Source organism: Hyperolius riggenbachi, chromosome 5 (genome assembly GCF_040937935.1).
Source record: "Hyperolius riggenbachi isolate aHypRig1 chromosome 5, aHypRig1.pri, whole genome shotgun sequence".
Classification (NCBI taxonomy): Eukaryota; Metazoa; Chordata; class Amphibia; order Anura; family Hyperoliidae; genus Hyperolius; species Hyperolius riggenbachi.
The window spans coordinates 307,969,941-308,110,818 of NC_090650.1; the positions used below are offsets into that span (position 1 = coordinate 307,969,941).

General features: G+C 44.0%; 2 protein-coding genes across 3 annotated transcripts in view; one reads left to right on the forward strand and one right to left on the reverse strand.

Moving 5' to 3' along the window:
- PPP4R1 (protein phosphatase 4 regulatory subunit 1) overlaps positions 1 to 6,291 on the forward strand; it is a 50,737-nt gene extending 44,446 nt beyond the window's left edge. The window contains exons 12-14 of the mRNA XM_068237170.1: positions 1,443 to 1,577; positions 4,108 to 4,249; positions 5,193 to 6,291. Of these exons, the coding sequence (XP_068093271.1) occupies positions 1,443 to 1,577; positions 4,108 to 4,249; positions 5,193 to 5,356 (441 nt within the window). The 3' untranslated portion in view covers positions 5,357 to 6,291. The remainder of the gene's footprint in view (positions 1 to 1,442; positions 1,578 to 4,107; positions 4,250 to 5,192) is intronic.
- Positions 6,292 to 15,683: 9,392 nt separating this feature from the next.
- RALBP1 (ralA binding protein 1) lies at positions 15,684 to 97,409 on the reverse strand. Of its 2 annotated transcripts, none has more exons than XM_068237172.1 (10): positions 97,286 to 97,409; positions 62,096 to 62,400; positions 50,693 to 51,136; positions 46,696 to 47,045; positions 34,267 to 34,428; positions 30,798 to 30,929; positions 24,057 to 24,167; positions 20,514 to 20,635; positions 18,657 to 18,777; positions 15,684 to 16,206 (listed from the first exon to the last, which is right to left on the reverse strand). In XM_068237172.1, the coding sequence occupies exons 2-10, from the start codon at positions 62,337 to 62,339 to the stop codon at positions 15,955 to 15,957; spliced, it is 1,938 nt and encodes a 645-aa protein (XP_068093273.1). In that variant the 5' UTR covers positions 62,340 to 62,400; positions 97,286 to 97,409; the 3' UTR covers positions 15,684 to 15,954. The 2 variants fall into 2 exon arrangements, with proteins under 2 accessions (XP_068093273.1, XP_068093274.1); XM_068237173.1 differs by lacking the exon at positions 97,286 to 97,409 and adding an exon at positions 74,335 to 74,436.
- Positions 97,410 to 140,878: the final 43,469 nt, after the last annotated feature.

Genomic DNA, 140,878 nt, shown 5'->3' on the forward strand with positions numbered 1-140,878 from the left:
TCAGAACGCCAGGGTGGTTAAAGGAGAGAGGAGGTGGGTGGTGTCAGGTAATATGCTCTATGCTGAGGAAGGAACTATCACTGCTGGTAACAAGTAGCTAGACATTCAAGGTAGGGTTCAGCATTCAAGTATTTGAAATATAATTCTTATAAAGCGAACAGCGCAGTGCACCATACTTGGTGCATTACTAACTGATGCAAATTTACTGTAATCATAAAAAAGGGCAGCTCACTTTGTTTTCAGTTGTAGAATTCTGTTTTCAGCGATTGTTGAAGTATATAACATTTTAAGAGAATACCGGTATGCAGAGATTGATGGATATGACCAAGTTTCATTTAGCTTTGCTTGGAGATCTCCTGTAGTACGTGTTTAGAATGAGGTGTGTCCGGATCAGATAATAGCTCTGTGCTGACTATTCCTCCTGCTCTGTTGAAATATATGGAACAGTGTGTTCTGAGTCTGCCATTGTTGGGATGTTTACAGTGCTAATTGCAGCCAAGGCTAAAGGCAAAGATGGGTCAGTTGAGGACTGCTTCTCCTTTCTGATCCAATCAAGTTTCATCTAGTTACTCTTCTGCTTTGATGCTATTTTACTAGTGAACAAAATGGCCTGCTTTTTACAACCTGCTATACAGGACAGTTGACCTCAAACACAAAGTTTTCAGAATAACATGTTCCTATCATTGGTGATGACCGTAAGTATAGACCGTACTGCCTATTGTGGATACTTACCTCTGCAGCGAGAAGCCTCTGCCAGGCAGATTCAGCAATGAGACCTCAAAGCATGGCTGGACTGTGTCTGCCCAGTAGCATGGACCTGCTCAAGCTCTGGAAAAAGCGGAGCCTGATCAGGGTCCAAGCTACTGTGCAGGCGATAGGCAGCATGTGGACTGTGGTACAGGCCTGATCTGGTTCAGAGTCTTTTGCTGGAGCCTGAGTGGGTCCAAGCTACTGCACATGTGTAAGCTGACAAGGTGTGTACCCCGTAGGGGCACTTTTTTTTCCTACAGGTACACTGTAATGCTTGAACAGCACCAGACAGGCTGCAGGCAAGAAAATGAAACTTGGTTCATTTAAAATTGATAAAAAGCTTACAACAGTACTACTGGAGTCAATCTCCACACCCAGCTCTACTGTATGCATGCACTGGTCATCAGGGATGCCAGTATATAGAACTTCAGCCTTGTTTTACAAGTATAGCTTTAATGTCATTCTTTCCTTTTTACTCAACACAAAGCAGTTGTTTTATTTACTCCAGCCATGTGTGTGTATATAATGTTGTCATTCTTGGATAGGGTTCTTCATTTCTGACAGAGCACCTTCCAAACATCTGTGAGAAAGCATTCTGTTTCTGTGTGCTTTGTGTATTACACATCACTGTGCTGCTCTGTCTGCACTAATGAGACGGCGCCAGCTCAATCTCCCAATGTTCTGCCTTGCAGGTCAGTGAAATGGTGAAGAAGTTGTATTTGGCTCCCAACCCAGCTTTAGCCTTGGATGTTATGAATAAGCTTGTGGAGCAGTTTTGTCGAAGTTCAAAGTGGTCTGGGAGGCAGTCATTTGTCTTCATATGCCAGGTGGGTTTTCCTTTGTCTGGTCTGGTGCCCAAACCTTAAACAATATACCATACGGACTAAGTTGTAAGTAATTGCAGGGAACCTGAAGTGAGAGGGATATGGAAGCTGACATTTATTTAAAACCATACCAGTTGCCTGGCTGTCCTGCTGATTCTCTGTTCCTAATACTTTTAGCTATAGACCCGGAACAAGCATGCATATCAGATGTTTCTTACAAAAACCTGACAAGAATAATTCAGACACTACTGATGCCAGAACAATTAGCAGGACTGCCAGGCAACTGGTATTGTTTAGAAAGGAAATACTGTTAATATGCCATCCTCCATATACCACTCACTTTCGGTTCCCTTTAAGAAAAAAGGGGGTTAACTTATGAGGGTTTTTTCTTCAGTTAAAAAGGCTCAATTTTCTTGCCCCCTTGCAAGACTGCTGCATATTTGGGTGAGTTATAGTTGCCTGTTGCATCACAGGCTGCACTCTCTTCTGTCTATCTCAGCCTCTGCGTCCATCTTGCTTTGGTTCTCAGAAGACATGAGCACCAGTGAGATGTGTGTGAAGGGACATGGCTGGAGAGGGAAACAGATGGGAGAAGAGTGCAGCCTGTAATGTGACAGGTGACCATAACCAACCCTAATGTTTCCCTGCACCACTTTGCAAGAGACAATACATGTGGAGGGACATTGGCTACACTTGTTTCTTTGTGTTCTTATAACACACATTCTAAACGGTCAGATGTTAGAAGTTTGCCTTAAACTTAGAGTATCTGAAGTGATATGGTGATATTCATGTATGTGCAGACTCAACCCTTCTTATTACTTGGATGTAATTTGGGGTTCTACATTTTCAGGTCAGTAGGCTAGCCGTAAAAATTGCATGTTGGTGCGATTTGAACAGCATGCTGCCATTTACCACAGCACACGTACAAATAGCCACAGCTATGACGGGCATGGTGTTTTGGCTGTGGCTTCCAATAGCACAGGTGCCACATCTGACTCTGAAATGGACACGGCATCCCAGTGAAAATAGACCATAACTGATAACCAACTAGGGTTGTAATATTCTGTTACACTGAGGTAAAACTGAGTGCAGGGAACAAATAAGTTCAAGAATTGTCTCCATGGGAGCCAAATAACCTCAAAAAGAGATCAGGGGGCTCTGTATGGCTGATATTGTGGTGAAATCTCTCCCACAGGAAACTGAGGACCATGATCCTGGCAGTTTCCTGTCTGTGAACTGCTATCTGTCTGTGAACCTCATTGCATTGTGGGAAAGAACTGTTTACAGCTCTTTCCAACTGCCAAAAAAGCAAGCAGCAGCTGCTTCCAATGACGTCAGCAGTAAAAATGCCACCATGTGATAAATGTCAGAATGTAAATCAGGGAGAGGAAAGATTTTACAATGGGCAAACACGGACTAAATCATTTATACATAATTATAAAATTACATTATTTTCACTGGAGTTCCTCATTAAACCTTTAAATGCAAAATAAGACTTTAGATTAGGACTATATTATAATTGTTTTTCATGAGTTTATCTTCAATTTAAAACAAACCTGTAGCTTAAAAAAATAGTTTGATACTTTACTAAGCAGAGGATAGCTTGTGTATGGTCCAGAGCAGGGGTCTGCAACCTTTAAGACATAAAGAGCTACTTGGACCAGTTTCCGAAAAGCGAAAAAAACTGGGAGCCGCAAAACCATTATAAAACAAATCGTTAGCAGATATGATCCCCATATGCACAAATCGTTAGCAGATATGACCCCCATATGCACAAATCGTTAGCAGATATGACCCCCATATGCACAATTCTTCAGCAGATCTGACCCCAATATGCACAATCCTTCAGCAGATCTGAAAAGAAAAAACAATTTACTCACCTAGTCAGAATACCTCCTGTCACGATCTCCTCCTGTCCCGACCTTGTGGCGCGCAACTCCCACGATCCTCTTCCTTCCCGACGTCACATCCTGCCTGCATTACACTGCAGGGCTACGGGAAAATGGCCGCCCGAAGCCCTGCACTGCCGGAGCCGCGGCGAAGGTGAAAAAGAGCCGCGGGTTGCAGACCCCTGGTCCAGAGGCTTCTCTTGTCTTCCTCAACCCATCTACCACTGGCTGGGACCCTCTTCTGGTGTGTGGCAGTACTGCACAGAATGAGCAGCTTCTGCTTCGGCCGAGCTCGTACATGGAGGAGAGAGTGGCTACAAGAACATCTGACAAGCTCTTTCCTGATTGGTTCAGAGGGACCCTGCGTAGTGGTGGTGGGCTTGGATGGAACAGGAAGCCTCGGAACTATCTGCAGGCTTCCCTCTAATTAGGTAAATTCTCTTTATTCAAAAACCTCAGCGACTCACTATTCCATAATAGGAGGAAGAGGAGAGAATGGGCAAGAGGAGGGGGAGTCCTGTATCGGTGTCCTTGCTGTGTGACAGTATTATCAATGCCCTTCTATAAAAGAAGCTACATGATAAATGCACATTACTCCTTAATCCTGGTTCACTCATTGTGCTTCTATTTTTTTTCCTTGCTAGGCTCTCATTGAGGATGACTGTCTGCCTATGGAGCAGTTTGCGGTGAATTTAATGCCTCACCTTCTGCAGCTTGCTTCTGACAGAGTACCGAACGTCAGAGTTCTCCTGGCAAAGACCTTGAAGCAAACCTTATTAGAGAAAGGTAAGCTGTGAATTCAGTGTTAAGCAAAATCGGAAGACTACTTAAAGGGAACCTTATCTGGGGCCTCAACCAGACCCTCGCAGCTATCCTGTGCTCGTGGCGTGCAGTTCTCCCGCCATGGATTAATTTACTTTCTGCTGACCAGTTGGCGGTCCACCGTGCCTGTGTGACCCTGGCACATTGGCGAACACATTCCTGCGCAGTGAGTTTCTCTCTTACTGTGTTTGCTGACGTGAACGCGTACAAGGATGCATGGACCGAAACTAAGCCGTGGTGGGAGAACGCATAATCTGTTCGGCGCACCGCAGGCATAGGATGGCTGGTCGTACCTCCAGGTAAGTGAAACTAAGTAATTTATTTTCAGTTAAGGTTCCTCCCTATAAACTAGTATTGCTTACTTTGTGTCAACTGTGTTGTGTGTAGATATCTTGTGAGCGGTCGCAGTTCATATAAGAGATTTTGATAGAAGTTGAGACTGCCATGTTTTAAGCCTGCTTTGCATGCCAGGCCTCTGTAGTAGTGTCACTGTGGTGATATCTTACTGAGTAGCTAAGCTTAGCAGGACAAGTAGTGACAACGCACAGGATTTTAGTGTTCCACCATGGGAGAGGTGACAGGTTTATGAAACTAATATGTTTAGATATCATTACTAACATTCTGTAACCTGAAGTATTCTCAGAAGTCAGTGTGTCTGCTCTGCCACTGAAGGAAGCGATTCTGCCGTAAGCAGCAGTTCTCTGGTCAGACAGCAGTTACTATGGAGACTGTAGGCGAGTAAAATAACTTAAGTTATGATCATATCTGTAAAAATTCAACGTAAAAAAAATATGGGCAGACTGTAATGTCCTGAGTGTGGCTATCAGAGGTTTTATTTCTGTGCTCCTTTTTGTATGTACAGTATATTTTATTAAATAATTTCTTTGTTTTTGATTTATCCTTTCAGAGTACTTTTTGACATCTGCCAATTCACACCAGGAAGCTGTGGAGCAGACAATCGTAGCTTTACAGATGGATTATGATAATGACGTCAAGTACTTTGCCAGTATACACCCTGCTAACACCAAACTTGCCGATGATGCCATGAGCACTGCTTCTTCCACTTACTAACAGTTACCGCTGTCCAAGGAATGCCTCCAGGAACTCTTACCCGTCACAGTGTTGTCACTGGCCTAGGAATTCTTTCCTGTTCTTTTATTAGGAGGGAAGAACAATGAACTCTCAGAGGATTGCCGCCAAAGCCTTAAATCTTCTGTCTTCCTGAGATATCAAGAAACTTGTACTGGCTGATGAGTCATTTTTGTCCAGTAGAAGAGAAGCTTTTACTCCACATTGTCATCATGTAGCCCAAACTTCATCTTCTACTTTTGGAGCTAATTTCAAGGTGCTTGCATAAGGAGGACTGTTCACATGCTGTGCCATAATATGCCTTTTAATGCTGGAGCCCATGTTGTGAATGGGTAGCAGGATGGCTCGTCTTATGCAGTAGCACTGTTTAGTGACCATGGACCAGGCCCTGCAGTGAATTGTCCACATAAATTTGTTCTGAATCATTGTAGAGGATTTCCAGTATTAATTACAATGGGGTTTTTATTACAGATGTATTTCCCCCGTCATTTTCTTAACATATGAATAGATCCTTTTTTTGGTGGGTGTGTGTTAAATGAGGGGAAGGAGGGAATAACCCTTTTTCCCTTTCTCAAGGGCTCACTGTTAACACTACACTAGAATCTGATTTTAATCCTTAAATGCAGCATATTGCTGTACTAATAGGCATGCAACGTGGCTGTAAAGTACCTCGGTTCTAATTTGTTTTTCATGCTGCTCATGGCCTGAAGAAAAAATTAGTTGAAGTACTTCAAGTCAAGTTTCTTTTTTTTAACTTGATAAGGATCAGCTGTGAGGTGCATCACTATTGGTCTTCATATATATGTACATATCTGCCTGTGCTCCGCTTGAGTACTGCAGTCTTTAATCATGTTTAAAGCTCTGTTGTAATACAAGTTTATTTGCTTGTCTGAATAAAATTTATTAATAAGTTTCAATATGCTTCTTGCCAAGCCTCTGTCATACATCCATACCATAGCAAGGAGTAAAAGCTGGTCAATGACATTGTACTCTGAGCAGATGCAGATTTTATGTTAATTTATACAGATTGAATAAGAATCTTATGTGGGATTTGATTACTCTATTTCAAAGCTGCATAAAATCCGCATCCAGAATTTGCATCTCACTAACCACCCATAGCAAGTATATGATTTGTACTGCAGTCGCACAATTATGTCTCCTAAGCCACTCGAGTTTTACAGACACAGCTCAGTGCTGTTTAATCCTGTGCAGCAAATGGGTCAGTTATAAAACTGGTAGATTATTTGAATCACACGCCTTGAAAAAAAGTATGCAGACACTACTGATGCCAGAATGATCAGGACAGCCAGGAACTGGTATTGTTTAACTACTTAAAGACCGCCCCACGGTCAATTGGCATCAAGTCGTGGGGTTGCATTTTGCTGATTGTGCGCAGGCAGCGTGCGCATCTCCTGCTCGGGGGGGGGGGGGGGGAGAGCGGGAGAGCTCAGCCCCGCCTTTAGTCTCAGAGCAGCAATAGCTTGGAAGACGGTGAAACCGCCGTCATTTCTGTTAGTACAGTGCTGCGACTGTCCCTGTGACACGGCTGTCCCCTTGGGGGACAAGAGAGCGATCGGCTCTCATAGGCAGAAGCCTATGACAGCCGATCATTGCAGGATTGGCTGGCTGGGGGAGGGAGGGGTTTACAAAAGAGGTATAGTGAAAATATAAAAAACACACCAACATTAATATTTGTAAAAAAAAAATCTGGGGTGGGACGCGATTAGACCCCACCAACAGAGCTCTGTTGGTTGGGGGGGGGGGGAATCACTTGTGTGGTGTTGTGCAGCTTGGCCTTAAAGCTGCAGTGGCCAATTAACAATAAAAAGGCCTGGTCTTTGGGGGGGGGGGGGGGGTGTAAGTAACACTGCGGTCCTCAAGTGGTTAAAAAGAAATAAATATGGCGGCCTCCATATACTATTAGGACCATAAATATGTGGATACAGCTTTTTTTTTTTTTTTATAATACCACAATTTTAAATGAAACCACTTGGATGAAGTTGAAGTTTAGACTAGCTTTAGTTCAGTGCAATGAACAAAACAATTGCATGTGAGGCAACTAAAGCATTTAACACAAGCCCTTCATTTCAGGAGCTTAAACATAACCCGAGTTAGTAGCTTTATCCTTTTTTATAAATTTGACAGAAGACCACAGAACGGAGCAAAAAATGTGCCCTGTATGCAAATAGACCTTGAAATAGAAATGTGCAAAAGCTAAGCAGAATTCCATACTGCCAATAAGTTACCCAGCAACTGCTAAACTTACACAGCTGCCAACTGATTATCCGTTCATCTGGAATAGCCCATGTATATTTTCACTTCATGAGCAATGGGAATCTGCATATGGAACCTATTGTTGCCTCAACTTTACTTTCCAGATGTTGTTCAGCTGCTTCTCCTTAAAGGGAACCAGAGACGCCAGCAAAAAGTTATACATACCTGGGGCTTCCTCCAGCCCCATACGCACGGATTGCTCCCACGCTGCCGTCCTCCGCTTCCTGTATCATCCAGTTCTGGGTCCCGTAGTTGGCCAGTCGGCGGCAGCATGCGGCCAATTGTCCGCATTACAGAGGCTCCCGACATACCCTTACGCGTGCAGCTGCATACTGCGCAGCCGCACGCGTAAGGATATGGAGGGAACCCCTGATCATGCGGACAACTGGCCGCGTCCGCTGGAAGTGACGGGACCCGGTACCGGCCGATCCAGGAAGCAGAGGATGGTGGCGTGGGAGCGATCCAGGCTTATGGGGCTGGAAGAAGCCCCAGGTATGTATGAAATCTTTTTTTCTTTTTCTATGGCCGGCGTCTCTGGTTGCCTTTAATGTCCAGTGATGCTACTCCATTTATTTACACTATTCACACATGGAGTTTAGCCATGAGTCAAGGAGATGTCTATTCAGCTATAGGGCTGTTCCCTTTTATTTTGAGGAACAGGTATTATTTCTGCTAATGGACAGTATATTCCATTTCATTTATGGCCTTCCAGCAGCACACCTGGATATAAGACTACATGCAGAGGAAGATAATCACAAAACTATGAAAGGGCTAATTACTCATAACCATTCAGCACACTTTGTTTTTGCTGCTGTGTCTGGCTTCTCTGAGGTTCCAGCATGTGTTCCTAAGTCCTTCTTTTTTTCTAGGGACAGCTGAAGGTGGTGAATTCACTGCCAGTCAACTGCTCCTAACCACTGGCCATGTGCTTGCTAGCACTCTGTGTGGACAGGCTGCCTCCGCCTCACCCACATGGAGTTGCACGAGTACTGCATTGTCTTGTGTAGCATCTAAGCACAGCAACATTTTGGCCATCTGGTAACATGGTTGTGTTTTAAAAGTGATGTATAGTGTTACCAAACGCTTCTGTTCATCTGCATGTAATTGCAGCCAAATGGTGTTTGTGGCCAGGAGTCACTGTCTGACTTGAGCAGTTCAGCCGCCTGTGCAAAAGAGGCCTAAGAGCAGGGGATATCTTCTTTGGTTGTATTTGTGGGCAAATGGGATTCATTTTCCCTGGCACTAAGTTATCTTCTGCCCTGTCAGAAAAAGAGGAATAAACAAGCAAAAGGCACTTTTTTAGTTACAGGAATACGCATTGCACTTCTCCCAGGGCAATAATAATCTATGCAATTTTGTCTACACGCTGCAGATTTCACTCAAACATACACAATCCTTGCACATTGAGTTTTCTTATGAAAAGGACTGACCAGTGCAAAGTTTCAAAGTAAAAATAAACTGCTGTAACTGGGATGGACACTTCATCTGAGTGAAGTTATTTGAATACAAAAAATATTATTTGTTTTTTCCAGATGGGACCCCTGTCTCTTATTCCCATTTCTGTAGCACTCCACTGCTGACTACAATCTATCGGTTACATGGAAGCAGCCTTCTTACCAGGAATTGTTTAATTCTATGATGTGTGTACCATGTTTGTTTCAGCATAAATCAGCAGACATTACCGGTACTTGCTTTGTATACACAGGCCTGCAAACAGCATTATAAAAGGCATGTCATGTGCACAGTAATTACATGGCAAGACACAATGTGCAGGTTTAAGTGGATTCTTTATTTGCCCTGTTGCATGTCTGATAAGAATCATGATCTAAAAGACCTACATAGGCATTGGGAGAAAATAAAAACACTGATAAATGACATCTTTTGATAATAAATGCATTAAAATAGCCTGACTTTAGTAAATACAAAATGTTTGTAACAGGCAAAGGCAAATGTTAACACTTCATTGACTGAAACAAGGAAGAGGAAAATACAACAAAAGTCAAATTGGCAATCTACATGTGTACAGGTTGGTAGATCTATTAGTAGGGCTGATTCTCATTCCAGTTCTAAAATAAAAGGAGAATGATTTGCACCTGTAAGCTACCAGCAGCCTATGGTACAAGGCAGATGTAGGACTAGTAGTGTAGCACTGCAAGCACTTCCCTGCTTCAGACGCACACGCAGGCCACTACATGTGCTGGCACATTTCCCTCCTTCAGATTCACACACGCAGGCCACAACACATGCTGGGGCACTTCCTTCCTTTTGATGCACACGCAGGCTATTACATGCACCACCAGACTTCCTTCTGGTGCAAACACAGGACATTAAACGCGTTGCTGCATTTCCCTCCTTCAGGCACAATCACACAGGATATTACGTGCTGCAGGACATTACATACACTGCTGCTTATCTACAAAATGGGGCTGCTGCAGACCACATACAGGAGAAAACAAAGGAACTTTGTTTTATGAATAAATTAGCTGCATTGTTTCTTTCCAATTGCACTGCATAAACTCAGCAGAGTTAGAATAGAACCTATGCGCAATACCTTGGAGTGAACCTGTGTCCAACAGTACAAATGGTAAATTGTGCCCACCCTATTCTATGTATTAACCTCCCACTGACAAGCCATCACCATCTCTAGTCATGGCAGAAAGCTTTGCATTAGAGCAATTACAAAACGTTCTGCCTTGCAGGTACCGGACTTGAATAAAAAATAAAAAAAAAAAGTTGGATCTTTACTTCAGTAGTGAGTAGTCTCTGGATGTTCCTCTATATCTGTTTGACTCAGCAAGTTGAATAGGGTTCTACTGGCCATAAGCAGGCACCTATATACTAGGCATGTGAGAGTATGGTTCCACATCTTGATGCACTCATCCACAGTAATGCTCATAGACCATAGAAACCTAGTCAACTTGTTGAAGTAAACTAACAGAGGGCTCTGAGGATTGGGGAAACCTCTAGACCAGTGATGGTTAACCTTGGCACTCCAGCTGTGGTGGAACTACAAGTCCCATGAGGCATTGCAATACTCTGACAGCTCCAAGCATAACTCAAGGAGGCATGATGGGATTTGTAGTTTTGTCACAGCTGGAGTGCCAAGGTTAGCCATCACTGGACTAGAGCATCCCAAGGTTTTCAACTGCTTAAGTATTTCATTTTTTCCCCATTTTAGGTGTGCTTTAACTGATGGTTAACGCACTACAATATTCTAATCAATCTCTATTCATGTGATATTAGGAATTAGCTAGTGGGAACCGCTTATGCTGCATACACACTTAAGATAAAAGACTCTGGAAAAGGCAAGATCACAGACCAATTATACCCCATTCCATGTAGTATGAGAGCCATACCTTCACAGTCTATTCTATGGAGCTGCACTCCCCATCAGATAAAATCTTTGCAAGATGCTGCACACACAGATGCCCGTACACATTCAAAAGATCATTATCTGCAAAAGATCTCTTCCTGCAATAGATCCATTCATAGTCTATGAGATCTGCAGATCCTCATACACACCTTGTTTAACAGACTTCATCTGCATATCTGGCAATCATCTGCAGATCTGAAAATCCATCCTGGTGGATCTGATCTGCAGATGATTGCCTGCTAAACAAGGTGTGTATGATGATCTGCAGATCTCATAGACTATGAATGCATTTTGAAGGAATGGATCTATTGCAGGAAGAGATCTTTTGCAGATAATGATCTTTTGAATGTGTACGGGCATCTTTGTGTGCAGCATCTTGCAAAGATTTTATCTGATGGGGAGTGCAGCTCCATAGAATAGACTGTGAAGGTATGGCTCTCATACTACATGGAAGGGGGTATAATTGGTCTGTGATCTTGCCTTTTCTAGAGACTTTTATCTGAAGTGTGTATGCAGCATTACTGTGAGGAAAATTGCTGGGTACAATGCAGCACGGAGACCTAGGAGACTAATCTTCATAAATAGTTGACCACAGGTTCACCTTATAGAACATTAAGTGTCTTGTGCAAGGAGATACATGCTACTGGCTCGGCTACTACTGCATGACTGTTCCACAGAGCACTTAGCAGAAAAAGGACTCTGCTAACCATAGATCTATATTAAAAGCCATATGTACAGGTCCGATTCACAGTTTATGAAAATGTATCCCTTAATGCCTTGCTATATAGCATTATAGAAGTATTACATTTATAGTGAAAAATAGAATTAATTGCTATATTCAGGGTCAGGGCAGGCAGAGGCCTACACAACAGCCCATATCTTGTGCTAATCTGCTGTATCACAGCATGTCCATGAAAAGAGGTGAAGTATGAGGCTGCAGCCACAACAGTGTGGTACAGTTCAGCTTTTGTCTTGAATATTTTTGAAGCTGCGCTACACATGATTAACTCCACAGCGTGTATACTTGCATATAAGCCGAGGTACCTACTTTTTCCTAAGAAAACAGGAAGAAAAAAAAGTGATTCACTTGCATATAAGCCCCCTCCCCATAGCCAGATGTGCCACAATGGTGATACAGTTGTGTGTCAAGAAGCCACACAGGAAGAATTCCTGATCATTGCACCGCTGAAAGGTTGCTGGCATGCTCTGCTCCACATGGCGGGGGGACACAGGTAGTCTTGAGCAGGGCACTCTGCACACCATGTTGCAGGGGATGGAGGCACAGACACAGCAGCGAGCCTGATGGCAAAAGCAGTATTGCTAATACATGATCCTTACACTCCAATGCCAGTAACAAAACCTGCTCCACCATCCTGTTTACTCAACTGACTCGCATATAAGCTAAGGGGGTAACTTTTCAGCATTTTTTTGTTCTGAAAAATTAAGCTTATATGCAGGAATATACAGTTAAACGTGAAGTGCTCAGCCTCACATCCAACCTAATGTGCGCTGTGATCTTCTGGCCACTAAAGGGATCAGTTTGGTAGATGGGCACTAATTTGTATAAACTCAGAATTATAAGCATCTTAATAACCTCAGGGCACTCACTGAAAATAATGCAGAACATCTTCTGGTGGCCAAGAGTTATAATTCATAATCAGGACCACACTGGCTATAGGGCTGAGGAGACAGAATCGGGATCACTGCAGCACAGGTGAGTATTACTGCAAGAACACAAACCAATCTGAGAAGAACTGCACTATAAACATACTCTTTTTTTATAAATGACCCTTGCCATTAGAAAGATCAGTAACGTCGTGTTAAAGTAAAAGCAACACATAAGCTGCAATGTTGTTTTCTTGCAAAATATTTGATCTTTTGGTTTGAGTCAGAACATATTATCTAGACTCAGAGGCTTGTTCTGAGTCACTGACACACAAAGTATTGAAGGCAGAAGATCAGCCAAGCGACTAGCATTATTATGACATAAAACCCATCCTTTTCACCTCAGGTTTCCTTTTAGTCACTCATTTCTATCAGTGTAGAAGCTCCTTAAATAGCAAATGCAAATTAAATCACTTCTCAAATACCTGGTCAGGATCCCAGACACTGTCCACCACTAATTGTCATTGCTGCAGTCTTCTCAGAAAGATGTATTCAGTGCCTTCCCCTTGTAGTCTCAATGGTGGGATGAAGTAATTCGGGCAGGAGTAGCCCTCACCCCCAACAGAGCCTGAAATGGACTTTCTCAACACTTCTGGTCACCTGAAGAGCATTTTTAAGACAGGATTTTTAGTTGCACGTGTTTTCACACAGAAAAGGCATCCTTTAACATGCCACTCAGCTATTACTGTCGGAACTGTGGAGCGGGACTTCGAAGATCAAGTTGAGCTGTAATTTATTCAGGCTCACAGTAAGGCCCCACTGGGCTGTTCAGCTAAGTGCCTGCCCACTGCAGTACAAATCCATCTATATACCCAAGCTCTACATAACCCTGTATATCCAAGAAGGGACTGGAATGTGCTTTTGGCTCCAGCAATGCATTATCCAGCCCACATTTTATTGCTGGAATAGATAGTCATAGAAACTTTTACCTACACTGAATAGAACAATTTACAGTTTCACAGATCTTGTGCAAGCCACAAGACATGTAGAAAGATTCTGGAAAAGAAACCAGAGCACAGAAATGTGCCTAGTGATTTAGGGACAGTTTCTAATCCCTGTCCTGTAGATTTAGACAGTCATTAGAAAAATAAAAAGTCACATTTATGTGGATCAGGAGCAGCATCAGGACCATTGCCCAGACCTCTCCTATTACTCTAACCTGTATGAGTAGAATATAATCTCACACACGTTCTCTGTAGCCACAACATGATTGTGTAACATAACATGGAAGACCTATTCACAGACATAAGTAAAATGTAAGCCATGTCACAGAAGGAACCATCCCTTACATAAACCATAAACCATGACAAATATCAGCTGCCTTAATATCAAGTATCCTGACATATCAACATCACTCAGAATTAGAGGATTTCACATACACCATAGAGACAGTTATTTTAACACGGGTAAAGCTGATTATAAGAGCGCACTGTACGCAGCACAGAACAAGGAGTGTTTAGTAAAAGACACTCGGCAGCCACTAGCACCGCTGTACACTCAAGGAATTGGCTAAGGCTGGTGCTACTAATTGGGCTAAAATCAAGACATAAAAGGCACAAAAATGTTGAAGGGAGCAAATGACAAAAGCATATAATTGACACGCATGTTTGCTTGCGCTCGCTAATGATTTCCACTCAAAACCACCCCACCCTATCAGATTAAAAGATGCTAACATATTCACAGAGAAATGTCAACGCTCAAGATATCTTCCAACACACAGCTGACTTCCTGTTAAGTCATTCCATAGAATAACTGCTAACGGCCAGCCTCCTGCAGTCTAACACACACATAAAATACCCGTCTCACAAATGGATATGGGTAGCTACAGTTACCATTTCATTTAAACTATACCTGTCTTTAGACTAAAGTAATTATTAATGTGCATTCAGTGCAGGCACCAAGAGGCCCGTATGCACATGTATGTTCTGGAAGTCCTGAAGCCCAGATTCCCCATGCCAGTGTGAGGGGAATTCCAAATAACAACAAAGTGGCTCAGAAGGTTGGAGTGTCTCTTCTACAGTGCTCCAAGGGCATTATGGGAAGAATGCATCAATGTATCAATGTATGGGCATGAGCATTAGCTGCCAGCACTAACTAGATTAACTTCTTCATTCTGAAGGCAAGTGTATATTACGGCAGACCACAACCAAAAAAATACAAGTGCTTCTACTTAAATATATACCTTCCACAATGCTCGGCAATGTTAGCTGGAGACCAGAAACATTCCTCTTTCGCTGTAAAAAGATAAATTCAGCACCCATTAAGTGTCTGGCCAGCTCTGTCACCCAAGTCCCTTTGGCATTTGCTTCAGTGCTACAGGCGCGGCCCTGTCTCGGGGTTGGGAATTTAGCTTTTACGTCAACAGCTTAACTTTTTAAGCCTTCAACTAGTATTAATTAATACCAGGACAGGAAAATATTTAAATATGTTTTCAATCCAGTTAGGTCCACATCAATGCGAGTTATCCGTTTTAGGTTCGCTGGTCCGTTCTAATAAAGCCTGATAGAATGAAAATATTAATAATGCAAAGAAAGCAAGCTTCATCTGAGTTACACATTATTAAGGCTCTCTCCAGCGACGCTATAATGAGTGGCCATTGTCATCACACACAGTCAATGAGTGACATGCTGCTACAAGGCTTCCTCCATGATCTTGTACTGGACTCCTACAAGGAACAGGCCTCCCTTCCCAACATGCCATAGTAACAATACTAAACATCCACAGCAAACCTACAAACCTGTTGCCTGCACTGATTAGCATGACTACATGGCCAGCCCTACCATACATAACCCAGGTACACCAATACAATAATAGTCTTACATGTAGTAGTCTCATACTGCTGCATTCACAGCTGCAACATCCCTGGTTTGATTAAGAAAAAAAACTACATATTTAAAGCTGCTCTGATGTAAAGATATTTGTGAATAAATAATATAATTTTGGTATGTTTGGTTACATTTGGATCATAAAATTGTTAGGAAAAGAAAAAACAAACTATTTGTGTAACCACTTTTCATTACTACGTGCCGTCCTGTGATTTAGAAAATTACATTCTCTTTTTTTTCCCCCACCATTACTTTTGTGTATAAAATAATAAGTATTTCTTCTGTTACGTCAGTAGCCCGAGTCCAGGAGAGGCGGAGTCTGGAGGGCGGGCAGATTAGGAGAGGAGAACCCTTCCTCCAGGAAAGCGATGCATGTTTCACAGCACTGCCATGGCCTGATAGTGTTAATAAAGGCTATGTCTTTAGCTGGGGTCTCCTTACTCTCAGATCAGGGTTTCTTTCCAGTCTTTAATTGGCGATGGTCTTACTTGCTCTTTAGTCTTGTCTTTAGGTGCTTTTGTGTCAGAAGCTGTGTCTCTCTGCAGCTGGGCTCTGCTGCCCGCCTTCCCAGACTCTTCTTCCTGCAGCTGCTCAGACATCATGCGCTGCATCTGTAACAGCCTGAGCTGAACTCGCAGCTCTATAATGGCCTCTCTCTCTTCGTGAATTGCCTGGTTCAGATGGTTGTTCTTGACCTGCACAAAACAGTAACATTCAGTATAAATATCAAACAATCCAGAGAATGAGGTGCTCTAATAGAAGAGATTCTAAACACTTCTGACAGCAGACAAGTGCACAAAATCTACTGAGGAGCTGGTAAAGTATAGGAGAAAGGGAAGGAAACTGAGTGAATTCTGTGTACAACAAATCATTAAAGAGCAGATCTATAAAGGAGAATTTATGACCAGCACTTTCCCTGTCTGACAACACATACAACTGAGCAGTGATAACATTAACCACTTGAGGACCCACCCTTTACCCCCCCTTAAGGACCAGCGCTGGTTTGATTGATCTGTGCTGGGTGGGCTCTGCAGCCCCCAGCACAGATCAGGGTGCAGGCAGGGAGATCAGATTGCCCCCCTTTTTTCCCCCCTATGGGGATGATGTGCTGGGGGGGTCTGATCTCTCCTGCCTGCTGTGGGTGGCGGGGGGGGGCACCTCAAAGCCCCCCTCCGCGGCGAAATCCTCCCCCTCCCTCTCCTACCTGGCCCCCTCCTGGAGATCCGGCTGCACAGGACGCTATCCGTCCTGTGCAGCCAGTGACAGGCTGTCTCCTGTCACATGGCGGCGATCCCCGGCCGCTGATTGGCCGGGGATCGCCGATCTGCCTTACGGCGCTGCTGCGCAGCAGCGCCGTACAAATGTAAACAAAGCGGATTATTTCCGCTTGTGTTTACATCTAGCCTGCGAGCCGCCATCGGCGGCCCGCAGGCTATTCACGGAGCCCCCCGCCGTGATTTGACAGGAAGCAGCCGCTCGTACGAGCGGCTGCTTCCTGATTAATTAGGCTGCAGCTGGCGACGCAGTACTGCGTCGCTGGTCCTGCAGCTGCCACTTTGCCGACGCACGTTATGAGTGTGCGGTCGGCAAGTGGTTAAAATCACTGACATGGTAATTAACCCTTTCCACATCCAGTCAGAGACCAGAGACTTTTTTTCACAGAATCTGATTTGATCACTGCTTTGATCACTGTGGTTGGCTCACAGTGATCACTGTGTCACTAGGACAGCCAAGTGAGTGGTCTGCAGCGGCTCCAGAATGACGAGGATGCCCCTCCGGCAAGTGATTGAAATCTACACTCTGGCAGGGATAATCAGGGCATAGATTCCAACCAGTTAGGTCTGGAGGATATTAACATCCCGCTATAATGGCATCTCTCAAGAGTAGGAATATATTAGGCAGCAAATGAACAGCCAGTTTTTGAAGGTGAGGTTTTAGGAGCAGGAAAAATGTTCAAACATAAGAAGCATCTGAGTGACTCTTCCAAGGGCCAAATTGTGACACTTGGACAACTGGGTCATGACGCCCCCAAAACAGCAGGTTTGTGTGTTGTAAGCACTAACGGCATGCAGCGGTTAGTACTTACCAAAAGGTGCCCAAGGAAGGACAATTGGTGAACTAGCAACATGGTCTTATGAGGCTGTGTTGTTCCAGACAAGTCAGAGTGCCCATGCTGAGCCCTGTCCACTGCTGAATGCAACTACATTGGGCATGGGAATAGCATAACTGGACCATGCAGCAAGTAAAAGGGGAAGCCCTAGCCTGGCAATCCATTTTCTTTGTCCTCTAATTTCCCCAGATGTCAATCTGACTGAGGATCTCTGACAAATCATGTGAGACCTACACAATATTCAGCTGATCAATGTGTATATTAAGACACTTGCATTGCTTAACAAGTAACCAAAGACAGAGCAGTATGGTTGGAGACTGGGGTCTCGTGATACAGGGTACTGGGGATGGAAGCCCTTCTTTTAGCTCTACTTTACTACTTCCCCTTTCAAATGCAACCCCCTGAGCCATCGGATGAGATACTAAACAGAAGATTCTGCCTCAAACTGAGAAGGTCCTATATTTACATTTATACATCAAGAATTATAATGCTTTCAATCTGGAATGCATCTGGTTATTACGAACAATGTAATCCTCCAACATCTTCCGTTTCCTAAGGTCTTTATTTGTATTTATGTAGCCATCAATAAAACTTGTTCTGAATCTTGTATATTGGTACCCAAGTTTACAGATAGCAGCATGTGCTGCACTTTGATTGTACTTGAATTTGTTTCCAATAAAAGATTTACGTTGCTGTAAACAAATACAAATAATTTGTGTATTTATTGTGATGCACAGGGAGTATTTGATTCTGATGACTGACAGATGCTGGCCCATCCCTGCAATCTACAGCACTGACGTGAACGGGACTGAAATCTCAGCAATAGTGGCGTTTCACTTTAAGCAAACAAAACATGTTAACTACGACTGTTTAGCAGGTTAAATCCCAAAAGACCTTTGTGGACAATAAACACTCTCTGGATTCCCTGTAAACAATGTTATAACAGCTCACAAAAGCCATGGCTTTCACTTGGCTGGCACAAGACTTGATCACTAGGTGGCAGTGGTGGTCTCTCTGCGTTATACAAAGACTTACTTCCAGCTCTTCATTCTGTCTCTGAAGATCCTCCAGGATGATCTGCAGCTCTTCCTCATCCTCGCTTTCACTCTCACTCTCCGAGGAATACTCTTCTGTCTCACTGCGGCCGTGCTGGCGGCTGCAAAACAGTCACCAAACATTAAACTGATAGCAGACAATTGCATTTATGTATCACATCTACAAGACTGGCAACTGATCCTCCCAGTAGATGAGTGTCACAAAGAAATGCTATGTCCAGTATTTCATACAGTTTCTTATGCTTAAAGAGAAACTCCAACCTAGAATTGAACTTTATACCAATCAGTAGCTGATACCCCCTTTTACATGAGAAATATAATGCTTTTCACAAACAGATCAGGGGGCGCTGTATGACTGATTTTGTGCTGAAACCCCTCCCACAAGAAGCTCTGAGTACCGCGGTACTTTTGGCAGTTTGTTACAATGTAACAAGGCTCACAGACAGGAATTAGCTGGTTACAGCTGTCTCTAACAGCCAAAACAGCTAGGAGCAGCTACATAACCTGCCCACAGTAAAAATGTCACCATGTAAATCGGGGAGAGGAAAGATTTTACAATGAGCAAACACTGACTAAATCATTTATACATAATAATGGTAAAAAATGAAGCACTTTTTTTACTACATTATTTTCACTGGAGTTCCTCTTTAACATCCAACAGCAGAATTTGTTTTTCTTTTTCTAGTTTTGGAAATCTTTAGAAGCACTGTTTGTTATTGCTGTTTGCATCCCCATTGTGCAGTTTTCAGTTACTTCTTATTTAACTTGTGGGTGAAGACGTGAGAAGATCTCCTCCTCCTCCTCCTCACCCACAAGAGAAACAAAAGTTTGCTTTCCTAAAACAGAAAGAATTTGCGATAATTCAGGTTGGAGTGAGCTTGAGATGCCTCCCAGAGCAACACTGCTGAATATATGCAAATTAACCATTGTACCCTTAGAAGCTAAACATACCTCCAGAACCGCTGGAATGCAATGATGTGTCAGCTTGTTAACTTGTTCAGAGCCATAATAATCCAACATGTGATGACGCAACTACACACTGAAAGTACGGAAGCCTCTGAGGACTGCCACTATAGCGGCTGAAGTGTATCGGTATTTGTCAGCTGGGATCGGGCTGCGGGGCTAACGCTGGGCAAGTTAAAAGTGTAACATTGTGAATGATGACAGACACATTGTGGATCGCGTGCTGCTGCGAGACACGCTGGGGGGGGATTACAGATAAAAGAACGAGCACTGTGAATAATTACAATGCCATGTGGATTGCGCTGCTGCAGGGCACGCTGGGGGGAGTAAAGATCAAAGGAGCACAGTGGATAATTACAATGTAATGTGTATCACTCTGCTGGGGGGCAGGCTGGGGAGGATTAACCATCAAAGAACCAGCATTGTGAATAATTACAGTGGCTGCTCCTATGCCGCTTAGAAACAATGTGGTTTACCACCTAAGGTAGGGAGTTGTTACATTCGGACTATAAGACGCAGTAACTTTTTCTCCCCACTTTTGGGGGAGAAAAAGTGCGTCTTATAGTCCGAAAAATACGGTAACTGAAATTCCTCCAACAGAGACACAGACAACAAGAAAAACGTGACAAGTTCTGGGGCTTTTTAATTTAATTTAATTTTTTTTTTGCGGTCTGTAATCTTGTCCTTTCTAAGGAGATTTTCCTCACTTTCTCTATTTTATGATGCCTAAAAAATAAAACTTCTCCTAAAAAGGACTCAGACTGCAATAACAATCTTACATAGTTAATGACCTTTCCTGATTGTTTAAAAAAAAAAAAAAAGTTATGGGTAAAACTTACATCAGAATTCTGGAAAAATATTACGCTAGTATTACCTTTGAATTTCAGAAATTTCTGCTCGAAGACGATCAATCTCTTCCTTTTCTGTTGCAATTTGTCTTCGCAGGAATTGCTCCATTGAAACCAGCTCTTCTTGTTCTGTTAATATCTCGTTCTCCTGATCAGACAAGAGCAGAAGATATCAGTGCAAAGACCTAGAAGGGACATTCCCACCATTCTCATCAGGCATAATACTCTAATATGTTGGGAACTAAAGCAAATTAATAAACTCTGGCATGAGGATGGTCTCAGCTTGTAGAAAGAATAAAAAAAATAGAAAAGCAAGGAACCAAAACATCCAACAATTTTAAAAGTCGCTGTGTCATGTATAACTTGCACATTTCTGTGAAACAGAGTTCCTCAACGCCAAATAACTACTCAGCCCTCTTTATCTGGCTTTCACACTGAACTGAAAAGGCTCTTACAAAACATGGCCAATGACTTCCTCAAGCTGTCATCTGCTTCTGACAATGGTGGTTTTACACTCCAGACCTTGTAGTCAATCATTTATGGCTCTGCCCTCTCTTGGCTCTTTTCTTAATTCTTGATCTTTCATCTGCTTTTGGCATTGTTGAACAAAAGCTGCTCCTCCAGAAACTCAGATCCTCAAGTCCCTTGGACGACATTGCCGGGGCAAGGCTGACAGATGCGTCACTAGGCTGCAGGCTAGCAAGGTGTTCTGATGCTATGCTGGGAAGGGGGGGGTGCAGCACAGGAGTCACAGGTAAGTGGGTAGAACAAGTTTGTGTTTGTATATTGAGGTATAGTACAGAATTAGTTGGGACTATTTGCAATGGTATCTCCCGAGCAGCCAGAAACTAAATGTATTTGGTCATTAATCCAGCATTTACTAATCCCCGTAGCGGATAAATGAGATTTTTCCGTGTGTTAAAAAAAAAAACACAACAACAAAACAACAAACACTTCAATTGTACTTTAAAACACACTACTTCAAACACACCTTCCTATCTGCCCTCATGTCCCAAATGTTCATTACTAAGCAACTTGAGTCCCATTGTAACAATATTTATTACCTTTAGGCTAATTTCACACCAGGACGTTGCGTTAGAGGGGGCGTTAAGGTCGCATAACGGCCCCCTAACGGAACGCCTGGTGCTCTCTGCTTTGGACGTCAGAGTGAGCCGCGTTGTGCAGCTCACTCTGGCGTCAGTGATGCCGTGATGCGCACTCTTGTGCGCATGCGGCATCACGTGGTCCCGCCGGCCAATCGCCGCACAGAGCGGCCGCTCCAGGAAGTAAACACTGCACGTCACAACGTGCAGTGCATATTAATTAGCCATGTGCCTGGCCGCTCTCCGCTCCTCCACAAGATTACTGAGCATGTGCAAGCAGTCTAACGCGGCTCAGCCGCGTCTAAAGTACTGCATGCAGTACGTTGTCTTGTGACGCAGCGTTACAATGTAACGCAACGTGGGCACTGTGAACAGCCCCATTGATTTTTCATTGCTGTTCTGTGGGCTGCGTTACAGGCTGCTCTAACGTGCGCCTGTAACGTCCCACTGTGAAACCAGCCTTACATATACTTGTTATATACACACACACAAGCTTGTCATTCCATCCTTATTTATTATACAGCACTTTACACATTCTAGATTAGAGGTGAGCACACTTTTTGACTTGTGAGCTACTTTTAAAAATTATCAAGTCAAAATGATCTACCTACATACAATTTTAGGAGCACACTTGTATATACAGAATGGAAAATGTAGTGTGGTCGGGATCTACCATGAAGTCCTTTGCGATCTACCGGTAGATTGTGATCTACTCAATGGGCATCCCTGTTCTAGATGATAATGTCTAAAGAGCAGATAATGATATTTTATAAAGCTAATGCATTAGGGCCAGGGGAAAACAAAATCAATTGCATTTCCTTACATGCAGAGACATGTTTTTATAATGTGCTGAGGGGGTGTCTTAACAGTAAAATATACATTCTTAATTCTGGCCAAGGCCAAGGTTCTGATGCAGTGTTAAAAAAAGGAAATCCAGATAATTAATGTTATTAGATTGCATATTCTGAATTCACAACAGCCCACCATTAATATTTTTTTCTTATGGTTTCCGTGTGTAGCACTGTCAACTAAATAATGCTTTTCACTCAGACCACAATTCAATCTGCTGGAGGCTCACAAATAAATGGTCAGCGACATCCCTTACTGACTTGTTCTGGTGGGTGAGTGTATATTGTCATCATCATTTTCTGCTGCCTATGTGTGTATGGTTTACGAGTCTGAAAAGCAGCTAGCTTTACTGAAATAAAGCACCTTTACACAGCCTAGGATCAAGGGAGCAGATGGACAGAGTAGATCTCGCTGCTTTGTAGTGAGGTTTAGGGTCACCAAAGGCAAGGAAAAAAAAAACAGTGAAAATTAGTCACTACAGCTAGGCCTGGACAACAAGTGGCAGTCTCCCACAAAGCTAGAATTCTATAGGCTAAAGGCTCATACACACATCAGACTATAGTCTTTGGAAAATGAAAGATCACAGACCAATCTTACCACCCTTCATGTAGTATGAGAGCCATACCTACACAGTCTTTTCTATGGAGCTGAACTCCACATCAGAAAAAAATCTTTGCAAGATGCTGCACACACAGATGCTGTACAGACACAAAAGATCTGTAGCTGCAAAAGATCTGTTCCTGCCAAAAATCCAGTCCTGCAAATTGCAATGATAGTCTATGAGATCTGCAGATCATCATACACACATGATTTAACTGACATTCATCTGCAGATCAAGCAATCATCCGCAGATCTGAAAATCCATCCTGGTGGATCTGATCTGCAGATGAATGTCAGTTAAATCATGTGTGTATGATGATCTGCAGATCTCATAGATTATCATTGCAATTTGCAGGAATGGATTTGTGGCAGGAACAGATCTTTTGCAGATACTGATCTTTTGTGTCTGTAAAGCATCTGTGTGTGCAGCATCTTGTGCAGCATCTTGCAAAGATTTCTGTCTGACGGGGAATTCAGCTCCATAGAATAGACTGTGTAGAGTATGGCTCTCATACTACATGAAGGGTGGTAAGATTGGTCTGTGATCTTACATTTTCCAAAGACTATAGTATGATGTGTGTATGAGCCTTTAGTCCCAAGTCTGAATACAGAAACCAGACAGGAACTTCCTCATGCAGAGGCAGAAAAGGAAAACAAATAGATCTTCAGAATGATCATCCTAATGGTGGCCATACATGGTACAATTTTTCATTTTTTTTCCCGATTAGATAATTTAGTTCGATTATTCCGTTAGATCGAATATAAAGATTTTTCCAGCATGTCCGATCAGATTTTTCTCAAAAAAACGGGATAATCGTTTGAAAATATTTTTTTTTTTTCGATCAAGAAATTCAACTTTCATTCAATTCGATCATTTAGATCGAATAAACGGGAAAATCGAACGTTATTGTATCGTGTATGGGCACCATTATGAAGAACCTGAGATTAAACTGTAATAGGATATGAATGGTCGTGATGACAGTCCCTGTAAAGATCATGAACCAAGGCAAATCGCACCTGTGCAAGCAATATGTTAAGGACTTCCTCTTCATTTTCAGTCATTTCTTCTTTGGACACATCTTCCTTCGACAGGCTGGCAATTTCCTGGGCAATTTTTGTTTCACAGTCCTACAAAAAAAATAAAGAGAGCATTGCGCCGCATCCTCTAACACTTCTTAAGAAAGGTCCGGCCAAGCACCTTATTGGTGATCTATATAAGGAGATGGTGTTGTACAATGCACTCGACCGCATGGAGCCAGTAAAAGAAAAATGGTTGAAAGACGGGTTGACACTACAAAACGATGATTGGGAAGATGCGTTGGAAGCCCCCCAAAAAGTATCAGTATGCATTAAAGATAGAGCCACCCAGGTATATATTCTGCACCAAGCATACCTCACCCCCAGCAGACTAATTAAATATAAACGTGATACCTCAGATACGTGTCCTAAGTGTGGAGCTCAATCACCTTCATTCTTTCTTTTAATATGGCAGTGCCCCCCAATTAAATCCTTCTGGCTACAAGTTGTAAACTTTATACATGACAAAATGGGCTGCCCAGTAACCCTTGACCCTCACCTATGCGTACTGAGTATTATCTCAGATGAAGGTCTACAACCAAACATTAAAACATTTATGCATGAAGCTCTGTTTGCAGCCAGGCAGGAGATTGCACTTGACTGGCTAGCAACCACATCCCCCACTTTTGCACGGTGGCAGAAGAGGCTAAACAGGGGACTGCCTTACAAAAAACTGGTATACCAGCACAGAGACCGCCTGAAACAGTCTCATTTAATCTGGGACAGATGGGAAGATCGATAATTTTGATATCCAAACAACATCATCATTAGATGTGACACTCCAACAATGCCTTACTGTTAATATAAGTTACACCCACGTACCTCCCAGCTCTCCATCCCCGAAGCATGTACCAGCTAGCATGCCCTTAATTGTAAAATGTATCGTATTCGTACACTCAAGTGTACATGCTAGGGCACACTTTTTTTTTATTAATAATGCATCTTTGTAACTCGTTTACATAAGCTTCTGGACATCCATGTAATACTCGCTTGTGTTTGTTTTGCTATGTATCTGTAATGTGAATACATCCATTGCATTGTATACTGTATACCATGTTATACCTGTTTTGACCAATAAAACCTTTCTTTGTTTAAAAAAAATAATAATAATAAAGAGAACAGAACTGCCAATCAAGTGTGATTAACTGGACTTAAAATGGACCCAAATTAAAAATACAAGATTTCAGAAATAAAATCTATTTTCTAAATTATAATAATAATAATAATAATAATAATAAATAGCAGCCTTTTTTCAGCTGCATGATGACAAATATAACATATTCTACATTAATTGGTGGAACTCCTCTCTTCCTTTCATATTGCCGGGACAGAATCCAGCAAACTGGTGGAGTAGGTGGTGTCCGGCAAAGGAGGAATTGCTAATGGCTGCCACCTGTATAACCCTAGTTATGGAAAGAGAAGGGTGAAAAGCATGCACTGAAATGCTCATAGGCTTAAAGAGAATCTGTACTCTAATATTCTTACAATAAAAAGCATACCATTCTATTCATTATTTTCTCCTGTGCCCCTCTGTGCTGTTTCTGCCACTCTCTGCTGCAATCCTGGCTTGTAATTAACAGTTTTAGGCAGTGTTTACAAATAAACTAACCAGCTTCTAATAGGCTCAGCTAAGCATAGAGTGTGAGTCATTCAGAGTATGCAGGGGGCCTGCAGAGGGTGTGTATCGCTTCTACCAATCACAAGCAGCCCTGCACATTCCACACAATCAAGCTTTAGCCCGACAAACAGGACAGAGGAAAGATACATTGATTTATTACAGAGACAGTGCAGTTAGGATAGACTGCAGTAAGCCAGAGCAGATTAGAACAGGCATAGGAACTTATAGGATAGAAGAACTAAGGCTGAAAAATTTGTTACAGAGTCTCTTTAAAGAGTGTTCATCTTTGTATGTGTCAGAGTGGTGCAACTAAATATTTTGAATTAAAAAAATGTTTAGTTTGGGTCCGCTTTAAGCCGCATCTACACAATACAATGTTTTGCCCGATTTAATTCATTAATTTGATTCAATCCAACATGTCCAATCGGGATTCGATTCAATTTGCCATTGCAAAACAATGGCAAATTGAATCGAATATAATCCCGATCGGACATATCGGATTGAATCGAAACGGACAAAAAAAATTGTATGGTGTAGATGGGGCTTTATGGATATACTGTGTTTGTATAGTCTTAATGCAATCTTTTAATAGACTTAACATTGATCAGGAAAGACAGTCATCGATCTCTCTGCTAAGATCTCATACAATATCAAGTGGCAAGCAGGTAAACCATTGATATCTGGTAGATATTTATAGTTGATCAAGTAAAAATCTAATGACATTATGTGTTTTGTTTCTCCTCTGGCAGGAATGTTTTAGGAGATTCTTGTATGCCAAGGTGGCCCACAAAATGCACAAAGGAAATTGTAGCTGTTGGAATATTAGATTATACACATGAGAAGTATCAGCTAAAATTATCCTGCCAGTTTTAATGAATACAGTATTAAAAAAAGTTTATATTATTCCATATTCACGAGTAAAACTAACATTTTGGGAAACTGTTACCGGTACATTTCCTGGTTACAAATGCAGCACAGTGGTGGAGTCCGTCCATACTGCAGCAAAAAACGCAGCATTTCCAGGAACGGAATTAACCACAAAGACTGACGGTAAATGCAGTCTATGTTATTAATAGGATGCATTTACACTACCAAACGGAAAGCAGGACAAATTAAACGGACTGCAAATGCAAAGTTCTGTCTGCATTTTTCCACATCCTTATTGCAAACGTTCCACAAACGCAGGAAATCAGACGCAATGAACAGGTGGTGGGAACAGGTGGTGTCCATTAGGGTCCTCGCTACAATAAAACTGATCACCTGTCCGATAAATTTTCAGTTCCACAGCTGCCGTTCGGTCCACTGCAGGGCATCCAAGCACAACAGAAGCATAAGGCACCCAACTGGTTTGCAAAAGGACCAATGGGAATCATGCTGCACCAGGGAAATTCGAATTGGTTTATGGTGGACCATTGAGAATGCTCCCTGTTGCGAAGTAGGATCCACATTAGGGGTTCTTTTACAAACCAACAGAATTGCTTCCTGATCTCCTGGATTGAACAGGGATGGCACAGCCGACGGGAAAAGCTGCAGAAGTTACTGGTGAATGAGCGGATGGATGGCCCCGGACATACGCAGTGGATGGAAACAGCAGGTAATGAGAGTGACGCAGTGTGGACGCAAGCGCATCCTGAGCAGATGCACTTAACGTGCAGTTTCCACATCTGCAGCATTTGCATCACAGTGTGAATGGGCCAGTTTCTCTCATTATTAGGCTGATTTCAGAAAAGACCAGCTGAAGGAAAAAATAAAAAAAACGTAACCAACGAGATCTTCCAGGGCTATCTAAAAATATACAAAGTCAGCTATTACCCTGCTGCTAAGGTTTCCATCATGAGTTATTTGCAGTAATTAATAGATTTTGGTGCTGAGGAGCCCCTTCCGTTCTGCATCTCTGCCATTTTCATCAGCATTAGGCTGCATACACACCACTCATGATACAAGTGTAGACCAATGATAGGAAATGGAAGCTTGGGACCGCCAGAATAAGCCAAGGGGCGGGAGGACCCAATCTCCACAGGAACAGCTGCTACAGTGGAGAACATAATTCATTACCATAGATAATTCATAATGGAAGTTTAGCAAAGACTTGTTTGTTGTTAGGAAGCTCTGGGAGACCTAATAGCTGGGTTTTAATGCATAATTTCAAGAAAACACTTGTACTAAGTCCTTGTTGGATAAGGGTACACCCAGCATTACTACACACATGGACGACATATGACGGAATGATTGTCATAGTACACTCGCTGTTTTGCGATGTGTTAAAGGAGAACTCCACAAATTTTTACAGGATTGGTCATTGTATTGTGCAACATTCTTAAAAAGTGTGCCCAAGACAAGACCAAACATAAAAAAAAAAAAAGTATACATACCTGGGGCTTCCTCCAGCCCCCTTCATATCGTTGGCTCCCTCTCCGTCCTCCCTAATTCTCCGCTAGCTGGTTAAGTAAATTCTTCAGTAGGCTTCAGTCGACACATGCGCAGTCCGGCTACACGCACACCCGTCACACTTCTGTTGACAGGAGCACGGCTGGGCCATACATGCACTGTACGTGGCGACTACAGGAATTACCGGGCCAGCTAGCGGAGGATTGAGGTGGTGCGGGAGGACAGCGAGGGAGTCATCGGACTGAAGGAAGCCCCAGGTATGTATAAATTATTTTTTTGTTCTTGTCTTCGGTTTCCTTTAATTTACATCTTTAAAAATATTCTATTTCAAAAGTTATAAGTTGCAAACTTTTTTTTATTTGCCTCAAACCCTTTCTAGTGACTTATCTGACTCATGTCGCTCCTCTTGTGTCACCATTCGCACTTGTTATGTATGCAAGTTTGTACCAGCATCTTATTTATTGTACAGAACTGTGTCATATGTTGGGGTTTTTAAAATATAAAGGAAGGAGATTAGCAATAGAATAGACTGCTTAACTGTGACTGAACCAGAGGGAAGTCATCCTAAAGTGGAATTGCAGTCTGCCATAACAGTTACCCTACTTGCTTTTGTTCCAAAGTAAGGTCATCGGTGTAAAAATCACAAGTCCCCCCAAGCACAGAATATAGCGGGGCTGGGAACTACCATTGTAATGGATGCGTTATCTCAAACTCATTCAGAAAAAAACCTTACAGTGAGGAAAACTTTTTTGCTTACAGCCAAGTCTGTTTGCCATGCTGTGCATCAGGGAGTTATCTAATGGATAATCTTATGAGCAAAGTGAAACACAGCAAGTGCAAAACTATTTAAAGGACAGCTGAAGAGAGAGGTATATGGAGGCTGCCATGTTTATTTCCTTTTAAGCAATACCAGTTGCCTTGCTGTCCTGTTGATCCTCTGCCTCTAATACTATTAGCCATAGCCCCTGAACAAGCATGCAGCAGATCAGGTGTTTCAGACTTTAAAGTCAGATCTGACAAGACTAGCTGCACGCTTGTTTCTGGTTATTCAGATACTACTGCAGAGAAATAGACCAGCAGGGCTGCCAGGCAACTGGTATTGATTAAAAGGAAATAAATATGGCAGCCTCTGTATAGCTTACTTCAGTTCCCCTTTAAGATCAGAGCATTCAGATGTAAAAGCGCATGTTCTCTAGCATTTGAGGAAGCGGGTCTCTGCCAAATGTTTGTACCCAGTTGTGCTGAAAGGTGCGTACACACGCACTACTTCCGTTGGCGGAAGTAGTGTGTGTGTACGCACCTTTAAAAAGTACAGTTTTATAAGGTACAGTGTACCTTGCTCATTTATGAAAAGCTTTATGGAGATGAAGATTTCATTTTTCAGCACGACCTGGCACCTGCTCACAGTGCCAAAACCACTGGTAAATGGTTTACTGACCATGGTATTACTGTGCTCAATTGGCCTGCCAACTCTTCTGACCGAAACCCCATAGAGAATCTGTGGGATATTGTGAAGAGAAAGTTGAGAGACGCAAGACCCAACACTCTGGATGAGCTTAAGGCCGTTATCGAAGCATCCTGGGCCTCCATAACACCTGAGCAGTGCCAGTGCCACAGGCTGATTGCCTCCATGCCACCCCGCATTGAAGCAGTCATTTCTGCAAAAGGATTCCTGACCAAGTATTGAGTGCATAACTGAACATGATTATTTGAAGGTTGACTTTTTTTGTTTTAAAAACACTTTTCTTTTATTGGTCGGATGAAATATGCTAATTTTTTGAGATAGGAAATTTGCGTTTTCATGAGCTGTATGCCAAAATCATCAATATTAAAACAATAAAAGGCTTGAACTACTTCAGTTGTGTGTATTTGAATCTAAAATATATGAAAGTCTAATGTTTATCAGTACATTACAGAAAATAATGAACTTTATCACAATATGCTAATTTTTTGAGAAGATCCTGTAGTTCCATTTCAAGGTACTACAGAACACAAAGGCTTAGCCAAGTCATTGGTGCAGAGGTCTACAAACATCTTCTAAACGTCCACTTAAAACCCCACCCATAACACACAATGGAAAAGATTGCTTTTATCAATATTTTGAAGAAATGTGTATAAGTAATATAAGTCATGTGAAATGAATTGCAACAATATGCTGCAGCTTTTATCTAGCCCACAGTGTACTTTGCAGTGCTTTCAGTGGTGAGCGCTTGGTCGCTGTTGAACCAAAAACCTTAGTGCTTCTCCATATTCTAAATGGGTAGCCTGTGGATATAGATTAGGAAGTGAATGTGTAAACTGGTTCAAGTAAACTGACAGCATTTTACAACAGCCTACTAGCAGAGAAAAATACAAGCGGGTCCATTATAGATCATTACCTCTGCCAGTAAAAGTTCAAGCATGCGTTTTTAAATAATGGTGCCATAAATCCATCGGGTGGAGTTCAAAGAGATGGGTTATGCAGGGAGGAAGCCAGGCAATGGATAGCATGTGAAATAGGTGCAGCTGTGCCGGGAAAGTGGAGCCCAACACATCACATGGCACACTATTCAGCATGCTGGGCCTTTAGCCAAGAACCATACAAGGGTGAGCCTTGTCCATTCTCTGTCATTATGCATGTTTGCTGTTAAGACATTTAATGAAGTAGACAAGCTGAGCCTATGAGCATTACACACCTGCCTTTTAGCTTCTCGCAACTTCCTTTTTAGAGCTGTCAGGATCCTCTGAACCTCCCAGAGCCGTTCTTCTTTAGACAGATCTTTGATGCCAGCCTGAAGATCTCGGTGCAAACAGTTCAAGAGAAATTCCTGTGCAAAGCCAAGCACAATACTATTAGTCATATGGTTGAGTTTAATAGATATTCTGCACTAGAATTTTACTTGCTGATTTACCTGACTTTTAAGTACGTTTACTCTAGTTTCTGATTAGACGCCAAAACAGTTTTCAAAACTTCTTTCGGATGCCACAGACAACACAAAGCCAAATGTTGTCACACATTCCCAAAGGTATTTTCATTAAATAGGGGATCCAGATGCCCTCTGACCTCCTGTTTTAATGATTGCCCTTGCCTTGTGTGGTTAATGGAACTTGAAAAGAAGTTCCTGCAACTTGGGGCTGCTCACATATACTCTAATGCTGGACATACACGGCACTTTCTTTCCTTATCAATCAAGCCGCTGATGGGCTCGATTGATAATATCAGACAGGTCCGATGACCTGCCGGATAGATGCGGACAATAGCGGGGAATCGAGCGGCTGATAAGGAGCGCTGGCGAGTACAAGCGGGAATCGATCCGCGCGCACCAGGGCTGTGGAGTCGGAGTCGGAGTCGTGGAGTCGGGCAATTTTGGGTGCCTGGAGTCGGAGTCGGGAAAAAATGCACCGACTCCGACTCCTAATGAATTTGTAACTGTAATTAAAATAGAAAATATGATAAAATGTTCTATTTCTCAGATAATAGTCATTAAAAATAATGTATATATACAGTAATAGCTGTGCTTAGTCCACAAAAATGAAATAAACCAATCAAAATTAGTTACTTGTGCTGCTGCAATAAAGCAGTCCCCGTATTTTTAAGGTCAGATATACATATCTGATTGTGACTGTATATATGATGTGTACACAGGAATCTCTTATATATACTAAATAACATCTATGCTGTAAGAATAAAGCCGGATGTGTAGCTGTGTCACTAATAGAGATGGTCAACGAGATGGAAATAATTCTGCATTGATTCTGATTTATGCAAATGTATGCACTCCCTTTGCTGATGAAATCAAATAATTTGATATGTTGTTAAAATTTGGTTTGGTGACTACAAATTAAAGGGTAACTGAGACGGATGAAAAGTAAAGTTTTATACATACCTGGGGCTTCCTCCAGCCCCCTTCAGGCTAATCAGTCCCTCGCTGTCCTCCACCACCCGGATCTTCTGCTATGAGTCCTGGTAATTCAGCCAGTCAGCGCTGTCCGTCCGCATGCCGCTCCCACAGCCAGGAACATTCTGCACCTGCGCAATAGTGCTGCACAGGTGTAGTATGCTCCTGGCGGCGGAGTGTGTGCATGCGCACTACGCCCGACTGGCTCAAGTACCTGGACTCATAGCAGAAGATCCAGGTGGTGGAGGAGGACAACGAGGGACTGATTATCCTGAAGGCGGCTGGAGGAAGCCCCAGGTATGTATAAAACTTTAATTTCATCTGTCTCAGGTTTACTTTGTTACACAGTAGTACTATACTCTACATATGCACTCCCCACAGAGCTGCAGGGAATCCACTGAGAATGCTGTGCACATTGAACACAGAGGTGTTGTCTGTTTACAATCTCCTCATTCCCCTGCAGAGTACCTGCACATCATTCTTACATGTACCCACACTTACATTGCCTAGGGCCTGATAGATGTTCTTTGTTCCGGTTTGTACCTTTTACAAGTACTCTTACCAAGGACTAGTTTTAGTCTAAAGGGAATAAATATAGTAGTCTACATATCCTTCTCACTTCAGTCGTCTTGTAAAATTCCTAAGCGTTGGCAGTTAAGAGACGAATTTCATGTTACATACTTTTAATCAACAAAATTGTAATATGCAAATTAGAGGAGTCGGAGTCGAGGAGTCGGAGTCGGTGGAATCCTAAACTGAGGAGTCGGAGTCGGTGGATTTTTGGACCGACTCCACAGCCCTGGCGCGCACGTGCGGACGAGCAGGGATGCACCGGCCTTGAGCCAGCGGCTCGATCCGGCGCATGATTGCATCCAGAAACGTGCAGTGTATGCCCAGCATAAGGCTAAGGGTTAAATACAAGGGTAATTCAGAAAGTAACAACGGTTTGCTTTTATCTGCTACACAAGCAATTCTTTCTATGTAGTTTAACTTGCCTCTATCAGGTTAAACCCTTCTTTCCCTGCACTGCTAGTCACGTCACTGCAGAATGCCGATAACGGTTTGTTCAGCAGCATTAACATGAAGATAACCCTTCCCCCCATCCCTTACATTAAGAGTGTTACTGCTACAAAAAAGGAATTGAAAAATATATGCTTAACCACCTCACCCCAAAGCGTTTAACCTAACGGACAAGAGCGATTTTCACCTTTCAGTGCTCATCCCTTTCATTTGCCAATAGCTTAATCAGTACTAATCACAATGAAATGATCTACCAGATATCTTGTTTTTTTCACCACCAATTGGGCTTTTTGTGGTTGATATTTGTTTTCAGTAATTAATTTATTTTCTATGCATTTTAAAGGGAAAACAAGGGAAAAATGAAAAAAAGACACTATTTCTCCAATGTCATCCCCTATAGTTTTAATATAAACACTGCTACTGTACATAAATCCCACACATTTTATCTGCCTATTTGTTATGGTTATCACAAGATTTTAATTATGTCCCTAGTACAAAGTATGGTGACAATATATTATTTGGAAATAAAGGTGTATTTTTTCTATTTTTTTTCTCACTAATCTCACGTGCACAGCGGCAGCAGCACTGTCTGACTTATTAAAACGTCCTGGAGCCGTTAAGAGGCTCTAGCAGGACGTTTTTATAAGTCAGCTTGTCATTAAGTGTTAAAGGGAACCCAAGATGGGGTATTAGCAAGAAAACATACATACCTGGGGCATCTTCCAGCCCCCTCCGGCCCGATTACCCCCACGCCATCCTCTTCCGCCTCTTTGTTCGCCTGTATATGGCCCCGGAAAGTCCTCCGGCCCAGGGCCAACTGCACATGCGGGGCCGTGCGCATGCTCCCACCACGTTTATGTTGCAGGGAGCGTTCTGCGCCTGCACAGTACTACTGCAAAGGTACAAAATGCTCCCAGCAATGGGAGCAAGACGGGGAAGCACACCTGGCCGGACTGCGCATGCCCCGACTGAATGATTTTGCGGGCGCACGTTGCCGGGCAGCACCTGCGCACTAACTTGGCCAACCCAGAAGTAGCTTTGGGGGGCCTTTAGAAGGTAACAGTGGGGGACAGAGAAGAATGGGGGAGCAGTGGGCATGAGGACTGCTTGCTACACATGCCTGCTCTCCCAGTTTTTAAAATTTAGGAGCGCTAAGGTATCCTTTAAAGTCTAAAACAATGGTGACTGAACTACCCATATGAACTTAAATTGATATTATATTATTGCAAAAAGAAGTGAACACAACCTGCCGTCTGATTTCCTCTTTAATCGTCTCTAGTGTTTCCGGCAGTGCAGGCATAGTGGCCATATTAGACCAGCGAAGAGGTTTTGTCACTTTCTTAATTACTATTCCTCCAAACAGTTCTTGGACGTGGGTAAAAAACACATACAGGACGCGGTTACTGATCTGAAAGGAAAAAAATGAGACAAGTTATTCATGGTTTTCCCTTGAGCAGGATGGCTCCATGCTACAACCATCAATTTCTCATCTAAAGGGGGCGAATTACAAAAAGGAAAGGTGCTGCGCAAATCAATAAGGTTACTCTACGTTCACTTTAAACAACCTATCATGCGCAGGGAAGTCAAACAGGAACTGGATGAAGTGAACGTTTGCATAGACATGAGTAAAGTACAATAGCTGCTTGGGGCCATCCTTGGTATTACAGACTATCCTAAACAGTCTATCCTAAACAGCGAGTTCATACAATCATGAATTCTTCATCAGAAACTTTGTTTACAATGCACATAGAAATAATATCACTCCTTTAAAATGTTCACAATTTGTTGCTTTGCAGATGCAAAAGGAGGTTTACCTCAAAACATTTTTAAAGCTGTGATTATACAACAATGCACCGTATTTTTCTGCAAATAAGATGCACAAAGGATCACCCTTCTGTGTCAGTACTCTGTGGAACCCCCTTATGCTTTAACTACCTAAAGACCCCAGGGCCGCCTAATGCCTATTGGCATCAAGTCCTGGGGCCGGCTATTGCAGGAGATCGCGCGTGCATCTCCGCTTGGAAGGTGGAGCTCCGTCCTGCCTTCAGTCTCCCAGCTGCTCGGAGACTGTTAGACGGTGAAACCGCCGTCTAGTAACTGTGTACAGTGCTGTGATCTGCAGCAGCGCTGTACACAGCGACCCCAACAACAGGAAGCTCTGTTGGTGGGAAGAAAGGGGAGAGGGGGGGGGGGGGGGAATTCACTTGTGTGCCTTAAAGCTGCAGTGGTCAATTAAGTAAAAAATGGCCTGGTCTGTAGCGGGGTTTAACACTGTGGTCCTCAAGTGGTTCATTATAGCCTTTTGCACATCAGGGGCCTTATTCAATTAACCATTTCTCCTAGGAGATAATTTGTAATCCTCTCTTTTTTTGTAGGTCTGTTTTTATCATCATTTAAAGAAAAAAAAACTAGTACATACAGTTTCGATATCACAATCATAATATTCAATATATCTTGCACTGAGAAATCATGAGATCAAACATACTGTAATAATAACAAGAACAACAATCATTGTCAATCCTTCTCATAGGCTTAGCTATAGCTAAGGGGAAGAATAGGAAAACAAGGATTTATCCTTATATGATAGTGTTGAATAAAGAGCAATATCAAATTCTGTAAGCCCTAAAACATAACTAAATAAAACAAAAATACTGTAACACAACTCGATAAACAAGTGAAAGTGCCTTCCTACTAGCATTTTTGCCATATAATCATATTATTGTTATTATTGATTTATAAAGCGCCAACATATTCCGTGGTGTTGTACAAAGTAAGAAACACATGGGGTTCATAATAATACAGACAATGGTGTACACTAATATACAAGATACATAATTAGTGACAAAATACAAAAAAAATGATACAAAACAGAGAATACAAAATATCGAATTGGTAATCACAGTGATAAAAGTAACAAGATGAATAAAATGTATAATGATTTCCAAGACACAAAAGGGGGAGAGAGCCCTGCCCTTGCGAGCTTAAAATGTAAAGGGAATGGGGGAAACAAGAGGGGTAGTATACGATAAAATATATAGAGGCAGTGTGTTTTAGGATACGTAGTAGGAGTGCTATTTGGTCTTAGGACAAAGTGGAGTGGCCTAAGGTTGCGCATATGCTTGTCGGAACAAATGAGTTTTTAGAGAGCGTTTAAAGGTAACAAAGGTTGGCGAGTGAAGATGTATTGTGGGAGGGCATTACAGAGGAGGGGTGAAGCGCGTGCAAAATCTTGTAAACGAGAATGTGAGGAGGTGATTCTAGAGGAGGACAACAGAAGATCATGTCCAGATCTGAGATTGTGACTGGGTTTGTATCTGGAAATTAGTGAGGATATGTATCGGGGAGAGAGATTGTGGAGAGCTTTGTAGGTTAGGGTTAGGAGTTTGAACTGGATCCTCTGGTTAATTGGCAGCCAGTGAAGAGCTTGACAGAGAGGGTCAGTAAAGGAAGATCGAAAAGAAAGATGAATGAGACGAGCAGTTGAGTTCAGTACCGGCTGGAGCGGTGCCAGTCTGTTAGAAGGTAGTCCACAAAGTAGTATGTTGCAGTAGTCCAGACAATTATAAGAGCATGTATTAACAGTTTTGTTGCGTCTTGAGTGAGAAAAGGACAGATGCGAGATATGTTTTTGAGTTGGAGATGGCAGGAGCTGGTTATGGAGTTAACATGAGAAATAAAAGAGAGATGAGTCGAATATTATCCCCAAGCACCGTGCTTTGGGAACTAAAGTTATGGGAGTGTTATTAACATTTATTGTTACTTCAGGCAGAGAGGTGGACAGAGACAGTGGAAAAATTATTAGTTCTGTTTTACTCATATTAAGTTTTAGGAAGCGAGAGGACATGAAGGAGGATATAGCAGACAAGCAGTCAGGAACAAATTTGAGGAGGGAGTTAAGGTCTGGGGTCGAGAGGTACAGTTGTGCATCGTCTGGATACAGGTGGTATTGAAACCCGAATGAGTTGATCAAGTCACCAAGTCCATTCATGTAGATGGAAAAGAGGAGGGGACCAAGGACAGAGCCTTATGAAACCCCAACAGACAAAGCATGAGGAGAAGACATCTGATCTGAGTAGGAAACTGAAGGACCTTCCAGAGAAGTAGGAAGATAACCATGTGAGAGCGAGGCCCTTTATTCCTACATTTGAAAGTATTTGTAAGAGTAAGGTGTCATCGACCGTATCAAATGCTGATGACAGGTCAAGGAGGATGAGTATGGAAAATTGACCTTTGGATTTAGCTGTAAGAAGGTCATTGGCCACTTTGGTAAGGGCCGTTTTCGTGTAGTGGTTAGAGCGAAAGCCAGACTGGAACTGATCAAGTAGGGAGTTAGCAAATAAATAATGGCTTAATTCTGCATGTATATGGCGTTCAAGTAGTTTGAATGCAAATGGGAGAAATGGCACTGGGCGGTACTTGGCGAGTGTGGTAGGAGCTAGAGATGGTTTTTTAAGTAGTGGTGTCACAACAGCCTTTTTGAGTGGGGACGGAAAGATGCCAGTGGAGAGGGACAGGTTAAATAGCGATGTTAGTGCAGGCATGAGAGATGAGGATAGCTGTGGAATGAAATGGGAGGGAATAGGATCCAAAGAACAGGTGGTTAGATGAGATTTGGATATTATAAAGGAGAGAGAGAATGTTCAGAGAGTGGAGAGAAGGCAGTTAGAGAGCAGTCAATGAGAGGTGTGGAGGTGGGCTTTGAGGGCTCCGTGGAGAATTCACTTCTGATTTTGTCAATTTTATCAGTGAAGTATGTTGAAAATTCTTCGGCTGATAAAGGAAGATGAAGGGGGAGGAGGAGGGGGATGGAGAACGGAGTTGTAGGTGCTGAACAAGCAGTTTGGATTGTGTACACAATCTAAACTGCAGATATTAGGGAAGAAAAATAGGACTGTTTTGCCACAGAGAGTGCGTTTCTGAAGTTGTTCAAGGCTATTTTATGAGATGAAGTCCTCACTTGTGTTACTTTTCCTCCAAGGCCGTTCAGCTGCTCTAGTGCATCTTTTTAACTGTTTAGTGGCTTTGGTCATCCAGGGTTGGCGACTGACACGGTGAGGGCGGACATTGACGAGGGGGGTGAAGTCATCCATGACTTTTGTAATGGCGCTGTTGTAGTGTATAGCAGCTGAGTCTGGGTCAGTGAAGGATTGTGTGAGGAGAGGTGCCAGGGCATCAGACACAGATTGCATGTCTAGATTGCGATAGTTTCTGCGAGTATGTGAGTGTGCTTGTGTCAGGGTGGTAGGAAAAGAGGAAAAGAGAGAGAAGTTAAGTAAGTTATGGTCAGAAAGTGGTAGTGGATCATTAGTAAAGTCAGTGACAGAGCAGAGACAAGTGAATATGAGGTCAAGCGTATGGCCATCAGTGTGGGTTGAGGTAGAGGACCACTGAGACAAGCCATATGAGGAAGTGAGTGATAGAAGTTTGTTGGAGACAGCGTTATTGGCATCAATAAGAATGTTCAAATCACCCATAACGATGGTAGGGATGTCAGAGGACAGGAACTGGAGAAACCAGGCAGAGAAATTATCTAAGAAAATAGAAGTAGGGCCTGGGTGGTGAATAACTGCAATTTGGAGGTTCGAGGGAGAGTATAGTCGGACTGCATAGACTTCAAAGGATGGCAGGAAGAAAGAAGGAATAGGAGTGAGAGGCTTGAAGGAGCATTTGGCTGAGAGGAGAATGCCCATACCACCACCATATTTATTCCCACTTCTAGCAGTGTGGCTAAAGTGGAAACCTCCATAGGAGAGGGCGGCAGGTGAGACTGTGTCAGAAGGGGTCAGCCAGGTTTCAGTGATCCCAAAGAATGTGAAAGCCTTGGAAATGAAAAGATCGTGGATGAAAGGTAGTTTGTTGCAGACTGAGCGGGCATTCCAGAGGGCAGCCAAGATAGGACGGGGTGTAGGGGGAAGGAGTGGAATATTAATAAGGTTACAGTAAGAAGGAGGGGGATTTGATTTGTTGCAAACAGTGTGATTAGCAGGGGGGAGTGGGGGTCCAGGGTTAGGTGAAATGTCCCCAGCAGCAAGGAGGAGTAGGCAGATAGAGCGGAGCAGAGGTTGCGGTGTAGAATTATATTTAGACGTAGTGTGACAAGGAAGGTGAGGCTATAAGTATAAGAACATCTCATGAGAGGCGAGGTGTGGAGTGGATAGAAGGGATGGTGAAATGTACAGCATATTGCTGACAGCAGAAGGATGTAGTGTGTGAAGAGATTTGAGGATGATTTTGATGCACAATATTTCAGAATTCAAAAGACCTGCAGTTGTGTTTGATTTTTATATAATACAGCCCGCTCCTAGGATAACGCATGGTATAATAGTTGGAAGGTACTCATATCTGGTCATTCAAAGACAGTTCATGATTAAAATCCCAGTAGTCCCAAATCTTTCGAAACTGCATGTCTCGTTCTTGTACCAAGGATGTTAAATGCTCTAACATATCTAGTTTTATTGATAACATCTACTATTAATGGCGGGGTCAAGCTTTTCTATTTAGTTGCAATAGCAAGTCTAGCTGTGGTTAATATGCGATTCAACATTTCTGGGGAGTGCTTTTTACAATAAGAGCAAGGTTTAGCCAGAATGTATACCCAAGGATCTTGTGGGATATCTTTATGAATAACCTGAAAGATGAATATTGATACTTCAGACTAAAAGGGTCGAATTTTAGAACAGAATCAGAATGTGTTCCAGAGAACCCTTCTCCCCACAGTTCCTCTAACACCTGTGTGAAACCCGGGGGTAATAGATATTCAGACAAGGGTGTTGCACCATTGAAACATTATCTTATAGATGTTTTGCTTGACCTTCAAGCATGTAGATGTCCACCTGGCATTTTGCCATAGGTCTTCCCATTCCAAAAGAAATCAGCTCCTAGAACCAGCTCCAAGTTCCTTATATATCTATGTTTCATGAAGCAATTGTAGGATGGAATACAAAGTATTGCTAAAACTCCATAAGGGAGGAGAATGGAGAATCACCTGTTATTTTCCTAGCTGTTGACCTGAGCTGTAAATGTAATAAAAAAAAAAAAAAAAAAAAAGTACCCTCATAGGTTACATAATTGGATTTAAACTGCGCATATGAGAGTAGCTTTCTTTAATTTTGTTCACAAATATTCCTGATCAAAGCAAAGGCTGATTGGATACCAACCATATTACTCCCTCTCTTATATAACAGGGACAGGATTAGAGGATTACCATGCAATCTTAGCAATTGTGAGAAAGTGGCCTGTAGTCCCCATTTAAACCTTATTGCTTTTCCTAGGTTCCAGTTAACTAAACTGAACTTAAATACAACTTTTGTAATGATCAGAGGATCTGGGTTGAGCGGCCAATATTAACGCTCCCAGAATGTAAGGTTGTTCCTTAGCTGCTTCTAAAGCAACCCACCTCACCGGTGGCTGGAAGGATGTCCACCCAAAAATCTGCATGAGATGTCCAGCATAATAATAAAGTTGGAACTAAGAGACCCCTCTTGACCTTTCCACCACCACGGTATGTGGAACCCGAAGTCTCTTCCTAGCCCATATAAAATGAAGTAGGTTCTTCTGAAAATTACGTATACTTGGATACTTGGGATATGCACAGGTAGAGTTTCACATAAATATAGAAGCCTAGAAATAGCGTTCATCTAAACAGAATGTATCATGGTAAAGTAGGATATATTCTAAGTCAGCCTTTCTCAACCTTTTTAACCTGGAGGAACCCTGCAAATAACATCTGGATCTCAAGGAACCCCTGCAAACAAATGTTTAATCTCGAGGAACCCCTGCATTTATTTTGCAGGAGGCATGGTCTTTAAAAGTATGTGTGGCTGATCATTTCACTAACGCCTATTACACTGATACTCATTATACTGTGCTCATATTATTCTGACCCCCAATTTAAGGCTTTTTTTACAGTACGCCCTATTATATATAATGTTCAGATTATACTTCCTCCACGATGGGGGAAAATGCCAAGGAACCCTTGCAGAGTCCTCAAGGAACCCTGGTTGAGAAAGACTGTTCTATTAGTGTTCAAGCTATCAAGGTCCTGACCTATCTGTTTAAATAAAGGGAAAAAATTATGTTCATAGTTTTTCGTATTGGCCACTCAAATTTACACCCAGGTATCATATGTAAATATGTTTCATTTAAACATATAAACATATTTCAAACTGGTCAGGGTTTTTTGGTATATGCAGTGAAAAAGCCTCAATTTGGTCTAGGTTAACCTGAAAGCCTGCGCAGCTCTCAAAATTTGCCATCTCTTCAAGATTAGTGAGGGAGATTAATGATTGGGACACCACGTCATCTGCGAACAGGGAAGTTTTATATTGCGTAAAAAAAGTGGGATCAGCGCATCACCAGGCCGCCACCGATTGGCCTCAACTCAGAGATGCGCTGAGCCCCCCCAGAGACTGCAAACGCACCTTGAACCAAACAGAAGCTCTGCATAAACACCAAAAGCAAAACTGTTAAGTGGGAGCAGCTGGCCGGAAATAAATTAAAACATAGTAAAGAGCTGAGCAGCGCTACTTAAAAACAGATGAATGCTTACCTGCAAAAGTGTGCAAGCCCCACTAATGGGATAAAGTACACACTGAGCACACACATGACCTGTCTACCGCTTGGAGGATGTTGGTTTCCTCTAACAGCTTGCATGCAACTTGTTAGGTACTCGTCCCTCCCACTGTCGTAGAAGTCTTTCCTCCATGGGAGGGGACCTAACACTAACTAAATTATACCTATGCATATGCATAGCCTGGGCGCGCTACCAAGTAAAATTGAAAATTGCGTAAAAAAGGGAGGGACGAGTACCTAACAAGTTGCATGCAAGCTGTTAGAGGAAACCAACATCCTCCAAGCACACTTTTGCAGGTAAGCATTCATCTGTTTTTAAGTAGCGCTGCTCAGCTCTTTACTATGTTTTAATTTATTTCCGGCCAGCTGCTCCCACTTAACAGTTTTGCTTTTGGTGTATATGCAGAGCTTCTGTTTGGTTCAAGGTGCGTTTGCAGTCTCTGGGGGGGCTCAGCGCATCTCTGAGTTGAGGCCAATCGGTGGCGGCCTGGTGATGCGCTGATCCCACTTTTTTTACGCAATTTTCAATTTTACTTGGTAGCGCGCCCAGGCTATGCATATGCATAGGTATAATTTAGTTAGTGTTAGGTCCCCTCCCATGGAGGAAAGACTTCTACGACAGTGGGAGGGACGAGTACCTAACAAGTTGCATGCAAGCTGTTAGAGGAAACCAACATCCTCCAAGCGGTAGACAGGTCATGTGTGTGCTCAGTGTGTACTTTATCCCATTAGTGGGGCTTGCACACTTTTGCAGGTAAGCATTCATCTGTTTTTAAGTAGCGCTGCTCAGCTCTTTACTATGTTTTAATTTATTTCCGGCCAGCTGCTCCCACTTAACAGTTTTGCTTTTGGTGTATATGCAGAGCTTCTGTTTGGTTCAAGGTGCGTTTGCAGTCTCGGGGGGGGGGGGCTCAGCGCATCTCTGAGTTGAGGCCAATCGGTGGCGGCCTGGTGATGCGCTGATCCCACTTTTTTTACGCAATTTTCAATTTTACTTGGTAGCGCGCCCAGGCTATGCATATGCATAGGTATAATTTAGTTAGTGTTAGGTCCCCTCCCATGGAGGAAAGACTTCTACGACAGTGGGAGGGACGAGTACCTAACAAGTTGCATGCAAGCTGTTAGAGGAAACCAACATCCTCCAAGCGGTAGACAGGTCATGTGTGTGCTCAGTGTGTACTTTATCCCATTAGTGGGGCTTGCACACTTTTGCAGGTAAGCATTCATCTGTTTTTAAGTAGCGCTGCTCAGCTCTTTACTATGTTTTAATTTATTTCCGGCCAGCTGCTCCCACTTAACAGTTTTGCTTTTGGTGTATATGCAGAGCTTCTGTTTGGTTCAAGGTGCATTTGCAGTCTCTGGGGGGGCTCAGCGCATCTCTGAGTTGAGGCCAATCGGTGCGCTGATCCCACTTTTTTTACGCAATTTTCAATTTTACTTGGTAGCGCGCCCAGGCTATGCATATGCATAGGTATAATTTAGTTAGTGTTATGTCCCCTCCCATGGAGGAAAGACTTCTACGACAGTGGGAGGGACGAGTACCTAACAAGTTGCATGCAAGCTGTTAGAGGAAACCAACATCCTCCAAGCGGTAGACAGGTCATGTGTGTGCTCAGTGTGTACTTTATCCCATTAGTGGGGCTTGCACACTTTTGCAGGTAAGCATTCATCTGTTTTTAAGTAGCGCTGCTCAGCTCTTTACTAGGGAAGTTTTATATGACTCTCCCCATCTATCGCCGCTATACTCGGATTATCTCTAAATTGCCATAGCTAGTAGCTCTATGCATAGAGCAATAAGAGGAGGGGGGGACAATGTGCAACTGTGACATTGCTCAAGAAGGACTAATTAGGTTTAGCTAAGGGCCTTTTTCCACTAGCCTGCGATTTGCTGCTGATCGCAAATCGCAAGGTACATTAAATTAATGGAAACTACAGCAGCAATTTCCATTAGTGTGATCCGATTGCCATGCGATTTTGGTCAAAGCGCAATCGTCGTCCTGCCGCGTTTTGTATGCGATTGAGCTGGACTATAATGAGTATAGTAGCTCAATCGCAATCGCATGGTGGAAATTGAAACGCGATTGCGATTGCGATCGGAATCGCGATCGCAATCGCATTCCATAGTGGAAAAGAGCCCTTAGGGGATATTCATAGATACCTCTGTATGACAAGAAAGCCCTTTCATCATGGTGATAAAGGAATTCTAAAGTCCAAACCTCACCAGAGCCTCGAACAGGTAAAGCCATTGGACCCTGCGAAGGGCCTTCTCAGTGTTCAAACTTAGGATCAGAGAAGGCCTCCAACATTTGTTAAGCCAATCAATGCGATCAATTGCCAGTCTTGTGTTGTTTCCCACCTGTCTTTGGAAGAAAAATCCTACCTGGTCCTCAGATTATAGATGGTACTAAAGAGTTTAGTCTATTAGCTATTATTTTAGTTTATATCTTAACATCTGAATTGAGATGTGCTTTTAAATAACTTTTCAGCATTTTAAAACTGAACGTGTACTAAAAACTAGATGAAAAAGTACTATGAAAATTATTGAGTATTTTCTTGCTTGCTGGTGGTTTAACTGGCATTTTATTTACAAGGTATGAAAATGCCTTGAAAATGTTAATATAGAGCGTGCAAGATTTGATCATTCTTCACAGAACTGTTCAAGTTTGAAAGTTTAAATGTAACTCCATGCTCTGCTTTTTGGTTGGCAGGCTGTATTGGCTTTCTGACAAATATATCATTTGGTGTTGAGGACAACTAGTTCAATTCCGGACTCAAGACCAGAACACCTTTTTCCATTTGGCCTCAGAATCTACAAGGTGTATTTTGGCAAAGCTCAATAAAGACATAATGGCTCATATCCTATTAAAGTTTATTCTGAGTTTCCTCCAAGGAGATATTTTCAAACCTTACCACTAAAAATAAGTTGTGATACTACTTTGTTTGCCTAATTTTTAGTACTTTTTCAAATGCTGAGCACTGACAAGTTATTTTTAGATAAGATTATAAATCATCTCCAAGGAGAAAACGCAGGAGAAAAAGGGAAAAAATGAAGGGACAATGTGGCTTTCTTCAGAGATAGCTTTCTTCCTGCACCATTCCTATACAAGCTACATTTGTAGAACACTTGATACTGTTATGAGTACAATGAATTAATACAATGCTGAGCACTGAGAAATTATTTTTAGATAAGATTATAAATCATCTCCAAGGAGAAAACGCAGGAGAAAAAGGGAAAAAATGAAGGGACAATGTGGATTTCTTCAGAGATAGCTTTCTTCCTGCACCATTCCTATACAAGCTACATTTGTAGAACACTTGATACTGTTATGAGTACAATGAATTAATACAATGCTGAGCACTGAGAAATTATTTTTAGATAAGATTATAAATCAATGACCACTATGACAGAAATTTCCCCAACTGCTTTAAACTCCCGCACACACGGGCTGACTGATGTCGGCCGTCAGGGATCGGCACCCGATCCCTCAGTCGACATCGCTGGGCCGTTCTATACAGACGCGGCTGTACAGCTGACGATGCATTTTGTTGCTATGTGGGGAGGCAGAGGGCCGACGGAGGGGAGCAGAAGTAATGTCACGCAGCGGACAGGGCGAGTGGAGCACACAAAGAAATCTTCCGTTGCTCTGCTGAGTTGATCTGCTGTACACATGCGGGATTATCGGCTTAGGCCGACTTTAATCATGCGTGTGTACGTAACTTAAAATTGCCATGGGCCTCAGTGTAGCCAGTTTCATCCGCATTCTTCCATCCTGTTTGGAATGATGGCCTTATTCAAAAAGCGTCCTGGTAGTACAAAGCACTTTCTACTTTTTAGTTGTAGACTTTAGCGTGCAACTAGGGCCTTTTTTACCCATCTCTTGATTTGTGTCTCTCCAAAAGTTTATCTTTGAAATCTTTTGATCGTGCCTTGCAATCTACATTTGCTTGTCTGTTTTTAGTTGCACTGCCAAGCACTTAAATGTTCCAGGAATATTGTTTTTTTGCTGAACCAACCAAATGATTACAGTTGATCACATGTGTAAGCCACTCCATTTGCAATGGAGAAGTTGGTTATATTATTTTATCAATCTAAGTAAAACTGTTTTTTTTATTTTGTATTTTTACTGAATTGATTACTATTGAACTTTTTTGTCTGTTCCAAGTTGCATTATATAAATACAGCTAGAACATTTTTAGAGTGTCATCATTTCAGACTTCAAAGCAATAAAATGTTAGATTCTCTAAGGAGGTAATTTCTTCTATGCAAAAAAACTTCATTAAAAACATATAGAAAATCAATGCAGTAAAAACAAAGTCTACCTCACCATAGACATCTTAATATGATCAGACATGTAGGCAAAATGTTTGTGCTCTCCAGTCACAGTGGACAGAAGCTCTCTGCTTGGCCATGTATGGAGAGAGGGGAATTTACCAATGCTGTTCATCAGCAGAAAACAAACGATGACTGGCTAAAGTTTTCTAGCCTGCCAGATGGTCTTTGTTCCAGATAGAATACAGCCAGGAAGAAGAGTTCAACCCTGCAGGTGTGCAATTGTCACCTGATCGACTGGAAAATTGCTAGATCAGGTGACAAGCTGTACAAAGCGCTCGACTACCCATGGATGCAGAAAGTGCTTATCTCACTCTCACCAATATTGGAAATAAATGATTTTTCCTACCAGCGGACTTTTCTTTACATGGATCTGTTGAGAACATATGCTTCTGATAATGCCAAAAGACATCAAGACAATGCATGCAGGTATAGGACAGACTCGTGTATATAGCATACAAATGTTCAGTTACTAGTGTCTTTAAAGCAGACATGAAATGATTGCAGAGCTGATAAAAATAGAAAAAAATCCAGCTCTGCAGGCTGATTTTCCAGTATGGCTGCTTTTTATAAGCTACTTAAGCCTGCACATGTACTTTTAGCAATGCCTCCTAATGTGCCTGGCATTTTCCAGACCAAACTTACTGATCAATTCGTCCACACTTCTGTACAGTAATAACATATAAAACGAAAGGAGTGGAAACACTGGACAGACTTGATAGGATAAAGACAGTTTATGCAATAAGAGAGAGAAAAAAATAAGTAATGCTATACCTGAACAGTTGGGCTGAGCACAATGGAAATATTCTGTATGTTCATCTTAGTCTCAAGTTCTTTCTCTATGACATGGTCCATGTGAATGATCAGCCAAGATATCAAGTAAAAGTTGCACTCTGGCAACTCTTTTAAGAGTCGCTGACACTCCTGCAGCCTCTCTGCCTCAGAGCTCTTGCCACAAGCCTCTTCAAATCGAGGCAACAGGTCTTTGGTGAGCACATTCTCAGGGAGCTCCCGTAGGTATTGCTTCAGTAGGCTGGCAACTGTATAAGGCTCATAGTCATCAAGATTTGGAGATTCCTCACGGTCATAAGCTGCCTTCAATTCATCAACCTTTGATTTTATACCTGAGAACAGAGTAACAAGTTACTATAGGCTTGGTTAATATAGAAATAGAAAGTGTAACAGAGTAAAATGCAGTGTCCATAGGTTTTCTGTGGTCAAATCACTATGGAATAAAATCTGTCTGGATTAGGGAATATTTCCACTAAACATGACTTTGTATCATGAATCTCCACAATTGATCTGCAACCAATGCATGTCATTGGAGTCATTTCCATTGAATGCGGTTGTGCTATTGGGGAGCTATACGGTGCGCTGCGGGGAAAAATTTAGATTTCTGCAGCACGCATCCGATTCCCCAGCAGTGTAGTGACAGCTGCATCCAGACTTTCGCGTTGTCCTGGAAGAAAACTGCAGAGAGGCGCAATGTGGAAACCCGGATCCAGAGATTCACCCGGCTAGTGGAAATGTGCTCTTAGGGTCCTTTTCCACTGCAAAACGTCTTTTACCTATTTTGATGTGCGTTTATGCGTTTGAGTTTTTCTGATTGGCAAGTGTTGTCTTGATTTTTGAAAATAGATACTAGTGGTTAAATACAAAACGCAAAACGCATTTCTATGCGTTTTTCATGAGTTCCTATTCTTTGCATTGAAACGCAAAACACATCATAATCGCATAGACATGCGTTTGCGGTTTTTTTTTTTTTATCGGAAAGCAGCAGTGGAAAAGGCCACCCAAGATTCTTATTTTAAACAGGCTGTACTTAAGAATCAGCAAAAGCATGTGTTTTGCGTTTTTTTGGCAAAACCGCAGCCAGTGGAAAAGGGCCATTAGTGTAGGTCATTGCAGTCTGCCAAACATTGTTCTGAGCAGCTAGTTACTGAAAGCTAACTAGACACTGAAAGCAACAATACTGCAAGGATTTTGCCCTAAGAAAATGGAAAAGGTAAAGAAGCTCCTTTGTGCTAATAATTGGTAATTATTCTACAAAATGTGTGCCTGCATAACTAAATGCAAGTGAATGAGAGTCAGGCAGAGATGGCTCTCTGGACAGACTTCAGCTATGCCCCCCAGGAGATGCTCTGCTGCTGCCAGCTCTGTATGAACACATTTTATAAAGTAATTTCTAATATTTGGCAGAGAACACATAAAGGTGGTCCCTAACTTACAAACAGGTTCCAGGAGATTGAATTAAGTTGAATTTAGTTGAAGTTGCATTGTGCAGCACTGTTGTAACACTTCCTGGGTTGAAGTTTACTGTTGTGAGGCATGCAACAGTGAATGGGTCAAGGTTTGAGATAAGGTGGTGACCAGCTAGAAGACGTCCTTCCATCTTACCAACTTGTCTGCTTTCATAGCTAAAAGTGCGACCGTGGAGGCGGGAGTGTCGCCAAGATGAAGAATAGCGAGCAGCACAGTGGAGAACTGTGGCAATATAGGCATGTTAACCCTTTCTGCCATGGCCTGGCCCCACTATCATGCTGGTTCATTGAATCTTGCTCTCACCTGCTCATAGTATAGATAAATAATTTCTGGTCTCTCATAGGTATAGAAAATTACAAATTTTGCTTTATTTGGAATTCACATGTCAACTGCAGACCAACCAATTAAAATCATTTAAAACACGGCCATGATAGAGCGCTCACTCAAAATTCACACCATAAACACTCATACAATCATACCCCCTTCTGGTACCGGTACCAACTGTCCTTATCTTCAGAGAGGGGGAGACAGGTTGAGTGTAGGTATAAATAGTTGAACAACTTCAGCTTGGAATGCTGCAGTGACGTGCTAGGTCGTTTGTATGGAATGATCTCACCATAAGCTTTAAGTCCTATCGATTTCCGTCTCAACTCCGGATTTCGCCATCAATAGGGCTGCTATGAGGTGCTAGGGCATCACCATGCCAATAGGGCATCTCACCTGCTCATCCCTGAACTACATTATCATCTTCACATCAGTTGCCTGGCTTCTGCTAATCACCAGTTGTCTGCTCCATAATTTAAAAAGACTAATCAGGCTATTAGAAATGGACTGTTAGTTTTTATGGTGCACGGTAAAGGAAATTTATATTAGCACTTAATAAATAGGCCCCTTCCGGCACATCCATACTATAAATGAAAAATGCACATGAAAAGGCAAAGCATTTTAGTTTGGGTGTTCTATGTGCATTTTGGTATGAGTTTCTGATCTCGTACAATGTGTTCAGCGCACAGCAGACAAATATGCACCAAGCAGTGGGTTTTAAAAATGCACCGCATCACAACATATTAGCGGGAACTGTAACATGGGCTTTCCATAAGAACGAACATGTGACTGCCCACTGAAAAAAAGCACACATTCAGGAAAACAATCCGAGTAGAGTGAACAGGCAGATATTGGCATTAGGCAGATTAGGCAGATATTGGCACAAACTTTATAATATGGGGATAATTAAACAGACACACCCACTTAGACAAAAACAGACACGCACAGTCAGGGAAGTGTTAAAACAGACATAGACTCAGTCAAGTGAGGGAGGATTACCCACACACCCAGAGACTCCCTTCTCTGCTTCTCCCCAAATGCAATTTTCAGCTAAAGTTGGCTGCTGGACCCGTTCTGACTGGATGTGTTGGTGACTGCCTGGCCAGAACCCAGTAAAGTCAATAATGTGGGGAACTCAACCCCAACCTGGAAAAATTTTGAGAAGCGGCTTCTGCTATTCTGATAGGTTGGCGTCACTGCCTTCAGATGTTTCTTCCTCCCACCTGCTTCTTTCTTTAGCTGGTTCGGCATTCCATGAGCCATAACCTGCAGCGGAGAGCCTTAATCCTGCTGGATCAGTGGGGGGGAAGCAGTGGTAAGAGTAGAGGCCTGCAAATTAACCCGATGATGGTCATATTGACAACTAGAGCTATACAGCTTTGCCACTTCAGCAGCGCAGGATTCAAGGAACTTGGCAAGAACGCTAAGGTGACCAAGACCTTAAAGTGAACCTCCGGACTAAAAATCTACTCAGCAGAACTGAAAAGGCCTGGTGTTTCTTTAACAGATTCACAGCATCAGAACTTTGTTTTTCTTACCAAAGCATCATCTTTAGCTTGATTTTTAACTAAGCTCCACCCATCAAAGAAAAAAGCCCGGGCTTTTTTTCCCTGATGCTGTGCAGAGCATGATGGGATTTCCTATGTTGTTGTTCACGTTGCCTAGCAACTGGGAGGGGTGATCAGCACACAGGACAGTTAGAACTGTGTCTCATGCTCCCTGTCACCTCCTTTCAACCAAAAAGATGGCTGCCATCATGAAATCAAACATGGGCCTGTTCTTTTAAAACAGGGTGGGTAAGAGATTATATTACCTATCTATTTTAATTAACATAACTAATATAACTTAATGGCAGTATGTTTGTTTAGGCTGAAGTTCCTCTTTAATGTTTGCTTTGGAGTCTGATGGGCTGAGTTACAATGGCTCCACATATCTCTAGAGGACTTCAGACCTACCCAACACAGCTTTTTGCCTTGGTTCAACCTCGAAATCTCACTTTTGCTGCTTTTCCCCCCTCCATAACCGTTCACAAACACAAATGAAAGCAAACCTACAGCTCCTATATCATAATCATTTTTGCATATCAAATCAGCCAATACATGTGTCAATCACATCATGGAATAAGGTGACTAGGCAGCTGAAAACATACACCCCATTAGAAATAAAATAAAATGCTGAACTGTACCTGACACTCTGTAGATGCCTTCACATTTCATACCATGTTTTTCAATGAAATCAATGCACTCCCGAAACACTGCCGGTAGCCGAATCCCATCACACATCATGGTCCTTTCTGCAGCTGCAACCAGTGGTATTCCAAACACTGGCCTCAGCCTGGGTACATCTACAGGGGGCAGTTCTGGCTCTGCCGTGGGCTTCTTTTTTTTCTTCTTCTCCTTCCACTGCTTGACTACATCTGCTGCAGTCAGGTCCTTGGACTTCTTCTCTTTGTGCTTGTCTTCCTTGTGCTTCTCTTCTTTAGGCTTTTCCTTTATTTTAAAGTCTTTCTCCTTCTTCTTGGAGAAACTGGGTTTCTTGAACACATGGATCCCCTTGGACCTCTTCATCTTGGACGGGCTTTCTGCTTCATCACCGGAGCTGTCCTCCTGGAAGGCAGCATATCCTTCCGCTAGAACACAAAGTATTGCAACGTTATAATCAACAACATTTATTATTGATTATTAAGAAATGTGCAAGCTAAAGACTACCTGCTTATTGTACAATTCAAGACAGAGACAAATAAAATGATGTCTGACACCGGGTGCTGCAATTAACTGTGCTGTTTATGGAAGCGCTCAAATTAGCTGCTTTGGCCCCTCCTTTCCCAGGAATGGAAGGATAATGGTTACAGCAAAATAGACTTTTAGGTAATATTTTTCCACCCAAAATGTATTTTCTGTTTTTTAAAGAGGGGAAACAATTACACATTTTCTCAGTGTTCAATATAGTTTCAAAATAAACAGTGCTACTGTAGATAAAATAGCATTTTGCAATGTATTCTATTTATAACACTTTATGTTGCTGGTAAAAATGTACAGTGCCGATATCTGATTTTTTTAGGTACCGCACTACTCCTCTCGTACTGTATCAATAACACAATACTGGTAGAAATTAGGGGTAGTTGTTAATAAAACAATTAAATAATAATAGTAGTAGTAGTAAAATAATAAAAGTTGATAAAGGAATTAATTGCCGATTTTATCTCCTAGGAGGCATAGTCTTAAAAGGAGGTGTGGTTATAAGTCCTGGCTTAACATTATTTTACTGCAATAGCACCCATATTTAGTTTGTATTCTATTCCTTCTAAGATGGTGTGTCACTAATGAATACCCCATTACATTTGTCTCTTTTAGTTATGCTGCCCACTATAGTTAATATATAGTGAAACTTTACCACCCGTCCCAAACATAGTGCCTCCATATCTAGTGCAATCAGGGCTCTGGTGTGGGGAACAAAAAAAAAAAAATATCATCCTCAGTTTATGAAACCACTGACTCCAGGTACCCAAAATTGCTCCAACTCCTCAACTCAGATCCCACAGCCCTTGCAGGGCTATGGAGTGGGTACAAAAAACATCCAACTCAGTTTATGAAACCACAGACTGCTCTGATTCCTCAGCCCTGCTCTATATTCGCCCCCCCCCCCCTTCCCCCTTTATATTGCCTCCATATATTGTGCCATCCCAACAACCATTGTAAAGTTACCAATTTATAATGCCCACAAATGGCTACCTGCCTCCCATTATCATGCCTCAAATTTAAAGCACCCACTATTTAGTTAACCCCAGCACAAGTCTTTCATGCCAACTTCCTCTGGTCTGTCATCAGGCGGGGACTCTGTGTACATGGTAGAGGAGTTATCTTGGAGGACTAGGAACCGGAGCACCACAAGCAACACTGCAGGATGTAGGAGAGGTGAGTACTAAAGCAGTGTGTACCCAGGTCCTTAAATTCAGGTGTGTCTGAAAGGATGCAGATATACTGGTTAACAACTGCTTAAAAAGTATGACTAGTAAGAAAGACATCCCAAAGTAGAGTTAAGCAAGTTAAACTAATAATGTAATAATACATGACATAGAAGCTACTATCAGTGAAAATAACATGTACAAGTCAATCAGCAGTACCATAGGGGAAATAAGGGTAAAGTTAGTTGAACTCCTGAATATCTCTGCTCGTCAATGAAGCCACTCATCACTTTAGAATAACCAATAGGGGTGCCCGATAGACCAAAGGGAAAGGTAGTTTTTGATATCAGGGGTACTTCTTACTGATTCTATTAGCAATATGTTAGTACTTCTGGGAGGAGCTCTGCAACAAAATCTGATTTTATTATGCCATTTTCCCAGTAGGTAACCTCTGATTATGTTTTTTTATCATCCTATTTACTTTAGTGTCTCTAAATGTTGTTACTAGATGCAGGACTGGTTTCATTACTTGACTTCGGTTTGGATTTAAACCTCTATGAGGGTCTTGCCCGATGAGCGCTGGCTAGAGTATAGGTATGTGGATGGCATTAATCTTGTGTAAGAAGTGTTTATCAATAATCAACATGGGATCAGAAGACAATCTGTAGGTTCGCCTACACAACTTGTTAGATGCTGATCTCCAAGCATGAGACACAGCAGGACACCAGCTCTGCACACATATACACAATGGGGAAGCATTACCGCATCTTACTGAAAGTCTTTGTTCTGAAGATTACAAATAAATTTCCTCCTGGAGATAATCTTCAGGGATTTATGGTTTAAATATTCAAAGTGTTGCTATGCAAGTCTAATTGGGGGAAAACCGTGAACGTATACTTGATATGAATTCACCCAGGAAAGCTGGAGAAAAGAGCTGTAATCATGCTTCAAATGAACTCAGAGATGTCAGTTAGTCTCTCGGACTGAACACTTCAGCACTATCGCTGACACATAACAAGCCTAGGAAAATCACAAATATAAAATGGCCAGATGCCTCAATAGGTGAAGCACAGGAAAATCAAAAAATAACTTAATATTCCTGATAAAATTCTGCTAAAGAGGATATGGCTCAAAAAATGAAATGTAGTTGTGGGCTATGGAGAGAGAGAAGGAGAGAGAGGGAGAGAGAGAGGGAAGGGGAGAGAGAGAGAGAGAGAGAGAGAGGGGGGGGGGGGAGAGAGAGAGAGAGGGAGGGAGAGAGAGGGGGAGAGAGAGAGAGAGAGTGAGAGTGAGAGTGAGAGTGAGAGTGAGAGGGAGAGGGAGAGTGAGAGTGAGAGTGAGAGTGAGAGTGAGAGGGAGAGGGAGAGGGAGAGGGAGAGTGAGAGTGAGAGAGAGAGAGAGAGAGAGGGAGAGAGAGAGAGAGGGAGGTAGGGGGGGGGGGGGAGAGAGAGAGAGAGACAGAGAGGGAGACAGAGGGAGACAGAGAGGGAGACAGAGAGGGAGACAGAGAGGGAGACAGAGAGGGAGACAGAGAGAGAGAGAGACAGAGAGAGAGACGGAGACAGAGAGAGACAGAGAGGGAGACAGAGAGAGAGAGGGAGACAGAGAGAGAGAGAGAGAGACAGACAGACAGACAGACAGACAGACAGACAGACAGACAGAGAGAGAGAGAGAGAGAGAGAGAGAGAGAGAACGAACACCACACACAAAAAGTCCTTCTGTATTTTTCCCCCAACATGTGGCTTCATCAAAGGAAACCTAGCAAAAGTGCTGAGTTTAATCTGCAATATTTCTACATTATGTAACTTTAAAGAGAACCTGAACTGAAAATAAAAAGTCAAATTAACCATACCCAGGTCATACTTACCTCCTGTGTAGTCTACTACTCAATTGCTTTTTCCTCTCCTGCGTCCTGTTTGTCCACTGTGATCAATGAATTTCTCTGTCCTCCATTTTGAAAATGGCCGATACTCCATAACAGCTTCCTGGTCAGCACACTGTTAAACTGTAATATCACCCACTTGAGCCATAGGGAAGCATGGACATTACCTTGCACATTCAGTTGTAACTGACAGCTGCTGATATACAGTGGAGGAAATAACTATTTGACCCCTCACTGATTTTGTAAGTTTGTCCAATGACAAAGAAATGAAAAGTCTCAGAACAGTATCATTTCAATGGTAGGTTTATTTTAACAGTGGCAGATAGCACATCAAAAGGAAAATCGAAAAAAATAACCTTAAATAAAGGATAGCAACTGATTTGCATTTCATTGAGTGAAATAAGTTTTTGAACCCCTACCAACCATTAAGAGTTCTGGCTCCCACAGAGTGGTTAGACACTTCTACTCAATTAGTCACCCTCATTAAGGACACCTGTCTTAACTGGTCACCTGTATAAAAGACACCTGTCCACAGAATCAATCAATCAAGCAGACTCCAAACTCTCCAACATGGGAAAGACCAAAGAGCTGTCCAAGGATGTCAGAGACAAAATTGGAGACCTGCACAAGGCTGGAATGGGCTACAAAACCATTAGCAAGAAGCTGGGAGAGAAGGTGACAACTGTTGGTGCGATTGTTCGAAAATGGAAGGAGCACAAAATGACCATCAATCGACCTTGCTCTGGGGCTCCACGCAAGATCTCACCTGGTGGGGTGTCAATGGTTCTGAGAAAGGTGAAAAAGCATCCTAGAACTACATGGGAGGAGTTAGTGAATGACCTCAAATTAGCAGGGACCACAGTCACCAAGAAAACCATTGGAAACATATTACACTGCAATGGATTAAAATCCTGCAGGGCTCGCAAGGTCCCCCTGCTCAAGAAGGCACATGTGCAGGCCCGTCTGAAGTTTGCCAATGAACACCTGAATGATTCTGTGAGTGACTGGGAGAAGATGCTGTGGTCTGATGAGACCAAAATAGAGCTCTTTGGCATTAACTCAACTCGCTGTGTTTGGAGGAAGAAAAATGCTGCCTATGACCCCCAAAACACCGTCCCCACCGTCAAGCATGGGGGTGGAAACATTTTGCTTTGGGGGTGTTTTTCTGCTAAGGGCACAGGACAACTTAATCGCATTAACGGGAAAATGGACGGAGCCATGTGTCGTGAAATCCTGAACGACAACCTCCTTCCCTCTGCCAGGAAACTGAAAATGGGTAGTGGATGGGTGTTCCAGCACGACAATGACCCAAAACATACAGCAAAGGCAACAAAGGAGTGGCTCAAGAAGAAGCACATTAAGGTCATGGAGTGGCCTAGTCAGTCTCCAGACCTTAATCCAATAGAAAACCTATGGAGGGAGCTGAAGCTCAGAGTTGCACAGAGACAGCCTTGAAACCTTAGGGATTTAGAGATGAACAGCAAAGAGGAGTGGACCAACATTCCTCCTAAAATGTGTGCAAACTTGGTCATCAATTACAAGAAACGTTTGACCTCTGTGCTTGCAAACAAGGGTTTTTCCACTAAGTATTAAGTCTTTTATTGTTAGAGGGTTCAAAAACTTATTTCACTCAATGAAATGCAAATAAGTTGCTATCTTTTATTTAAGGTTATTTTTTCGATTTTCCTTTTGATGTGCTATCTGCCACTGTTACAATAAAACTACCATTGAAATGATACTGTTCTGAGACTTCATTTCTTTGTCATTGGACAAACTTACAAAATCAGTGAGGGGTCAAATAATGATTTCCTCCACTGTATAACTGACAGCAACTGGTATACAGTATTTCAGTTCTGACAAAATATTGTCAGAACTGGAAGAGATCACTGTAAGAAGAAAATGGTGAGCTTCTGAGAGGAACTGGCGGTGAGGTTAGTATGTAATATTCATTTGTAGCTACGTCATGTGTGTATTTTAAATAAATAATTTTCCTCGCTTCAGGTTCCCTTTAAGCAATTTATGTGACTTGCACCTTAGCACTCAGCACTTTTTCTGGGTATTCCCTGATGATGCCCCATGTTAGGATTTTTGTGTGGGGTGTTTGTAGTTCACCATATTACTGCAGATATAGGCATGTCCATAAGGGATTTTTTGCTATACTCCTGTACGCACTTAGCCATAACCCACAACTTCATATAATTTTCAGTGACCACCTTACTGTGTGTATTTTTTGAGCTATGGCCTCTTTTGCAGACTATTACCATAATTATTAAAAGTTACGTGTTAATTTCCCTGTGCTTTAAACATAAGTCCTAGCTGTATGCGTGCTTATGAACAAGCCTGACGCATCTACAAACAGTACATGACAGACTTGTGACCTGCAACAAGCCAGAAATCAACCAGCAGGCACAATTTAGAAAGACGTAAAACAAGAAAGTGAGTACAGATGTAGAGAAGTTTTCTATTAGCATTCTTGTTTGATTTCCCAATACGAGGAAGGACACATCCTGACTGTTGCTATGGCAAGTTCTCTACTTTTCTCATCATTTTCCATTGCATTTTAAATTTAGCACATGCATTCTGAGGCTAAAGTTACCACTGTTTTGTATGCAATACTTTGCTGCTCACATTTCTATGGAATTCTATAAGATTTATCCCTACAGTCTTATTTCTATATTTTATTTATTTGTACATTTTAAAAACTGAGAGGCTGTATACAGTATTCTTTTCACATTATTCTTTTCACATTAATCTTAATAGCTTTGAGGAAGTGGTGACTTCCTAGCAAACCAATATCATACCTAAAGTAGTGATGCGCAAACATTTCTCTTCACATAAACCTAGGTACATGTAGCACCAACCCCCCTGAGAATGTCTGAAGTGCCTTTCTGTTTTCCAGTGCATTAAAGGAAGCATCAGGCAAAAAAGCCAAAATGAGATCTACTTACCTGGAGCTTCCTCCAGCCCCTGGCAGCAGTTATGTCCCTCGCGCATCTACTGCACCTGTGTAAGAGCCGCTCGTGGTCGCGATGACGTGGTTTGAAAAACCTATTGAAATCAGATCGGACCCTTTGGAAATTATCTATCGAGCCATCTATCTGCCAAAAAACAACTCATGGGGTATTCCCAGCATTACCTTCTGCTAACCGTGCAAGCTGAAGCCATGCCAGGAATGTTCGCCAAATGTGGCTGATAAGAAAACAAACAAGATATTTGAATCACTTCCTAAGCTTCCCACTAAAGAAGAAAGTGCTGTTTAACTGTTCAAATACTATCCTGCTATCATTTTTTTCTGTTTTATGCTATAAATATTTTTTGTAGAACAAAGAAGAAATGCTGAATGTCACTTTTAAGTGTACCCAAGTTGGATGTTATATTACAAATGGACAAAGAGGCATGCTCCTTTCTCAGTGACATGCTTATGTCCTCTCTGCGCTGCTCTCAATTACCCCTTCCCTCTGCTGTGCCCCCCCGCCCCCCTTGAAATTGCAGACAAGCAGCTTGTTAACAAGCTAATAGGGGAGGGGATCTTTGCAGGAAAGGCACTCCTGAAGAACGCTCACTGCAGCATTAGCAACACCCCTCCCCACCTCCCTCTGCTCCTTCCCAAAGCCCTGCCCCGCCTGTCACCGTCCCTTCCCCACCTCTCTGTGTCACAGCACAGCTCTCAGTGATAGCTCCGTGAGAAGGTAGATTCTGCAGCATTGTACCCTCCGGGGTTGCGGCCACCTTAAAAAGAAGAAAATGTACCTGCGACCCAGAGGATGAACGAGCGACTTGGGATGGCGAGGAGCGGATCACTGGACTCAAGCAAAAGACCTGGTTCAGGTTTTTTTTTTTCACCTCGGGTTCTCTGTAAACGGAATCTTAACTGAGAGGGATATGGAGGTTTCCTTTTAAACAATACCAGTTGCCTGGCAGTGTGGCTGATGTCTTTGGCTGCAGTAGTGGCTGAATCCCACACCTGAAATAAGAATGTAGCTAATCCAGTCGGACTTCAGTCAGAGCACCTGATCTGTATGCTTGTTGAGGGGCTGTGGCTAGAAGTATTAGAGACACAGGATCAGCAGGAGAGTCAGGCAACTGGTATTATTTTAAAAGGAAAAATACATATCCTTCTCAGTTTAGGTTCCCTTTAAGATGTATAGCTACAGAAAGGGCTATAGCTTGTTCTTGGTATATGCTTCAATTGCATAGCAGCGTTTGTTTTTTTCAAGTAAGGCACAATTTATATACATCTCCCAAAGTGACGCTACATAAGAACAATGGCACCCTTGACACTGACTAAATAAAACAACGGAATCCGCATAGTCTAAATACTGTTTATAAATCAAGTTAATCAAAAAAAAAAAAAAAAAAAAAAAAAAAGGAAGAATGACATTATGCCTGAACTATACAGTACTGAACTCTACACTGACAATTGGGGTGGGAGGCACTGAGGTGGTGGAGACGCTTGTACAGGGAGTTAATTCTATACAGGTTTACGTTATTGCACACAAATCTGAAACAGGATCTGCCAGATCAGCAATTTTGTTTACACTACTATAGAAGTTTCCATTCACACAAGTCAGGCAATGGGTACAATGGATGCCTAGAAAACCGATAAAGCAACGATCGGTGCCCTCGAAGCTCCGGTCCGATGCTTCGGGACCCGCCGGCGACGACTTCCGGTTTCGCCGTCACCGGCCGACAGGCATGGGAACGCGAGTGATTGTTCGCGTTCCCAGCCTGTATATCGCCCCCTATGCTGCTATCGCTATTGCGATGTACAGGCCGGGAACGCGAACAATCACTCGCGTTCCCATGCCTGTCGGCCGGTGACGGCCAAACCGGAAGTGCTCGCCGGCGGGTCCTGGGCCATCGTAGCGAAGCTGCGAGGGCACCGATCGTCTGCAGGGGGCTGAGGGAAGCCCCAGGTGAGTTAATCTCTTTTTTTTTTTTTTACTTTGGGTTATCTTTAAAGCATTAGCACAATACTAACTTAATGGTTGTGATCTCACTGCCGCGATTGCCACCAATTATGGGTGATTAGCGGCAATCGCAAAACGCATGCAGCATTTTACCGCGATTCTAGAGCAATCGCGACAGTGCTTAAAGAGAGTCTGAAGCCATTATAAAATCTTCTATTTATCTTAAGCAGTATAGGTAGTGTTGAAACGTGGCATTCCCGCGGCAGAACGAGGGCTTTATACCCACCAAATCCCGGGGCAAACATCCACGACTTTCGAAGTCGTGAATTTTGCTGCCTGGGGAGGCAGAGCTTAGCTGCCTTTACTGAAGTCAATCTGTGCGTGGATCTTCGCCTCTCCCCGCCAGTCTCTGTGAAGGAAGACTGAGAGGGGCGGGGAGAGGCGGCAATCAGCGGCTATTGACAACAGTAGAGGCAGAGCTACAGCGCAAAGCTCTGCCTCTTTCAGGAAGCGCTGCCTGCATTTTTCCCCGGGGATTTGGGGGGTAATAAAACCTTGTTCTGCCATGGGAATGCAGCGTTTCAGCTCTACCTATACTGCTTAAGATAAATAGTAGGTAAAAAGAAGATTTTATTTTGGCTCCAGACTCTCTTTAAAAAGGGCTAATCGCATTCGCTCAAAAATCATGAGAGTGTACAGAGATTTTACTACGTTAATTGCAACAAAATCACGGACACAAAACATTTCTAGTGCGAATGGGCCCTAGCCTCTTCCTAAAGCTGTCCAGAGATGGAGCTTCTCGCACTGATTGTGGAAACGTGTTCCATAGAGTAGGATCTGCATGAGGAAAGGCCCGAGCACCAACTGTTTTTCAGTGGATCCTGGTGAAATCAAGAGTTAAACAGCTTGTTGGTTTATTCCTTCATATATATGACTTCTACTATAGGTATGCACATTACAATTTATAATACCAATTAATGAATCAGTCAGTAAAAATAAGGCCAAGCAGCATCAAGTACAGACTACACCCTAGATGCATCTGTGTTATTATGGCATCAACCATAATTCCTATTTACAGCATGCAGTTCTACATGTCTTTATGTCACAAGACCAGAAGCAGCACTTCCCATGACTGGGGTGAAGAAAGATTAGCATTAAGTATAGTTATGAAATGTACAGCAGGCTTGGATGAGAGCACACAATCTGCAAGCCTGTGTACAGCAGGCTTGGGTGAGAAGAGAACACACAATCTGGAAGCTGTGTACAGCAGACTTTGGTGAGAATGCACTATCTGGAAGCCTGTGAATAGCAGGCTTGGGTGAGAGCACACAATCTGGAAGCCTGTGTAAAGAAGCTTGGGTGAGAAGAGAACACACAATGTGGAAGCTGTGTACAAAGGCTTTGGTGAGACCACACAATATGAAAGAAAGCCTTTGTATTGAGGCTTGGGTGAGAATACACTATCTGCAAGCCTGTGTATAGCAGGCTTGGATGAGAGCACACCATATGGAAAGCCTGTGTACTAAGGCTTGGATGAGAACACACCATCTGGAAGCCAGTGTACAGGAGGCTTGGGTGAGAACACACTATCTGCAAGCCTGTATACAGCAGGCTTGGGTGAGAACACACCATCTGGAAGCCTGTGTACAGCAGGCTTGGGTGAGAACACACTATCTGGAAGCCTATGTTTACATCAGGACAGCTAGGGCAGACCTGAAAGTCACTAATAAGCCTTGTACAGAGATGGAGATAAAGTGATATGTGGCTTTATGTTGGTGGATATGGCCACATAATTTAGTAGAGGTCAGTCTGAAATGTAATCCACCCTTCTGCGCGAGGTTTACCTCAGGCAACCCACTTACTTTAGTTCTATCTAAACAGTATTGCACATATACTAGTCCAACATGCTTTAAGCCCAATCTAGACTATGGGACATTGTAGCGATCCGCCGGATCGCCTCTTCCGCGTGCCCGCCGCGTCCCCGCTCGCCGCGCGTGCGTCGCATTCGATTCCCCGCTCGTGCCTGCTCGTCCCCGCCGGCGCCGCTTATCTTCCGCTCGATTTCCTGCCATTGTCCCCTCGCAGGGAAGCGAGCAGGGAATCAGCGGTGCGGAGATCCGTCCTGTCGGATCTTATCAATCGAGCCGCACCAGCGGCTCGATTGATAAGGAGCATCGCGGCCGCATCTACTCGTGTAGATGCGGCTTTAGACATCTGTTATATAGTCCCGGGAGATCAAACCACTTTACCCAACTTGGGCAGTAGGGCTGGTGGTTCAGTAAGCCAGGCTCTCGTTACACTTTGGTGAACATGTAGTACTGACCAGCTCCAATAAAACAGAATACCCAAATAGTACATGGTGACCCAGAACCAGTAAGAAAATATAAGGGGCTGAAAGAGACCAAAAAGCCCTCGTTTCCACCAAAGTGATTCTATATCACTGTGCCTAGATGCATGTGACAGGCAGCTCCCTCCCCCCCCCCCCCCCTCCTCAGCCTCATGAATAAACAAAGCACACAGAGCCTACAGGGGGCATGCATAACTTGTATTCATTACAACAGAGGCAGCCCATTCCTCCCTGCATTGAAAAAGCTTGACAAAGAAAATAAGATTAGATATATTACAGAGAGAGTGCAACTAGAAAAGGCTGCAGTAATCCAGACCACATTAGAACTTATAAGATAGAAGAAATAAGACTGAAAATGTTGTCTCTTTAAGAAGCAATTAGTCCTTAGAAGTAGCCACAAGATATTGTAAAGAAACAAAATACTGCAGGAGGCATTATTTTAGACTGGAACAGAAATTAAAAGCAGAAACATACAGGCTCTGCCTTCTAGATCTCGACGTGCTATGAAGTCAGGAGCAGAAGACAAACACACAGACAACACTCACTTCGCTTCTCCTTCTTCTTGAACTTTCCTTTCTTCTTGCCATGGTCCTTCTCGTCATCAGACACGACGTCGGGAGGCTCGTGGAGGCTGTCATGGGGTGGCGAGGGCTCACCGGTGCGGTAAAGACCTGGGAATTTAGTTGGGCTGATTTCTTCTGAGCTGGGTGTGCGAGCCAATCCCCCACCATGCTCAGCCCTGCGATGTTCGCTGGGGCTGCTGGTGGGGGGCAGAAAGCACTCAGTCATTCTGCTGATGACAGCCTATTGCAGGAACTGAGCCCAGGTCTCTGTTACCTGTCCATGGTACCTAGAGAGGGGGGAAAAAAAAAATCAGCACTCATACCAAGAAAATCACATTAAACAGAAGACATTAGTCAAGCATCATGGTCACTGGGAATTACCTCATCTATAAAACGGACTGATTTTTAGGTCATTAAATCCTCGGACACAGTGGTAAATATTGATCGTTCCTGCACATAATTCTGTATACCGTCTGTGTAAATGACCAATTGAAATGAGTGAAAACAGAACTTGCTTTGCACTAAGGGCTGGTTCAGACTGACAAGTGCCGGTGTCCATCCACATTGTTTACCGTGTCCCACTTTGAGATGAATGGCATTGTTCATCTCAATGCATTTACAGTTGATTGCCAGCAATTGCATTTGTGCTGTAGTTGATAGTTTTCTGAGATGCTGGGTGCAGCGTCTAGCAATGGTTACAAGTATCCAAAAAGTGCAAGTTTTACTGCTCCATTACACACATGCAATGTTCATCTGACCAATTGGTCGACAATCTTTTCGGGGCCTTTAGGGGGTCCCTTTTATCACAGCACAGGCAGAAAAAAAACATGTTTTTTTCTAAAAGCCCTGAAACGATCGTCGGCAAATCGGTCACATGAACTTTGCATATGTGTAATGGAGCAATAAAACTTGCACTTTTTGCTTCACTAAGATTGTGTACGGACCCCTCCTTTGGATACTTGTTGCTGCTTAGGTGTCCTGCACCAGCATTCACACAACAAGGTGTGTGGTTCTTACTCTACATAGCAGCAGTTACATTCACAGTTCGGCGTCCCCCTGGGGGCTCTAAATGTGATGAATAAACACCAGGAACCAACACCAAACTCTTTCCTACTCGGTAGCTGAAACATTTTTGAGCCCTCCCAAAGGACATGCCGGTAGAGGACGTGTGAACCGGCCGATTAAATCAGATGGGAGAGTCACCTCTACATGTGTGCAAATTATTTTGACATTCCCGACTAATCAACCACCAACTGGGAATTCAGTCAAAGATCAAATGCCCAAAAGGTTGGTCGCAGTTATAATATTCACTCAATTGTTTCATCCAGTCTTACTTGGAGGGGAAGTAATGTCAATTACCATTCCCGTGCAAGAACCAGAAAATTATACAAATGACTTCATCGTGAATATAGTTATATTAGCAGCACCTGATTACAGTACATACAGTATCTTAGAAAAGGGAGTACATTTTTATAAATGTTTTATTATATATTTTCATGGGATAACACTGAAGATGTGACATGTTGATACAATGTAAATTATTCAGAGCCCAGCTTGTACAACAGTGTAAATTTGCTAACCCCATCAAATTAACTCAACAAGCAGCTGTTAATGTCAAAACTGCTGGCAACAAAATTGAGTACACCCCTAAGTGAAGAATGTCAAAATTCTGCCCTATTAAACATTTTCGCTCCAGGGGTCATGGTACTCAGTATTACAAGGTCTAGAGTGTGAATGGGGAGCAGGTGTGTTAAGTTTCATGTTCTTGCTCTCATACTCTCTTATATTGGTCACTGGAAGTTCAGCACAGCACCTTATCACAGAGAACTGAGATCTGAGGATCATAAAAAAAAAAAATAAAAAAAAAATAAAAAAAAATTGTTGCTCTACATAAAAATAGCCTACGCTATAAGAAGACTGCCAACACCCTGAAATTGAGCTGCAGCATGGTGGTCAAGACCAAACATCAGACAGGACAGGTTTCACTCAGAACAGGCCTCGCCATGCTCAAAGTTGACTGCACATACTCCGCATCATATAAAGAGGTTGTCTTTTGAAAATAGACGTATAGGGCAGTGGGTAGCATTGCTGCAGATGTTGAAGGGGTGGGGGTCAGTTTGTCAGTGCTCAGACCATATGCCGCACACTGCATCAAACGGGTCAGAATGAAACCTCTTCTAAAGATGATGAACAAGAAAGTCTGCAAACAGTTTGAAAAAGACAAGCTGTCTGAGGACTAGGGTTGCAACGGTATGAAATTTCACGGTATGAAAACTGTCAAAAAAAAAAAAAAATACCACGGTACTACGGTATAGTACGATTATTTGGACCCGGGCCCCCCCCTGTAGCCAGTAGTAGGTGGCCGCAGCATAGGTAGCCAGGGATAGGTGTAGCCAGTAGTAGGTGGCCACAGCATAGGTAGCCAGGGATAGGTGTAGCCAGTAGTAGGTGGCCGCAGCATAGGTAGCCAGGGATAGGTGTAGCCAGTAATAGGTGACCGCAGTATAGGTAGCCGCAGTATAGGTAGTCAGTGATAGGTGTAGTCAGTAGTAGGTGCTCACAGCATAGGTAGCCTGGGACAGGTGTAGCCAGTAGTAGGTGCTCGCAGCATAGGTAGCTAGTGATGGGTGTAGCCAGTAGGTGCTCGCAGCATAGGTAGCTAGTGATGGGTGTAGCCAGTAGTAGGCGCTCGCAGCATAGGTAGCCAGTGATGGGTGTATCCAGTAGTAGGTGCTCGCAGCATAGGTAGCCAGTGACAAGTGTAGCCAGTAGTAGATGCTTGCAGCATAGGTAGCCAGAGATAGGTGTAGTCAGTAGTAGGTGCTTGCAGCATAGGTAACCAGGGACAGGGTGTAGTCAGTAGTAGGTGCTTGCAGGATAGGTAGCCAGGGTTAGGTGTAGCCAGTAGTAGGTGCTTGCAGCATAGGTAGCCAGGGATAGGTGTAGTCAGTAGTAGGTGCTCGCAGCATAGGTAGCCAGAGATAGGTGTAGTCAGTAGAAGGTGCTCGCAGCATAGGTAGCCAGAGATAGGCGTAGCCAGAAACAGGTGGCTGCAGCACAGAGAGCCGGGGGGAGGGAGAGGGGACGGAGCAGCAGGGATAAATACTCACATCCTGGCAGCCAGGTCCTTCACCGATGTACGGGCTTTCATTGTACTTCATGTTCTTGCATCATCTTGTAATAGCACCCAGGGGGCGCTGTTTCAAGGAAATGTGATGCAAGAACAGGAAGTACAATGAAGCCCGGGTACATCGTGCAGGACGGAGCTGGCTTCTTGCAGTGAGTATTTGTATCCCCGCCGCTGTTCGTGCGCTCGTCGCTGTGTCACAACCCCGTCGCGACGTCGCCCCGCCCCCCTGTTCACCCCGCCCCCTAAAACGAGATTGTGCACGGTAACCATACCGTGCACAATCAAACCACGATATATCGTAATACCGGTATATCGCGGCAACCCTACTGAGGACATGGCTTACTGGAACCATGTCCTGTGGTCTGATGAGACCAAGATAAAATGTATTTGATTCAGATGGTGTCAAGCGTGTGCGACAGCAACCAGATGAAGCATACAAAGACAAATGTGTCTTGCCTAAAGTCAGGCATGGTGGTAGAAGCATCATGGTTTGGGGCTGCATGAGTGCTGCCAGCACTGGGGAACTACAGTTCATTGAGAGAACCATGTACTGTGACACACTGAAGCAGAGCCAGATCCCTACCTTTGGAAACTGGGCCACAGGGAAGTTAACCAACATGATAACGACCCCAAATACAACTCCAACAAAACCACTGTCTTGCTAAAGAAAACAAAAAGGCACTGGACAAATGTGGAAATAATTAACATGGCCTTTATAATTGAATTGTGTTTATATCCTTTATACTTTGTATTCCTATATACTAAGAGCTTTTCAGTATTCTATGAAAATGAGAGAAAATCATTGTGGCGAGAGTTTTTTGTTATTGCAGGGTCTTCTGAAGGAGACACAGAAGCGGTCTATTCCAGTATTTCCTGTGACTATTCCGAAACCCAGAAGAATTGATTTCTTGAAAACTGGGACTCAGATAATAATTTGGCTGGGAAGTAGAAACTCATACAGCAGGCCCGCCCAGACAAAGTGAAAGTAGCAGGATAAGGAAACACTGCAATGCGGCAAAGACTATGATTGGGAGACAGCTACATGTGATGTACTGATGACAACGCCTATGACGCAAGTAAAAGAAGATATTACAAGGGATGGGAGTGGGAGGAGACTTTCTTTTTTCTTTGTGCTAGCAACAAGTTAACACTTGTCTGCATGTAAAGCCTTGGAGAAATGCCACGCGTGTAAAATAAAAACGCCTTGATCCTGAACTTAAAAAAAAAAATCTCTCTTGGTGCTTCTATGGTGATGAAGTGAATGTTTTTGACACTGACCAAGCAAGTCTTCAAACCTAAACCCTATTGAGCATCTATAGGTCATCCTCAAACGGAAGGTAGAAGAGAGCAAGGTCTCCAACATCCACCAGCTTTGTCATAGAGGAGTGGAGGAGGATTCCAGTGCCAACCTGTGAAGTTCTAGTGAACTCCATGCCCAACAGAATTAAGGCAGTGCTGGAACTGAATGGTGGGCACACAAAATATTGACACTTTGGGCATAATTTTGACATTTTACACTTTAAGTATTTATGGCTGTGTGTTAGGTTATTTTGACGGGACAGCAAATTTACACTACTGTATTATACAAGTTTTACACAAACTGCTTTACACTGTATCAAAGGGGTGTATTCTCTAAACTGTGGTAAGCAGAACAACATGAGTAAAGTCTTACGCACAAAGTACAGCGTAATGTATTGCTTTCTGCTATACTCATGGTGTGGTAATACTTTATGCACTTTTTTTTTTACATTTTTTATGTATAGAACATTTTATGTCGATATACATACAAAGAAAGATGTCTTATATTTTGATATAACACATATCCACACATTAGTTTATCACCCTCAATCTCCTTACGATATAATAACTTATTTAAATTTAAATGTAACAAATACACATTTTCAGAGAATAAGACAAAAGTACATATATTATGTGTTATTTACTAAACACTCAAAGATCAGCTCATTATTTTATTAATCAATATTGGTATGCATTATTTCTCACAAGATCTTTATTTCAGACCCCTCAGTTAGCCTATTCAAATTGCCTTATGCCATCCAGGCCATTTGATATTTATTCTTGTGTGGTTTAATTAGCTTCGAGGAAGAAAGAAAAAAGAAAAGAAAAAGGCTAGAATAAATGCTTTATACAAAATTCTAAAAAAATGTGGACATTGGGACGGTTTGGTTCGGCCCAGTGTAAGAATTGGACTGTTTGAAAATCCATTCTTAGAGCACGTTTCAGACAAAAGAATTCACTTCCTGCTTAACTGACCTTAGGCGGAGATAAAGTTCAAATCTGCTGAAAAGCATCCTTTCAGCCAATGACACTGAGCCGGAAGTGATGTGTGGTGAAGGGGTGGAGTCAAGAAGTATAGAGAGTCTTTGACCATGTGGTTGTGGGGGGGCTTTTGCTGGAGTGGACTGGTGAGGCTGTTAGCGGGAAACCATGGCTAGGTAAGCTGTATCTGCGCATTGTGGGCTGTGTTTTAGGATATATTGGGAAGCTGCACTAATGTTATGTATTAAAGGGATACTGTAGGGGGGGGTCGGGGAAAAATGAGCTGAACTTACCCGGGGCTTCTAATGGTCCCCCGCAGACATCCTGTGTTGGCGCAGCCACTCCCCAATGCTCCGGCCCCGCCTCCGGTTCACTTCTGGAATTTCTGACTTTAAAGTCAGAAAACCACTGCGCCTGCGTTGCCGTGTCCTCGCTCCCGCTGATGTCACCAGGAGTGTGCTGCGCAGACACAGACCATACTGGGCCTGCGCTGTGCGTTCTTGATGACATCAGCGGGATCGAGGACACGGCAACGCAGGCTCAGTGGTTTTCTGACTTTAAAGTCAGAAATTCCAGAAGTGAACCGGGGGCGGGGCCGGAGCATCGGTGAGCGGCTGCGCGGGCACAGGATGTCTGCGGGGGACCATTAGAAGCCCCGGGTAAGTTCAGCTCATTTTCCCCCGACCCCCCTACAGTATCCCTTTAATGTATACATTGTGGGTATTGGTTTCTATGTTGGTTATGTTTTTATATGGTCCGATTTCTCTGTACTTGTCGCTTACTGTAATACATCAATATCTGTACCTTTATCGCAAATACCACTTGCAATATAAACTTTATTTATGCTACTGTTGATGTGTATTTCTTTGCCAAACGACCACCTAGAACTTACGAGAAATCGGTATTGTTGTCTTTATTAATATCCCATTGTTGATGCAATATTTTCAGCAATATCGTATTTCTTACATAAATGGTGAGCGGCAGGTAGGAGGTGTGTTATGATTTGGCGGGAAGGCATATTAACCCATTCAGGTTCCGTAGTTTTCACGTGAGAAATGTTCACCTCCCATTCATTAGCCTATAACTTTATCACTACTTATCACAATGCACTGATCTATATCTTGTTTTTTCCGGCACCAATTAGGCTTTCTTTGGGGTGTACATTTTGCTAAGAGCCACTTTACTGTAAATGCATTTTAACAGGAAGAATAAGAAAAAACGGAAAAAATTCATCATTTCTCAGTTTTCAGCCATTATAGTTTTAAAATAATACATGCCTCCATAATTAAAACTCACGTATTGTATTTGCCCATATGTCCCGGTTATAACACTGTTAAAATTATGTCCCTATCACAATGTATGGCGACAATATTTTATTTGGAAATAAAGGTGCATTTTTTCCGTTTTGCATCTATCACTATTTACAAGTTTAAAATAAAAAAAATATAGAAATATTTCATCTTTACATTGATATTTAAAAAGTTTAGACCCTTAGGTAAATATTTACATGTTTTGTTTTTTTTATTGTAATGTTTTTTTTTTTTATTGTAAACATTTTATTTGGGTAGTTTTGGGAGGGTGGGAGGTAAATAATAGATTTATAATGTAAATGTGTGTTAATTTTAAATTATTTTTTTTTTTTACAGGTGTAGTATTACTTTTTGGCCACAAGATGGCGGCCATAAGTTTGTTTACATGACGTCACTCTAAGCGTAACACACGCTTAGAGTGGCGCATTGGACAGGGAACGGCCAGAAAAGGCGCAGCTTCTGAGAGAAGCTGTCGCTTTTTCCGCTTTTTCAGCGGGGGAGAGGAATTAATGATCGGGCACCGTAGCCCGATACATTGATTCCCTGGCTACCGAATCCGCGTCCGGGAGTGCGCGTGCACGCGCGCGATCGGCCGCGGGAGCGCGCATGGTTCCTGGACGTAGAAACTACGTCCAGGAACCAAAATAGGTTAATAACTGTATAATGTTGCATGTTGGATTTGTGATTTAGGTTTGATGTTGAGGTTATACTGCAGACAGATTTTGGGAGAAACTGTGTAAGCAGCCATGTTGTGACTTGTGAGGTAGCCAAGTGAGTTTCAGTGTAAACTCTGCCTATTGTTGTGTGCAGAGATCAAAGTGTTTGCATTGAATACACTGTCCATTTTGTTGTTTAGGGGTAAACAAAATGGAGACCTCTGTCCAATTGTTGATTTTAAAACAGACTAAAGTAAAGAACCAGGAAGGTATTGTGAATATATTGCAAAGCTCTGTAAATCCATGGAAGCATGCCCAGATGTATGTGCATGATCTGATAAATAATAAGAAGTTCAAGAAAAATGAGGGCAAAGCTATGCTTATTTTTGCAGCGCAATGGATAGCAGAGAAATACAGGGGTGTTGTTAAACAAAAATCAAACCTAGAACATGAGGTTCAGAGGCTGAAGGACAATGTAAAAGACTTACAAAGTGCAGTCTCCATTTTAACAATTGCTGCTGAAGAGGCCAATGTGGTTGCCATTACCCAGCAACAAATTGTTGAGGAAAATAAACTATTGCTTCGTCAGAATGCAGGTCTGACTGAGCAGTTGAAGGATGCACAATGCAAGTTGGAAACATTGTCTGTGTCCTCCAGTAGTGAAGCAGTTAATCAGTGTCCAGGTGAAAGTGATGCTGGTGATAGTAGATCTTCTGAATGCAGTGGTTGTTCAGTTATTGAATTGCCAGAGAGCAAGCAGGAAGCGCATTCTCTGGAAAGGCCCATTCAGGGGAACAGGACTTTAGAGAGTCCAAGAGATGATTTGAAAAGGAACCCTTTCAAATCGTCAGTGCAGCACAAGAGAAATTTCAATAAGGTGTTTGCTGTGCAGCCTGTAAGGGACAGCGCTGTACATATAGTGAATAAGCCCCAGAGAAGGCATGAGACCCGGCGGTGCTTTCAATGTGGGGAGCAGGGCCACATAAAACAGTTTTGCCCATCACTTGGGAGAGACAGACAGAATTATTTCAGAGGTAACAAATTCCTTACCAGGAGGAGAGAAACTGAGGTGTACTCTCCTAGGTGGGAGAGCAGGCAGAGGAGCCAGGACAGGGCCTGGGTTCCTTACAAAGTTCTCAGATCACATACTGAGCAATTACAAGCTGAGGTAAGTTGGCTTCGAGGGAAATTTGCTCAGGAGGTTAGTGAAATAAAGCAGGAGATACTGGAATGTAGAACAATGAGGAACATTCCAGAACACAGTCTTCCTAGGAGGAACTTTGTCAAATGTTAATAATGGTTTTTCAGTTTCTATTTCGTAGGAAACAGAGGAACAAAAGAAGATCCTGGCTGTGTTTTGTTGTCTGTCTGTCTGTCTGTCTATGTATGCAGTTATGTATAAAGAGGATCCTAACATTTTTTTAGAGTTAGGAATAAGCCTCTTTATTTAATTGATCATTTTATCTACAGTCAGAAAAGTTAAATTCTAAATTACTGTTGTAGTTTCAGGTGCTGACTGTAGCTATGTAAATCTGAATGGGTTGCCTTTGTTACTTTACTATAGTAGAGGGTTTTGTGAATGGCCTGAAGGCATGGCAGGTGAGATTGCATTTTTGTTTTCTCACCTCTTGTAAGGATCCATGCACAAAGTTGTGGGCCATTGAAATGTTTTTGAATATAGCGTTTTACAAAGGCAACAATTTATTTCGGGAAAACCAGATTTAAAATGCCTTAAAATTTGTAATGTAAGGTCAATTATGTTACTGAACAAATGGTAAGGCCTTGTTCAATCTGGAGTTTTTGTTTCTGGTTATGAGCTTTGTTTCAGGTACTTTGCATATATTTGAGAATTGCAAAGCACACAACAACAGTTTTTGCTTTCAATCATTTTACTGGGTTGGGGGTTTTATAGATAGTCAAGTGGGGGATGTTTGCTCTAGTACAGATGGGTTGTTACAGAAAGCACAATTTAAACTGTTCCTATTGTTATTGTAGATGCCCAAATAATTGTACAGTTTCCATTTGCAGATCATATCTTAGCTATCTTAGCCAAGATTTAGCCAGAATTATTAATCAGATTCAGCAAATGTTGAAAGCCCCATGTGCACTCATGAGTATCTTCACCCTGGAGATGTTTTTTTGTAAATCCAGTCTGCAGTTAGAGGTCCACAAGATTGTAAAACTGTGTAATGGGATTGAACTGTGTATGTCTACATCTAACAGAGATCCTTTTGCAGAGAGTTGTAATGGCATTGCATTTAGAGTGTTACAGTCCAGATATCAAAGTTGGTTATGTTTTTATAATGTTTCTATGTGTTGCAAGTTTACAGAGTCACAATTGGATTTAATGCTGATGTACAAGAACATGGGTGACCCTAGTGATTGAAATCATTTTGCAGTACTATTGTACTTTTTGGGTAATATAGTTCACGCATATGCTTTTGAAGCTATGAAATCATAATGAGATTCCATTGCCTGGCTTTGTCTGCTAACCTGTCTGTTTCAGAATCACGGAGTGGAGAGCCCTTTGGCTAATTTTCCAGTGCATGTGGCATATAAGGTGCTGTGTGCCTCACAAACTGAGTGTGGGAGCATCAGGAGTCCATCCTGGCTTGGTAAGTGGCATGCTTGAGTGCTGCCAGAATGTGACGTGGTACTGCCAATGCGGGCTGAGTAAGTGGAGAGGCAGGTGTAACTTGCCATGGAGGTTCAAAGCTCAGCAACTGCGTAAAACCACTGTGAACCAGTGTGAGCTGGGAGAGGGACTTGGCAGCGGAAGCCACACAGAGCTGGTGTGTGACCACCCAGAGTGGTGAGTGATCAGAGAGCTGAGACTGTGAGCTGGGCAGATAATTGCAGATGTGTGCATTCTAGGCGTGGCCTGATATTGGAGAGGTAGTGGATAGAGCATGTGCTAGTCTCTAAATTGATAATCTTGGAAAATTGTATGGGTCCCATGCAGTGTCTTGATATATCATTGTCATTTTCAATCAGAAGTCCTATCAAAGCTGCTTAAAGTAAATAATGGGGTAGGACCTGTGATTCTGTGAACTGTGTTGTTTTGTGTTCTGTTATTTTGCGCAAATGTAGGTTAACCAAGAATCCAGTGTGCTGGAACCCTGAGCCGGATGTGCTATCTGCAGACGTCTTGATAACTTCTGGGACTGTGCAAGAGACTGAATGCATCCACACTGGAGTCGTTATGAACTTTTACATCTGCAATTTGGAAAATATTTGCATAAAAGGAGAACTTTATGGACCGTTTTTTGTGGGAAATTTACATTGATGGATTCTTTATATGGACATTGGAATCCAATTTAATCCCATTCATGGATCTATGGACTGTTACATTTTGGTGAAGGTTCTCTCATAAATTTCGATCACCTTCAAGTGGGGGATTGTAAGAATTGGACTGTTTGAAAATCCATTCTTAGAGCACATGTTTCAGACAAAAGAATTCACTTCCTGCTTAACTGACCTTAGGCGGAGATAAAGTTCAAATCTGCTGAAAAGCATCCTTTCAGCCAATGACACTGAGCCGGGAGTGATGTGTGGTGAAGGGGTGGAGTCAAGAAGTATATAGAGTCTTTGACCATGTGGTTGTGGGGGGGGCTTTTGCTGGAATGGACTGGTGAGGCTGTTAGCGGGAAACCATGGCTAGGTAAGCTGTATCTGCGCATTGTGGGCTGTGTTTTAGGATATATTGGGAAGCTGCACTAATGTTATGTATTAATGTATACATTGTGGGTATTGGTTTCTAAGTTGGTTATGTTTTTATATGGTCCGATTTCTCTGTACTTGTCGCTTACTGTAATACATCAATATCTGTACCTTTATCGCAAATACCACTTGCAATATAAACTTTATTTATGCTGTTGTTGATGTGTATTTCTTTGCCAAACGACCACCTAGAACTTACGAGAAATCGGTATTGTTGTCTTTATTAATATCCCATTGTTGATGCAATATTTTCAGCAATATCGTATTTCTTACACCAGTACAGTTAGACACTCATCTTACGTCTCGGGGGGAGATTTAATCTTCCTCCGTCTGTTCTCCTATATCTTTAAGTTGTCTATAGGTGTCAGTCTTAACAAAACCGTGCCACGGTCTCCAGACCCTATCAAACTGGTCATCTCTCTCATACCTATGCTGAGTAAGATCCTCTAGCTTTTCAATCACATTCATTTCCTTTATCCATTCTGATATTGTCAGTATTTGGGGCGATTTACAATGGTGGGCGATCACGATCCTGTCGGCATTTATTAAATGTCGTGACAATGACTTTTTGTATTTACTGATATTTCTAGGAGTATTATGTAACAAGTAATATGATGGGTCTGAGGAAGGCTCTTCATCTGTAAGTAGGGCAATTTTAGACTTTACAGAATTCCAGAAAGGAATTATATCTATAATTCCAAAATATATGTAAAAGAGAGCCTATCTGAGATCCGCATCGCCAGCATAGAGGACTTGAATTTGGAAACATTTTAGGTAGTTTCTCTAGAGTAAAATACCAATGTGATAACAATTTAAATCCAGATTCCAGCAAACTGACAGACTGATGTTCTATGCGCCAGGATCAGGATCTTCCGCCATTGTTGGTCCATGAATACCTGATCAAGATCAGTTTCCCACCTTATACGTAAAGTAGTTTTGAAGTCTTCCCTCGTTACTAAGAGGGCATATATCTGGGAAATTCCATTGGTCATCAGGCCAAAACTTTATGCACTTTATTCTGCTTACCGCAGTTTAGTGAGTATACCCCAAAGTGTAATATCTTCAGTGTTGTCCCATGAAGAGATATAACCAAATATTAACAAACAATCTGCTAGGTTTACTCACTTTTGTGAGATTCTGTACATGAGTAAAATGTTCCAACTTTACAAAATGAGATCCTTTATTGCCAGAGGACTCTTCTCAGAGCAATTATTTTTTTGTGAGGCGTCTGATTTACATGGAGTAACTTGGAGGAGTCCAGAACTCTTGAGGAAACAAGAATGCTGGGAGGAAGAGAGTAGAGAAAACAAGCTTTCACCTTTCTGATAACTGCTTTCGGGAATTTAGAGAGTTTTTATGTAGTGCTAAGTGACAGTTGTGTCGACATTTAGGCCCTCGTCATATGATGACAGAAGATAGTGAGGGAAATAGAAGGGAAATATAACAAGTAAATATTACCACACTTTCATAAAAATAAGACACAACATCCAAGGCAGACATGTATTGTAGCATCAGCAGAAGCCTCAGTGAATGTCAAATGAGATGAGCATTCTCACTGAGTGAAATCATCGGTAAGAGAAGAAGGGTCTTGCAACACTAGCTTTCCTTCCAAATTGCTCATCTATTTTTGTAATTCTCAAAGCATTAATTTTAATAATTACCAGGTTTCCAAAGAAGAACCGTGGCTCTGGCTATGTCACATGATCAAAAGCGAATGGAATGTTTAGAACTCTTACTACATTAGGAGAATAGTGTTTGTCACAGCCATACCATCCACAGCGCCATTCTATAAGTATACACACATCTAAATAAAAAAAAATTGGGAGGAAGATAATTACATGGTGCACTTTGAAGTGCAAAAAATAAAGAGAAGAGCAGCTTGGCGGAATACAGCAAGCCATACCCACACGCCTTCTTGTTTGATTCTCGACAGATTTGTCAGATTTGCAGATGGAAAATATCTGTAGTTGAAGGGCAGCTTTTGTGATAAATCGAAGAGCCCATAGCATTGCAACATGACGCTGCAGTTCAATCAATTTTCTATAGATTTCGCGGTGAAATCTATTTAGAATCAATGTTCAGTGTGTGGTAGAAATCGATCCCTCTGTGATCAGATTCAAGCCTTCATATGACCCTGTGCCACGGTGTGGCGACAGGGTCATATGCATAGTGCCGCCCCACTCCCGTCATACGCCTTGTTGAGCAGGAAGTATGTTACTGGGATCCTCGGTTTGTGCATGCGCACCACGTCGCACCATGCCTGTGTCGTTTACACTTACTGTGTCACCCATTCACATGCATTGCTGCATAATCTGTGTGGTAGGCAGGGATCATATCAGGGCTGTAGAGTCGGAGTTGGAGTCGGAGTCGAGGAGTCGGGTCAATTTTGGGCACCTGGAGTCGGAGTTTCAGAAACTGAGGAGTCGGAGTCAGGAGTCGCATGATTTTTGTACAAAATCCACAGCCCTGTTAAGTATTAGACTAAGGAGTCGGAGTCGAGGAGTCGGAGTCTGAGCAATTTTGGGTACACGGAGTTGGAGTTGGAGTCGTGGATTCAGAAACTGAGGAGTATGGGTCGGAGTCAGAGTTGGAGTCGGAAGATTTTTGTACCGATTCCCCAGCCCTGGAACATATGGCAACGCTATGCAGAGTTTGTGCCAGGTATGCAGCGGTTTGGATACTTCCGGCGCACACTGTTAAACCTGCAAGTCTCCATAGAATTGCATGACCCTTGCGGCGGGGAAGTGTAATGCAGGGCAACGCAGTGGCCAAGTGTAAAAGAAGCCTCAAGTAAACCTGAGACATTAAATACTGCATCATTTATACTTACCTGGGGTTTCCTCCAACCTGTGTTGTCAGTGGGCTCCCTCGCTGTCCTGCCCGGCCACTCCGTTGTTCTGTGGTGAGCTTCCTTAAATTGTCCAATCCAGGCTAGTCGTGCTTCCGTGCACCTGCACAGCCCGTCACGCTTTTTATCCGGGAGCATTCTGTGCAATAGTACTGCACAAGCCCAGAACGCTTCCAGTCACAGGGCACTCAGCCAGGCCGTGCATGCACAGTAGAGCACGAATAGCAGCGACTGGACAGTTTAACGGAGCTCACCACAGGACAACGGATTTGCCAGAGAGAACGGTGAGGAAGCCCACGGACCACATGGTGCTGAATGAAGCCCAGGGTAAGTATAAACGATGCAGTATGTAATGTCTCAGGTACACTCTAAAGTGTACCTGAGGCAGATGTTCTATAACAAATGATAATGAGGCATGTTCCTTGCTCAATGACATGCCTCTGTGTCCTCTCTGCGCTGCTCTCTGTTCCCCCTTCCCACTGCTGTGCCCCCACCCCTCAAATTTGCCTACAACATCCACTCTAGTGTTAGGAATCTGCCTCTCTCTGCCACTTCTCTGCCCCTCCGTATCTAAGCAAAGCTCTCTGTAAGAGCTGAGATGCTGCAGTGTTGTGACCCCAAGGATCGCTGCAATCTTGGAAAAGAAAAAAAACTTCCCTACGAACAAACAGTGACAGGGCGGTGAGGAGTAGATCGGGTGCATATACTAGCTCAGAATGCACCATGGTAAATCAATCTGGACACGTATACACGTCCAGTATTGATGTGGCAGGTACGCGTGCATTGGGATTTACATAGCAGCGATTGATGAAGGGGAACATGTGTTCCCGGAGACAATTGAAGTGCCATGAATGAACAAATATGCCTCGAATGAGGAGGCATGTTCATTCATCAAAGTGAAAGTAACTAGTGAAGTTACAACAACAATTGAACACTTCCTGGTAACTTCCAGGAGAGTGTATAGCACCATCTAGTGGCCAAAAATAATTAAAGTTAAGCATAAATACATTTAATAGGTCTTATGTGGCTTATTTCCACTGGGAGCCGTGGCTGTTTACAATCCAGCCGCGGCTCCAGTTCTGCAGCATAGCCACAGCCTGAATCAATGTGCCGTACCATGTATTGCTATAGTGATCGGCTGCATATGTCGTACAGATTCACACCGAAAGTGCAATCTGGACGGCAGCCCATTCAAGAGATAAGCAGCATTTCCCCACCCCTCTCATCTTCGGGGTAATGCAGATTCCTGCCAAATTCGGTACTAGTGGAAATAGGCCCTTACGCTTTCAAGCAGAAAACAGATTCAAAAAGCCACACAGCCTTGTTATTTGTATAATTGGCACTGTCCATACACATGTCTATCTCATCATGTCACCTCAGGTACACTTTAAGGCTTATCCACATTAGGCACTTCTACCAAACCACTCCAAGCAATAATGCGGTGTAGCAACTTACAGCCATATGCAATAAGACTGTATGAGGCTGTGCATCTCAAACCAACATTGCAAATTATATTAAAAGTACTGGTAGCAAAACATGACATTGCTACCTGAGATAACACCAGTGAAGCTAAGAAAATGACCTATGGGCTGCTACAGATCACATACATATAAAACACCCTGTAAAGTAGAGCCAGTGTTTGGACAGATGCAGAGACAAGTCACACAGAGGTTAATGTGTTGTGAGTGCAGACAACCGGTATAATAAGAATATTCAAACGTGTCCTTTCATTGGAAGCACTTGATCCTCTTGGTTTGTACATGCTCAGGCACAGATGCTTGTCTCCTGCCGCTGACAGAAATTATCCACAGAATATATGACCGTGAAGCATAGGCCATTAGGCTCATGATATCATAAATCCTAAAACACATTCATAAGCAGCGTCTTACACCACAGAGCCTGCCTATACACATACATTACAGGATTAGCAAGGGGACCTTTGTACAGGCTAGAAACTACGGTATACAGCTTTAACAAGCCACAAACCTACATAACTGAAAGCCACTGATTGCAGCATTACTTCACAGCTTATGGAGGAGAGGTAGATTTGTCTGTTCTGCTTTGATTTGGAATGACGGTTATTTCTTTCTACAAAAGCACAACTTGACATAGACATTGCCAGATGATAACATTCCATCGTAAATACATTTTTTTTTATTAATTTGCATGTACTGTGTTGATGCTGACATATGTTACTTTTTTCAAAAAGGTAATCTCCTGTTATCCCAGAAAGTGATTATGGAAACCAAGGGAAGAAATGCATTGATCAAGTGGCAGAGGAAAGGTTTTGTAAAGAATCTGGAAATAAGAGGCCCATGTATAGGAGTGCTTTAGCCTATTCCACTGTGCAATAAGGTGCATACTTTCTGACCAGAATTATGGTCACACTGGTACTAGTCCCAGACAGCATAACTTGGCCAGCTTGCAGAAAAAGTGTGCAAAGCACCAGCCTTTTCAGTGGGTCCTGCACTCCAACCTACCTCCACCATCCACCACTTGCTCATTCATTCATTGAGACATCATAGGTAAGCATAGCTACCTGCTCCGATGGAGTATCTTAAAAAAGTCTCTTACACTTTTTCTGCGACACAACAGTCACATAATTTGCATGACTGTACAGAAAAAGAGTACCAAAGTGGGGTGCAAAGTCTGCAGCTGCAAGGACCTCCTTTAGGAGGAGAGAATTATGCTTACTGAACATGATTTAGTGACACACTTTGTGAGGGGAGCCACAGACAAAGCAATGGAGCCATCTAATCTGCATTAGAAAGCATGGACACCCTATAAATACATTACAAAGTTGCTTACATAAAGGAACGCTCAGCTTCGGACAACGTAGTTATCATGGAAGTTAATGGCAAAATGGGTAAGACAAAAGGTTTAAGTGACTTTCAAAGAGGAATGATCGTCTATGCAAGAAGAGCTGGTGCTAGCATCTCTGAAACGATGACTTATTTCTAGCTCAACAGTATCTCGGGTGTTTAGACAAAGGCAGTTGAAAACAAAATATAACTTCAAGCGATAAGTGCTTTTCTGGTTGAATAAGGCTGGTGAATGAGAGGGGTAAAAGTCAAGCAGCACGCACAGTCCGCAGCAACAGAAGGGCAACAACATGACAAATTACAGTTGAAATCAATGCAGGTGCATCACAAAGCATATCCCAACACACAAAAAGACAGACTTTGCAAAGGTTGGGCTTCAGCAGCAGGAAACCATCAAGTGCCTTTGGTATCACAGAAAATAGGAAAAGATACCTGTTGTGGGCAGGGCTGTGGAGTCGGAGTCGGGGCAATTTTGGGCACCCGGAGCCGGAGTTGAAGTCATTTCATAAACTGGAAGAGTCGGAGTCGGGAGTCAGAGTCGGATGATTTTTGTACAAAATCCACAGCCCTGTTAAGTATTAGAGTAAGAAGTCGGAGTCGAGGAGTCGGAGTTGGGGCCATTTTGGGTACCCGGAGTCGGAGTCGTGGTTTCATAAACTGAGGAGTCGGAGTTGGAGTCGGAAGATTTTTGTACCGACTCCACAGACCTGGTTGTGGGCACTTGCCACCATGCTTGGTCTCAAATTGGTTTGAGGTACATCAGAGTTCAGCCTGCTTAAATGGCTCTCTCAGTCACCTGACCTCAATCCTATTGAGAATTTGTGGGACAAAGTCGAAAGATTACTTCAAAGCTTGGAAACCCCACCATCAAATCTTACCCAGCTCCAGAATGTCAGAAAACAGTGGCGCAAAGGTACACTCATCTACTGCCTGGGGAAGTCTGGCCAGAAGTAGTCCTCATAGAAGAGATGCAGCCAAAAAGCCATACCTCTCTGATGTGGAAATAAGGCCAAGCGACTCATTTATGCATAAAAACATAGGAACTGGGGTTTAGAAAAATGGCAGCAGGTGTTCTTGACTGATAAGTCAAAATTTTAAATATCTGGCTGTAGCAGAAGGCAGTCGGAGTTGGATGATTTTTGTACCAACTCCACAGCCCTGGTAAGTATTAGACCAAGGAGTCGGAGCAATTATGGGTACCTGGAGTCGGCGGTTGTATAAACCGAGGAGTCGTATGATTTTTGTACCGACTCCACAGCCCTGCCCAGAGCATTATAACTCAATGACTGTAGACGTGTCAACCCCACCTACAATGTCCAAGTACAGCTGCCATTTTTTAGTAAAGTGGTGTCCTGGATTTGTGCCTTAAATTTTCTCACAGATCATCATTTTCTGGTTAATTTCCTCAGAATTTGGAGGAAGCAGACCAGGCTGCTTCCACTTGGACACAACATGCTTTTTCCAATTGTATTTCCTTTTAAAATGGAACTGGACTTTAAAGCCAAATACATCAAATATGTTTATTTTTTATAGCATGGGAAAGAGAACGTCAGCCAGGTTTTACTCCAGGCTGGGTCCATAATATAAAATTAAGTTTCATTTTCTGTTCCCAGTGACAACAGTTATAAAAGACGACACAAAAAGCAATAGCAGGCGAAAAATGTGTCCCATCCTTCCCCCAACTGCTTGCTTATTGACATTGCTCTCCCCTGCAGGACAATTTCCTGACACTGCTGAACGAACTGGAAGCCATACAATACATTGTATTCCAAACAAGTTTTTTTTTTTCTTAATATAATTAAACTGTTCCTTGTTCTAAATAGAGGACTAAAATTGACTAAAATAGGGACCCCGTTTTGTTTGATCATAAGAAATACTGGAAGCTATAAAGTTGCTATTTGCTGCATGTAGTTAATCTTGGTCCTTCAGGCCTAGTTCACAGTGCTCAGTTGCCTTGCAGAACAATTCTGTATATCAACTAACTGCCTATACAACTCTACGGACCTGTTCACAGTACTGCATTGTAACAGATTTTGTTATTTTCACTCGCTGCATGCAGGTTTTGTATTAAAGTCTATGTCCAGTCTACATTGTAGTCACACTCATTAGAATACATGCATTATGCAACTGACCACTGTGGAATACACTTTCGTTGGGATACATGTAGTCATTGGGATGCATACAATAAGTTAGCCAATAATCATCCTGAATCAAAGCTTCTTGCTTTTACCTATGGCTAACATGGTACAAAACTCTACTGCTACTACAATAAGTAGAACATTGTAAGTTAGTAACTACATATTATCAGCTTCTAAAGCCAGCAGTTAATCCAGGAATTTTTACAAGCTACAGACTCCAGCTACAAAAAAAACTGCTTGTGTTTGAAAATAAAATGACTGCTACATAGCTATTGAGATGTTATCTGGATCCAGGGAGCACTTTGAAGTCTACCAAAAGACATGGATAGTTTAGCACAAACATTTTCCTCTAAACTGTGATAGCAGATAACGGCACGGGGCTAGTTAATGTTCCAACATGTACTCAAGCAATACATGGGAAAATATGTAATATGTAAAGATAACAGTTGAGATGGCAGCTCACAGTAATACATTAAAAATGCAACAAATTAATATAAGTAGAACATGCAGCTAATAGCATTCTACAAATGTGGGCTCGGCTTCACTGATGCCCGAACCAATCAATTTCAGGCTAAGGCCACTTTTCCACAGAAGGCTAAAAGCATTAAATTCAGCACCTGCCAGCTGTTCCCCTATGGAGTTACATCTCAGTGTGGCAGAAATCATGCTCAGATGCAACAAGTCATAAGCTGGCCACTAACGGTCCAATTTCTAGCGAAAAATCGTTTGAGCGATCAGAAATTCTGATCGGACGAAAAATCGTTTACTACACCATCAACTAACCAATCATTGCTTCCTATCTATCACGACCACCAAGAAAATCCAAATTTTCGTTCGACGAAAATTCATTCGGCCGACATTTTTTTTCACTCGTTCATAATCGATTGTGTCCACCAATGGAGATTATTTACAACCAATCCGATCAGAATTTCTGATCACTTGAACGATTTTTCGCTAGAAATTGGACCGTTAGTGGCCAGCTATAGTTTTTTTGGTCGCTGGGTAACACCTTGTTGTGTAAACAATGACATGCATGGTGTGGGACAAAGGGATGCACGGGGAGAAGAGGTAGCACAAGGGGACAGAAGGAGGAACAAAACGGTGGCACAGAGGGACACAGTGGCAGCTGCCTGCTACTTACACTATCCAGACCTTGTGATGTCTGTTCTTCAGGGACCTGCGAAGCTACTGCTCCTCAGGACACATACCGTAAGTTCCAGCTGCTGCACACATTTAGGTAATAGAACACCTGTGGGGTGGGGCTTAGTCCTGGGGCAGGGCTTAATCTATGGTCATAACAACCCCCCCCCCCCCCCCCCCCAACAAATGGCCTGGAATGCTTAAAAACGCCCCTGCATACATTGATTAAAAGTAATTAAGGAGGGGAAGGAAAACAAAAAAACTCTCTTTACACTTTCAATTTTCTTTTGGTTTTCAAAGCCTGGTACAGCCACTTCTCATTCTGCCCTGTGGTGGGGAAGTGGCTAAAGCAGAGGGTGAAAATGAGGTTGAGGATGTAGTGGAAGGAATTGTGGGGCAGCACGTCACTCCACCTCCCACCAGTGCTGTGCAACAGATAGAGGGAGGAGTGGTCCAAAGACTAGAAGGAGAGTGTCTGACTGGTCTGTTCCACCCACATGGAGCAGAGCTCTCTCTCTCTCTCTCTCTCTCTCTCTCTCTAGTGCTTTCCTAACAAGTACAGTGTATGCAGATTTGGGTTGATGCTTGAAGTTTTATTTTAAGCCTGAATATAAAACATACGCAATCTAGAGACTCACCGATGTGGCAGATGCCTGCAAGATTAGTTCAGGATTATAGCTGACAAACCTGTCAGACCGGTATTAGGCTTTTTCTAACTCTCCTGTCAATCAATATTTCCAAACAAATCTTGAATATAAAGCAGTAAAATAACCATATAATATTAACCTCAGCAAAAGACCCATCCTAAAATCTGACTGCTAAATGCAACAATTTGGCCTGGGACCCACTAGAAAGCGCAGAGAGCGATTGCAATTGCTAGCGAGTTGTGGTAGCGCTTTGTAAGCGATTTTGGGAGCGATTTCCCTGCTCCTATACAATACATTAGAATGGAAACGCTCCCAAAATGCTGCATGTCCTGCGACTGCAATTTCCCTAATCGCAATCGCTCCAGTGGAATCTATCTACATTGGCAAAACATTTTGGGAAATCGCCAACTATCGATCGAAAGCGATCCCAAAATGCTACCAAAAACATTCAAGTAGTTCCCAACCCTTGCAAACCGCTGTGCAATAAGCAATCTCAATGAGCGTTGGCAAAGACTCCGCCTCATTTTTTTTGCAAACGAAAACCAGATACATCTTAGGATATTAAGCAGGAGAACAGAGGCGCCAAAAGGATAAAAGGAAGCTAAACGAGCTTTAAAAAAAAACAAATTCTTGGTAAATAGAGGAGGTAATGGTGGACTTACCTCTTCCAAGGAAACACACAACGACTGTAATAAAGACAGTCAATATATTTTATTTATGAACTCCAAATATGCAACGCATTTCACAGGTTTGATCCCGCTTCATCAGGCAATAACAATGGAGAAATAGCATATGTGGTCAGTAGAAGAGCAGGCACCTGTGTCACAGAGGTGGTAAGTCCACCATTACCTCCTCTATTTACCAAGAATTTGTTTTTTTAAAGGAGAACTGTAGTGAGAGGGATATGGAGGCTGCCACATTTATTTCCTTTTAAGCAATACCAGTTGCCTGGCAGCCCTGCTGATCTGTTTGGTGGAAGAAGTGGCTGAATCACACCAGAAACAAGCATGCAGCTAATCTTATCATATCTGACAAAATTGTCAGGAAAACCTGATCTGCTGCATGCTTGTTTAGGGTCTATGGCTGAAAGTATTAGAGGCAGAGGATTTGCAGGATAGCCAGGTAACTGGTATTGCTTAAATGGAAATAAATATGGCAGCCTCCATAATCCTCTCTCTACAGTTCTCATTTAAGCTCATTTAGCTTCCTTTTATCCTTTTGGTGCCTCTGTTCTCCTGCATAATATTGAGTCCACCCTGGGTGGAGGGTTGAACCCCCTTTTTCTCATCTACAGAGAGCGACTTCTTATTCCTGAGTGGGGTCAGGAAAATCTCCCCACCTGCCTTTACAGTGGTTGCCTAATGGTAACCCTGGTTTCTGAGTATTAATATTTACTCTATCTAGTAACCATTTACCAGTACATATTACACTATTGGGGCTCTTGGTGTTCCTTGTTTTTACATCTTAGGACGTGTTCATCTTTTGTGCAGGACAGTGTGATAATTAGTGTCTGATTAAAGGCTGCCATTGCCACAAAAGCATTGATGTTTTGAGACTGCTTATTGGTCATTTAATGTCATGGATAGCTTTACTACCCAGTTGGGACATTTCGTCAGTTCCAGTTTTTATCACTCATTACATCTGCTCCAATAACACTTGAAATGTAGACTTTCATTGCAGAAAATCTCTAATGGAGATTATCATCCTATGTTTCTATCTCCTAGGTTTACAATGAGAGGAGAAAATAAATGTAAAGGTAAAGTGCCAGTCCCTTGTCACTAGGCACCACTGGCACTGCAGTGGAGATCTACCAGTACCCTGTTAAAAATGGCTGCCTGTCCCATCAGCTATTTAGCTCAGTAAGGATTGGGGAAGCCTTGAATGGTATTGCTGTCCCTCACAAAGAGAAGTGGTAACTGAAATCAGAATCTTTTATTTTGCCAAGGACGACTGGGTCGTGCCCGGAATTGGGTTTAGCATGCTCAGGGCTCAGTGTAGCGATACAAAAAATACAACAATTCCTACATAGACAAATTACCAGAGAAGATTTACACACAGAGTTAACCACATATTGTACAAAGTGCACAGTGCAAACAAATTCTATCATAGACAAGCTTATCCAGGCAGGAAAACCAGTGTGTAGGGGGAAGAATGATCAACGGGTGGGAGGGTGCTTTTTGGGAGAGAGTACAGAGAGTTGACAGCTGAGGCGAAGAAGCTGTGTCTGTGCCTTGAGGTCTTGGTGGCGATGGACCGAAACCTCCTACCCAAAGGGAGATGTAATGGTATGCTACCCGGGCTGCTGCTTGTAATTATAGCTCTTAAAGAGACTCTGAAGAGAACAAAAATTGCTATTTTTCCTTCTAGTTTGCTTCAGTAGTCTCAGATGTAAACCGCCACATCCCCGCCGCAGAAACGAGGGCTTTAGACCCCCCAAATCCCGGGGCAAACATCCACGACCATCTTGGTGGTGGATTGTGCTGCCCTGAGAGGCAGAGCTTTCTGCTGTAGCTCTGCCTCTCCTGATGTCAATCACTGTGCGGATCTCCGCCTCTCCCTGCCCCTCTCTGTGAAGGAAGAGTGAGAGGGGAGGGGAGAGGCGGCGACATCAGTAGAGGCAGAGCTGCAGCTGAAAGCTTTGCCTCTTTCAGGAAGCGCCGTCCAGATTGCCCCAGGGATTTGGGGAGTCTAAAGCCCTCGTTTTGCGGCGGGGATGCGCCGGTTTACATCTAATGAGAGTACTAAAGCAAACTAGAATGTAAAAATAGCAATTTTTGTTTGCTTCAGTCTCTCTTTAATGTGTTAAATGTGAAGGGGTGGGCCAAGCACTACTAGGGGGCTTCAAGTTCCATAACTAGTACACTGCTGAAAGGTCTAAAGTTGGCCAGTCAAAATTATTCAGGTTGCATGGAGCTACAAAAACCAGCAGGAATCTACATGGCTTAATTTGTTGTACCTACAACTTATATAATAGGAACAGACAGGAACTGTACAATACACCATGTCGGTTTCTGCTGGTTCTTGAAGTCCCATGTAGGCTGAATAATGTCAAGTGGCAAACTTTACACCTTTCAGTGCTGAAAGGTCTAAAGTCAGCCCAATATCAGCCCGTGAGTCGGGCCAGTGTCACCCACCATTATTACTGCAAGGTTGTATCAATGTGGGTGCTAATCATTATTATAAACCACTCTGTGACCACCTAACACAGGATGGTGGCCGCAGAGTGACTCCCTCCGGACCGCCTAATGCAGGATTGAGTCATCTTGTGATGTGCGAGATTAAACGGGAGCCTTCCGTCACAAGGCAGAGCGGGGATCTGTGATCACCCTGACAGCCCACGATCATGGCTATCAGGCTGTGTTGTTCAAATAAACCGCCAAAATGAATGTAAACAGCGCTGCAATCTCCCGCAGTGCTGTACAAGTGACAGCCTTGTCACTTAACTGTCCTTTGGATGGGCTCACAATCGAATTTCTGCCATAGTCCTATGCCATGTAAACATAGGACTGAGTACCAATCACAGCCTAGGGACAATCGGGGTGGGGGAATTAATTAACCTCCTGAGCGTTACGCCGCTCAGGAGGTTTTGTTACTTTTTGCCCGATTTTTAAATAAATGTACTAAATGGCTATAAACCCTCTAGCTAGCACTAGGCTAGCTAGAAGAAGTCTCCGGCACCCTCCAATCCCCGCCGCTCCCCCGTTTATACATTACCCAGCCTGGATCCAGCGATCACGCAGCCTCCCCTGACAGTGTCGGGCATACCGCTAAGGAGGTTATTAAAAAAAACAAAAAAACCTGTGGTCCTCAAGTGGTTAAAGGGAACCAGAGAGGATGCAATATACATACCTGGGGCTTCCTCCAGCCCCATACGCACGGATCGCTCCCACGTCGCACTCCTCCGCTGCCTGCATCAGCCGCCACCGGGTCCCGTCATTGCCGCGAGTCGGCAAGTCGGCCGGCGGACGCGGCCAATTCTCCGCATCACAGGGTGCTCTCCCCATACAGATACGCATGTGGCTGTTAACTGCGCAGCCGCATGCGTACATGTATGGAGGGAGCCCCTGTGATGCGGACAATTGGCCGCGTCCGCCGGAAGTGACGGGTCCGGTACCGGCGGATCCAGGAAGCTGAGGATGGCGGCGTGGGAGCGATTCAGGCTTATGGGGCTGGAAGAAGCCCCCGGTATGTATAAAATCTGTTTCTTTTTTCACCCCCCGTTCCTCTCTGGTTCCCTTTAAAGGCAGTGGCAATGTGGGGGCTAATCATTATTAATAACTTTGGGGGCTAATCATAATCAAAATTCCAAGAAAATGCAAGGTAAATCTTCACATTAAATGTGAGTATTGTCATATTTTTGTTTTAATGTGAAATATCGTTTTCGGTCACGATATACGATTATTACTATGATATCTGGTTTTATTTAATGTCAGTAGCTAGTTTACACAGACTCCTGAAAACATGCTTCTTGAAAAGAAATGTCCTCTCAAAAGAAATTTTAATTGTTGTATTGCTGATCTTTGGCTCTTGACGAATGAGTTTGCAGATCACTGTTCTAAAGTATATACACCTCTGATTGTATGTTACATACATAAGTTATAATTATTGCCTAAATTAAACTAAGTGAAAACTTAAAAGACTACAGGGAGTCAGAAAGTAATTATGGAGTAGTGGAGAGGACTAAATACCATTCCACACAGAAGCTCCACTGAGCTTCTTTAGATCAGTTTTACACTGCAGGTGCGTTGCCGATGTATCTTTCCTTTTACGCCAGTGGTCCTCAAACTATGGCCCGTGGACCGAATACGGTCCTCCGAGGCGTTTTCACTGGCCCCTCCAAACACAAAATGTATGACTTATAGATGCTGCCCACTGCACCTTTAAATCTCGGCAGCCTGCATATAGAATAGCAGTGCTGGCACCACCAGTTCACTGTAGAAGCCAGTGAGCAGTCATTCGCTGGCTTCCAATCCGATTCGGCATCAGGTGACACTGGTTATCACCTGGGTATGCTTCACTGTGTGGTGCACAAAGACGTTCTTCGGGCGCCACATGACTGGATGGCTGCTACTGGGAGTGCATGATTGGGGGGAACCAGTACCTAGATTCAATGTAATGTTTTTCAGCATCATTTTATGTATGTTCCGGCCCCCCAGCAGTCTGAAGTATGTTGAACCGGCCCTTGACCGAAAAAGTTTGGGGACCCCCATTTTACGCAATACTAGATGCCTGGCAGTAGTGCCTGAATCACACCAGGAAAAAAAAAAAAACAAGCATGCAGCTAGTCTTGTCAGATTTGACAATGTCAGAAACACCTGATTAGCTGCATGCTTGTTCAGGGTCTTTGGCTAAAAGTATTAGAGGCAGAAGGTCAGCAGGATAGCCAGGCAAAATTGCTTAACTCTTTGCCGACCGCTTCATGCCTTGCGACGTGAACGCGGCAGCAGCCACTGGACCACTTCACGCCAATTGGTGTGAAGTCCTGGGGTGGGATTTTGCAGGAGATCGCGAACGCCGATGCGCACGCATCTCCGCTTGAGCTCCGCTCCAGCATCAGTCTCCCAGCAGCGATCGCCACTAGGAGACAGTTAGACGGCACCGTCTATTTACTCTGTACAGTGCTGCGAACTAAGGCAGCGCTGTACTGGGGACAGACGTGTCTGGTAGGCAAGAGGATGATCGGCTGTCATAGGCTCATTCCTATGACAGCCGATTGCACTGAATGGCTGGCAGAGGGGAGGGAGGGCTGAGGAAAAAATTAAATAAATAGTAAACTTTATTTAAAAAAAATAAAGAAATAAATAATACAAAAAATAAACATGCCGGCAAGGATCAAAGCCCACCAACAGAAAGCTTTGTTGGTGGGCAGAAAAGGGGGGGGGGGGAGGGACATCACTTGTGCGCTGAGTTGTATGGCCCTGCAGCAAGCCCTTAAAGCTGCAGTGGCCTCATTTGTAAAAAATAGCCTGGTCATCCCACTCCAACTCAGACTCCGACTCCTCAGTTTAAGACAGGGCTGTGGAGTCAGTACAAAAATCCACCGACTCCTACTTTGACTCCTCTAATTTGCATATTACAATCTTGTTGATAGAAAGTATGCAACATGAAATGCATCTCTTAACTGTCAACGCTTAGGAATTTTCAAAGACAACTGAAGTGAGAGGGATATGGAGGCTGACATATTTATTCTCTTTTAAACAATACCAGTTACCTGGCTATCTGGCAGATCTTCTGCCTCTAGACTAAAACTAGTCCTTGGTAAGAGTACTTGTAGAAGGTACAAAAAGGAATAAAGAACATCTATCAGACCCTATGCAATGTAACTGTGGGTACATGTAAGAGTTATATGCAGTTACTCTGCAGTGGAATGAGGGGATTCATGCTCTATTACACATTTTGCATGCACAATCTGAACATGGATCAGGCCCTAGGCAATGTAACTGTGGGTACAGGTAAGAGTGATGTGCAGGTACTCTGCAGGAGAATGAGACGATTCTTCCTCAATTACACCTCGGTGTTCAATAAGCACAACATTCTCAGTGGATTCCCTGCAGCTCTGTGGAGAGTGCATATGTAGAGAATAGTACTACTGTGTAACAAAGTAAACCTGAGACAGATGAAATTGAAGTTTTATACATACCTGGGGCTTCCTCCAGCCCCCTTCAGGCTAATCAGTCCCTCGCTGTCCTCCGCCACCTGGATCTTCTGCTATGGGTCCCGGTACTTGAGCCAGTCGGGCGTAGTGCGCATGCACACACTCCACCGCTGGGAGCGTACTACACCTGCGCAGCACTATTGCGCAGATGCAAAACGCTCCTGGCTGTGGGAGCCGGACTGCGCTGACTGGCTGAATTACCAGAACTCGTAGCAGAAGATCCAGGTGGAGGAGGAGCCCAGCGAGGGACTGATTAGACTGAAGGGGGCTGGAGCAGGGCCGGTTCTAGTAACAATGGGGCCCCGGGGGAAAAACTAGCCTGGAAACCCCCAACAGACACTGCCAACCAAAAAGTGACATTAAGGGCCTTTTGTTGCAGACAAAATTCCCTCCTGGGCCCCTGAGCCGGCTGCTGACCCTTCTTCCCAATCACCTCACAACTTAACTCTGCTCCCCGGGGCCCTTGCAGAGTCTTTGGCAGTGTAGTATCTCACATTCCAGCCAGCACAGGTGAAACACTACTCTGCCAAAGACTCTGCAGAGGACCCGTGTAGCAACAGTTAAGATGGGGGATACACCTTGGGGAGCCCCAACAGGCTCAGGGGCCCTGGGGTGATTTCCCCCTTTGCCTCTATGGCAGTGCCGGCCCTGGGCTGGAGGAAGCCCCAGGTATGTATAAAACTTTTCTTTTTATCCATCTCAGGTACCCTTTATTTCATAGTCATCAAATTAAATTTTAACATATCAAATTATTCGATTTCATGATCAAAGGGAGTGCATAAATTTGCATAAACCAGCATCAACGCAGAATTATTTCCATCTCATTGACCATCTCTATTAGTGACACAGCTACACATCAGGCTTTATTCGTACAGTATAGATGTTATTTAGTATATATAAGAGATACACACACACACACACACACACACACACACACACACACACACACACACACACACACACACACACACACACACACACACACACACACACACACACACACACACACACACAGTTCAGATATGTATACCTGACTTTAAAAATACGGGGACTGCTTTATTGAAGCAGCACATGTAACTATTTTTTGATTGGTTTATTTCATTTTTGTGGACTAAGCAGAGCTATTACTGTGTATATAAATTATTTATGATAACTTATCTGAGAAGTAGAACATTTTATCATATTTTCCCTAGGAGTTGGTGCATTTTTCCCCGACTCCAGGCACCCAAAAATTGCTCCGACTCCAGTCTAATTCTTATCAGGACTGTGGAGTTTGTACAAAAATCATCCAACTCCTCAGTTTATGGAGACCACTGACTCCAGGTACCCAAAATTGCTCCGACTCCACAGCCCTGCTTTAAGATGTTCCATCCTGCCTGTCTAGCCCCATTGAGAGACAGCAAAATGATGCCAGGCAAATCCCCACTAAGTTTTCAAAGATGCCAGGCACTTGCCTCAATAGAACATACTTGGTGGTCCTGCCCAGTTGCTTCCAAATTTTCGTCCCAAGCTAATATACTTTATATTTGAGGTTTAGGAAAGACCACAGATAGATCTCCTGGGCCTCAAAGCTGACAAGATTAAATATCCTAAGTATAGACTCATCCAACACATAGCCATAACTGCTAAAGTATATTTAGCTTCTCAGTGGTACAAACCTAAGGTAAGCATTACCCCCATGATTAAAAATCAGCACACTTTTTAAATGTGGCTAGTATATTTTTGGGGGGCACTTGCTCCCATCAACGGTTTCCTGTGAACCTTTGCCTTTTCCCATCTTTCACAGAAACAAACAAGTAAGGGTGATCAGTGAGATGCAAATATTCCCTTGTTTATACACATTTCTGTAAATTTGTATGCAAATATATGCAGCTTGAAAATGGATATATCAAGTCCCAGCCAGATTTAAATTGACTGGTCCATTTTGAAGCTGCATATATTGGCATGGACATTAAACAAATTTGCATAAACTCAGAAATGTTTGCATATCACTGATCATCCCTACAAACAACTAAAACAATTTACTTAAAAAAAAGTGTACCAGAGAATACCAAAAGAAAGAACGTATACGTACCTGGGGCTTCCATCAGCCCCCCTTAGGCCGTTAGCTCCCTTGCTGCCCTCCCAGGCCGCCTCAATCCTCCCCCTTCCATCCCAGTAAATCCTTCAGTCGCCGTCAGTCAGCATATACATGGCCCGGGCATTGCACTCCTGTTGGTGGGAGCGTTTTGCACCCATGCAGGATGCACCCGAGAATGGGAACATAATGGGGGCACATGCATAGCCTAGCCACGCATGCACAGTAGGCAGCTACTGAAGAGTTTGCCAGGACAGAAAGCAGAGGATCTAGGCAGGCTAGGAGGACAGCAAGAGAGACAATGGCCTGTAGGAAGTGTCACCTCTGTGTTCACTGTGGGAAAACTAACTGACTTCCCCACCCACCCTGACAAAGGGCCCTGGCACACCACAGAGTGTTTTGCGGGTTGTTATTTTTTTTATTTTATTTTTTTTTAAACCCGCTTCCATTGAATGGCATTAAAACCACTACAAAACTGTTGCGATTGTGATTTTCTCAAAAATTTGCAATCGTGGCTATTTTGCAGCAATTTTAATGCAAGTCAATGGAAACAGTTTTTTAAAAAATGAAAACAACCTGTCCACAAAACGCTTTCTGGTGTGCCTGCGCCCTCACTCATGTAGACTGAATAGCGCTCTGTGAGCTGTCCAAACCAAACAAGCTACATATAACATTACTACAGAAAGGCAGTTTTGCAAACCCAGCAAGCCACTTAATATAAGTGATGAATGCAAAAATGGTATGGGTGCAAAACCTTATGCATTGAAAAAAGTACATTTACATTACTTTACATTTACCTACCTGGGGCTTCTTCCAGCCTCTCGCAGTCTATGAGGTCTCTCGCTGTCCTAGTCCACAGCGCTGGGTCGCTGTCATCCCATGTGCTGTCCAGGACGAGGTGCCTCCTGAATTGTGCTTTTCATGGCCAGGAGCGTTCTACCACAATCGAAAAGGCATGCAAGTACGCTTGTCCTGTTGTGACTTTACCAGGGGGTCACAGCGACAAAACGGAGCACACGGATGACAGCTTGGGACCTGATAGACTGAGGGGAAGGGAGGGTGGGTTTCAGAGGTGGAAGAAGCTGCAGGTGAGTAAACGTCAATATTTTTTTCCTTCACCGTTTCTGGACCGATGCAGTTGAAATCTAAGTCTTGCATGCGGCAGCCCGGATCTGACAGGATGTAGATTTCAACAATCATTGCTACACAGACACGCCGATCGCGCCGTTCTCTACCATCCGCGATACACTTGCTCTGCCGTCTCTATGACGGCAGAGCTCTGTGAGACGGTCAGGAGCAGTTTTCATTGTCTCCTGACCCTGTCATCACTGTAATCCAATCCCATTGGCTTACATTGATTGACGGGGTCAGGAGCCAATGAAAGAGGCTCCTGACCGGCGCACAGCGCTCTGCCGCGCTCTGCCGTCCTAGAAAGAAACCTGCGGCAATGGGCGAGCGGTGTGAACATATATATGTTTTGAGGAGTTTGAAATGGGATTAAAATCTCTAAATACTTTACTGCTGTCTGTGCCCCCACTGGTAAGACTTTCCCTCACTTCCTGTTCCGCCATGGCATAACTGAGCTGCTGTGTTTCTGACAACCGGAAATGAGGGAAAGCAATAAAAAGTGGATCACGGTTGTAACTCTTATGCTGGGCATACACAGGAGTTGTGCAGCTTTATCAATCGAGCCTGATGGCTCGATTGATAATATCCGACAGGTCCGATGACCTGCCGGATAGATTTCCTGTTCGATCCCGCCGAGCGGGGAATCGATACGTGCACGGACTCGGGGGGGGGGGGGGGTCGATCCGGCGGCTAATCGGCCGCCGGATCGACCCGTGTATGCCCAGCATTAGACTGGGTTCAAACTGGCAAGAAGAAAAAAAAAAATCAGCTCAACGAAGCTAAACAGATTGTTATAGATATATGAACGGGTCCTATGCAGAGAAATTGAATCGATTCACACATTCATAATGCATCCATTTGTTCCCTTCTGCTGAGTGGAACACAGGTCTGCGCAATACCCGAGGTTTGTGGATATGAATATTGACTAAATCAATGGAAGCCTATGAAAACAGACATCATCTGTTCTCTCTAGGCTGGTCGCTGCATATGTTTCACCAATTTACTCACCTGACTTCTGTCACATTCGGTTCCACTGTAGGAGCTCCCCATTGGATTGCAACAAACCAATTGGAATACTCTCTCTCCCCACCACTCCGTGAACCAATGAGAGTCCTCCCTGGTGGAGGGTGGACTCACACCGGCCTGTTGCAATCCAATGGGGAGCCCCATATGCTTCAGCCGGGGATCCAATCTGTTTACCAGCGCTTTTCCTCTGCAGTGGACTCAAGCAGCAGTGCCAGCAGCAACTGTGGAACCAACCAACAGCGGATGCACAAAGATGTATATGTAAATGTGGCGCAGGTACTGCAATGGACCCCAAAAGAGCAACTCTGACCTCTCATTGTCAGCCATCACCGCAGGTTAATTTCATGAAGAACTGGGTCATTACCTGCCTCCCTCCATCTTAGACGTCTCCTTAAAAGGATACTTAAGTCAAAAAAAAAAAAAAAAAAAAAAAAAAAAAAAAAGGATCTTTACCTGGGGCATCCCTCAGCCCCTGAAGCTGTATGGTGCCCTCGCAGCCTCGCTCCGATCCTCCTGCCCCCGCCGGCAGCTACTTCCGGGTTCTGCGACAGCCGCCGACAGGCGGGAACGCGAGTGATTCTCCGCGTTCCCAGCCGCTATATCACCCTCTATGCTGCTATAGCATATATGTTATACGCTTTTGCTGCATAGAGGGTGATATAGCGGCTGGGAACGCGGAGAATCACTCGCGTTCCCAGCCTGTCGGCGGCTGTCGCCGAACCCGGAAGTAGCCGCCGGCGGGGACAGGAGGATCGGAGCGAGGCTGCGAGGGCACCATACAGCTTCAGAGGGCTGAGGGATGCCCCAGGTGAGTAAAAATCATTTTTTTTTTTACTTAAGTATCCCTTTAAGGATAGCAGATGATTGCCAAGTGTGACTGGAGGTGCCATAGTATGGCAGCCTTAGCGCTTGGCTTTCAGGCGTTATCCCCAGAATCTGCATGAGCCAAAACCAATTCTATTACAGTACAAGCACTTGCACATTTGATGGACTACAAGGTTAAGTATATTTTATACTACATACACACTTGAGATAAAAGTCTTTGGAAAAGGCAAGATCACAGACCAATTTTACCCCATTCCATGTAGTATGAGAGCCATACTCTACACAGTCTATTCTATGGAGCTGCACTCCCCATCAGATAAAAAATCTTTGCAAGATGCTGCACACAAAGATGCCCGTACACATTCAAAAGATTATTATCTGCAAAAGATCCATTCCTGCAAAATGCATTCATAGTCTATGATATCTGCAGATCCTCATACACACCTTGTTTAACAGACTTCATCTGCAGATCTGAAAATCCATCCTGGTGGATCTGATCTGCAGATGATTGTCTGTTAAACAAGGTGTGTATGATCTTTTGAATGTGTACGGGCATCTTTGTGTGCAGCATCTTGCAAAGATTTTATCTGATGGGGAGTGCAGCTCCATAGAATAGACTGTGTAGAGTATGGCTTTCATACTACATGGAAGGGGGTAAAATTGGTCTGTGATCTTGCCTTTTCCAAAGACTTTTATCTCAAGTGTGTATGTAGCATTAGGGCTGCATAGCCAGGCGGGACCATATTGCTGATACAGTATCAAGTGCTTCTTAAAGAGAACCCGAGGTGGGATTTTATTATGCTAGTGGGGCACAGAGGCTGGTTGTGCACACTAATACCAGCCTCTGTTGCCCCATGGTGTGCCTCCAAGACCCCCCCTGCGCACCGCTATACCCCCCGCAGTGCTGGCGACACGCAGCGTGTCGCCAGCACAATGTTTACCTAAGCGCTGTCTGTCAGCGCCGCTCCCCCGCCTCCTCCGTATCGGCACTACCCACCCGCGTCACTTCCCTCCAATCAGCGGGAGGGAAGGGACACAGGCTGGTAGTGGCAGGGGAGCAGCGCTGACAGTCGCGACTGCGTGTCGCCAGCACTGCGGGGGGTATAGCGGCGCGCAGGGGGGGGGTCTTGGAGGCACACCATGGGGCAACAGCGGCTGGTATTAGTGTGCACAACCAGCCTCTGTGCCCCACTAGCATAATAAAATCCCACCTTGGGTTCTCTTTAAAAACTTTGCAGACATCACTGAATAGAGCCAGCCACTCCGATACCTCCACAGATGGGACTAACAGCACCAGCCTGAAAAGAGCAGCAGACCATGGGTTTCACACTGGCATATGATGCATGCACCGCCCACTGTTTACTATATCCAGAGTCAGTGTCATATAGGGGACAAAAAACATTTACTATAAACAGAACTTTTATTACATCAGAGTTTACTTTACCAGGCGTTACTCAAATATTTACTATAACAGAGTTTTTTTTATAACGAGATTATACTGTATTGTCACATTTAGGCCTCGTTCACATTGCGTTCCGATCGCGTTGGCTGTTTTTATGCATTTTTTCCCCTTTCCCAGTGATTTCTGTGAGTTGGGCGGATTTGTTGAGCGTTTTTGTAAACGCTTTCGCAGAGCGATTCCGTTTTTTCACTACCTGACAGGAAGTGAACTCTTTGATCCGGAAACTAATAAATACAATGTAATTATTCTTAAAAACGTGAACACAATCGCTACACAAAGCAATTTTGTGAACGTTTTGTGTTTTTCCCTATACCTTCCATTGAGGCAAATCACCTCAAAAATGGTCCATGCAGCGCTTCCCTGAGCGGATCGGAAACAAACCGCTCAGATGTGAACTCTCTCATAGAGGATCATTGCACAAGCGCTTTCAGGGCGATTCGGAAAAAAAATCGCCAGCTCTTGAAAAAAACTCCAAAAGTGCCTGCAGTGTGAATGAGCCCTGTAATTTTATCTGCCTTTTTCTTTCTTTTATCTACCTAACATTTACCGTATGTAACAATGACAGTTTTTGCACCATTTACAGAGATATCACAGTCCTTTATGCTAGCCACATACCGCTACTACAAGCAATTAACCGCTCCTCGGTACCAAATCCCAAAATGTTCCATCAAGTAGCAGTACTCTATTCTACCAACTTATCCATTCAACCTTGATAAAATTCCAGAAGTACGCAAACCACGAACTTATCACACTGATTGAACTGCTAGAATTGTGCAACGAACTTCAGTACAAGGTTATGATGTCCTTATAATAAAAATAAATAAATAAAAAATCAGTGAGTGGCCAGCATTAACAGGGCTCACAATCAACTAGTCCAGATTTTTGGTGAAATGTCAACCAAACTACTAGAAATATGAGTTGCGAGAGGACAAGCAACGAAGAAATACAAACAGTAAATCATACTAACTTCACATAAAGGAAATGGGATTTGAACCCAAAGCAAAGTGTTGACAGATCACAGTGCTATTCAGACACCACAAGGCATTCAATATTCCATATAGTGTCACACATTTCTATGCTGAGCATATACTGTATGTACAGGCAATATAAAACAAGCAATCCTACCAAAACAAGTCTGTGTATATATAGTATGATGTAAGTGTGATGCTGTTCTTTTATGACCAGCACAGGCATAGATATATACCCAGGATCGCTGCATACTGCCCCCTTATATTAGGCCTATTGAAGCACAGTATAGATAGAGGTGACAGGTAAATCAATGCAGAGAGTACAGAGATTGTCCCTTACCTGTGTCCTCCCCTCCGCCTCGCTCTGTCAGTGTGAGCCTCCCCGCTTCCTCTTCCTTCAGTACGAGGCAGGAAGCGGCGGAGTTCAGGATCTCATAGCTCCTGCTAAGACCACGGAGACACTACTGACAGCAACTCGAAGAAAGCGTCTCCAACTCCGTTCCGCTGTAGCCTATGCTGGCGGCCATTTTCTCGGAGTCAGACTGAGGCCACTCGCATGCCGTGTGTTTCCCAAAGGGAGACAGAATTCTGAGGTATCGTCGGCGCTCAAGCGAACAGAGGAAATTGGAAGTTTTGGACAGTCGAGTTCATGGTTTACAAGCCTGCCATTGTTGTGACTGGCACTCTGCCAACAGCTGTAGTCAGCTATGTGTGCGTGTGTTTATTATAATGTTTTAACCTGGTAGAGATGAGGAAATTGTATGATTTGATCTACAGGAACCATAATAAGTGCTGTTTCGCACAGGCAGCAGAAGGCTGAAATAAATCCACCTGCCAGGGTTGCCAAATCATCCCTTTCAATACTGACATCTACATTATGCAGGTTCTGGGGTTACTTATAAATAATTTGTGTCTTAAAGGATACCCGAACTGACATGTGACCTGATGAGATAGACATGTGTATGTACAGTGCCTAGCACACAAATAACTATGCTGTGTTCCTTTTTTTCTTTCTTTGCCTGAAAGAGTTAAATATCAGGTATGCAAGTGGCTGACTAAGTCCTGTCTCAGACAGGAAGTGACTACATTGTGACCCTCACTGATAAGAAATTCCCCTTTTTTACCTCTTTCTTGCTCTCAGAAGCCATTTTCTGCTAGGAAAGTGTTTTATAGTTGGAATGTCTTATCAGTGAGGGTCACACTGTAGTCACTTCCTGTCTGCGCCAGGACTGAGTCAGCCACTTGCATACCTGATATTTAACTCTTCCAGACAGAGAAAGAAAAAAAGGAACACAGCATAGTTATTTGTGTGCTAGGCACTGTACATACACATGTCTATCTCATCATGTCCGATGTCAGTTCGGGTATCCTTTAACTGCATCTAACTAGCCACAAGAACGGTATAATTAATATGTGTCTGTATTTAGGTAGAGTGACCAGACGTCCCGGATTGCCCGGGACACGTCCCGGATTCGGGGTCCGCTGTCCCAGGCTGCATGAGGTCCCGGGAAACGTCCCGCTTTCAGCAGCGGGACGTCCCGGCCTCGGGACTCTGTCCACTCTCTCCTCAATGAACTGGCAGCGGTGTCTATAGACGCCGTGCCAGTTCATTGCCCGCAGCCCCGCTCCAGCCTCCTCTTCCGGTGTCTGTTTCCGACACCGGCAGGCGAGCAGGGCTACGGCAAGATGGCTGCCGAAGCCCTGTACTGGAGACCTATTTGTGTCACTAGTACAGGGCTTCGGGCGCCATCTTGCCGTAGCCCTGTCAGCGCGGGAGACCAGAGCAGGAGGAGGAAGACGGTCCCGGGACGGAGCAGCGCGCCAGAGGCCGGACACTTCTGCCAGGTGAGTAAATGCTTTCTTTTCCAGGTGAAATGTTTGCCCGCATTGTTTCTTTTCCAGGTGAAATGTTTTCCCGCATTGTTTCTTTTCCAGGTGAAATGTTTGCCCGCATTGTTTCTTTTCTGGCGAAATGTTTGCCCGCAGTGCGTTTCTTTTCTGGCGAAATGTTTGCCGCATTGCGTTTGTTTTCTGGTGAAATGTTTGGCCGCAGTGCGTTTCTTTTCTGGTGAAATGTTTGCCCGCAGTGCGTTTCTTTTCTGGCGAAATGTTTGCCCGCATTGCGTTTCTTTTCTGGCGAAATTTTTGCCCGCAGTGCGTTTCTTTTCTGGCGAAATGTTTGCCCGCATTGCGTTTCTTTTCTGGCGAAATGTTTGGCCGCAGTGCGTTTCTTTTCTGGTGAAATGTTTGCCCGCAGTGCGTTTCTTTTCTGGTGAAATGTTTGGCCGCAGTGCGTTTCTTTTCTGGTGAAATGTTTGCCCGCAGTGCGTTTATTTTGTACTGACATGTTTGCCCGCATTGCATTTATTTTATACTGACATGTTGCCTATTGCGTTTATTTTCTGGTGTCCGGGGTAACTGTTACTGCATTTATTATTTAATGGTCATAGATGGCTATGTTTGCTGCTTTGTGGTTACGGTATACTATTAGCATCACACAGTTTCTGCACACCCATGATACAAAGTCTCGTTTGTCCACATCATGGCGTAAACACTGCTTTCTTATGCCTCGCTGTTACATCATTACGTTAGCTCCGCCCATACAATGTCATGGCCACGCCCATTTTTTCCGCGCGCCGCAGCCCCCCTCCCCCAGTCTTCGCCGCTGCGTGCTCCTCACTCCCACGCCCCCCCCCCCCCCCCCCCCCCCCCCGTCCCAGGTTGGACCCACAAAAATATGGTCACTCTAATTTAGGATTCGTTAGTAACGCTATCTCCTGCTTGGCAATGGAAAGTATATGTATGGGCATTTGGAAAGTGTCCATCTCATGCAGGCATATGTGAACTTGGCTGCAGCCACACTCGGATGTGACAGAGTTCTTAGCTGACATGTAATTGTACTTTGTGTCAAATACTAACGTGTGGGGTTACAAACAATGCCACTTGGCTTGGCTGCATGAAAATGCTGCCAGAAAGTACTTGGTGGCCTGCAGATTGGAGACTAACCTGAATGCTGCACATTCAGTTCTGCCGTGCATGTGAAAGAGACCTTAGTGGAGGCCGACCCAGACCTTTTCCCAGGGCTGATCATATGTGGGAAGTGAATGATTTGAGTGAGTTGGATACCAACAACATCGTCTTGTGGCCCAGCAGCCTCTCTCATTTTCTGCAGTATCATATTGTATTTTAGCTTCCTCTACCTATTCCCCTTGTATACACTTATGGACTTCCATCTCCTTTGGGATTATCTCATCCCCTGGTGTCTTCTCTGCCGTCCTCTCCTACTATGGCATCTCTTGTCATCTGCTAGTTTCCCTTGGCATCCTCTCTGGCCCAATCCATTTCCCTGGAATTTTGTCATCACCTAGATTCCTGGACTTGTGCTTACATTTTATGTTGTGAAATGTACAGTACATTAGCATGTAGTACATTAGCATGTTACAATCTACCCCTGATGAAGCCCCAATGTACGGGTTGAAACATATTGCATTGTGCATAATGTTTTATAGCAATGGCACTTTTTTATTTAAACAGTGAGGGTACTGAGAGAGCTCTGCTCATATATGGCTTATCATTTTTATACCCTGGTATCCTCTCATCTCCTTGTTGTTTACTCTGATGTCCTCTCATCCAAATGACATCCTCTTATCCCCCTGGTGTCCTCTCATTCTCTGGGGTCTTCTCACCCCCTGGTATCCTCTAGCCCCCTCTGGTGTCTCTTGTAGTCCTCTCTGGCATCTTCTCAGCACCTGAAATCCTCTCTGCACCCTCTTATTACCTTGAATTCTCTCATGCCCTTTCACATCCCCACTAATGCCTTCCTCTCCAGCATCTTTTTTGTTCCCTGGTATTCCTGCTGGCATCTTCGGTGGTGTCCTTTTATCACTTAACATCCTCTCATCTCCTTGCATCATCTGACATCCTCTCTAAAGTCTTCTCCTCTGTTGTCATCTCTGGCATCCTCATAAAATGGCATCCTTCCTTGCGTAATCTTTTCCCCAACAACCTGTCATCACCTAGTTTCCTCTTTAGCGTCCCTTCATCCTTAGTTGTTTTCTCCAGCTTTCTGTCATCCTCTGGTGTCCTCTCGTCCTCTAGCATACTCTCTGGGACATGGTCACTCCCTGGTTACCTGTCTGACATCCTCTTGTCCTCTTTCATCCTGTCTGTTGTCTTCTTGTAGCCTTTTTTCCTCTCATCCCCTGGCGTCCTCTCATCCTCTGGCATACTTTTTGGCTTACTGACATCCCCTTAGCCTCCAGCATCCTATCATCCTTGCTGCTGTCCCCTGTACCAACCTCTCATTCTCTAGAGTCAAATCCACTCTGGCATCTTCTGTGTGGTCCTATCGTCTCTTGGCATGTTATTGTCCCTTTCTGTCCTCTTATTGTCTGGCATCATCTCTACCATCTTCTAATCCTCTGATGCCATCATTGGTATCCTCTCTGGTGTCAGTAGGAGCAGGGCCTTAGGCCTCTTTTACATAAGAGGCTAAACTGTGTGCTTGTCAGGCAGTTTGGCCTCTCATCTGCCTTCCACTGAGACACTGTAATGTAGTGCAGCCAAACTGCAGCCTTTCTAATCCCATGCATATTTGCGTTTGACACAAGGGGAGATTGCCATGGCTGCAACGGACGTCTCTCCACTTCCCATGCCAAACACTAGCAAGTGCCAGGCCAATGCATGGAAACAGCTGAAAGTTGTGAATTCACTGCCTTCAGCCTCTCATAAGAAAGAGGCCTAACCATCCCTAAGGGGAGGTCACATTTTAATCCCCACTGGTTTGGGGATGTTGGAAGAAATAGGAAAAAAAATAAAAGGAGACCATAGAAATTCCATGCAGATAGTGTCCATCATCCACTACCTCACTATACTGCATAATGCAGATCTTGGTTCTCCATTCGGTCAGCTGGGGTTTTATTTAACATTCCCTAGCAGTGACTGGAAAGGTATATTTACACACAACTAATGCAGATTGGGAGACCTACTGAGAAGCTCATTAGGGCATGTTTACAAAAAAATACTCCATGCTTGAAGGAAAAAGTACACTTATAGACTACTGTATAGCGCATTTGCTCTGCTGATCTCTCAAAACCGCTTTGGCACACCCTACCTGGGAGCTGCTAATTAAAAGATGCAGTTGCTCATTGCTCCTCCAGTACCTGCAGGGTAAATAGGCTCGTTCTGTATAGATGATGGTAGCAAATAGTGTTGCCATTCTCCTTTGCAACCTACATATCCGGCCATAGATTATCTGTTATGTTTTACTTACCCGCAGGGGCTGAGAGGAGGAATGGGAGCCGCTGTAATCATATCTTTTGATCAGTGCAATCCACATTCATATAATGGATCAACAAGACAAATTGATAAGCAGACCTTAGTTTATAAATATACATATCCCTCAATTTTGCATGTAAACTATCTCTGAAACCTCAGGCTAGGTTCACAGTGGGATGTTGCGCTGCAATAGTAAGTCTATGGAACGTTCAGGGAGCATGCATTACATTGGTATTCAACACACTACAGTATCCCAATGCACTGAATGCAGTGTGTTGCTGCATAACTTGTGCATTAACAGGCAGTGAAGCATACTTTTCATTGACTGTATGTTTCATGGGGGCATGCCATTACGACACCGGGCAGATCGGCACAGGGAGAGGCTCCCCCTGCTGCCTCTAAACTCTCCAACAGCGTTAAATACTTTTTTCCCTCTCCGAGTTGCAGCAACTTGGGGGAGATGTAATTGAGAGCCCTTTCACCAACGGGCGGTGAGGTATTTTTACCGCACCCCACCACCAAGCAATGAAAGTCCATGGAGACTTTGATACTTCCACGGTACGGCGCGACGCAACTGATCCCCAACGCTGGTCCAACACTACGTTACTGCTGCGGTGATGCGTCGACTTGCAGCGATCTGCATCGTCCCTGAAGTCATGTTAGTCTATGGTGTGTCTTTAAACATTTTGGCGTCGCGGCACGCATGCGTGGAAGCGTATTTTAACAATACGCTTCTGCATACCAAAGCAGGAAGTGAAGGGAAGCGTGCGTCACTTCCTGCTTGGCCGGTGGCCAGACAGGGAACACTGCGCTACTGCATCGCACCGCCAAAAATAGGCCTTCAGGGAACTCCGGAAGGCCTGTTTTTGGCGATGCAGTGCGACAGGCGCAATGCACCGCATCACTAATGCTGGTTTACAGTGTGAAACCAGCCCCAAATTATCCTTATGCACGGTGCGCATCATAGCATTGACGGATGCCAAAATGAACTGCTTCAATGCTTCACTGTATGCCACGTAAACGTCACATAACGTGTGGTACGACCTTTTTATTCCATTGCGTTGCATTCCTGGAAACGCCTTAAAGTATCAGTATATAGAGAAACTGACATAGAAAAGTGTGTGAATAGGAATGGAAATAAAGTGCTCAAATAACTTTGTAGTCCCCTCATCAAATTTCATCCAAATGAATGTCAAAGAACTGCATAAGTTTACACTTTTCTATCCATCTATAGAAAACAAATTAATAGAAAGCTGAACACAGATCCCTTTCTTTTAACAAACCTGAGGCACTGCCTGGGGACCGGATTCACATTCTTTTATGTTATATAATGCTTGGCTATACAGTTTTTGTATCACTGATATTTTGTCATGTAAGGATTTATTATACATGCATTGCCCAGCTCTAGCTTTTGAAGTGGACATCTCTGGAAGGTCATGAGGGTCCTTTCCCACTACGTTCTGTGCTGTCCGTTCTGACGGACCGCACATAGGATGCAACAAGCAAGGTAACATGACAGTCTATAGACTTTCACGTTACCGTTCACAATAATTAAGGTGTTCCAGAACGTTGTAACACTTCCAGGAACATTTAATCGCACAACGCGAGCGATTTCCCGTCGGGTAAATTAGAACTAGCGCCGCTACTATGCGTCAAAGTTCAATTTCCTGTCGTCATGCCATGCGTCATAATGAGTGCTTGAAATCAGGTTCTAAATGCTTTAGTGAGAAAGGGCCCTGAGGCTTTTGTTATAAACTGTTCTTATCACCTTGCTTCGACACCACCGTCTCACAGATTGTGAGATCACTTGACTCTCCACACAGCAAGCAGGAGATAGACTTTCTCAGGCTTCTTCAATGTTTACGTTATTTATTCAGGAAACAGGAATACAGATAGATACATTCATCATATCCTAGCCATGCCAATCTTCATGTTGCGTTACAAGCTCTTGATTAGACTCCCTGCTGAAGTCCATCAGGCACTTCTTGCTAACCTACGTTCCACTAAACTACCTATGTACAGCATACATTATATCAGATTACAGAAAGGAAGAACATGCTTAGAGGTCCCAGTCAGCCTTGCGAGCTAGGGCGAGAGTAAGAAGCAGAATGCCCTCTCCATCGCTCACTCCGGGTTTAATACCGACTAGGAAAGAGTTAAATATGACATCATCTTCGCCACCCCCTAGATCAGACTATTGGTGGACCCACTCGTGGTGTCATCATACACACCTACTTGATTAATAATCAATGAGGCATTTGACCTATATGCAGGAATGTGGATGTTTACAAAAATAGCTGATGTTTATTGTTCCATGCCCAGGTCAGGGAGACCTGCGGCCTTGTGCAGAGAACAGCTTCTTGGTATGTTCTAGTTCTGCTGACAGAACTGCAGATTTTCTCTCTAATAGAAAATCCCCTTAAAGGGCAGGTCTGCTCATCAAGCCTTTTTGACTAACTCAGTCCAAATAACTGAGGCCTACTTAAATTATAACAATCCCCCCTAAAAAGGCTTGACCCGCAGATCCCAGCTTCTGAACCCACCCGTACCTGGTTTCTTTTCTTTATGTTTCACTTTTCGATGTTCGTGCTCACACACCTTCTCTGCTCTCGGTGGTTACCCCTTGAAGAGAGAGAGCACGACCTCTTGGTCTTCCTGTAACCAGGCTCTCTGGGGAGGCCCTACTTCTAAGTCCCTCTATACCACATGCTCAGCATTTGCGTCACTTGCGTATCACTCACAAACTTGCATGACCACAGAAAAGTGAAACTTGTTTGTTTGTTACTCAATGGAGCAGTGCCAGGTGCCTTCTAAAAGAACGCCTTTATCCAATCAACTCCATCACCGGTACTACTAAACCTATACCCGTAACCCTGTATATCCCTTAATTTGAAAATATCGGTTCAGGAGATTGTTTATGAGGCACCAATCTCTGGACCAGGTTAATTTGTTTTACGTAATTTTAACACGCAACCTCACCTGGATAATGATGCCTAAAGTTGTCATCCCCATCCAGACGACCAGTGGGTGTAGAAAGAACTTTGGAACTGCAGGGGCCCAGTCTGAGTGTCCCTGGAACATCACCGGAAACCTTTTCCACCAGGTCAGACTGGAACTCACCTGCTTATTTGTGTGTTCTACCTCGTTAAGATCACCTGGATCATGGTGAAATCTTACCTCTAACTTAGTGTACTGTTTGTTTAACCTTTGTAACAAAATGTGGTCGTCTTGGATCAAAACTTTTTCCCCTTCGTCCCATGTCATGTTCTCTTTCAGGATGGGAACTACCCGTGAAACTTTGCACTTTAGAGTTCTCTTAAAACTTTGAGAAATAACGTCATCCAACCTGGATGACTGGATCCATATGGGATCTCCGCTCACCCAATATGTTCCCCTTGGAAACTCCCCCTTATCGGAACAATTATGAGAATATACCTTGAATGTATCCTTAGACACTATGTTAAAAAAACAAACCTTTCCTTCAGCCACCGGAACTATCGGTTGGGCTTCAGGGTGGATCTTTTGAATAGTAGCCTCCCATTCTGCGTTATTGAGCCCGCAGGCTTCTTCACTAAATTTGACTTGCCCCGGCTAACGCAGGTACTTCTGCAAGAATTGCCCGCATGAGGACAACTCTACTTGCTTCACCTCCCCGTCTAGCACCAAAAAAGGTTGACCTCTCAGGTCCTGGTGTGAGACACGGGTTGAGGTGGGAACTAAGGAAGTGGCGGTGCCTAAAGGAATGTTGCACCGTTTCCCTTTGTTCACCCAAACATCTCGAAGCTGCCATGCAAAAGATCCTTCTCCAGAAAAATTAATATACCTCCCCTTGTCCAATCTCAGTTGCACAGGATCTTTTAACATCTCCCTGACAAAATATGCCTCCAACTGTCCTGATTGGACCTCTTCCCCCCTTACGTCCTGAGGCACAATATGTACCTGAGGTCGGGAAGACTGTACTCTCTGCAATGTTTCAATTAAGAGTACCTCTTCACTTACCCAACTAGCATGAGGATAAGCGGCTGCATATGGACTGTGTAATATCGTCCCCTGTTGTGACCCGTGTAGTGTGGATGGGGTTCCCTGTGTTGGCTTTCCCTCCCCCGGGATCGCTCTCCCCACCCTCTTTGTCACCTGGAAATGTGGCTTGATCTCGATTTTTACTTCTTGTTTCGAGAACCACCACCCCTTGGCTTTCCAGCCTTTACGTGTGTATAGTTGTTTCAGAGGCACTCTCTGTTGGTAGCTCCAGAGTGTGATGTTGTCCCCTGCGTCTCTCTGGTAGGAGAATTGACGCCTCCTGCTCGTTCCTCTCCAATCTGGAACCATCTCACTCTGCATAACCAAGACAAGGTACCCCTGAATCACACACTCCACCTTTTGCACGTACCCATTGTACTGCAATGTACCTTTTAACAAACCTTTGGATCGGTGCGTCGATTCTGGGAGTGTGACCTTCAATAGCAGGTTTACACTGCCGTTCACGTCACCCTTCCAGCACACCTGACCTTTCAGACCTTTCACCCACCTTGTGCCATGAAGTTTGTTTTCTCCTGGCACAAGTGCTCTTTTCCTCCGTCCCTGCATGGTCCATCTGTGCCAAGCGGAGGGAGGTGTGAAAGGATTAGTACCTTTGTCACCCAACATTAACATGCTTGGGCCTTGCATTCTCATTAACCCCTTATTATACATGAGAATGTCCTCTCTTCGTTCTCCTAGGACGAAACGGTAACCTAGGATCACCATCAGCATGGTACTCTTCATTATAAAAGCACCACCTTGGGAAAGAAAAACATTAGCAATTGGCACTATGCTTTGCTCAGTCAGTTTTTTTAGACGTTTTCCGATCTCAGGAATCTCGTGTTTTAGTCTCTTTCCAATTTCAGGAATCTCGTGTTTTAGTCTCTTTCCAATTTCAGGAATCTCGTGTTTCTCCAAACTTAGATTGGCATCTGGAACCTTTCGCTTATCCGACTGACATCTCCATCTTTGCTGCCAGCACTGCAGCTGTCTCAATTCCATATTGCCCAACTCCTGAAATCAAAATACAAACAAATCAATTCTTATTAATGATTTGGGATTCGCCCTGCGGCTTGTACTCTGTACACTTTAAATTGATCAATATATATCGTAATTGATCTCGTTGCTTTATGGTTCTCATGAACTCTGTTTACCCTTTTTGGTAGATTGGAGTTAAACTTCACCCCCCTACCTCAGTACTATCCTCAGTACTTACCTGTTTAAAATATGCTCCCGCGGACTTCACTTGTGGAAGCTCTCACCTCATTGAGCTCCTTCCACATCCCCCCCTATCTTTCCATGCGCGGCCGTCGCATGCACAGATTACAGATGCCACACCTGTTGCTGCTTTGCAGGTGAGCCTGCAATGCTCTAACTCATTTTCGCATTAACTTATCTAGAACTTCATCGCGATACCAGCTCTGTTAGAAGTTCTGGGTGTTGTACCCTCTGATCAATGTTTGCCGTGCCACTTACCTAAACTTACAAAAAAATGGCTGCCTCCCTGTAGGAAGGAGCACTTAACACTTAAACTACACAGGGTGCAGGGCTAAGCATACCAGCGTCACATGCCTGTATGCAGATCCCTGAATGCCCACGTGGTAGGTAGTCACATGGCAAACACCGTACTGATACACTGTCACTCTGTAAACGGCAATTCTATCATCTGTATAATTGCCCCATGAACTGCTGTCAGTTCTTGTTCTATGTGCTACAATTGATAGGAGCTGGAAAAAACATATTTGACCAATCAGTGGACGAAAAAACGCACAAAAAAACCAGCCCCAGCCCAGCATAGACCTCTTAGTCCAGCTCTGGCCCTATCCACGACAAAAAAACGGAAAAAAACGTTACCGCTCTGCAGCAGCGGCGACGGAAACCCGGATTGGTCAACTCCCTTTTTTCCAACTCCGGCACCCCCCTGATGCACTGTCCCCCCTTCCTTCTATTGGGAACTCATGCAACACCCATCAAGGTGCCCCACTTACAGGAATAATCCCATAAGCAACTCAGTACAGACCCTTTCGTGATCTGCGCTGTTACTTGTCTCCCTGCACCTAGCTGGGAAACATTTCCTATCCGTGACCATGCTAGTCTTACAGTAATAGCTTGGCACACATATTCTGGCATTCCTTTCCCTGGACTCAGGCCCTGGGGAAATATTTTGAAATCCGAGACACACAGTAGAATGTCTCTGTATTTCTACCCCCCTTCCTTTCAGCTGCTCTGCCCGGAGCCGCGAGCACAGCCTGACGTGACGTGGATCCCCCAGCCCCTCCTCCCCCCTGCCATGAGGTGTGGGAGCCATGACTCTTGGGGGCGGGCCCTCTCCACTGCCGCCATTTTGAGTCCTGGACTGCCAGCTAAGATGGCTGCTCCCATAGCAGCCTCTCGATCCTATAAACTTTAGGAGAGAAAACAAACTCACACAGAACATACATTTTTTATGCATAGTTACACACATCATCGATACATTTTACCGAGAGTCAGCCTTCCGCTACCTATACTCTCTGGGATGCTTGCCAAACTTGAGACAAACCGCGTCACAGCTGCAATGCTAAATATTTTACATCTTAGCATCACCCAGGGACGTAGAAAACTCTCTCTCCTCACAAATCATCTGCAGCATATCTCCGCCATAACTCAGAACTACTCAAGCGCGCAGCGTAACTCTAAACCATATTAACAGCTAGCTCTAACATATTAACAGCTAGTACTTCTGAGACGCACATTTATCAGTCTGACATGACTACAACATTAAACCTATATATACATTTAGAACTTTTAGCGGCCCTGACTGGAACTAGATAAGCTTGCACCTCTCACTACGCTATCCACTACGGACAGAGAGGGAAAAAAACACACTGATCGGGCTCTGGAAAAACGCCAGCTCACCGAAGAAAAACCTTACTTCTAAGTTTAACAACTGTCTCAACTTCCCTCTCCTGTCTACTACTAACAGAGTGACACACAGCTGGCTTCTCTCCTGCCGCGGGGGACCCTACACACCTCTGGCCCATTTCCCAGAATCAGTACGCTGGTCAGACCATAACATACTCTTGTTAACAAGCCAGAGAGAAGAGAGAAAGAAAAAAACATCTGCCACACAGGAACATTGACTCCTAAAAAAAATCAAAGCACCTAAACTCTGAAAACAGCAATACGTATTTACAATGGAGCTGCTCTTATTCCCACCCCTCCCACCACGCACGGGAGAGATGAGAAGCCCGCAGCCTCCATACTACAATTAACACAGAATGTACATATTAACACATTATTCTCTCCTTGTTATAACACCAAATACAACACAGATAACGCCATATAACAACGTAAATCTTACGTGCCTGAGCCGCAGATTCCTCGCAATTCATTAGCATTCCGCAACGGTTCTCCCACGAAACTGAATGGACACCAGAATTTTCTGTGGGGGCTCCCTCTCCCCCCACAGCGGATCCACCTCTCGCAGCACGTTGCCAGCTGGCCACAGAGGATTCCGTCTGACCCATATTTAGGCTGGTGACTGCAGTGCACCATGCAGTCACAGTGTAACGTCCAAGAGTTTCGCCGCTGATTTTCTCGAATTGCAGCCCGTGTGCTTGGCTCCCGCACACTCCCACACCACTTATCAGTATCAGCTTGATAAGCTTTACAGTCCGCGTCCGTCTATTCCGCTTGTTTTGCTGTGGAATATCTTGAAAACTTCTTCTTCGGCCCCCGGCCCCTGTCTGCCTGTTTTGTTAGGCAGGGAAGGGTTTCAGCACCACTGTTATAAACTGTTCTTATCACCTTGCTTCAACACCACCGTCTCACAGATTGTGAGATCACTTCACTCTCCACACAGCAAGCAGGAGATAGACTTTCTCAGGCTTCTTCAATGTTTACGTTATTTATTCAGGAAACAGGAATACAGATAGATACATTCATCATATCCTAGCCATGCCAATCTTCATGTTGCGTTACAAGCTCTTGATTAGACTCCCTGCTGAAGTCAATCAGGCACTTCTTGCTAACCTACGTTCCACTAAACTACCTATGTACAGCATACATTATATCAGATTACAGAAAGGAAGAACATGCTTAGAGGTCCCAGTCAGCCTTGCGAGCTAGGGCGAGAGTAAGAAGCAGAATGCCCTCTCCATCGCTCACTCCGGGTTTAATACCGACTAGGAAAGAGTTAAATATGACATCATCTTCGCCACCCCCTAGATCAGACTATTGGTGGACCCACTCGTGGTGTCATCATACACACCTACTTGATTAATAATCAATGAGGCATTTGACCTATATGCAGGAATGTGGATGTTTACAAAAATAGCTGATGTTTATTGTTCCATGCCCAGGTCAGGGAGACCTGCGCCCTTGTGCAGAGAACAGCTTCTTGGTATGTTCTAGTTCTGCTGACAGAACTGCAGATTTTCTCTCTAATAGAAAATCCCCTTAAAGGGCAGGTCTGCTCATCAAGCCTTTTTGACTAACTCAGTCCAAATAACTGAGGCCTACTTAAATTATAACAGCTTTCTGTCTGCTTCTTCCCCTTTCCCCCACTCTGTCTTGCTCCACAGAACCTCCTTCAAGTAAACCTGAAGTGCTTTGAAAAGAACGCATATTACTAAGTCCGTACCTTAGTAATATGACGTTTCTAGAGGCTCGTGGAGGCCACCATTGCAGCCCGCGGTCCCCGTCTATCTTCTGGCCATGCTCCTGGCTGTGGACAAGAGCATCTGGACTGGGCATGTGCATCCTTATGTGGTTTCCATCTGTTTGAAAAGTACCTAGTGTTTATCGATCTGCATGTGATCGGAATCAGACCACACAATTCTGCTAGTGGAAAAGGGCCTTCAGCATCCAGCTTGGGTCAAACACAAAGGCCTGTATGCAATTACCTTTTTCTCCTAAGAGATGATTTTTTATCTTCCAATAAATCAGCCCTGTCCAACTGGCGGCCCGCGGGCCGCAACCGGCCCGCCAGACCTCCTGTTGCGGCCCGCTCCTCTCCCCGAGATGCAGGCATGACGTGCGCTATGGGCGCCATGCCTGCTCTCTCTTGTGTGGCCTCTCCTGTGTCCCCGCTGCCTCACAGCTCAGCTCAGACGTCACAGATCGTGGTGACAGGAGGCAGACAGAGCACGCGCATAACACCCGCACGGAGTGCGTCACATGCGGAAGTGAAATCAATCACTTCCGCATGTGACGTTCTGCCGCACGGGTGTTATGCGCGCGCTCTGCTTGTTTCAGTCGCCGCGATCTGTGAGGTCTGAGCTGTGAGGCAGCGGGGCACAGGAGCGAGGCAATGGACGCTGACTGGGGGGGCACCTGTCACTTACTGGGGGGCACCTGTCACTATCTAACTGGTGGGGGGGACCTGTCACTCTAACTGGGGGGAACCTGTCACTATAACTGGGGGGGCACCTGTCACTCTAACTGGGGGGAACCTGTCACTATAACTGGGGGGGGCACCTGTCACTCTAACTGGGGGGAACCTGTCACTATAACTGGGGGGGCACCTGTCACTCTAACTGGGGGGAACCTGTCACTATAACTGGGGGGGGGGGGCACTTGTCACTCTAACTGGGGGTAACCTGTCACTATAACTGGGGGGAACCTGTCACTCTAACTGGGGGGGCACCTGTAACTGGGGGGAACCTGTCACTATAACTGGGGGGGGGCACCTGTCACTCTAACTGGGGGGAACCTGTCACTCTAACTGGGGGGGCACCTGTCACTATCTAACTGGGGGGGGACACCTGTCACTATGTGACTGGGGGGGGGGCACCTGTCACTATCTAACTGGGGGGGCACCTGTCACTAACTGGGGGGGCACCTGTCACTATCTAACTGGGGGGGCACCTGTCACTAACTGGGAGGGCACCTGTCACTATCTAACTGGGGGGACACCTGTCACTATCTAACTGGGGGGGCACCTGTCACTAGCTGGGGGGGCACCTGTCACTATCTAACTGGGGGGGGCACCTGTCACTATCTAACTGGGGGGACACCTGTCACTAACTGGGGGGCACCTGTCACTATCTAACTGGGGGTGTAGTTCAAAAGATCCGCACCATCAAAGTAGATACTTTATTGTAGCTCAATTAAAAACAATAAAATCCATATGTGGGTATGTACAAAGATGACGCACAGGCGTTTCGGGCCATATTAGGTCCTTTCTCAAATCGTGACCAGCCCACAATGATCATTGTGGGCTGGTCACGATTTGAGAAAGGACCTAATATGGCCCGAAACGCCTGTGCGTCATCTTTGTACATACCCACATATGAATTTTATTGTTTTTAATTGAGCTACAATAAAGTATCTACTTTGATGGTGCGGATCTTTTGAACTACATTGCATTGAACTTGTGACTCCAGAGGAGATCTCGGCACATCATTTTGCAACCATTGGTGCAGTGACTTTCACTTGAATACTATCTTCCTGGGGGGGCACCTGTCACTATCTAACGGGGGGGACACCTGTCACTAACTGGGGGGACACCTGTCACTATCTAGCTGGGGGGACACCTGTTACTACCTCATCCGGCCACACCACAGCATCACCGCCAGCCCGGCCACAGCAGCACCGCAAGGCCTTTCAGCCCACACATCATCACCAATCTGGCCGAAAACACTATTGCCAGGCCAGCCAGGCACAGCAGCCAGTAGAGGAGAATACAGAAGCCAGGTAAGAGGTGTCTACCATATTAAAGGGGCATTCTGCCTATTTATGTGAAATGCTCTCTATTTATGTGCCTCATGACTGCTGAATTTGTCTTGTTGGGGGCCTCATTTGTTTGGGGCATCACGATTGCTGAATTTGCCTTGTTGGGGGCCTCAAGATTGCTGATTTTGTCTTGTTGGGAGCCTCATGATTTGTTGGGGGCCTCATGATTGCTGAATTTGTCTTGTTGGGGGCCTCATGATTGCTGAATTTGTCTTGTTGGGGGCCTCATGATTGCTGAATGTGCCTTGTTGTGGGGCCTCATGATTGCTGAATTTGTCTTGTTGGGGGCCTCATGATTGCTGAATTTGTCTTGTTGGGGGTCACATGATTGCGAACTGCGAGACTATGGAAAAGCTGAATCATCATCATGAGACAATAGCATTAAACCTTTTTTAGCTTTTTAAAACGGAAAATAAAACTGGGAGGTTCTAAAAAAAAAAAATACATTTTTCAGGAGTAGGATGGATGAAATTGTTTATCTTCAGAGTTTATTTTCAACTTGGATTTTCCATAATGTTCATGTATGAGTTAAAACGTTTGTATGTAGTTTAAATTGCTGTTGCCACTTTGCGATAGATAAGTGACTTTTGGGTTGCAGTTTGAACACTCGGCCTCCAAAAGGTTTACCACCACTGTCCTAATCTATTGCTAAGTTCATGTAAATTTGCCTCCACCCGTGGCCACACCCGCATTCTGGTCCATGGCCACACCCATTTTTGGCGCTCAACGGAACCCTCGTGCTTTCTGGTGCGCTACGCGCGCCACACAACTTCACCATTATTTTAAATTGCATTTTGTGAAAAGTGCTGCCAATCTAACTGTCCTTTAATCAAATTTTTTTGCGGGGGGGGGGGGGGGTCTGCGGCTCTAGCAAGAACCTTCGGCCCTCCACCATGGGGTCTGAAAGATAAATGGCCCTCCATGCCCATGAAGTTGGACAGCACTGCAATAAATATAACTTTCTGTCATTTTGCAAGCGAAAAAGGACCAAAAGTAGCTGAAAAAGTTTTATCAAAACTATTTTGAATGTGTTCTTGCTTGTTGGTGATTTAAAAAGCATTTTACTGACAAGTTTGAAAATATCACCTATGTAAAAACTCAAGAGAAAAAGTGAATTGCATATGGGCCAAAGTGAGGTAAAGGTCTTGATTTTTTACCTTATTTGTCCTCTCTTTTGACAGTTGGTCATAAACATATGATAGCTGCATAATCTTATTTTTTATTATAAAAAATGTAAAGTGCTGAAAACCTGCCGAACAACAGTAAAACTGAAATATATACTGTAAGCTATTATGAACCTGTGCATCACAACATATACTGTATGTCACAGGTAAAAAGTATGAACGCTGACATTTTTGTCATTTATATTGAGTCTAATGACAGGTTTTCTGTGTTATATTTTATGTGAGGAAAAAAAAAAAAAAGATTATGTATGTTTGATTCTTACCTGGAGCCTTTCTCTCTGTTTCAAAATTTTTATTAAAAATTTTTCAATTAACATTATATAAAGTTTATGCAAGGAAAACTTGCGAATCACATCATTTGAGTTAGGATACAATATTGAGTAGCTGATATACAACAGAATTTCTGATGGTTCCATCCTTGGTTAAGCTCATTCATTCTGCGGATGCTGTCCTGACTCTATCCTTGAAAAAGGTGGGCCGGAGCCCCAACACAAAACGCACAAAACACTCACAGGAGAAAAAGGGGAATAAGTAGTGCAGAAAGAGAAGAAAGTAGCGGGGGGGAGGGAAGAGGTGAAAAGAAGGTTCGAGGTTCCTGCTCCGGCCTGCAGGAGAATAGACACTTCTGGCATAAGATTTTATCTAAACACTAGGGGGGGACTAAAGTAATATAATGGTTCCATGTATCCCATATTTTATGGTACCTGGCTACCTTGTCTTCCAGGGTCCCAGCCATCTGTTCCTGAACCATGTAGGATGACACTCTACTTCTCAGTTCCTCAAAAGAAACAAATTGTGTTTTCCAAGCTTTTGCTTTTGTTTGCGAGGCTGCCACAAATATAAAATGTGCTAAAGCATTTTGATGTTTTGTGAGAGATTCAATTTTACAGTGTAGAAGAGCGGACCGAGGATCCTTAGTAATTTTCTTATCAAACAGAGCTTGTAGCATCCTGTATATGCGGGACCAGAATCTGGATATCATTGGACATGTCCAGAAAATATGGAGCATGTCTCCTTTTGTTTGGCAGCCTCGGAAACAAAATCCTGGGTTCGTTCCAGAAATATGACGAAGTCTGGCCGGGACCCAGTACCATCTTTGCATTACCTTGTAGGATGATTCTACTAAAGCTAAATTTAGGGATAATTTGGACGTGGTAGCCCAGATCGACTCCCATTCCTCCTTCGATTTAGTCCCTTTAATGTCAGTCTCCCATTTTTTGACATACTTGTGTTGAAAGGACCCTGGTGGGTCATTCAATTGAGCATACAAATCTGAAATAACTCCCTTAGCAAAGGGTTCTAGAGCACAAAATCTCTCAAATCTTGTAAGGACAATTGGAAATTGGGTCTGTGATGGGAAGAGGGATTTCAACCAGTGTTTTAGCTGAAGGTAACGGAATTTTTCCTGAAGTGGAATTTGGTATTTATCCCTTAAATCTTCCCATGACAGTAACCCAGAGTTGTTAGTGAGTGACTTGATCTGCTCTAGACCTTGGTCTCTCCACCACCTGAAACCTCTCAGGTTTTCATAAGCTGGAAGGAACAAGGGATTGTCTATAATTGACAGAAGCGGTAAAGTTGGAGACATTAGTTTTTGGGAATAACGAACTGTATACCATATTGAAAGACAGTGACACATCACTACGCTCAAGCCCGAGGGGCGAGACTGTTTTGGTAGCCACATGGGAGTTTGAACTGATTGAGGGGCTGCCACAGGTATGTCAAATAGGGTCCAAGCTGGCATATTGGGTCCCTTGTATAAGTCAAGAAGGTAAGTTAGTTGGGCCGCCTTATAATAGTTAGAGAGATTAGGAACACCCAGTCCCCCTTCCCTTTATGTACATATAGTGTATTTTTACAAACCCTCGGAGAGGCGTTGTTCCAGGTAAATCTGTTTAGCTTGTTCTGCAGCATTCTAAGAAAGTGAGGGGGGATTCGGACAGGCAGCAACCTGAAATAGTATAGGAGCTTAGGAAGGAGTGTCATTTTAATGGAGTTTATCCGACCCAACCAGGACAGGCTATAGGAGGACCACTGAGTCAAAGAGCGTGTGATTAGTTTGGCCAGTGGGTAATAATTATATCGGAATACTGTGTTGTATGATTAGGTAAGGTTGATTCTTAAATACTCCAGGGCAGGGTCTACCTTCTCAAGGAGCCTTTCTCTCTAAGAAAATCTGGAGAGGATTGCTTGCAGAGAGGTTTACACATACTTGAGCTGTTTATAGAAGAGGAAAAGATGCAGTTGGAGGAGCTGTCAGATCTGGTTGAAGTGAGTGGTGCCCAACTTGATAAACATAAAGATGACCCAGAGTTCGAGAAACTGAATAACCATTTAAAAATACATATAGAGAAAACACAATTCACGATCAAAAAAATGAAGCAGTCCAAATTTCAGAAGGATGTTGCAGATTGGGATCTGACAACTGTATTTGATCCATCCCTCAGACCTAAGCGAAGCTGGTCAAAATCTAGAAGAAGGGGAAGTGGTAGTCGACCTAGACGCCCATCCCCACTTCCTAAAAGCAACCCGCCAAAAAATAACACACATGACAATGCGGGGGAGACTGAAGATGAGAGTAGTGATAGACAGGTGGCTTTTTTAGACCAGGAAGGGGAGGAGGAAGAGATGGAAAGCGACGACCAGGACAGAGGCAAAGGTACAGGAAAAGAGACCAAGGAGAGAAGTCAGAAAGGAAGAGGGGTGAAAGTAAAACTAGCAGTACAGAAAGAAGAGTTGAGGAGGGGGCGGAGTCAGAACAAATAAAATCAGGACAACTAGGAGTTGATGTGGTTTATCTCTCCGATTTTCCATTAGAGCCTCACCATGTATCTCTCCTTTCAAAAGGGCTGACATTTGCACCAGTTCAAAGAGGTGATGAATTCCCTGTTTATATGGATGTCCTCTTTTTCTTGAGGCGTGTCCTTTTGAAACTAATGTTCAAAGAAAACAATTAAAAAACTATTATGGAGAATAAGGAAGCCCAATATGAATGTTTAAACTTAGGAGAGAGAGAGGCTCTGATGGCATTGGAGAGTTTATGGGACGAAGGGCATGTGGAAATTGAAATGACTAATGATATAGTTGATATAACAGAGACTATGACTGAACCAACACCCCAGACTAAGCTTCGAAAAAAATCTAGCTTTATGCCCTCCCTCAGCTCAAATAAATACTTATCTGTCTTCTTAGAGACCTTTAGTAAAGATCTAGAGACACTTAACTTGAATCCGAGAACTAAGCAAAATCTGACTAAGGATGAAAAAGTGGCACTGCAAGAATTAAAAGATGCAAAGGGGTTTGTTTTAAAACCAAACGATAAAGGGGGGAATGTGGTCCTTTGGCACGAAGATGACTACTTACAAGAAATGCATTGCCACTTGAGCGATGAGAGGACGTATCAAAATGTGATACATGATCCATTCCCCCCTTTGATCGATAAAATCAATGACAGACTGCAGGATGCTTTCAGAGAGGGCCTTTTATCTAAAGCAGAATTTGAATTCCTAAAAGTTGATGAATATACTAGACCCACCCTCTACCTGATCCCAAAGTTACATAAAAATAAAGACCACCCCCCTGGTCGCCCGATCCTATCAGGAATCGGAGGACCAACAGAACGAATTGGACAGTATGTGGATCAAAAACTAAAAAAACTGGTACCCGCGATGTTTTGAAGGTCATTAGTGGAGTACAGATACCTGATGGGGCTCTCCTGGTGGGGATCGATGTGGAGTCCCTTTACACTTCGATTCCCCACCAGGCGGGCTTAGAAGCGGCTTCGTTCTATCTTGAGGAGGCCTACCCGATGATGGTTGATCATAACCGCTTCGTGGTGGACATGTTGCGAATGGTGCTAACAGAGAACTATTTCCTATTTGGAGGTAGGTTCTATCACCAGGTGTCTGGGACCTCAATGGGCGCGGCGTGTGCGCCGACGTACGCATGCCTCCATCTGGGATAGTGGGAGAGGCGAGATGTGTACATGCTCGATACATTCCGGCGGCACGTCGCGCTATGGATTAGGTTTATAGATGATGTGCTGGTGGTGTGGAGAGGTAGAAGAGAAGATCTAGATAAGTTTGTGAAAATACTTAATGTTAATGATAAAAACATTAGGCTAACCTATGTGTGTGATGAGCATGAGATCCCATTTCTGGACCTGAAAATTGCGGTCGGAGATGGGGTTCTCACTAGCTCAACATATAGGAAGCCAACTGCAGGTAACACCATCCTCCACGCCACCAGCCATCACCCCAGCCACCTGGTGAGAAACATTCCATACGGACAGTTCCTCCGTTTGAGGAGGAACTGCTCCTGTGAGGAGGAGTTTAGAAAGGAAGCCCATGAACTGTATACACGCCTAAGAGAATGCGGCTACCCACACAGAGTACTCAGAAAAAGTTTCAAAAAAGCAAGGAATAGAGACCAAGAGACTCTCCTTGTGTCGAGTAAGAGGGATGGATCGGATACTCAAAATAGAGAAAGGATTATCACCCAATATGGGTCGCACTGGGAGACTGTAGGAGACTCCCTATCAAAAGCTTGGCCTATCCTTATGGTATCCCCTGAGTCTCCGGCGGCATCGATCCACCCTTAGCCTCCGCCCCTCTTCCCTTGCCGGCTTCGCTCTGAATGGATGCCATCGGTGCGGGCAACTTTAGAAGACAACTTGGTCTCCTAGCAGTCCAGTGACCTGGACGGAGCCAATGAAAGAGACAGATAGACCCTGCTAACCAGTCAGGGCGCGTGAGTACCAGCCTATGTGCGGACTTTGTTTTGACAAGTTGTGGAGCTGATGAAAGCGCTATTGCTACGCAAGCCAGTTCACCAATTCACTTATTGCTGGATGTCATTTGCTTAACCTGCCTCGGTGGAAGCTTGGCGTGTTAGGGTGGTGTAGCCAATGCTACACGTAATGGGGGTGTTCCTTTTGGAGAGACTGTACATAGAGGCTTTTAGAAATAGAATATATAAAAGGGTGGATTGAAGATATTGCCTCCTGGCAGGGCCGTTTCTTGCCCCGTTCAGCCGGTTCTGCTGAACGGGGCGCCGATGAGTGACAGATTGGGGGGCGCCAGGCCGTCCCTGTGGCCGCCGCCACTGCTCCCCCTCCCTCCCTCCTGGCGCCTCACTCAGACCTCGATCAGGCGGCGACCAATCGTGCGGGCGCTAGGACCCAGCGCCCGCACTATGCGGAAGTGACATCACTTCCGCATATAGAGCGGTTGCGTCCGGCGCCCGCCGGTACTGGTCGGGTCGCCGCTGATCCTGAGGTCTGCAAGGTAAGGGGGGAGCGGGAGCGGCGGCTGGGGGCTCCCTGTCACTTACTGCTCAAACGGGCTCCCTGTCACTCACTTCCTAAAGGGGCTCCCTGTCACTCACTTCCTAAAGGGGCTCCCTGTCACTCACTTCCTAAAGGTACTCCCTGTCACTCACTTCCTAAAGGGGCTCCCTGTCACTCACTTCCTAAAGGGGCTCCCTGTCACTCACTTCCTAAAGGTACTCCCTGTCACTCACTTCCTAAAGGGGCTCCCTGTCACTCACTTCCTAAAGGGGCTCCCTGTCACTCACTTCCTAAAGGTACTCCCTGTCACTCACTTCCTAAAGGGGCTCCCTGTCACTCACTTCCTAAAGGGGCTCCCTGTCACTCACTTCCTAAAGGTACTCCCTGTCACTCACTTCCTAAAGGTACTCCCTGTCACTCACTTCCTAAAGGGGCTCCCTGTCACTCACTTCCTAAAGGGGCTCCCTGTCACTCACTTCCTAAAGGTACTCCCTGTCACTCACTTCCTAAAGGGGCTCCCTGTCACTCACTTCCTAAAGGTACTCCCTGTCACTCACTTCCTAAAGGGGCTCCCTGTCACTCACTTCCTAAAGGGGCTCCCTGTCACTCACTTCCTAAAGGTACTCCCTGTCACTCACTTCCTAAAGGGGCTCCCTGTCACTCACTTCCTAAAGGTACTCCCTGTCACTCACTTCCTAAAGGGGCTCCCTGTCACTCACTTCCTAAAGGGGCTCCCTGTCACTCACTTCCTAAAGGTGCTCCCTGTCACTCACTTCCTAAAGGGGCTCCCTGTCACTCACTTCCTAAAGGGGCTCCCTGTCACTCACTCACTTCCTAAAGGGGCTCCCTGTCACTCACTCACTTCCTAAAGGGGCTCCCTGTCACTCACTCACTTCCTAAAGGGGCTCCCTGTCACTCACTCACTTCCTAAAGGTACATATAGAGCGGTTGCGTCCGGCGCCCGCCGGTACTGGTCGGGTCGCCGCTGATCCTGAGGTCTGCAAGGTAAGGGGGGAGCGGGAGCGGCGGCTGGGGGCTCCCTGTCACTTACTGCTCAAACGGGCTCCCTGTCACTCACTTCCTAAAGGGGCTCCCTGTCACTCACTTCCTAAAGGTACTCCCTGTCACTCACTTCCTAAAGGGGCTCCCTGTCACTCACTTCCTAAAGGGGCTCCCTGTCACTCACTTCCTAAAGGGGCTCCCTGTCACTCACTTCCTAAAGGTACTCCCTGTCACTCACTTCCTAAAGGGGCTCCCTGTCACTCACTTCCTAAAGGTACTCCCTGTCACTCACTTCCTAAAGGGGCTCCCTGTCACTCACTGCCTAAAGGGGCTCCCTGTCACTCACTGCCTAATGGGGGTCCAGGCTGGCTACATGTACTGGGGAAACTGGCTGTTTGTCATTATGTGCATTTACTGGTGAAAAGCTGTCTCTTATTATGTGCATTTACTGGTGAAAAGCAGTCTCTTATTATGTGCATTTACTGGTAAAAAGCAGTCTCTTATTATGTGCATTTACTGGTGAAAAGCTGTCTCTTATGTGCATTTACTGGTGAAAAGCGGTCTCTTATGTGCATTTACTGGTGAAAAGCGGTCTCTTATTATGTGCATTTACTGGTGAAACGCTGTCTCTTATGTGCATTTAGTGGGGAAATTTTGTCAGTAAAAATAATCTTTTGTCAGTAAATTTTTAGGTATTTGTCAGTAAAAAATAACGTGAAAGGTTGGCAACACTGGCAGGCTGCGCGGCGCAACGGGAAAGATACAGGCAGCCCACCTCACGCTTGGGCTTGGCGGGGGGAGGAGCCGACGACAGCGAGCGAGAGTACGGTGGCCGCAGGCAGCCATAAATACGCAGTGTGTGACTGCGTCGCACTCGCAGAGCCTCTCAACCTGAGTCAGTCCAGAGACTAGCAGACTGCCAGGCAGTCAAAGCCAGCCAGGAGCAAGCCCATGGAAGAGGGGTAGGAATGGGGTACCACATGCATGCGTAAAGAGGTGGAAGGTGTGGGTGTGATTAGGCAGGACATGGGTGTGGTTATGTGGTTGGGCGCGGTTAATTTAACCACTCCCATAGGCGCCAGAAAAAATCTTGCTGCCAGGTGCCAGGCACCCCAGGCTCACCCCTGTGTGCAGCAGCAGTGTGCGGCGGAGCCCAGCCCCAGAAGGTGGAGTCTTTTTGGCCAGTTGGACTCGGGCTCCTCGCTGCCACTGCTGCTAGTGGGTGCCTTGGCCCTTGCTGCCGCTGCCCGCTAGCACCTCCATGGTCCCCTGCCCGGACCCCCACCGTTCCTGGCCCGGCGCCTTCTTCCAGTTCCACCTGCCATGAGATGGACCTCATGGTAAGTAGGCAGTAAGGCAGGCAGTCTATGTACAGCACTGCCTCTCTCTTTCTGATGTGGCTGCTGGGGGAGGGGGGCGCTCTTTTTGCCCTGGGCTGGTGGTCAGAACCCACCATGGTGATGGTCTAACAGTGTGACTCCCTGGCTGGGGGTAGGGGGGCACTCTTTTTGCTCTGGGCTGGTGGTCAGAGTCTGACCACCAACCAGCCCAGGGCAAAAAGAGTACCCCCCTTCCCCAGCCAGGGAGTCACAGTCAGACCATGGTGGGCTCTGACCACCAGCCCAGGGCAAAAAGAGCACCCCCCCTACCACCCACAGCCAGGGAGTCAAAGTCAGACCATGGTGGTCTGACGGTCAAACCACCATGGTCTGACTGTGACTCCCTGGCTAGGGGGGGAGAGGGTCACACTTTTTTTCCCTGGACAGGTGGTCAGACCACCATACTGTGACTCCCTGGCTAGGGGGCGGAGGGGGTCACTCTTTTTTTCCCTGGGCAGGTGGTCAGACGCAGAGTAAAAAAATTAAAAATAAAATAAAAATGGTGAGTTGGTTTCAAGAAGCCTTTTGACATGATTTCACTTAGCAGCTTTGATTGGGGGGGGGGGGGGGGGGGGCAATTTTTTGACTCTCGAACTGGGTGAAATTTAGCCTAGAAACTGCCCTGCCTCCTGGGATGACTATATACAGCATACTGCACAGGATTTAAAAGGGGCCTGAAGATTTGCATTGCAATATACCGGTAACATTACACGAATAGGTGCACCTTAAGTCTTTCTGAATAGCCTGGCCGGCCTGGTGTAGGGTGGTTGCTGTATGAATGCGATTTTTAATTGATTTTAATATTCTGTGGTGTTCTTGAGATATTTAAAATAGGCGAATAAAATGTTTGATAATTTGCATAAATTCAGGCTACCTATATATTTCTCATTATTGCGATTAATATGTAGTGGATAGGTGAGACAGAATTGAATTTTCAGGTTGATATCCCGCAATATTGTTGTTTTTTGTTCAATCCCCTGATATTGCAGAAATCGAGAGCAAGGAACCTAAAAGACCAACTAGTGTCCTCCGAATTTAAAAACACAAAACAAAATGAGGAGAGAAAAACCTGGTTAGCAGCGGTTCCACCCCCAAACGGGATGCATAGATGTGGGAGGTGCAAGGTCTGCCCCTTTGTCCATAAAACTAAAACGTTTTGGGATACTAAACACGAAAAAGAGTACAAAATTGGAAGTTTTATGAACTGTGAGGCCACAGGGGTAGTGTATATGGTGACCTGCCCCTGTGGTCTGCATTATATTGGTATGACTACTCGGATATTTAAAACCAGAATCCTTGAACACATCTCGAATGTAGGTAATAAAAATGAGGAATGTAAAGGTCCCTTGAGGGAACACTAGTACATGGAGGAAAATGTAAAGGTAGTTTGGTCAAAATGCTTTCATCAGTAATAAAAGGAGCTAGAAAAGTCAATATAGAGAGAGAACTATTGCGTTTGGAAACCATGTGGATCTATAAGTTGGGGACCCTGTCACCTCAGGGCCTCAACTCAGAAATTGACTTTTCAGTCTATTTGGACCCATATGGCTAGTGCACATGGTGATGCGGGTAATTCTTTTAAGATTAGATGCTCCTCTGGTATCACTGTTTTTAGTGAAATAAATAACTGATTATTATCTAGGATTATTCCTATGCTTTATCAGAGAGTCCCTATGTGACTGATGTGCACTGTCCAGGTGGTCCATGCGTAGGTTTGAGTGAAAAACCTGGAAAAGTGTGCATGGCCATTTAAGGATGTGACATTGCAAGCACCAACCCCCCCCCCCCCCCCATGAGATTTGGGAAGCGAACAAATGACTATCCATATGAGAGAGAGAGCCTGGGTATGATGCTGTATATGTGTGCATATATGTATGCCTTTACCACCTTTGCTGTGACCTCTTTAAAAACTCTAATGGAGTATTGAAGGCACGGGGAAGATAAAATATCTACATGTAGATGCCGATCTTTGGGTTGTGGGCAAGAATTCCAGTAAGCAAGATGGTGCCTGGGGAGAAGTCAGGTGACTACAGTCCAAGTATATAAAGGGAAAACTACCCCCTCCTACCTTAAGCCACACCCTGAGGAAGTCCATTGGGCAAAACATGTCAGTGGGAGGAGCTACATGAGGCCGGCCTCGCCCATCATGCCAACTCCATGCCACTCTGTGTACGATCCCCGCCGATGCGCTGATTACGAGCGCGAGCGGGTAGATCCACAGCATCATCCACCGCCTTCAGCCACAGTCAGTCGTGCTGCCTTGTGAGTACTCTTTAAACGGAGATGCCGCATATACCCTTGTAGGAGCGAGTAAAACTGGGACATGCAGATCCCCTGAGCATGCCTGCCACTGTTGTAGACTCTGACTTTGTGTATGCAAGAGACACTAACTTTACGCTATGCTGCTTATCTAGGCTTACTAACCCGGAATGTTATGTTACGCATTGAGGTTGCTTACTATGGAGACTGGACTGGTTCTGTGATGCACATACTGTGCTAAGTACTGGATTTAAAGTCTGTGGACACAAGCAACAAATGGATATTCTTAACTCTGGAGACAGTGGTCTATTGGACTCTGTTAAACCTATAAGTCTTGCAAGCAATAGTGTTTTTTGATCAGCACATGCATTATTATTCAGAGCTCTGTTAGCTACTACAAGTGCATGCACTTCTCTTTTTGTGGAATGAATGGCGTGTGTATGTATGGATGGAGTGAATATTGAAGTGGGGGCATGCTGTGCAAATCTCTGAGGCTCCTAAAGTGTTTTCATGGTTTTTATATATGGAGGTTGTTACACGCTGTGTGATTGTTTCGTTCACAATAAAGTAAATTTTTACACTGGCAAGTGAGGCCTGTTCAAACTTTTTTTGTGCGGTGATAGCTATTGTAGCCTTTCTCTCTAATGACTACTTGAAATGTAAAGAATATGCATGCTGGGAGATGTAGTCTGTCCATTATTGTGTTGATTGCATCAATGGCTGGGAGATGTAATCACATTAATAGACTACCTCTCCCGGCATGCATTGTGGTGGCTGTTGACGCGCGACATCACTGCAGCTGCTTTGAATGGCTTCATCTGCAGCACACAAAGAGGCAAGAAAGAGGTGCGTATATAGACAGAGGGCTTGAGAGCATCTCCCCATAGGTAAGTAAATGCTCGCTTCCCCCACAAGTACAAGCCATTTACAAACCTCTTTTAAGCTCTGTTCACATCTAAAAACAAAATCACTGATAATAGCGATGTTCAATTTTTTTGCTCGTTGTCTTTGTGCAGCGATTGCGTTTTTAAAGGGACCTTGAGCAGTACTTTCAATTAAAACTTTCACTTACCTGGGGCTTCCTCCAGCCCACCGTAGGCCGCGAGGTCCCCCGGCGTCCTCCTGGCTCGTCTGCGGCTCCCACTGGTGGCTCCGTTATTGGAGAAAACACTTCCTGGAATTGAATGCTTGGCGCCCGATACGCAGTTCAGAGCTAGAAAAACGTGCATGCACAGTACTGTCACGCCGGCCGCTGTGATGGCGCGGAGCGGCCCCCAAGCATTCAGATCCAGGAAGTTGGCCCGGGTGTCGCCGGTAACGGAGCCAGCGGGACCCGCAGAAGAGCCAGGAGGACGCTGGGGGACCTCGCGGCCTACGGTGGGCTGGTGAAAGCCCCAGGTAAGTGAAAGTTTTGATTTAAAGTACTGCTCAGGCTGCCTTTAAGAGTAATTACAGTGTATTTATTATTTTTCTGGTCAAAGAGTTCACTTCCTGACATCAGTCAGAAAAAATGGAATCGCTCTGCAAAAGCGTTTACAAAAGCGTTTTGCACAAAATCGTAGCGCGCAGTGGAGCGCCGGAAGGGAAAAAGATACTCACCAGCAGCGTCCTCCAGCAGAAAATCCCACGGCATCCTCCCGCAGTCTGCCATTAAGCCCTAGTATCAGGCTCAGTCTGGCCCAGTCTGGGTCTACTGCGCATGCGCAGGAGGTCCGCACATGCACAGAAGACTGATAACCCGACTAAGCCTGTTACCGGAGCTGATTGCGGCTGAACGGCAGACCACAGAACGACGGCATGGGACTCTGTTGGAGGAAGCCGCGGATGAGTATCAAATCTTTTTTCCACAGCTCTGGTACGCTTTAAGACCTAGAACAAAATACACAGATCCAGAGCTCTGAGTAAAGACTGACCACACTAAGACACTGCTGAACGAGCGCTGTTAAAACAGAGCAGAAGTTTTAGGCGCAGCAGGCGCTACCATAGGCCGTAATAGGAATTACGGCTATAGTGGTGCTCAGTGAGTAATTTGGGCTCCGTCAAAAGAACCTCCTGCCAATATGGACCTACAACTGGCCCAATGTTGGGGACTCCCTGTACTGTGCCCATGCAGAGGAGGACATAGGGACACACAAAGGGGCATAGAGGAGGACACAATGGGGATCCAAAGGGGCATAGAGGAGAACAGAGGCGGACACATGGAGACAGAAGAGGTACAAAGGGGGCATAATCCACAAGATGCCCCTTCACCATGGATGCACCAGGTTTAGTATATATTGTTTTCCCTGGTTTTTGTCTCTAAAATAGCGGTAAATATGGCAGCCAACTTTATTCACTTTTTCACTATATTTGGATGTAGAACATATTTCTGCATTCTGTTTTATTCTATCAAAAATAAATCACCCTTTGAAAACACTTTACAGCTACACAGGTTTGTATTATCATTTGATAGAGTAGCAACAGCAAGCTAGCTGCAAGTCACTGATCAGAGACATTGGTAGCTTTCTTCAATCTCTGCTTCGGGTAGCTTGATTCACATAACTATTAGCTAAGTTAAAGTCTCTTAACACGCTGGATGAAACGCAAGAATGTAGCATGTGTACAGTGTCCCCCGATGCCTCAGCCAGCAATCAGCCTGACGGATCTATTTGCCAGAGCGCTGGCCAACAGCATTGCTCTCCATGCTCACCCTGGCCACTGCATGATATCCCTCCTGTGCTGCTAGAACATGTCACTAGCCTGCAGGCTAATGACGCATCTGTACGGTGCACCAGAGATCAAGTTACAATCCCTGCCTCAATACGTGTGTAGGAAGCTTTAGGGCCTTTTCATGCCGTGTAACTTGTGTTGCAATCAAATTGCAATGGAGCCGAAGTCACACCACATCGTAGCATACAGGGAGGCATACAGTACAGTACAATGAAAGTATATGTCTCTTTCCCACTGTAAACACATGTTGCCTTGTTGTGCGTTACTGCATCGGAACACACTGCGATAGATGTGAAAGCCCCATTGGATATTGATATTGCCTGTTGCAACGCAACAGACTTCGTGTGAAAGGGCCCTAAGAGTTTGAGATTCACAGCCAATAGCCAAGACTCTCAGGCCTTGTTCACATTGCGTTCAGCTTGCGTGTCCGTCCGCATTGGGCTGTTTTTTTCCAATTCCCGGCACTTGGGTGGGCAATTTGCTTTTGTGCTTAGCGGTTTTCTAAGCGTTTTTTCCAAGCGGTTTTGTAATTCACTACCTGACGCAAGTCAGGAAGTGAACTATTTGACCTGGAAAAGAATAAATAATGTATTTGTTCTTAAAAACACGAACGCAATCGCTACACAAAGCGATTTTGTGAGCGTTTTGCGTTGCTCCTATACTTTCCATTGAGGCGGAATCGCCTCAAAAATGGTCCACGAACGGACAGCGCATGACCCGTGCTGATATGAACCTTCTCATAGACATTCATTGTCCACGCGGTCAGGGGGCATTTTTAAAAAACGCACACGGGCGAAAAAAAAGACGAAAACCGCCTGCAGTGTGAACAAGCCATCAGAGCACGTTTACAGCAGCTTCACCCTGTAAAAAGCTGAACCTGTTCACCTCTACAAGTGCATGTATTCAAAACCTCTGCTGCTAAGTTTGGGCGCAGGGTGAAGATGAAAGACAGCTCACGCTGCTAGAGCTAAACTCCTGCCTGTATTAAAACTATTCCCTTACTGAATACCAAAAATGTCGACCCACGTAATTCGGGCTCTGGCTATTGCCGGCGGCCAAATTACCACCCCCTTTTTTTTGCTAATTTGGTGAAATTAACTGTCTCACTACACGTCACTGTTGAACGATGTGCTGTTTGTTCACCTCAATGCAAAGCCTCTTCTCTGTCCAAGATGAACTCAGGCGTCTCCTCCTTACAGGAAAGGATTTCTATTGGAACATTTTCCAGTTATTGGAACATACCTACACAAGTATTCCTTGAAAAGTACATTTTACAATTATATGCACATTAACTGGCTTTTAAAGTTTCATTTTGTAGAAGGGAAGATCTATATCTCCATCTCATGTAGTTATATAAGTGAAACAGACATGTTCATCAAGTTGTTCTTCTCACAACTCCAACTGTTCCAAATGATGCAAAACAAAATTCCTTCCAAACTGTTTGTACACATGGAGCAAGAATGCTTCCTGTCCCCACTTAGGCAGAAAGAGGAGTTCCTCAGATCAATGTATTACCACACTCTCCTTCAGGAGTTGTGACTGTAAATATTGATTTCATTAGTAGTCCAGTTCCTTTTTCAAGTTCTTGATTTTGCCATTTTTGGCTGGATATTCTACAGTTTTAATACTCTTTCCATAAACAGTGCTTTCTTCTACTGATAGTAAAATCTTACTTTATATGCAGTTGATACGTATTATCCAGTTATACAGATGTACAGTTCTTAGCTTAAAAAGTTCAAGAGACTGTAATGTAAAAAAATCCCTCTGGGGGATACTTACCTCGGGAGGGGGAAGACTCAGGGTCCCAATGAGGCCTCCCCCTCCCCTGTAGCTTCAGGGAATCCAGGGCTGGCTCCCCCGAATCCTCCCCGACAAGCTTGACAAGGCTATATATATATAAGGCTACATTTATCTCTCCGGGATCCAGCGCAGGCGCAGTAGCGGCTCTTCGTTCAGGCTAGGTGGAAATAGCCGAGCCCAATCGTATCCTCTGTACTGCGCAAAAGGACTCACGCCTGCGCAGTAGAGCGGATCAGTCATGTTCGGCTATTTCTGCCTTAACCCGAATGAAGATCGGCTAGTACACTTGCGCAGGATCGCGGTAGGTAAATATTTACCTCGCCACACTTCTGGGGACCCTAGCACTTGAACGGAGGGATGGGGAAGCCTCGTTAGAATCCAGAGGCTTCCCCCTCCCGAGGTAAGTATCCCCCAGAGGGATGTTTTTTGATTACAGGTTTTCTTTAACTTGACAAATTTTTTTTACTGGGCTTAGACATATGTATTTATACTAAATAATTCAAATTTTAAAACGTCCTGTTGGTACCTCTTAACAGACCACAGGACATATTAAAAAGTCCTCCCCCGCCACCGCCACCATTATCGTGTGCTCGACCTCAACCACCCCTTCCCCATCGCGGATACCCGTCTGGTCTCGGAGAGCCGCAGTTGTTGAAAGGGAAGAAGTCTTCCCTGAACCAGTAAAAGTGAAAGATCATGGCTTCAACGAGAAGCCAATGGCCTTTGCTGTAACAAACGCAGTCTCTGTGCTCATTCTAAGCATAGAGACAGTGATTATGAGGACATCTAGTGGTAAAAAAAATGATATACAAAAGTTAAAAAAAATAAAAAAATTAACACTACATTTTACACTTTATAAACTAAATAAAAACAAATCAATCAGCACTCCTTCCCCCTACCCACCATAGTAAACAAAATAAATCACTTGAAAAAAAAAACAAAAAACGGAATTATAAAATAAATAAATACATAGTTATGTTTGGGACTCTGCTTTTTTTTACTAAGGCATAAGGGTATATCACTGTTATATTTGCATACACGGGCTTGATAGTGATGGATGCAAAACTGAAAAAATGCACCTTTATTTCCAAGTAAAATATTGTCACCATACTTTGTACTAGGGACATCATTTTAAACGTTGAAATAACCAAGACAAATGAGCAAATAAAATATGTGGGTCTTATTCACAGTAGCACGTTTTATTTTAAAACTATAATGGCCAAAAACTGAGAAATAAATATTTTATATTTTTTTCTTGTTATTCACGTTAAAATGCATTTAGAAAAAAAAACCATTTTTACCATAATGTACCACCCAAAGAAAACAAGATATAGATAATTTTGTTGCGACAAGTAGTGATAAAGTTATTGGCGAATGAAAGGTAGGAGCGCTGACAGGTGAAAATTGCTCTGGTCCATAAGGGTAAAAACCCCTTAGGGGTGAATTGGTTAAACTATACTCAATAAGGGTAAAACCACAAGGACCAATGTACTTCATAATGGCGGCATGATTCAACCACCAATCTGCTGGTGAACAGGTGCCATGTGGTTGCTATGTAATCCAACTGAATGTCAATGTCTGTTACCACGCATGTTAACCCTTACTGTTGCCGACATCTTTAGGCATTTCCAAATATTTGCATCTACACACTGTGGACATCTAAAGGTGTATTTTTTCCAAAACTACTTTCAGGGCTGGTTCAAGTCACAATGGGGCCCTGGGTCAAAATTAACCTGGGGGCCCCCTCCTCCAGCACATTCATCCCCAGGGATCCTAAGCCAGCTGCTGCCACCCCCTTTAAATGTACAGTGTTCCCCGGGGTCCCTGCACTGTTTTTGTCAGAATAGCAACTTGCCTATCCCGGAGCACTGCTCCAATCATGCTCCTTGTCTTCATCCCCGCTATTTTCCATGACTCTGTGCTTGTCATCGCATAATAACTGGTCGTGGAGAAAAGGCAGACAGTGGGGATGAGGAAAGGGAGCATGAATAAAGCAGCATGCCGGGATAGGCGACTTGCTATTCATGACAAATCAGTGCAGGGATCTCAGAGGGCACAAGTCAGGGGGAGACCTAGGGGGCCCACAGGGCTCAGGGGCCCTGGGGCAATTGCCCCCTTTGCCTCTATGCTAGCGCTGGCCCTGACTACTTTCACCTGCTGACTATTTTTAGGCGTTCCACATGCCAGGAACATCTAAGGTTATATTATGCAAATGAGGTAGACACAAACAGCTGACATTTCACAATTCTTAGAACTGTTCATAGTGTTTGCTGCGTGTGGGCACAATGGCTACCTGAAAGCTGCAATGTTGTCCTGCTGAGGTGTTGGAGGAACTACATTTCATTTGCACGTAAAGGGATGAAGGCTCTAGTTGCTGAACTTGATGGAGCTGCAGGGATACATTGGCCTCAATTAATAAAGCATTACCACATGCAGTAATGCTAAAAACAGCAGACTTCGTAGCAAAGTGTCAATTCATAAAGGCTGTTACTGCATGAAAAACTGAAATTACCGAGCAGTGAGAAAAATTACCGACTTGGCTGTAGTTACCTCCAACACATGTCAGTAAATTGTCAGCAAATGTCAATTCATAAAGCCTTCAACAAGCAGTAAGTCAGAGGATAATTACTGACACCTCTGGTGAGGTCTGTGTAAGTCATCTGTGCAGGGAGCTGTCTGTGTGAGTCATCTGTGCAGGGAGCTGTCTGTGTGAGTCATCTGTGCAGGGAGCCAAAGTCTGTGTGGGTCATTTGTGCAGGGAGCCGTCTGTGTGAGTCATCTGTGCAGCGAGCCCTCTGTGTGAGTCATTTGTGAAGGGAGCCGTCTGTGTGAGTCATCTGTGCAGGGAACCGTAATTATAGCTTGTGAGAGATATCGCCACACTTCTGCTCTACCACTTAATGGGCTGGGGTACTTTACAGAACTTCAAAGGCAGCTGTGAAAATCTTTATGAATTAGCACACAAAGGTCTAAAATACTGAATACTGTATTTTCCCTCCCAGATTTTTTTTTTATCGCACTGCTTTTATGAATCGAGGCCATATGTACCTAAGGCATTCTACAGTCAGACCCAAGTTGTCTCATTATGCTCACTGACTACATTGACCTCTATTCATAAAGCATTCCCGCATGTGGTAATGCTCAAAACAGCTGACTTTACCGACCACTTAGCAAAGTGTCAATTCATAAAAACTGTTTCCGCATGAAAAGCTGATGTTCCTTAACCTGCTGAGCGGTCTGGACGAGCTCAGCTCGTCCAACACCGCCAGAGGCTGCCGCTCAGGCCCTGCTGGGCCGATTTTCGTCAAATAAAAAGCAGCACACGCAGCCGGCACTTTGCCAGCCGCGTGTGCTGCCTGATCGCCGCCGCTCTGCGGCGATCCGCCGCGAGCAGCGGCGAAAGAGGGTCCCCCCAGCCGCCTGAGCCCAGCGTAGCCGGAACAAAAAGTTCCGGCCAGCGCTAAGGGCTGGATCGGAGGCGGCTGACGTCAGGACGTCGGCTGACGTCGATGACGTCACTCCGCTCGTCGCTATGGCGACGATGTAAGCAAAACAAGGAAGGCCGCTCATTGCGGCCTTTCTTGTTTATTCTAGGCGCCGGAGGCGATCGGAAGAACGCCTCCGGAGCGCCCTCTAGTGGGCTTTCATGCAGCCAACTTTCAGTTGGCTGCATGAAATAGTTTTTTTTTAATTTAAAAAAAACCCTCCCGCAGCCACCCTGGCGATTTAATCAGAACGCCAGGGTGGTTAAAGGAATACTGTAGGGGTGGTCGGTGTAAAATGAGTTGAACTTACCTGGGGCTTCTAATGGTCCCCCGCAGACATCCTGTGCCCGCACAGCCACGCACTGATGCTCCGGCCCCACCTCCGGTTCACTTCTGGAATTTCAGACTTTAAAGTCTGAAAACCACTGCGCCTGCATTGCCATGTCCTCGCTCCCACTGATGTCACCAGGAGCGTACTGCGCAGGCCCAGTATGGTTTGTGCCTGCACAGTACGACCCTCTTGACATCAGCGGGAGCGAGGATTTGGCAATGCAGGCGCAGTGGTCTGAAAGTCTGAAATTCCAGAAGTGAACCAGAAGCGGGGCCGGAGCAGCGGTGAGTGGCTGCGCGTGCACAGGATGTCTATGGGGGACCATTAGAAGCCCCAGGTAAGTTCAACTCATTTTCTACCGACCCCCCTACAGTATTCCTTTAACAGTGCAGGAAATTACTGCCTTATGCAGTGATTATCTCAACACGTCACTAAATGTCAATTTATAAAGATTGGAGCAGGCGGTATTGGGACGGAGAATACCGTCTGTTAAGAAAAGGTGATAAGCATGCAGATAATAGCAAAGCTAATGGGGACAGATCTCCCAGGCAGCAGCAGAGAGGAGGGAACAAAAAAGGCTTTCTTGAATACCCAGGCTGTATTTTTTAACCTCTTGGGTACCTGTTTTCAGATAAATTTCACATCAGAAAGCCTGCATGTGTAACATTTCTTGAAGTTCTAAGTTGTGGCAATTAAATAGATTGTTTAGAAAGACTAATAGACAGATTCAGGGCAAACAGAGGCAGTTTAAAAAAAAATGCACATCTAAAGGGAAGTTGGGGCTGCCTCTTATTGTAACACTGTCTCTGGAGGAGAAAATGTATCAACTCAGGCAGCACCACCAGTTTAGTTCAGGAATTCCCTGTCCTTTCATCACAACTGTAAACATTTTTATGAATTAGCACACAAAAGTCTAAAATACCGATGCAGTGTTTTTCTTAAACCGTAAAGCCTTTTATGAATAGAGCTCATTATCTCAAGCAACCATGCTTCAGCCTCACCACTCTCCACACCAATGATCATCTGATGATGACCCACTGATGCCTCTGATGGAGAGAGACATTTTCCATTGTACATTCCCAGAACATCTAAATATGTACATCCAAGGCAAAAGTGTGTAGCTTGTTTAGAAAAGATCATAGGGAAATTTTCGATCCATTTGCCTTTTCAAAAACATACTCCCATTGACTTGCATTAAATCTCATTTAGGCTCCCTGCACACTAAATGCAAATGATTTTTAATCGTTTTTACTTGCGATTCCGATTTCTGATTTTTAATTGTTACTGCATGCTGCATTTTTTCTGCGATTTTCTGTTGATAACATTCAGGGGAAATCAGAATCGCAAATCGGATTTGCAGTGTGCAGGGGAGCCTAAAACCGTGGCAAAACTGCCAGGATCACATTTTTTTACTGCAAGTCAATAATAGCGTGATTTTAAAAATTAAAAAGGATCATAAAGCGCTCTGCAGTGTCTCCCCAGCCTTAGGCCCCAATCACACTTGAGCGTTTTGCCAGCGATTCCGCCAAAACGCTCAAGCGCTAGCGCTTTTAAAGTGCTAGTGCAATAATACCCTAACTCAAATTTGTATCCTGCACCATTTTCAGGTGATTTACCGACGATCGTGTTTAGTGCTATAGAAGCGATAAACGCGAAAGCGGGAAAACTCGCCAAGTGTGAATGGCGATTTTTTACGTTTATCGCCAGAGCAAAACGCTGGCAAAACCACTAGCGTTTTGCAAGTGTGAATGGGCCCTAACTGCCGCCGGTCATGTGTAGCAGCCTTGTTGGGGGTTACAGCACATATTTCACTTGGATGGGGATATGCAAATCATTCCACGTTCATGCAGAATTATGCAAATTTTCTTAAAAATCTATGCAGCTTGAAAATTGACCAACTACAGGTCTCCAAGACTGTATTCATCTATTTACAAGCAGCAAAGATTTTCATTATAAATTACCACACTATACAAACTCAATTATTTAATCACAATCATACTGACTAATGTAAAACTATATATATATATATATATATATATATATATATATATATATATATATATATATATATATATATATATATACACACACATACATATATATATACTGTATATATATATATATATACATATACACATACATACACACACAGTGGTTTGCAAAAGTATTCGGCCCCCTTGAAGTTTTCCACATTTTGTCATATTACTGCCACAAGCATGAAGAATCAATTTTATTGGAATTCCGCGTGAAAGTCCAACACAAAGTGGTGCACACGTGAGAAGTGGAACAAAAATCATACATGATTCCAAACATTTTTTTACAAATAAATAACTGCAAAGTGGGGTGTGCGTAATTATTCAGCCCCCTGAGTCAATACTTTGTAGAACCACCTTTTGCTGCAATTACAGCTGCCAGTCTTTTAGGGTATGTCTCTACCAGCTTTGCACATCTAGAGACTGAAATCCTTGCCCATTCTTTTTTGCAAAACAGCTCCAGCTCAGTCAGATTAGATGGACAGCGTTTGTAAACAGCAGTTTTCAAATCTTGCCACAGATTCTCGATTGGATTTAGATCTGGACTTTGACTGGGCCATTCTAACACATGGATATGTTTTGTTTTAAACCATTCCATTGTTGCCCTGGCATTATGTTTAGGGTTGTTGTCCTGCTGGAAGGTGAACCTCCGCCCCAGTCTAAAGTCTTTTGCAGACTCCAAGAGGTTTTCTTCCAAGATTGCCCTGTATTTGGCTCCATCCATCTTTCCATCAACTCTGACCAGCTTCCCCGTCCCTGCTGAAGAGAAGCACCCCCAGAGCATGACGCTGCCACCACCATATTTGACAGTGGGGTTGGTGTGTTCAGAGTGATGTGCAGTTTTAGTTTTCTGCCAAACATAGCGTTTTGCATTTTGGTCTCATCTGAGCAGAGCACCTTCTTCCACGTTTGCTGTGTCCCCCACATGGCTTGTGGCAAACTGCAAACGGGACTTCTTATGCTTTTCTGTTAACAATGGTGTTCTTCTTGCCACTCTTCCATAAAGGCCAACTTTGTGCAGTGCATTACTAATAGTTGTTCTATGGACAGATTCCCCCACCTGAGCTGTAGATCTCTGCAGCTCATCCAGAGTCACCATGGGCCTCTTGACTGCATTTCTGATCAGCGCTCTCCTTGTTTGGCCTGTGAGTTTAGGTGGACGGCCTTGTCTTGGTAGGTTTACAGTTGTGCCATACTCCTTCCATTTCTGAATGATCGCTTGAACAGTGCTCCATGGGATGTTCAAGGCTTTGGAAATCTTTTTGTAGCCTAAGCCTGCTTTACATTTCCCAATAACTTTATCCCTAACCTGTCTGGTGTGTTCTTTGGACTTCATGGTGTTGTTGCTCCCAATATTCTCTTAGACAACCTCTGAGGCCATCACAGAGCAGCTGCATTTGTACTGACATTACATTACACACAGGCGCACTCTATTTAGTCATTAGCACTCATCATCAGGCAATGTCTATGGGCAACTGACTGCACTCAGACCAAAGGGGGCTGAATAATTACGCACACCCAGCTTTGCATTTATTTGTAAAAAATGTTTGGAATCATGTATGATTTTCGTTCCACTTCTCACGTGTACACCACTTTGTATTGGTCTTTCATGTGGAATTCCAATAAAATGTATTCATGTTTGTGGCAGTAATGTGACAAAATGTGGAAAACTTCAAGGGGGCCGAATACTTTTGCAAAGCACTGTATAGACCATTATTTTCAATAAGTATTTACTTTTAACACTATTATAAATTGGTAGGAAGTCACGAATGAGGTAATCTCATTATAGGGGTCTCCCAGTTTCCACCATAAAATCTCCTTAGGGAAGCGTTTTTCAAACCGGTCCTCGTGACTCCCCAACGGTGCATGTTTTGCAGGCAACCTCACCTATGTACAGGTGGGGTAATTAGTGCCTCAACTAGGTGGATTCCATGTAGCTGAGACACTAATTACCCCACCTGTGCATAGGTGAGGCTGCCTGCAAAACATGCACCGTTGGGGAATCACAAGGACCAGTTTGAGAAACAGACTTGGGGCCTACAGCATGCAACACCTGAGCATGAGGTGGGGATGAGCCACTCATCCTTGATATGAACAAGTGAGCTTTGCAAGAGGGGAAAGATTGGCAGAATTTCCTGCCAACAGAAAAGTCATGCAGCATCTTGAAAGGTACTGTTAAAGAGAACCCGAGGTGGGATTATATATATTATGCTAGTGGGGCACAGAGGCTGGTTGTGCACACTAACACCAGCCTCTGTTGCCCCATAAGACCCCCCCCTGCGCGCCGCTATACCCCCCCCCCCCCCCCCGCAGTGCTAGCGACACGCAGCGTGTCGCCAGCACAATGTTTATCTAAGCGCTATCTGTCAGCGCCGCTCCCCCGCCTCCTCCGTATCGGCGCTACTCGCCGCATCACCTCCCTCCAATCAGCGGGAGGCAAGGGACACAGGCGGGTAGCGCCGATAAGGAGGAGGCGGGGGAGCGGCGCTGACAGACAGCGCTTAGGTAAACATTGTCACCAGCACTGCGGGGATATAGCGGCGCGCAGGGGGGTCTTTGAGGCACACCATGGGGCAACAGAGGCTGGTGATAGTGTGCACAACCAGCCTCTGTGCCCCACTAGCATAATAAAATCCCACCTCGGGTTCTCTTTAAGGCAGCAGAACCCCATGCGTTCTGGCTCAGCCATTTAAAGAGGAATTGGCGCGAAAATCTTAAAATTTAAAACACATACACATAAGAAGTACACTTCACCCAGAGTAAAATGAACCCATACATTCTCCTATGTTGCTGTCACTTACAGTAGGTAGTAGAAATCTCTTCATGGGGGATTCTCAGCATGGCCTTTATTCTTTATAAAGACATTCCCTGAAAATGATTAATACAAAGATGCTGGCCATCCTCCCTGCTCGCTGCACACTTTTTTGGCAGCTGTAGGAAGCAACTGCCATTCACTAAGTGCTTTTAAAAATAAAAACCCTAAGAACCCCCCTATAAAAAGATGGGCTAGACCAAATTCTGTCGGTAATGTCAGATTTCTACTACCTACTGTAAGTGACAGCAACATAGGAGAAAAGTAATTTAGGTCTCATTTTACTCGGGAAGAAATGTACTTCTTATTTGTATATGTTTTAAATTTTAAGATTTTCGCGACAGTTCCTCTATAAGCAATACCTGCCTGCATGAGAGACAAGTGGTTAAAATGGTGTGGAAGGGGAGGGCCAGATCATTTTAATTTAAAATTTTATTAAATAAAAAAAAAAAGTGATAGATGGTGCTGAAGACCGCTCTACAAAAGCAATACAAGTCACTGGAAATCACACATCTCCCCCACCTAAAGTCACCCCTATAATGTTCAAGTAGATTACTCATGCTAGAATCCGAAGACAGAACAACAAAGGTTGTTTAGGTGATTTAGGTGACTTTAATGACTAACTGTACAAGATTTCTTTGCAAGCTTTCAAAACAAAGTTTCATCTTCAGGCAGGTTTTCAGAACTGGATCAGAACCATACCGTACGGTTCTGATCAAGTTCAGAAACATGCCTGAAGAAGAAAAACTATGTTTTGAAAGCTTGCAAAGAAATGTTGTACAGTCAGGGCTTGTTTCCATGTAACGCAGAGCCGCGCGTTGCGAGTCTCTTACCGGGGCGGAGCTTGCGATTCCATTCGTTATACTGAATGGGATCGCTGGCGCAATCGCCCTGGAATGCAGGCAACCATGCGCTGCAATTCAAAAGTGATTTGCAACACTTGAATGGAAACAGCAGACAGTGCTGTCCCTGCGATCGCATTTCCCTAAGCACAGCTGAAAACACGCTATATGGAAATAAGCCCTTAGGGCCCATTCACACTAGAAACACTTTTGAGCGTTTTGCGATTATCTTTTTTTTTTTAATCACTCCCATTCCCTTTTTCTTTAAAATCGCAGTAAACATGGAAAAATCACAGCGATTTTGAAAATCACAGCGATTTTTCCACAATTTTAACCACTTGAGGACTCAGCCTTTACCCCCCCCTTAAGGACCAGCGCTGTTTTTTCCATTCAGACCACTGCAGCTTTAACGGTTTATTGCTCGGTCATACAACCTACCACCTAAATGAATTTTGGCTCCTTTTCTTCTCACTAATACAGCTTTCTTTTGATGCTATTTGATTGCTGCTGCGAGTTTTACTTTTTATTATATTCATCAAAAAAGACATGAATTTTGGCAAAAAAATGATTTTTTTAACTTTCTGTGCTGACATTTTTCAAATAAAGTAAAATTTCTGTATACATGCAGCGCGAAAAATGTGGACAAACATGTTTTTGATGAAAAAAAACCCATTCAGTGTATATTTATTGGTTTGGGTAAAAGTTATAGCGTTTACAAACTATGGTGCAAAAAGTGAATTTTCCCATTTTTAAGCATCTCTGACTTTCCTGACTACCTGTCATGTTTCATGAGGTGCTAAAATTCCAGGATAGTATAAATACCCCACAAATAACCCCATTTTGGAAAGAAGACATCCCAAAGTATTCACTGAGAGGCATAGTTAGTTCATAGAAGATTTTATTTTTTGTCAAAAGTTAGCGGAAAATGACAGTTTGTCACAAAAAAAAAAAAAAAAAAAGTTTCCATTTCTGCTAACTTGTAACAAAAAAAAATGAAATCTGCCATGGACTCAACATGCCCCTCAATGAATACCTTGAAGTGTCTATTTTTCAAAATGGGGTCATTTATGGGGTGTGTTTACTGTCCTGGCATTTTGGGGGGTGCGGAATTGTAAGCACCCCTGTAAAGCCTAAAAGTAGTCATTGCACTGTGGGCCTCTTAGCGCAGTTTGGCTGCAAAAAAGTGTCACACATATGGTATCGCCATACTCGGGAGAAGTAGTACAATGTGTTTTGGGGTGTATTTTTACACATACCCATGCTGGGTGGGAGAAATATCTCTGCAAATGACAATTTTTTGATTTTTTTTTACACACAATTGTCCATTTACAGAGTTATTTCTCCCACTCAGCATGGGTATGTATAAAAATACACCCCAAAACACATTGTACTACTTCTCCTGAGTACGGCGATACCACATGTGTGGCACTTTTTTGCACCCTAACTGCGCTAAGGGGCCCAAAGTCCAATGAGTACCTTTAGGATTTCACAGGTCATTTTGAGAAATTTCGTTTCAAGACTACTCCTCACGGTTTAGGGCCCCTAAAATGCCAGGGCAGTATAGGAACCCCACAAATGACCCCATTTTACAAAGAAGACACCCCAAGGTACTCAATTAGGAGTATGGTGAGTTCATAGAAGATTTTACTTTTTGTCACAAGTTAGCGGAAAATGATTGTTATTGGGTTTTTTTACCAAGTGTCATTTTCCGCTAACTTGTGACAAAAAATAAAATCTTCTATGAACGCACCATACTCCTAACGGAATACCTTGGGATGTCCTCTTTGTAAAATGGGGTCATTTGTGGGGTTCCTATACTGCTCTGGCATTTTAGGGGCCCTAAACCGTGAGGAGTAGTCTTGAAACCAAATGTTTCAAAATGACCTGTGAAATGCTAAAGGTATTCATTGGACTCTGGGCCCCTTAGCGCAGTTAGGGTGCAAAAAAGGGCCACACATGTGGTATCGCCGTACTCGGGAGAAGTAGTACAATGTGTTTTGGGGTGTATTTTTACACATACCCATATTGGGTGGGAGAAATATCTCTGTAAATGACAATTTTTTGATTTCTTTACACACAATTGTCAATTTACAGAGATATTTCTCCCACCCAATATGGGTATGTGTAAAAATACACCCCAAAACACATAATACTACTTCTCCTGAGTACGGCGGTACCACATGTGTGGCACTTTTTTGCATCCTAACTGCGCTAAGGGGCCCAGAGTCCAATGAGTACCGTTAGCATTTCACAGGTCATTTTGAGAAATTTGGTTTCAAGACTACTCCTCACGGTTTAGGGCCCCTAAAATGCCAGGACAGTATAGGAACCCCACAAATGACCCCATTTTACAAAGAGGACATCCCAAGGTATTCCGTTAGGAGTATGGTGAGTTCATAGAAGATTTTTTTTTTTGTCACAAGTTAGCGGAAAATGACACTTGGTAAAAAAAACCCAATAAAAATCATTTTCCGCTAACTTGTGACAAAAAGTAAAATCTTCTATGAACTCACCATACTCCTAATTGAGTACCTTGGGGTGTCTTCTTTCTAAAATGGGGTCATTTGTGGGGTTCCTATACTGCTCTGGCATTTTAGGGGCCCTAAACCGTGAGGAGTAGTCTTGAAACCAAATTTCTCAAAATGACCTGTGAAATGCTAACGGTACTCATTGGACTCTGGGCCCCTTAGCGCAGTTAGGGTGCAAAAAAGTGCCACACATGTGGTATTGCCGTACTCGGGAGAAGTAGTACAATGTGTTTTGGGGTGTATTTTTACACATACCCATATTGGGTGGGAG

What these genes read in the sequence shown, in the direction of transcription:
- RALBP1 (XM_068237172.1), bottom strand. Translation starts at nt 62,339, where the DNA reads ATGACTGAGTGCTTTCTGCCCCCCACCAGCAGCCCCAGCGAACATCGC. An exon ending in AAGAGGAAATCAGACGGCAG is followed by an intron (nt 30,930 to 34,266) that starts GTTGTGTTCACT and finishes GGCTTTGCACAG; the next exon opens with GAATTTCTCTTGAACTGTTT. An exon ending in TTAACATATTGCTTGCACAG is followed by an intron (nt 20,636 to 24,056) that starts GTGCGATTTGCC and finishes TTGTCTGATCAG; the next exon opens with GAGAACGAGATATTAACAGA.